The sequence below is a fragment of the Macaca fascicularis genome, chromosome 17 (genome assembly GCF_037993035.2).
Source record: "Macaca fascicularis isolate 582-1 chromosome 17, T2T-MFA8v1.1".
Lineage (NCBI taxonomy): Eukaryota > Metazoa > Chordata > Mammalia > Primates > Cercopithecidae > Macaca > Macaca fascicularis.
The window spans coordinates 27,331,781-27,475,959 of NC_088391.1; the positions used below are offsets into that span (position 1 = coordinate 27,331,781).

General features: G+C 39.1%; 2 protein-coding genes, 1 long non-coding RNA gene and 1 pseudogene across 6 annotated transcripts in view; 2 read left to right on the top strand and 2 right to left on the bottom strand.

Annotated features, from left to right (window-relative positions):
* Nucleotides 1–16,083: 16,083 nt before the first annotated feature.
* On the bottom strand, nt 16,084–30,425 carry LOC102144121 (uncharacterized). 2 transcript variants are annotated; one of them, XR_010582587.1, is made up of 5 exons: nt 30,317–30,425; nt 29,327–29,447; nt 17,015–17,062; nt 16,613–16,712; nt 16,084–16,488 (listed from the first exon to the last, which is right to left on the bottom strand). It is a non-coding gene; the product is annotated as an uncharacterized lncRNA (long non-coding RNA). The 2 variants fall into 2 exon arrangements; XR_006693666.2 differs by having other exon boundaries at nt 29,870–30,425.
* A 116-nt stretch (nt 30,426–30,541) lies between these two features.
* ITM2B (integral membrane protein 2B) lies at nt 30,542–59,590 on the top strand. The gene is made up of 6 exons (XM_015438972.3): nt 30,542–30,837; nt 51,589–51,717; nt 53,928–54,134; nt 55,844–55,954; nt 56,517–56,667; nt 58,860–59,590. Exons 1-6 carry the CDS (start codon nt 30,721–30,723, stop codon nt 58,943–58,945), a joined length of 801 nt encoding a protein of 266 aa, XP_015294458.1. The 5' UTR covers nt 30,542–30,720; the 3' UTR covers nt 58,946–59,590.
* Nucleotides 59,591–101,819: 42,229 nt separating this feature from the next.
* Nucleotides 101,820–144,179, top strand: part of RB1 (RB transcriptional corepressor 1) — a 174,870-nt gene continuing 132,510 nt past the window's right edge. For 2 of the 3 annotated variants that reach the window (XM_065533233.2, XM_005585835.5), the window contains exons 1-2: nt 101,820–102,118; nt 105,366–105,492. In XM_065533233.2, coding sequence (XP_065389305.1) covers nt 101,982–102,118; nt 105,366–105,492 — 264 coding nt within the window. In that variant the 5' untranslated portion in view covers nt 101,820–101,981. Of the gene's footprint in view, nt 102,119–105,365; nt 105,493–115,911; nt 116,325–144,179 lie in introns of those variants that run through there. The other variant, XM_015439274.4, reaches the window with a different exon arrangement.
* Nucleotides 125,477–126,099, bottom strand: LOC123569753 (PEST proteolytic signal-containing nuclear protein pseudogene; annotated as a pseudogene).

A 144,179-nucleotide genomic window follows, 5' to 3' on the forward strand; every position in this document is an offset into this window, starting at 1 on the left:
TAATAGACATCTACAGAATTCTCCACCCCAAATCAACACAATGTACATTCTTCTCAGCACCACATCGCACTTATTCCAAAATTGACCACATACTTGGAAGTAAAGCACTCTTCAGCAAATGTTAAAGAACAGAAATCACAACAAACTCTCAGACCAGAGTGCAATCAAATTAGAATTCAGGATTAAGAAACTCACTCAAAACCACACAACTACATGGAAACTGAACAACCTGCTCCTGAATGACTACTGGGTAAATAATGAAATGAAGGTGAAATAAAGATGTTCTTTGAAACCAATGATAACAAAGACACAACATACCAGAATCTCTGGGACACATTTAAAGCAGTGTGTAGAGGAAAATTTATAGCACTAAATGCCCACAAGAGAAAGCAGGAAAGATCTAAAATCGACACCCTAACATCACAATTAGAATAACCAGAGAAGCAAGAGCAAACCAATTCGAAAGCTAGCAGAAGACAAGAAATAACTAAGATCAGAGCAGAACTGAAGGAGATAGAGACACAAAAAACCCTTCAAAGAATCAATGAATACAGGGGCTGGTTTTTTGAAAAGATCAACAAAATAGACCACTAGCCAGACTAATAAGGAAGAAAAGAGAGAAGAATCAAACAGACCCAATAAAAAATGGTAAAGGGGATATCACCAACGATCCCACAGAAATACAAACTACCATCAGAGAATACTATAAAGGCCTCAATGTAAATAAACTAGAAAATCTAGAAGAAATGGATAAATTCCTGGACACACACACCCTCCCAAGACTAACTCACAAGAAGTTGAATCTCTGAATAGACCAATAACAGGCTCTGAAATTGAGGCAATAATTAATAGCCTACCAACCAAAGAAAGTCCAGGACCAGATGGATTCACAGCTGAATTCTACCAGAGGTACAACGAGGAGCTGCTACCATTCCTTCTGAAACTATTTCAATCAATAGAAAAAGAAAGAATCCTCCCTAACTCATTTTATGAGGCCAGCATTATTCTGATACCAAAGCCTGGCAGAGACACAACAAAAAAAGAGAATTTTTAGGCCAATATCTGTGATGAACATCGATGCGAAAATCCTCAATGAAATACCCTACAAACTGAATCCAGCAGCACATTAAAAAGCTTATCCACCATGATCAAGTCGGCTTCATCCCTGGGATGCAAGGCTGGTTCAACATACTCAAATCAACAAATGTAATCCATCACATAAACAGAACCAAAGACAAAAACACATGATTATCTCAATAGATGCAGAGCAAGCTTTCAACAAAATTCAACAGCACTTCATGCTAAAAACTCTCAATAAACTAGGTATTAATTGAATGTATCTCAAAATAATAAGAGCCATTTATGACAAATCCACAGCCAGTATCATACTAAATGGGCAAAACTGGAAGCTTTCCCTTTGAAAACAGACACAAGACAAGGATACCCTCTCACCACTCCTATTCAACATAGTATTGGAATTTCTGGCCAGGGCAATCAGGCAAGAGAAGGAAATAAAAAGTATTCAGTTAGGAAAAGAGGAAGTCAAATTGTCTCTGTTTGCAGATGACATGATTGTATATTTAGAAAACCCCATCATCTCAGTCCACAATCTCCTTAAGCTGATAAGCAACTTCAGCAAAGTCTCAGGATAGAAAATCAATGGGCAAAAATCACAAGCATTCCTATATACCAATAACAGACAAAGAGAGAGTCAAATCATGAAAAAATCCACTTCACAATTGCTAGAAAGAGAATAAAATACCTAGGAATCCAACTTACAAGGGATGTGAAGGACCTCTTCAAGGAGAATTAGAAACCACTGCTCAGTGAAATGAAAGAGGACACAAACAAATGGAAGAACATTCCATGCTCATAGATAGGAAGAATCAATATTGTGAAAATGGCCATATTGCCCAAAGTAATTTATAGATTCAATACTATCCCCATCAAGCTACCAATGACTTTCTTCACAGAACTGGAAAAAACTACTTTAAATTTCATATGGAACCAAAAAAGAGCCTGCATAGCCAAGACAATCCTAAGCAAACAGAACAAAGCTGGAGGCATTAAACTACCTTACTTGAAACTATACTACAAGGCTACAGTAACCAAAACAGCTTGGTACTGTTACCAAAACAGATATATAGACCAATGGAACAGAACAGAGGCCTCAGAAATAACACCACACATCTACCACCATCTGATCTTTGACAAACCTGACAAAAACAAGCAATGAGGAAAGGATTCCCTGTTTAATAAATGGTGCTGGGAAAACTGGCTAGCCATATATAGAAAGCTAAAACTGGATCCCTTTCCTACATCTTATTCAAAAATTATCTCAAGATGGATTAAAGACTTAAATGTAAGACCTAACACCATAAAAACTGTAGAAGAAAACCTAGGCAATAACATTCAGGACATAGGCATGGGCAAAGACTTCATGAGTAAAACACCAAAAGCAATGGCAACAATGACAAATGGGATCTAATTAAACTACAGAGCTTCTGCATAGCAAAAGAAACTATCAGCAGAGTGAAGAGGGAACTTACAGAATGGGAGAAAATTTTTGCATACTACTCATCTGACAAAGGGCTAATATCCAGAATCTACAAAGAACTTAAATTTACAGGAAAAGAACAAACAACCCCATTAAAAAGTGGGCAAAGGATATGAACAGACACTCCTCAAAAGAAGACATTTATGCAGCCAACAGACATATGAAAAAATGCTCATCATCACTGGTCACTAGAGAAATGTAAATCAAAACCACAGTGAGATACCATCTCACACCAGTTAGAATGGCCATTATTAAAAAGTCAGGAAACAACAGATGCTGGAGAAAATGTGGAGAAATAGGAACGCTTTTACACTGTTGGTGGGATGGTAAATTAGTTCAACCATTGTGGAAGACAGTATGGCGACTCTTCAAGGATCTAGAACTAGAAATACCATGTGACCCAGCCATCCCATTACTGAGTATATACCCAAAAGGATTATAAATCATGCTACTATAAAGACATATGCACACGTATGTTTATTGCAGCACTTTTCACAATAGCAAAGACTTGGAACCAACCGAAATGTCCATCAATAATAGACTGGATTAAGAAAATGTGGCTCATATACTCCATGGAATCCTATGCTGCTGTAAAAAAAGATGAGTTCGTGTCTTTTGCAGGAACATGGATGAAGCTGGAAACCATCATTCTCAGCAAACCATCACAAGGACAGAAAACAAAACACCGTATGTTCTCGCTCATAAGTGGGAGTTGAACAATGAGAACACACAGACTCAGGAAGGGGAACATCACACACTGGGGCCTGTTGGGGGGTGGAGAGTTGTGGGAGGGATAGCATTAGGAGAAATACCTAATGTAAATGATGAGTTAATGGGTGCAGCAAACCAACATGGCACATGTATACCTATTGGGGGAACCAGCCCCCAATATTTCAGCGTAGGTTCTTTCTATTTTCCCTAAGTGTCAGCCGCTCAGAGAAATAAAAAGAAAAAGTACAAAGAGAGAAATTTTACAGCTGGGCCTCCGGGGGTGTCATCACATATTGGTAGGACCATGATGACGACCCCGAGCTGCAAAACCAGCAAGTTTTTATTAGGGATTTTAAAAAGGGGAGGGGTGTAGAAACAGGGAGTAGATCACAAGGATCACATGCTTCGAAGGGCCATAGAGATCAGAAGGCAAAGGCAAAATTAGAATTACTGATGAAGGTCTATGTCCTGCTGTGCATGTATTGTTTTGATAAACATCTTAACAGGAAACAGGGTTCAAGAGCAGAGAACCAGTCTGACTAGAATTTACCAGGCGGGAATTTCCCAATCCTAGTAAGCCTGAGGGTACTGCAGGAGACTAGGACGTATTTCAGTCCTTATCTCAACTGCATAAGACAGACACTCCCAGAGTAGCCATCTATAGACCTACACCCAGGAATGCATTCCTTCCCCAGGGTTATTCCTTGCTGGGAAAATAATTCAGCAATATTTCTCCTCCTCACACATCCGTCTATAGGCTTTCTGTGAGAAGAAAAATATGGCTCTATTCTGCCTGACCCCGCAGGCAGTCAGACCTTATGTTTATCTTCCCTTTTACCCTGAAAATCGCTGTTATTCTGCTCTTTTCAGGGTGCACTGATTTTTTATTGTTCAAACACACATGTTTTACAATCAGATTTCACATTGTTCAAACACACATGTTCTACAATCAATTTGTACAATAGTGATCCTGAGGTGACATACATTCTCAGCTCACGAAGATAACAGGATTAAGTGATTAAAGTAAAGACAGGCATAAGAAATTATAAGAGTATTATTAGGGAAGTGATAAATGTCCATGAAATCTTCACAATTTATGTTCAGAGATTGCAGTAAAGACAGGCATAAGAAATTATAAAAGTATTAATCTTGGGAACTGATAAATGTCCAGGAAATCTTCACAATTTATGTTCTTCTGCCTCGGCTCTAGCCGGTCCCTCCGTTTGGGGTCCCTGACTTCCCGCAACATATACCTATGTAACAAACCTGCATATTGTGCACATGTACCCCAGAACTTAAAATATAATAAAAAAGTACTGCTATATTGCTTTCCAAAAGGTTATATCAACTTCTACTTCCACTAAGAGTATGTGAGCTTACTTACTTCTTCACATCCTTGCCAGAACTGGATACTATAAAAAGTTTAAATCGGCCAGGCATGGTGGTTCACACCTGTAATCCTAGCACTTTGAGAGGCCGAGGCAGGTGGGTCACATGAGGTCAGGAGCTCAAGACCAGCCTGGCCAACATGGTGAAACCCTGTCTCTACTAATAATACAAAAATTAGCCAGGTGTGGTGGCAGGTGCCTGTAATCCCGGCTACTTAGGAGGCTGAGGCAGGAGAATCACTTGAGCCTGGGAGGTGGAGGTTGCAGTGAGCTGAGATCGTGCCATTGCACTCCAGCCTGGGTGACAAGAGTGAAACTCTATCTCCAAAAAAAAAAAAAAAAGAAGTTTAAATCTTCAGTAATCATAGGAAAAATACATCCATTTTATAGGCTTTTTTTTTGTTAAACTATTCATGCCTTTTGCCTGCTTTTCTATTTAATTATAATTTTCTTGTTGATTTGAAATAGCTGTTTGTATGGTTTTTAAAAATAGCAATTTCTCACGGTGTTAAAAATTTTATCCCTCTGCTTTTGTTATGTTTTTAGTTTTTGATGGTACATTTTTCATGAGAAAGTTTATGCAATTTAATGTACTGGTGTTTTCCTTTATTCTTACAGGATATTATTTTATGCCTAGAGTCCTTCCCTCATTCTAAAATAATTATTTAAATTCACCAATATTTTCTTCTAGTAATTTAAGGTTCATATTTACATTTAAATCTCTGTCCCAAAGGAAGGTTTTTTTGCTCTATGCAAATCTGTACTCTTCAATTTTTTTGTTATGATGAGCATATATTACTATTGTAATTTTTAAAAACATGGTCACAAGCTAGTGTAGTACAGATATGTCTTTCTATGAAAATCTTGACAAAAACAAAACCAATAACAGATGTAATTTGAAAAATACCAATATGGTAAAAGAATGAAAGTAGGCTTCCCATATTTTACTTTGAAATTTGAAAGATCACCATATGTGTGCCTCCCCCTGGTACCTTGAAACTGCTCTCTCATGTGTACACACTGTTCAGTACGAGGGGCCTACAGCTTGGTACTTATGGCCACCCTCCTCCTTAGTCAGGTTTGATCTCCAGCCATAGAAAAAAAAGGAAGAAAAGAAGTCAAGAGAAAGCATAACAAAGAAAGATACAAGTAAACTGCTGGGAATGGAATCAGCATTTACTGCCAGCCAGTAACAACTCTTTCTGAAATGCCTTAGTTGCCCAGTAGAAAAATGCATTTCTCTACTTCCACCCTAGGAAACGCTTCAAAGCCCCCAGTACTTCCAGTCTCATTCCATAAACCCGAAGTGTCTCCACTGCACACAAAGTTAAGAGCGTAAGCTTTGGAGCCAGACTGCCTGGTTTGCCCTGGATTCTGTCACTAGCTGTTAGGCATATTGCTTGAACATCTCTGAGCCTCAATTTTCTCACCTGTAAAATGGGGAAAAAAGTAATTGTCTTGTACGGATGTCCTGTGGATTAATTACCTGAGTTAATACATGTAAAGCACCCACATGCCTGAAATACAATAGTGTTCAATCAATATTTGCTATTGTCTTTACCAGAGAATAGTTAAGTCTACATGAGCCACAAGTGCATTGCAGAAGTCCAGTGGAATAGCAGAAAGGAATTATGGGATGTCCCAATATTATTGTTGTTGTTTGACAGGATTGAAAAAATCGTGCAAACTCTACCTTTCTATTTTCCTGAACCTATAACATGTGGATGATTAGTTTCCTATTACAGTTAGCAACTAATTGTAAAGTACAGTTAATATGCAGTTTGAGGGCTTCTATTATTCGTGGTTCTCACTTAATGTAAGACGGGCTATTTTTTCTCCAACTGACTCAGTGCTCTACTCACTACTATTGTGCAATAAAGTTAGAGAAAGTACTGAATCATTTCAAACCTGCTTATTGATGCTAAGATCTCACTGTGTAATGACAAAAAAGATCTTAGTCACACAGTAAGGTAATGGTAGTGCAGTTAAGAATAAAGGAAAGTGTCTTACTTTGTGAGCTGCGCAACTGAGGTTCATTTTGTGATAATAATTCTCACGATAACTCTATGAAGTAAGAATCTTACAAAGTTGTCCTAGGAAGATCCCCTCCTATAAAAAGGAAAATAAAACGGGGCCATTTTAGAAGACTACCTGTTATATCTATCTGTAGGCATAAGTTTCTTCTGTCACCTCCCAAAAAACATACAATTGTGCAATTAAAATGCATTAACTTATTGTTTTATTCCTTTTTTGGCTGTACTTTCCATCTCTGCCTGGTATACTCTACTTCGGCTGAATTCTTGTGCTCACTTCTTACAGTTCACTATTTTATTCTTTGCTGTATTTATTTTGCTATTTAGTTTATCCAGTAGGCCCCTTATTTCAGTGATCATATTTTTTCTTTTCTTTTTTTCTTTCCTTTTTTTTTTTTTTTTGAGAAAGAGTCTCACTCTGTCGCCTAGGCTGGAGTGCAGTGGCACGATCCCGGATCACTGCAACTTCCATTTCTGGGGTTCTAGCGATTCTCTGGCCTCAGCTTCCTAAGTAGCTGGGATTACAGGTGTGCGCCACCACACCTGACTAATTTTTGTATTTTTAGATAAGACGGGGTTTCGCCATGTTGGCCAGGCTGGTCTCGAGCTCCTGACCTCAAGTGATCCACCCACCTTGGCCTCCCAAAGTGCTGGGATTACAGGCGTGAGCCACCACGCCCGGCCCATTTTTTTCTTTTGGGACGGAGTCTCACTCTGTCACCCAGGCTGGAGTGCAGTGGTACAATCTTGGCTCGCTGCAACCTCTGCCTCCCGGGTTCAAGCAATTCTCCTGCTTCAGCCTCCCAGGTAGCTGGGACTACAGGCATGTGCCACCAGGCCCAGCTAATTTTCGTATTTTTAGTAGAGATAGAGTTTCACCATACTGGCCAGGCTGGTCTCAAACTCCTGACCTCAGGTGATCCGCCTGCCTTGGCCTCCCAGAGTGCTGGGATTACAGGCGTGAGCCACTGTTGCCAGCCCCCAGCCCATATTTTTTATTTTCAATATCAATAACTGATTCTTTAAAAACTGCCTGCTATTGTGGTTGCAGTATCCTTTCATAGCTCTAAGGTTTTTAATTACAGTCCAACTTAAAATCTTGTTTGCTCTATTAACTGTTTCCTTGGGCATTCACACTTATATTTATTGGGTTTGCTGCCTGTCTTTCACAGTGCTGGTTTTCCTTAAAAGTCTGGTGATTCTTGGCTTGCTGCTGGTCTTCGTGATTGCACAGCCCTGCTTGTGGATGAGCCAGGCCACAGATGCCAAAACTAGCAGCCTATCCCTTTTCCACTCCTTTTCTGGGTTACTATGTTCTGGAGCAATGCTTCTCAATCTTTTTTTCATTATCACCCTCCTAAGGAAACCTTGTAGACACTTTTTCCCTAATCACCACCTCTCCTTCATGCAATGTTAGTACTACAGAGAGGCTACATCTCTGCGTACGTCTGTGGCCGTTAGAACCACAGACTATAGCAGTATTTAGGCTTTTTTTGTTTTCTTTCCCCGAAATTTCCCACCCAAGACCTAAGTTTTGCCCTGGTGGGGGTAATATCACCACCAGCTAAAAATCATGCTCTGAAGAATGTCCCTGTTTTTCTGCATTAACTGTCCTACCAGTAAATGTTATTTTTGCCTTCTGCTTCCAAAGCAGTTGACCACAGAACTCTCCTCTTCCTTTATCCAACGCCTAGAACATAAGCGAAATCCAAAGCTTAGAACATGTGAACATTCTTGCAACAACTCCTACCTGTAAAGTCTCTGGTACACTAGGTTTTTTGTTGTTTTGATTTTTAAATTAATAGACTTTTTTTTTTTTAGGGCAGTTTTAGGTTCAAAGCAAAACGGAGCTGAAAGTACATAATCCACCCACTCCCACACACAGCCTCCACCACCATCGACATCCAGCATCAGTGTGGTACATTTGTTATAATCTGCACTCGGCTTTACATTACATTTTAAACTCAGGTTTGCTTTGTTAATCTGATAATATATGCTTTCAATATTTCTGGAATTAAAAAAAAATTTAGATATACTGATAGTACATTTTATTATTTTCAAGTAATAGTATGAATTCTTCTCTCTCTTTATAACTTTTTGCAAACTTAAGGCATTGGAGTAAGTGGTAGAGAGACCCACTGCACAGTCCTCCATTCCAATTTAATTTCCTAGAAAGATAGTTCTACCATGATAACAAAAAGCATGCAGAGGCTGGGCGCGGTGGCTCATGCCTGTAATGCCAGCACTTTGGGAGGCCAAGGCGGGTGGATCACGAGGTCAGGAGATCGAGACCATCCTTGCTAACACGGTGAAACCCTGTCTCTACTAAAAATATTTTTTAAAAAATTAGCTGGGCGTGGTGGCTGGCGCCTGTAGTCCCAGCTACTTGGGAGGCTGAGGCAGGAGAATGGCGTGAACATGGGAGGCAGAGCTTGCAGTGAGCCGAGATTGCGCCACTGCACTCCAGCCTGGGAGACAGAGCAAGACACCATCTCAAAAACAAACAAACAAACAAACAAACAAACAAACAAAGCAAAACAAAAGCATGCAGAGAATAGTGGGCAAGATTTAACTTTAGCTTTACAGACCATTACTTTAAGTTGTACCAGAAGCCTCCACTTTAGAGCTCAGTGATTCTTCTAAATTCTAAAAGGCAAGCACATTATTCTTAACTAAATATTCCATGTTGTTAATCAATGGTATCTACTAGCCTATACATGATAAAGTATGTGGTTCTATTTTTTGAGTTTTTTTTTTAACAGCTTTGAGTTATAATTCACATATCATACAATTCACTCACTTAAAGTATAAAATCCAGTAGTTTTTAGTATGTTCACAGAGTTGTGAAACCATCACCACTATCATTTGAGAACATGTTCATCCTCCAAAAAAGAAATTTAATAACAATTAGTACTCATTCTCCATTTCTCTCCACCCTCCAAAACCCATCCTTTCCCCTCTACCCCTCCAGCTCTGAACAATTTGCCTATTCTGGACATTTTGAAATTCCTCCTATATAGCTGTAATTATATATTCTTTGACCAACATCTCCCAGTCCCCTTGTCCCCTAACCGCTCAAGCTCTGGTAAACACCATTCTATTCTCTTCTATGAGGTCAGCTTTTTTAGATTCCACATATGAGGGATTTCATGTGGTCTTTCTGTATCTGGCTTATTTTGCTTAACAAAATGACCTCTAGTCCTATCCATGTTGCTGCAAATGACAGGATTTTGTTCTCTTTTATTTTTTATATTTATTTATTTGTTTTTGCGACAGTGTGTCACTCTGTCAACCAGGCTGGAGTGTAGTGACATGATCCTGGCTCACTGCAGCCTCAAACTCCCGAGCTCAAGTCATTCTCCTGCTTCAGCCTCCCAAGCAGCTGAGACTACAGGCACATGCCACCACACTCAGCTAATTTTTTTGTAGAGATGGGGTTTTGCTATGTTTCCCAGGCTGATCAAGTGATCTGCCCGACTGCCTTGGCCTCCAAAAGGGATTATAGGCATGAGTCACTGCACCTGGCTATGTTCTCTTTTATGGTGTAATAGTACTCCATATATATAAAATGTGTATATATACCACATTTTATTTATCCATTCATCCATTGATGGACACTTACATTGATTCCATATCTTGGCTATTATTATGATATATATTAATATATTATTATTCCATATCTTTGGTAATATATATATTTCATATATTGGCTATATGTGCAATAAACAATGGAGTACAGATATCTCTTCAACATAGTGATTTCATTTCCTTTGTATATACACCCAGTAGTGGGATTGCTGTATCTTTTGTGAGTTCCTTCTTTAATGTATTGTATTTATGATTGTTAGAGCTTGTGATACATTTAATTTATATAGTATATTAAAATTATTTATTAGTACCATAAATTTAAGCAAGTTCATAGAAAAAAGAACATAATGACCATTCAATTATATTTCTATTGTTCTCTATTCACTTCTAATCTGTCATTATATATGTATACCTGTTGCACAATTCTAGTACTTTATGCATACTATTTTTGTGTTGTTTTGTTAGTGTGTGTATTTACTTATATCTAAAAGTTTACAAAGTTGCCATTTTTACTATCCATATAATTATTAAACAATATGGAATCACCATATTTACTGACTTCTTATTAGTATTTAGAATGCTTCCATATTTTTATATTATTTCAGAGTATGAATACTATCAAGTAGTGTTAAAAAAAACTTAAACCAATTTATAATGTACCTTCAGCCCTGCCAAACACTGTTCAAAATTTTTAATTCTTTTGGAGATTTTTAATTTAGCATTTTTTACACTGTTACTGCATTTTCCCACCGCACATTTGACTTCCTATCTGTATTGTCTCATGTATAAAAGTGTTTGTGGCAGAGTATATTCTTCCAATCTGTCTGCAGCAACCAAACAACCCACATGCTCTTCTTTGACACTCCTCTCATTCAGAAGTGAGATCTATGTTCTCCTTTATTTGGTCTGGCCTGTGACTGACAGAAATGACACTGTGTGACCTCTAAGGCTAGGTTATAAAATGCAAAACAACTCGTGCTTGGGTTCTTTTAATACCGGAACTGGGCTACCATTCTGTAAGGAAGCCTAAGAAGCCAGTAAGGAGGCCTAAGTGAAGCATAACTGAGGGTCCCAGCTTCCAGCCTAGGCTGTGCTGGGTAAGCAACCAGCAGCAACTTGCTAGCCACATGGGTGAGTCATCTTGAAGGGATATTCTTCAGTGCCCAAGCTAGCCACCCCGATGATGCTGTGGGATAAGGCATCCTTGCTGAGCCTTGCCCAAATTAAAGATTTATGGGAAAGATAAATAAATTACTGTCTTTGTTGTAAACCACAGAATTTGGGGCTGGTTTGTTACTCAGTGACATGGTTCAGATGTGTCCTCACCCAAATCTCATCTTGAATTGTAGTTCCCATAATCCCTACGTTGTAGGAGGGACCTGGTGGGAGGTAATTGAATCATGGGGGTGGTTACCTCCATGCTGCTCTCGTGATACTGAGTTCTCACAAGATCTGATGGTTTTATAAGGGGCTCTTCTCCTTTTGCTTGGCATTTCTCCTTCCTGCAACCATGTGAAATGAAGAAGGATGTGTTTGTTTCCCTTCCACCATGATTGTAAGTTTCCTGAGGCCTCCCCATTCCTGTGGAACTGTGAGTCAATTAAACCTCTTTTCTTTATATAAATTACCAGTCTCAGATATGTCTTTATTTATTCTTATTTTTTATTTTTTTTGAGATGGAGTCTTGCTTTGTTGCCCAGGCTGGAGTGCAGTGGTGTGATCTCAGCTCACTGCAACCTCCACCTCCCAGGTTCAAGTGATTCTCCTGCCTCAGCCTCCTGAGAGCTGGCATTTCAGGCGTGCACCACTATGCATGGCTAATTTTTGTATTTTTAGTAGAGACAAGGTTTTGCTATGTTGATCAGGCTGGTCTCAAACTCCTGACCTCAGGTGATCCACCTGTCTCAGCCTCCCAAAGTTTTGGGATTACAGGTGTGAGTGACCATGCCCAGCCTCAGGTATGTCTTTCTTAGCAGTGTGAGAACAGACTAATACAGTAGATTGGTACCATAGAGAGTGGAGTGCTGCTGTAAAGATATCCAAAAATGTGGAAGCAACTTTGGAACTGGGTAACAGGCAGTGGCTATAACAGTTTGGAGGGCTCAGAAGAAGACAGGAAAATGTGGGAAAGTTTGGAACTTCCTAGAGACTTGGAGGGCTCAGAAGACAGGATGCTGTGATAAGTTTGGAACTTCCTAGAGACTTGTTGGTTTTGACCAACATGCTGACAGAGATATGGACAATGAAGTCCAGGCTGAGGTGGTCTCAGATGGAGATGAGGAACTTCCTAGGAATTGGAACAAAGGTGACTCTTGGTATGCTTTAGCAAAGAGACTGGCAGCATTTTGCCCCTGCCCTAGAGATCTGTGGAACTTCGAACTTGAGAGAGATTATTTAAAGTATCTGGTGGAAGAAATTTCTAAGCAGCAAAGCATTTAAGAGATGACCAAGCATAAAAGTTTGGAAAATTTGCAGCCTGACAATGCAGAAGAAAAATACATTTTCTGGGGAGAAATTCAAGCCAGTTGCAGAAATTTGCATAAGTAACAAGGAGTCAAATGCTAATCAGCAAGACAATGGGGAAATGTCAGAGACCTTCATGGCAGCGCCTCCCATCACAGCCACAGAGGCCTAAGAGGGAAAAATGGTTTCCTGGGCCGATCCAGGGCCTCCCTGCTGTGTGCAACCTCAGGACTTGGTGCCCTGCATCCCAGCCACTCCAGCTGGGGCTAAAAGGGACCAAGGTACAGCTCAGAGTGTTGCTTCAGAGGCTGCAAGTCCCAGGCCTTGGCAGCTTCCAGGTGGTGTTGAGCCTGCAGGTGCACAGAAGTCAAGAATTGAGGTTTGGGAACCTCTGCCTAGATTTCAGAGGATGTATGGAAATGCCTGGATATCCAGGTAGAAGTTTGCTGCAGGGACAGAGCCCTCATGGATAACCTCTGCTAGGGCAGTGCAGAAGGGAAATGCGGGGTCAGAGCCCCCACAGAGAGTCCCCACTGGGACACTGGCCAGTGGAGCTGTGAGAAGAGGGCCACTGTCCTCCAGACTCAAGAATGGTAGATCCACCGACAGCTTGCATCATGCACCTAGAAAAGTTTCTGACACTCAACGTCAGCCTGTGAAAGCAGCCAGGTGGGGGGCTGTACCCTGCAAAGCCACAGGGGAGAAGCTACTCAAGGCCATGGGAGCCCACTTCTTGCATCACCGTGACCTGGATGTGAGACATGGAGTCAAAGAAGATCATTTTGGAACTTTAAGGTTTAATGACTGGTTAAGTTTTAATGACACTTTCATACATGAGACAATACAGATAGGAACTCAGCTGTGAAGTGGGAAAAATGCAGTCACAATGTAAAAAAGAAAAAAATGCTAACTTAAAAACCTCAAAAAGAATTAAACATTTTGAACCAGCATTTGGCAGGGCTGAAGGTACATTATAGGGTTTAAATCCTATTGGATTTTGGACTTGCATGGGGTCTGTGGCCCCTTTGTTTTGGTCAATTTCTCCCATTTGGAGTGGGTGTGTTTGCCCAATGCCTGTACCCCCACTGTATCTAGAAAATAAATAACTTGCTTTTGATTTTCCAGGCTGATAGGAAGAAGGGACTTGCCTTGTCTCAGATGAGACCTTGGACATGTACTTTTGGGTTAATGCTGGAATAAGTTGAGAGTTTGGGGACTGTTGGAAAGGTATGATTATGTTTTGAAATGTGAGGAAATGAGATTTGGGCAGGGATGGAATTATATGGTCTGGCTGTGTCCCCACCCAAATCTCATCTTGAATTGTAGTTCCCATAATCCCCATGTGTCATGGGAGGGACACGGTGGGAGGTAATTGAATCACGGGGGCAGTTACCTCCATGCTGTTCTTGTGATAGTGAGTGAGTTCTCATGAGATCTGGTGGTTTTATAAGAGGCTTTTCCCCTTTTGCTTGACATTTCTCTTTCCTGCCACCATGTGAAGAAGGATGTGTTTGCTTCCACTTCTGCCATGATTGTAAGTTTCGTGGGGCCTCCTCAGCCATGCTGAGCTGTGAGTCAATTAAACCTCTTTCCATTATAAATTACCTAGTCTCAAGATTCTGTGTAGTATAATATTAGCAGTGTGAGAACAGATTAATACACTCAGCAACAGATAACTGATACAGTATATATGTATGTCTTTTAACCACATATTGAGTGCAATTTGGGATGTTGACATATATTTGTTTAATTATTTGAAACAGCATTTTTTTTTTTTTTTTTTTTTGAGATGGACTCTCACTCTGTTGCCCAGGCTGGAGTGCAGTGGTGTGATCTCAGCTCACTGCAACCTCCGCCTCCTGGGTTCAAGCATTTCTTCTGCCTCAGCCTCCCAAGTAGCTGGGACTATAGGCAAGCACCACCATGCTCGGCTAATTTTTGCATTTTTAGTAGAGACAGGGTTTCACCATATTGGCCAGGCTGGTCTCAAATTTGTGACTTTGTGATCCGCCCACCTCAGCATCCCAAAGTGCTGGAATTACAGGCATGAGCCACAGTGCCTGGCCCAATAGCCACTTAAAAAAAAAAAATCAGAGAGGAATAAAGAGAAGCAAAAGGCAGTCTAGCATAATGTATTCCAGCACTGGAATTATAGTGCCTGCAATTAGAGTCTGGAATTTGACTGCCTGGGGTCTAATCCTGGCTCTGCCAATTACTAGCAAATTAACAACAGACACTTTGTCATCTCCTAAACAGGGATGATAATGGTAATCACCTAATTAGAAGTATTGTAAAGATTAAATTAGTTAGTATATATAAAGAATTTAGTCCAATGTCCAGCCTATAACAAATCCCAAATAAATCCCATTTAAGTGTTAGCCATTCCTAGCAGTTACATATTTTCATATACATTCTGTATTTTGTTGCTTTCTCTTTTTAAAATTGCATGAAGACATATAGGGTTTCTTTATTTTTATACCTTGTATCAGTCAAGACTCTGTATAGTACAATATTAGGAAACCAAATAAAGACTGATTTAAAGAAGAAAGAATTGTCTTAACTCACTTAATAAGAGGTCTGAACAGGGCAAGATCTGCAGTTGGTCAATATATCCTTTCAGTAATGCCATCATACACCAAGTTCTATTCAGCTCTTAGATTTGCAAATATTGGTAGCAAAGTGGCTAAGTAATCCCAAGCATCATATCCAGATATGGCAAAGTCTAGGGGAAGAAGGGATTATCTCCTCCTTTTAGGTACCCGACACAGAAACAAATACCTGGCAATATAATTGTACTGGAATGAATGTTTGAACATCCACCACAATGCCCACTGAACACTTTCAAGCATACACATTTTGTTTCTGGTAATATGCCCTGTTTTATCGATAGTTCTGATTCTCGCCGGGTGTGGTGGTTTGTGCCTTTAAGCCTATCACTCTGGGAGGCCAAGGTGGGTGGATAGATTGAGCCCAGGAGCTCAAGACCAGCCTGGACAACATGGCAAAACCCTGTCTCTACAAAAAAAAATTACAAAAAATTATCTGGGCATGGTGGCATGTGTCTGTAGTCCCAGCTACTCACGAGGCTGAGGTAGGAAGATCACCTGTGGCTGGGAGGTCATGACTTCAGTGAGCTGTGATAGCACCACAGCACTCCAGCCTGGGCAACAGAGTGAGACCCTATCTCAAAAAAAAAAAAAGAAAAGAAATTCATCTTCTACAAACCAATTTGTACTTCAGTACAGAGTATCATCAACATCCGATTATAATTAATAACAAAGATGACCAGTTGGATATAAGATACTGCTTCAAGCTTTTGCAAAAGTCTATAATGCCATTAAAGTTATTTAATCATCCAGTGTTTTATTCACTCGGACCTTGTAGGTGTTACAAGTAATTTTATATGGAACTCCCCAAGTAGTGAAAAATGTAGACTGTCTCTGAACAACTGCAGGCTTTAAAATTGCTAATATTTTCTTTACTTTTTAAATAAAGATCTCCTTTATTTGAACTCTCACAGCATTTATAATCTATACTATATGACTATCTTCTGTCTTGCAGTGTTTCTATTTATGTCACTTGTGTATGAGTCTTGTCTTCCAACCATATTTGTCTTTTACTTCAAGGCAGAGGTTGTGTTTCATATTTCTTTTGTTTTGCTGCTGCAACTTGGACAGAGCTCAGCACAGAGCAGGTGCTCAGTAAGCACTTATCAGTTAGTGTTCTCCAAGTTGTCCAGTGACGACTCCTAGAATAGTATATATATTGAGTGTTACTATGTGTGTGAGAGAGAACAGAGTGCATGCCTATAGTAGGCTGAATGATGATCCCAAAGATACAAGGTTCTAATCCCTAGAAACTATAAACATTACCTTATGTAGAAGAAGGGTCTTTTCAGATGTGATTAAGAATCTTGAGATGGGGAGATTATCCTGGATTATCCAGTGAGCCGTAAATGTCATTATAAGTGTCCTTATAAGAGAGAAGCAGAGGGAGATCTCTCTCTCTCTCTCTCTCACACACACATACACACACTCACGCACATACGTGCACGCGCGTACACACACACACACACACACACACACACACACATAGAAAGAGAGAGAGAGAGAGACATAGAGAGAGAGAGAGGATGATGTGAAGGAGCAGAGAAAAATTTGAAGATGGAGTGAATGAAGTGATAAAGCCACAAACCAAAGAATGTCAGAAACTGGAAAAGGCAGAAAACAGATTCTGCCCTGGAGCATCTGGAGGGAGCACAGCTCTGCCAGTACCTTGATTTCAGCCTGGTGATGCTGATTTAGGACTTCTTGCCTCCAGACCTGTGAGAGAATACATTTCAGTTGTTTTAAGCCACAAAATTTGTGATAATTTGTTAGAGCAGCCACAGGAATCCTAACACAATGCCAATCAACAATATATTTTATTTTGGGGAGGTTTAAGAATCAAGCATCTGGGGTCTTCTAGAGCCCTGTCTGTCTTCCAATTCCAACCTAATGGCACCATTACAAGTCAATCCCACTGTAGACTGCATAAAGGAAGCCACTCTGCAACACCTTTCAACACATGTTATCGTCATATTGAGTAATTTCTCAAGGAGGCTCAATAATATCTAAACCAACAGGCATTTCCACCCACTGCTCTACTAATGCCATATAGGTTGGTTTCTTCTTCTCAAATTCTTTGATCTCTTAGGTGACTACAGGCTTTAGTGGTGCCCTGTGTGATGACAGCAGGGTTTTGGATATAGTAAGTAGGAGGCACTTTCGGTGTCTAATAGGAAACCAAAGGATCTGTGGAATTGACCCATTGGTAAAGTGAGATTGCCTTCAAACCCACAAGAAAACTCTGCTAGCTTCCTAAATAAAATTTGCTTTCATTTCCAAATTAAGAAGAATATAGAAATGCCCTAGTTTCAATAAAACCTGAGTTGAACACAACTTCCTGCCTATAAAATGCCAGTTGAATGAAAGCTGAAGATGGAATGTGGCTATACAGGGATGGTGTGCCATTCCTCTGCTCACACCTGGACAGAGCATCTTTGTGTCCAGGTCACTCTAGAACCAGCTGGGGGCCTAGGGGCACTGGAGATAGATGCAAGGGCTTTACTCTTTTTCAACCACTTTTTAAAAATGGTTTCTTTGTTTTGTTTTGTTTTGAAAGCCAGGAAAGCAGTCTGCCTTTCCAAGGTCATTAGCTCCATCACAGGCCTCTTCTTTCACAACCATATTGTTTTGTTTTCTCTAACCTGGAAGACAACTCAACCACAAATGTAATGTTTATCTTTCAAAATAGCAGTTGAAAAAAAAAGTACAGGATGTGTGAGACTAAAAACACTCTTTTGGCTTCCTCTACTTTTTTTGTGACTTTCCTCGGGTTCCTCCCTGAGGGAGAGCCTGCTATATATAAGTAACGTTCTTCGTTTGGCTTAGTGGTGCCCTCAATGAGAGCAGCGTCACCTCAGGAACACAACCTTGTCTGCTCTGTATCTGTTGGCAGGCACGGGGTGAACTGCAGTTTAGCAATGATTTCTCACTACCTTGTCTTCCTCATTATTTAATGACTCCAAGTGTATGCATCTTGACTTCTCTCCACAGTTGTTTGAAAATACCATTTGGTCATGGACACCAGAATTTCTGAAATACCGGCTTTCCCTTGGGTACTCTATAAGAAAAACTTCTTAGAAATCTGTCTTCAACCGACTGAACTGTTTATTTTCTTCTTGGGTGCATTCCATTAGACAACAGGATTTATTAGTTCACATTCCTGTTTCACAGAACGACTTGTTCTTAATGACATGTGTCCTTTCTTCTACTTCCCATACCCCACGCCCTCTCTGCCCAATTTCTCTCTTCCTTTATGTCTGTATCTTTGCACAGTCTTCTGCAACCACCCACTCACTTGCCATTAACAAGGAACCTTTTTCATCTCCATAATGATGAATGTGATTTTTATAAAGTGCATAGGTAATGTGGCAAAAAATTTTTAAACACTGAATTGAATTGCTTTTGATTAAATGCCATTAAGACTCCTTGTTTGCAGTATATATGTGTTTGTTTCTGTTATACACAGTCCAATTCTTCATAAAACTAACGCTAGGGGCCCGGCGTGGTGGCTCATGCCTGTAATCCCAGCACTTTGGGAAGCAGAGGTGGGCGGATCACCTGAGGTCAGGAGTCTGAGCCTGGCCAATATGGTGAAACCCCGTCTCTGCTAAAAATACAGAAATTAGCCAGGCGTGGTCGTGAGTGCCTGTGATCACAGCTACTTGGGAGGCTGAGGCAGGAGAATTGCTTGAACCCGGGGGGCGGAGGTTGCAGTGAGCCAAGATCACGCCATCATACTCCAGCCTGGGCAATAGAGTAAGGCTCCATCAGCCTCAAAACAAAAAACAAAAAACAACAAAACTAACACTGGTATCTCAGAATGATAGTTATGCAATTTCTTGGTAATGACTATAACGCAACGCTTTATTATGCCTCCAAGAGTATCCTTTTTCCTTGCAAAACATAATTAGTTTCACTTTCAGAAAGAGATGAATATCAAAGTTTAAAAAGGGATCAAGCCAAAAAAAGGAAAAACTAGTTAAGATATATATGAAACAGCAGGCTCCATCAATAGTATGACCCACAGTACTAAAGACAAAGGCATTAAAAGAGTCAAGTGGGACAAAAGCTAATAGCGCATAGCTACACCGAGGTATTGTTCCCCTCATTTAGTAACTCACTGGACTTTAACTGAGACTAGACTGCTTGAAAAAGTTCCTGACTGTATGGGTATTTCTTGAACCACTAGCAATTTTTGTTTGTTGTCTGTTGAGTAGAGGTTTATTTGCAGTTCCATGTAATTTTATTGTCTTAGGGAATGTCTTAATTGTGTTTGTTCCTCTAATCTTTCTATGCCTAAAAAATGGCCCCCCAAGCGTTTAGAAAGGGAAAGGAGGTACTGACTATTTTCTATTTGTTTGCTGTTTTCACTGGTGAAACCAAAAGCAGACTACTTCCTTAGTATATCTTTTAGTATCTGATCAGATTCTCTTTTATACTTTTTTCCCCTCCGTGTGTGGTCTGTTAAAGCAAATGGCAGTTAAACACGCTATTTCTGCTTTAGGTCATGCGCTTTCTCTAAGATGGAATTTACAGGCCTTTTATGCTGTGTGATCAACCAAACCCAAGAATATTCTAAGGAGAAACTTCCATGTTTCTCCCTACACATAAATATGCTATATTTATATAATATACTATATTACACATAATATAGCATGCTTAACATGCTGAATTTCCCTTGGTCTTCCAAAGGTATATCTTGACACTGTTCTTATTTTTATCTGTCTAAAACATCCTCTAAAGAAAACTTTAAAAATTCAAAAAGGAGTTTTTATGTAAATATTTATATCTTTGTTCTCTGGAATTTTAGTAAATCAAACCTTTCCTCCCTTTTCTGACAATAAGCCAGAGGAAAAGTAGGTGAAAGATTATACAGAAACAGTTTTTTTAGATACTTTCTGACTCAAAGTACAAATTTCTCTTGGGTATAAGTTCTCACTGTAATTCAATGATTCCAAGCACAAGGAAGTTGATTATACCAGATTCAAAGTAAAAATCTTCCCAGCACTTTGGAAGGCCAAGGTGGGTGGATCACCTGAGGTCAAGAGTTCAGGGCCAGCCTGACCAACATGGTGAAACCCTGTCTCTACTGAAAACACAAAAAATTAGCCGGGTGTAGTGGTGCACACCTGTAGTCCCAGCTATTTGGGAGGCTGAGGCAGGAGAATCACTTGAACCCAGGCGGCAGAGGTTGCAGTGAGCCGAGATAGTGCCACTATAGTCCATCCTGGGCAACAAGAGCAAGACTCCATCTAAAACAAACAAACAAACAAAGTAAAAATCCAAGTAGATTTCTCTTGTTTTGGTGGACTTGTTTGCATTTCTCATATTCTTTTCTTTTTGAGATGGAGTCTCGCTCTGTCGACCAGGCTGGAGCGCAGTGGCGCAGTCTCAGCTCACTGCTGGCGCAGTCTCAGCTCCCGGGTTCAAGTGATTCTGCTGTCTCAGCCTCCCAAGTAGCTTTGACTACAGGTGTGTGCCACCACGCCCAGCTAATTTTGGTATTTTTAGTAGAGACAGGGTTTCACCATATTGGCTAAGCTGGTTTACAACTCCTGACCTCGTGATCTGCCCATCTCGGCCTCCCAAAGTGCTGGGATTACAGGTGTGAGCCACCACTCCCGGCCCATGCATTTCTCATGTTCTTTCACAAGTTGGTTAAATTGGCCTGGAACCCAGGCAGATTTGGGAATAAAATAACCCCCTTTGAATTGAAGTGTACTGAAGGAAGCAATCTGTAATGGGAAGGGTCTCAAACATACTTCTTTCAGGCCTCATTTTGTTCCAGGCATGGGTCACCCAGCACAGTTCATTTCATATACTTTCATCCCACCTGGAGCTCCTTTGGTTATAACCTCCCAATTTGCTTTAGGGCTATTACTTCGCTAAGGGGACACATTTGTTTAATAGTCTTTTCTTCAACATCAAAAGAAATCTTTAGAAATTTTAAAGTATTGGGGCAGAACCCAGGAGAACAAATTCATTGCATCAACCCAAAGAGCTTGCAGTTTTCACCAAGTTTGAGAGACGCACCTTTCAAGTACAGACACTACCCCCGCATACCCTAGGAAATGATTCAAGGAGTCTGGACTCACTGTCCCAGTCGCTTCTAAGGGTTTGTCAATAACTCATTGTGAGGACTCTCCTGGTCTATGTGTCTACTAAAGGCTGGGAATATGGGGGATGGGTTTAGCTAGGCATAGTCTATCATGCTAGACTAGGAAATGATCCCAGAGTTAATAGAAAACAGTCTCCTCAAAGTATCTATGGCTAGGTTGCATACCACCCAGTAGCCAGGAAGACTAAATGTAGGATAAAGCTCTTACTGTTTCAATCCCATTAATTATGTTGCTTTATGAATGTTTTTCTTGCTTATTAACTATTGCCAGATGCAATGTGTCTTGGGGTCCCAAGTTGGAAAGATCGCTTTAGTGTCTGACCACCTATAGCTGCCATTGACCACAGCTCTTCTGGAGATAAAAATAGTTCAAGTTTTCCTTGATTTTTTTGGTATTTTTGTTAAATGATCGTAAGAAAAATAATTTTGTTGTGGCTCAAAAAAAAAAAAAAAAAAAAAAACACACAAAAAACTAAGTCTGTCTAAATAAGCACGACCTTCCCATTAGACTGGGTTGCAGTCTGTCCTTGGACTAGGCAGAAAAAGAACTTTCAGAAGTTATCTTAAATGTTTTTTGTTTGTTTTGTTTTGTTTTTTCCAGTTCTTTGATTCTATTAGCTAGAACATTGTTTGAACACAAGGCAAAGTCTTCTGGCTATTACATCTGAGAAGATGAGACGTCAAATATACGGTTTTCAGAAATTTGAGTTTCCCATGCCAGGCAAGTTTGTTTTTTGATTTCCTGCCCAGCACTTTTTTTTCTTACTTTGACTTAGATTTAAACTGCACATATGCCTTAGATATAATAAGTATTTACAAAATACAGTCATCCCTCAGTATCCATGAGGGACTGGTTCCAGGACTCCCCTCAGATACCAAAATCCACAGATGCTCAATTCCCTTATATAAAATGGTATAGTATTTGCATATAACCTACGCACATCCTCCCATATATTTTAAATTATCTCTAGATTACTTATAATACAAAATACAATGTAACTGTTATATAAATTATTACACTGCATTGTTTAGAAAACCGTGACAAGAAAAAAGGTGTGTAAACATGTTCAGTACAGGCACAACCATCCTTTTTTTTTTTTCAAATATTTTTGACCCATTGGTTGAATCTATGGACGCAAAACCCACAGATACAGAATACATAGATATGGAGTGCCAACTGTCTAAGATATAATATACAAAAATATTTAGAGATGTGGTATATCATATAACCATGGTTAGTCTATCTCAGTCTTTCTCATAAAGTTTCTGGGCAAATTTTTTTTTTAATTATACTTTAAATTCTAGGGTACATGTGCTTAATGTGCAGGTTTGTTACATATGTATACTTGTGCCATGTTGGTGTGCTGCACCCATCAACTCGTCAGCACCCATCAACTCGTCCTTTATATCCGGTATAACTCCCAAGGCAATCTCTCCTCCCTCCCCCCTCCCCATAACAGGCCCCGGTGTGTGATGTTCCCCTTCCCGAGTCCAAGTGATCTCATTGTTCAATTCCCACCTATGAGTGAGAACATGTGGTGTTTGGTTTTCTGTTCTTGTGATAGTTTGCTGAGAATGATGGTTTCCAGCTGCATCCATGTCCCTACAAAGGACACAAACTCATCCTTTTTTATGGCTGCATAGAATTCCATGGTGTATATGTGCCACATTTTCTTAATCCAGTCTGTCACTGATGGACATTTGGGTTGATTCCAAGTCTTTGCTATTGTGAATAGTGCCGCAATGACCATACGTGTGCATGTGTCTTTATAGCAGCATGATTTATAATCGTTTGGGTATATATACCCAGTAATGGGATGGCTGGGTCATATGGTACTTCTAGTTCTAGATCCTCGAGGAATCGCCATACTGTTTTCCATAATGGTTGAACTAGTTTACAATCCCACCAACAGTGTAAAAGTGTTCCTATTTCTCCACATCCTCTCCAGCACCTGTTGTTTCCTGACTTTTTAATGATTGCCATTCTAACCCCTGTGAGATGGTATCTCATTGTGGTTTTGATTTGCATTTCTCTGATGGCCAGCATTTTTTCATGTGTCTGTTGGCTGTATGCATGTCTTCTTTTGAGAAATGTCTGTTCATATCCCTTGCCCACTTTTTGATGGGGTTGTTTGTTTTTTTCTTGTAAATTTGTTTGAGTTCTTTGTAGGTTCTGGATATTAGCCTTTGTCAGATGAGTAGATTGCAAAAATTTTCTCCCGTTCTGTAGGTTGCCTGTTCGCTCTGATGGTAGTTTCTTTTGCTGTGCAAAAGCTCTCTAGTTTAATTAGATCCCATTTGTCAATTTTGGCTTTTGTTGCCATTGCTTTTGGTGTTTTAGACATGAAGTCCTTGTTCTGGGCAAATTTTTTAAAGTTAGTTAACAATTAGATTTATCAAATATCTCCAGGAAATAAATGTATATTTTCATATGTTCCACTTATGAAAGCATCCACAGTTTAAAAGGTATTTTCAGAGTCTAGGTTAAGTGACAACTTTTACTTTTTTCGTTAAAGTGCCATAATGTTAAAAAATTCATAACAACTCACATAAAGTTACCATTGCTTTTGTCCCAGCTCTGGGGAAAAGGTTAAAAAAGAAAGAAAGAAAAAAGAAAGAAAAATATTTAGGGATCACATGAGGAATTTAAATTAGATCTTGGGGTAATTGATACATCTTTAAAAATCAAGATTAGATGGAGTCTGCCTTCGGGAAAGTTTACGCGTCCTACTATATATGTGTCAGGTTTATCTCATTTTAGAAAAATGGGGAAAAAAGAAAATGGTACTTTGGAAATGTGGTCAAGCATCTAAGAAACCCACTGAAAGAAATTTCTTCATACTAACTTCATATTCCTCTTTTGTTACAACAAAATTTGCTACATGCTTTCTCGATCTTAATTAGAGCAATGATTTTGATAAAGATAATAAGCAAGGCAGATTCCTACACTAAACGCTGAACAGAACAGAGTGGAGAGAGTACATGAGAGATATAAGGTTGGCTTGGTGCGATGTCACCAGGCAGGTAATGGAGGGCCTTAAGAAACATATAGAGGAGTTTAGATCACACACACTCACACACACACGCACGCACACACACCCCCGCCACATATTTATTATATACGCAATGTGTGTGTGTGTGTATATATATATATACACACACACACATACACACACACATAAATGCAATCATGATAAATATTAGTGTCTCCTCCTACAATCCATGTTGTCAAAACAATGGCTATGACAACATCACTGCCTTTATGCTATTCGCCTGGAAGTTCAAAGCCTTCCTGGATGAAGCCCAGTAGGACACTTGGTAAGGTTCAATCAAAGGAGGACAGACCTTTACACTGTTCTGCCAGCCTTGGTGCATATGTCTTTTACGTCACTTGACTTATAAACACAAGTACTGTTTATTAGACATTGTTACTAGTAATGCCAGATTTATTTGGTATTCTTTCTTCCAACATAAATAAAAGGCATTAGAATCTTATCTCATTTATCCCCATAAAAAAGGAGAGAAGCTATTTGAACTTCTCTTTCTGCTTCTGGTGTTTCCTCTTTTCCTGTTCACTCAGAAAGCCAGATCAATCTTTATAGAGCAGCCTTTTATTTTAAACACTGATATTTGCATGGCTGGGTGCAGTGGCTCACGACTGTCTGTAATCCCAGCACTCTGGGAGGCAGAGGTGGGCAGATCACTTGAGGTCAGGAGTTTGAGACTGGCCTGGCCAATATGGTGAAACCTCATCTCTACTGAAAATACAAAAATGAGCTGGCATGGTAGCGTGCACCTGTAATCCCAGCTAGCCGGGAGGCTGAGGCTGCAGTGAACTGAGATCACACCACTATACTCCAGCCTGGGCCACAGAGCGAGACTCCATCTCAAAACATAAACAAATAAAATAAAAAACAACAACTGATATTTGCAGAAACTTTCCACAGTCCCTTTGAGGATAAAGTCCATATTACTAATTATAACAGGACATGCAGCTTTATGGCTCCATCGCCCATCCAGCTGTGTTCCCCACAATTACTCAGCATACACTCTCAGCCTGAGTGGTGCTTCTCTCCTCTTGCCTCAGTCCTCTTTCCTGGTCTCAGTTCTCTTCTTCATGCTCTTCCCTCCACTCAGGCTCTTCTTCCTTTGCCTTTGCCTTCACCTAAACCCTTTCCATTTCTCCAACTAAAATTTTGTCTCCTCTGTGAAACCTTACCAGGCTGCTCCAGCTCTTTGTAGACTCTAATATCATGCTTTAAACAGTTGGTTTATTTGCAGAGTATTACCAATGAAAATATGAAGAATGGTGAGGTTCAGACAAGACAAGGGTCTGGGTCTTCTGAGAGGGTTCTATCCATTCGACCACCAACCTTTGTACCATTTCTCTCTCTTTCATTTTAATTAACATTATGTTTTGAGCACTTTTAGGGTCCCAGCAAACTTGAGCAAGAAAGTACAGAGAGTTTCCATATACCCCGTCTCCACACACATACAACCTCCCCGACTGTCTATAGCTTCCACCAGGCTCATACACTTGTTAAATCAATGAACCTACATTGATACATTCTATGGATTTTGACGAATGGATAATGGCATGTATCACCATTGTAGTATCATGCAGAGCAGTTTCACTGTCCTAAAAATCCTCTCTGCTCCTCCTATTCATCCCTTCCTCCCTTGCCACTAACTCTGATCGTTTTACTGATCAGTGGTAACCAGTGATCTTTCTACTGTTTCTATAGTTACGCCTTTTCCAAAATGTCATATAGCTGGAATTATACAGTCGGTAGCCTTTTCAGACTGGCTTCTTTGATTTAATAATATGTCTTTACATTTCCTCCATGTCTTTATGGTTTGATGGTTCATTTCTTTTCAGTGCTGAATAATATTTCATTATCTGGATGTACGACAGTTTATCCATTCATCTACTGAAGGATATCTTGGTTGCTTTAACATTTTGGTAATTATGAATAAAGCAGCTGTAAACATACATACACAGGGCTTTTTGGTGGACATAAGTTTTCAGCTCCTTGGGGTAAATACCAAGGAGTATAATTGTTGGATTGTATGATAAGAGTGTGTTTAGTTTTGTAAGAAATTGCGGCTGTACCATTTTCCATTTCCATCAGTGATGAATGAGCGTTCCCTTTGCCCAGCATCCTCATCAATAATTGGTGTGGTTGCTGTTGCCAATTTTGGCCATTTTAATAGGTGCTCAGGGTATTTCATTGTAGTTTTAATTTGCAATTCCCTAATGATACACGTAAAGATAGATGTGGAGTATCTTTTCATATGCTTAATTGCCATCTGTGTATGTTCTTTGGTAAGGGGTCTCTTCAGATTGCTTGCCCTTTTTTTAAAAATGTGGTTATTGCAACTAGGGAACTGGATTATTTGTTTTATTTAATTTTGATTTGTATTTATTTATTTGTTTGTTTATTTTTAGGGACTCCTGTGCTCAAATGATTTTCTTGCTTCAGCCTCCCAAGTAGCTGGGACTATAGAATGCACCACTACACCCTGTAAAGAAAAATAATTTTTAAAAATAGAGACAGGGTCTCATTATGTTGCCCAGGATGGAGTGCAGTGACTATTCATAGGTATGGTCATAATGCACTGCAACCTTGAATTCCTGGACTCAAGCAATCCTCCCGCCTCAGCTTCCTGAGTAGCTGGGACTATAGGCTTGTGACACTGCACTTGGCTTGGTGGCCTATTTTTTAATGAGGTGGTTTGTTTTCTTATTGTTGAGTTTAAAGAGTTATTTGTGTATTTTGGATTCAAGTCTTTCATCAGATACATCTTTTGCAAATACTTTCTCCCAGTCTGTGGCTTGTCTTCCCCTTCTTTTGATTTCACTCTTTTTATGGTTTGTGTTTCTCATCTTTTCCTTCTTTTTCCTCCCTCTCTCTTTTTTTTTTTGGCAGGGAGGGGCACGGAGTTTCGCTTCTGTTGTCCAGGCTGGAGTGCAATGGCGCAATCTGGACTCACTGAAACCTCTGCCTCCCGGATTCAAACAATTCTACTACCTCGGCCTCCCAAGTAGCTGGAATTACAGGCATGCGCCACCATGCCCAGCTAATTTTTTGTATTTTCAGTAGAGTCGGGGTTTCTCCATTTTGGTCAGGCTGGTCTCGAACTCCCGACCTCAGGTGATCTGCCTGCCTGGGCCTCCCAAAATTCTGGGATTATAGGCATGAGCCACCGCGCCCGGCTTCTCTCTCTCTTTCATCAGTGCAAAGCATATCCAGTCTTTTCACAAAGCAAAACAAAAATCCCAAGTGCCACAGCCAGTCAAATCAAAAGAGAGCTGCATTTGTTATTAGGATAATTCCCAAAGGGTCTCGGGATATTATAGAGCCCAAGATTTGAGAAAGAAAAAAATTGCATCTGCAGTTCAAGGAAAATAATGATAAATTATTTTAAAATTACATTAAAATAATTTATATAAAATAAATTTTAAAAATTGAAAAGCACATATAATATTGAAGTAGGAAGTTGGTAAGAAATATAAACAGTGCTTAAGTCTCTGAAGAGGCAAGTCAAAGCCTTCACTTCTCACCTAGAAGAAACACTTCTTTTATGAAAGTTCAGACAAAGCCACAAGATGCCCAGCTAAACTACACATTGAGTTAAGAGAAGAGGCAACAGGAGCACATTTTAAAGGGCATATTCAGTGATGTTGTTTCACCAAGGACCCTATATTTGTGGGGGAAAAAAAAAGTTTCCAATCATTCTGTAAAACCACAAGAAATTTCTCTGAATAGGGATTGTTTCCTTGAGAAAGGACAGAATAGAGATGTAAAGAAGCCAAAAATTAAAAAAAAAAAAAAAAAAAAAAAAAAAAAAATCCTTGTTGAAGCACATCACACAAATCTATTAATAAAAGATTTTAGAATTCAGTTCCCCACTTCCCTTTTTTCCTCCCTCCTTTGGTAAGCATAAAAACAAACATGGCTCCCTGTGATATGCAGAGCTGGAATCAGATTCATCTCGCTCTCTCAAAATCAACATGAAAAAGGAAAACAAAGGTCCTCTAAGACTCCCTTTACATTTGGTAGTTAATAGTAACTTATAACTATGTTTTTAACTTTCTTTTGTTGAGTCATGGACTCTCCTCCTCCCTTGCTCCTAAGTTTTCAGGGTCAACGGGCAACCTTTTCTAAATCACAAGACTGTATTTGCTATGTTTGGTTTTGCTCCAGAGTCTTTATTATCCCTGCTGTTGTGCACTACACAGTTCTGTAGACACATGAGATAAAATGGAGAAGCAAAACCAGGAGATTATTCCCAGACCGGTTGCCAACTGATTTTAAACTGTTGCTCACTGCAAGTACACAAAATAATGAATGGTCTTTTATTCATGAGTCTTTCAAAATAGAAATCCTGGGGCAGGGGAGGATTTCTAGTTCTGTCAACCTCATTTGTTCATGCTTTGCCTCAGCTTCCTAGTCTGTTCAGTAGTCTTGTTCACGAAGAATTTTCTTTTCTTCTGTAATTCTTTTTTTCCCCTCCAGAGTATAATGACAGCCAAATTCTTCTCTACCATCTACTGCAAAATGCCTTGAGCATTTTTCTACCATCTTAACACAGAACGAAGTAGACAGATGTACATATAATTATTTATAATCCTCCAACTCTTGCTTCCAGAAATACTTAGTCTTCAATTGCAATATCTCAGGAAACCTATTAAACTAGGGAGCTGGGAGGAGTCGTTAATTCTGAGGAATTAGATAACATTAGATGCTATGAAAGGCCAGTCCATAGAGTCAACCTCATAGAGCTGATGCCTGGACAAGGGAGACCCAGGGAGTTTAAATAAGTTGCTTCAAGTATGGTTAACTACTGTTAAAACTCACCAGAACTGGAGCCCAACTCATCCTCCTCTCGGTTGAGCAGATTTCATTTTGACAGGAATTCCTGAATACCCAAAGCAAACTCAAAGTCTGACTTGGGTTTCTATCTCAGCCCAGGATGTTTCTGAAATAAATGAACAGAAGGATTTGGAGATTTTGGGCTGTTTCCCAGGGACTTATGATCTGATGTTCTATGGAGATACCCAACTCTCTCCTTGAGCAGGGCCAAATCCCCGAAGATCTCAGACTCAACCCACTTTTCTCAGAGTTGGTCCAGGGCAGAGCTGACACAGCTGTAACATTCTAGAGCATACCCACAACTGTGGATGAACTAGGACAGAATGGGGTGGAAGAAGGATACAAGATCACCCATTTGTCCAATGGGGCCGTCTGTTGACAGTCATGAACGCAATAAAGATGGGAGCCAGCATTCTCCCTCACATTAGTTGTAAATTAAAGGTCTTCAAAACATGACAATTTTGCTTTATCTTTAATTATTTTTTCATTTTGCAGAAAAATAAAGGGACTCGTCATCGAGTACTTTACCTTGAGTAAAAAATCAGCCAAGTGTGCACGTGGTTTTTTTCCAAGTATGCACAAGAATAGAACATTTCGTTTTATGAGTGTGAGATGTTTGATATACAAATCTGCCAAGAGGCTTCCTCCACATTGGTCTGGGACTAGGCAGAACAGGCCCTGACCTCCCGAGCGAGGGAAGGAAGACCAGGCAGGTCTGAGCCAGGTAAACGCCCTTGGGTGAGGTCCGTGAAAGATAAAGTCAGATCTCAAGGGCAGAGAGCTTTAAATATTTTTGTGCTCCACTGAGTCTGTTCCCTAATAAGTGAGAAAATGAAGATATAGGTGCACAAAAATTCCATGGCCTTTAAGGCTTGCAGTGGGGACAGGGGACAGACAAGCGGCAGTCTGGTGCTGCAAAGGTTAGTCCCTTGTACCCAGCGAACTCAGGAAAGTTCACTCGATTTTGCTACAAACCTGCAGCACTGGGCCTGGACGTAAACTGGTTGGGAGCGAATTCAGAACTGGAAATTCTGGGCGTCCCAGATGGATGCCCATCCCTCTCCCAGGCGCGCCGGGATCCCGCGCCCAGCTGCCGGGCGAGGGCAGGGTCCCGCGCAGCGCCCCGCCTCCGGCCGCTGGCCCCGCCCCCTCCCGCCTCCGAGTGGGTGCGCGAGCGGTCTCCGCCCTCGCGCGGGAGCTGGGAGGCTGCGAGAGCCCTACCGCAGTAGCCGCCTCTGCCGCCGCGGAGCCTCCCGAACCTCCTCAGCCGCCCGGAGCCGCGCCCGGAGCCCGGCTATAGAGGCTGCAGTCGCAGCCGGGAGCCCGCAGCCCGCGCCCCGAGCCCGCCGCCGCCCTTCGAGGGCGTCCCAGGCCGCGCCATGGTGAAAGTGACGTTCAACTCCGCTCTGGCCCAGAAGGAAGCCAAGAAGGATGAGCCCAAGAGCGGCGAGGAGGCGCTTATCATCCCCCCCGACGCCGTCGCTGTGGACTGCAAGGTCCGAGGCCGGGGAGGTCGGGGAAGCGGGTGCTGGGCCCGGCCGGGGAGGGCTGCGCGGGCTGGAGCGGCAGTGCGCCCCGAGGTGGCGGGCGCTGGGCTGGCGCCGCGGGGACAAGTGTCCGAGAGAGCCCGGCGTTCCCGTTTCCTGTGGGGCCGCAGCTCCTTTGTAAGGAACTGCGTGTGCTGGAAGCGCTGCCTGACGCGGGGTCGGGGGCTTGGGAGATCTGGAGAGGGAACGATTGGCTAATTGTGCCGAGGTCCCGGTCGTTTGTGCAGTCCGGGGAGCGTGCGTGCCGCCAAGACTGGGCTCGTTCGATCTGGGGACCGTCAGCGACAGGCACAACAACAACAACCGAGTTTGGCACTTCCTTCCCAGTATAAATAATGTACCTAAAATGGCTGACATCATTACAAGCCTAAACCTCTGTTGTTTCCTACTTTCGTTTCTAGGCTTGAACAGCACTTGGACTAAGTCCAGCAACTGTAAGCGTCTTAATTTTAAAAGTGTTTCTTTACCTCCTTTTTCCACGGCCCTTCGGTAGTGGCAGGTGAACTTCACCTGGAGAGGGGACGAAGGGACACTCCGCCCGAAGTAGGTTTGGGCTGTGTCTTGCCATTAGTGGTAAAGGCCAGTAATGACTATGTGGATGTTAGTGAAAAGCGAATAGTTGGCATTTAAATTATATCAGCGTCTTTGTGAGGACTCCTGCTGCGTGAAACTAAACATAAGAAATTTGCCCCCGGGTCACTAATAAAATTCTCCTTCGTTTTACAAAATCTCCCTTTAATCCTAGGAAAATTCATGAAGTGGGCTGTTATTGTGTTAACTTTTAGTAGGTTACGATCATATTTACTTAAATATGAGTGTAATTGTCTCATAAGTTAAAGCCCACAGCCTCTTACCCAGATCCTTTTTAGGCTGCAAAAATTAGAAATTAACTGTAAAGTTATGTTGCTTATCTTTTTTGTTGTCGTTAGCATTTTTCAAGACCTATTATCAGTAGGGTAAATTTAGTTTTAACTTAAAAAAAATTTGTGTGCCACGTATAAATAATAGGAGTTTTAATATGGACGAATAAAAATTATTACTGAAAAATAGGCCACTAATAATATTGTAAAAAATTCACAATATAATGGTAATCTAGACATATTATAATTTATTATATTCTGAATATAATCTGTCTTTATAATGGTAATCTTGCTTTCTCGAAATGCTCTGATAAAAACAAACACGTCAAGGGTTGATTTCTAAATGACTTGCCTTGCCTTGAAATAGGAACAGTGAACTGATTCCCTAAAAGGATTAAAGGTTTTGGTTTTCCGTATTGGCATTGTTTTCCTGAAGCCATTGCAAACAATCTTGGTCTTTAAAGAAAACGTTTGGAATGCACAGATGAAAATTCCAGTAGCAAATTATTATGTTAGCTCTTTGTTTATACATTTATTGTATCTAAAATAAATTGAGAGTCAAGTACCCAGTCACAACAATCTCAAATATGTGTAGTCTTAATGCTATCACATATATTTATACATTTAAAAATCCTATTAACAAATATAACTGCTCCCATTTAGAAAGAGAGAGAGTGAGCAAGCATTGGATGACGTCACTTCAGACAGCTTTTCTCTGTTCCGCTGTAGTGGAGATTTGAAACTCTGGACAAACATCAGAATTACATTTGCTGAGCACCATTAAATCTGACTTCTGACAATTTTTGTCATTTCTGAAATAGTGACTCTGCCACATTCTCAAAATTGCTCACGAGTTCACCATATTTAAATTTTGTGGTTATTGCAGCTATAAGTAATTATTGGTAGCTCCGTGCTTTGTTTTCCATTTTTTATTTTCTCAGATCCTCCATATCCAAAGAAAAATACTGCTGGGACTAAAGAGTGAGGGCCAGAGTCATCTTTGTAAACCACGCAGCAGTAACGGATGAGTTGGTAGATACAAAATGACTAATTCTCTTTCCAGCTATAAGCTGAAAAACTTCTTTAGGGGATGACAAAATATTTCTCTACATTGAAAGTAGAATCCTTTAATCAGTCAGTCGCTTAATGGGAAAAGGAAAACCTTAATGACAGACTTTTGTGAAAGAAGTTCTGATCTCTTCATTTCAGAGCTTGGGCAGTGATTACATAATGTTCTCTGGCTCCTTGCGGGTGACTCTGTGGCAGCCACCTTGTCTGACTGCCTGGACTGGGAACACAATCAGCCTTAATGTGTTTTGCCGAGGGCATTTCCTTTGCCTGGTTGGTTGAAAGAATCAAACCAAGCTAGTTAATGGTCCAGAACTCCTGAACAAGAGTTTTTCTTGTCTTTAACCCTCCTAGATCACAATATCCCACAGACCAGTGTTTTCCAAAATGTGCTCTTAGGGACCACCTGCTCTGGTATCCTCTGGAGTTCTGGTTTTAAAATGCAGATTCTGTTACCTTATGCCACAAGAATTCTGATCACTCTAATCAGCTGGCTTATATAACATGCATTCCAGTACTTTTGCATTGCTTCTGTCTTGCTGTTTTTTTCTTCTGCAGGGTGAGAACTCTCCGGAAACAGTTCCATTACCCCATTTCTCAGTCTTATCTTTTCAGTAGCTCTTAATCCTAACAGCCATTTCTGTTGATTGTTTTACCTCAACTAGCTTGCTGTTTATTCTTTTCCTGCATTTTTCCCTTAAGTGTTTTCACCTTCCTCCTCTCCTCTCCTAGTAGGCATAAAGCTCTTAGAGCTATAGACAGCAAAGATGGGATGTATTTTGGGTAGCAAAAGTGAATTTGAAATTATATATGTTTTATGCTATAGGCAACAATTCATTTATTTTTGTGTCAATACTTTGAACCTTGGGAAATTGTTGTATATTTGCAAATACCAAAATACTTGATGTACTGTATCAGAAGACCCAGTTCTGTCATTACATAACTGTTTGATCTTGGGCTTAAATTTTTAGGTTTTCTGTCTGTAAGATGAGAGGGTAGGACCAGATGGCCTGTAAGGATTCTTCCAGTTTCAAAAATCTATGAAGATACTAGGATTACATAATTATATTTGGCAGAAATTAAATTGTTTTAGTTGTGAAAAATAACAACTACCTCCTCACTCTAACCAGACTATTCCCTTTCTTCCTTTTGGTGTTTTACATGTTACATTCTTCCCTCATATCAAGTAGCAGTGGGTCAAAGAGAAAGGAGATGGGTAGAGGTATTATGTAATAAAGCACATTGTCACTTCTGTTTACCTCACAGTGAACAGTGAAGTTGTCAGCACCTCTTTGTTGCAGTGCCTGCTTATGAAACGCCTTTTCCAGTATCAGGCTGCAGAATATGTTAAGCTTGCTTCATATGTATCCCTGCAGGTTGTTTTGCTGACAAATAGTGTTGCTTTCTATCTACCCCACTTTGTAGATGTTCTTTAAAAGGAGAGAGAAAAGTAAAGTGCTGATATAGGAAAGAAAATAGTGGCAGGATGAGCACATGAGAGAAAGTGAAGGCTGACTAGCCCAGTATAAGTTCTGAGTTACCTATGACAAATAGCTATTTAGACCCTGGTTCTTTATCCTTTCTGGTTTTCCCTATTCACCCAATCAAGACTGAAGATTTTGATAATTAAGCTTTTTGTTTGTGGTGGTGGTTTTGTTTGTGTGTTTTTGGGGCAGTGAGGAGAAGAGACATAAAATGCATGGCCGGCCATTTACTGTAATGTTGATACAATGCTCTCAAGGGATTGAGAGCTTGGTTCTCTTTAACCAAAGTGCATCTTACTACCTAGTTATGTAATTCCGTGTTTGCAAATATTAGCCAGTGAAACTTTTACTTTACATTTTGATTCTCCATGTGGGTATTAATATCTGAAGTGAGGGTTTAGTGCTAGGAAATAAACGAATTGCCTAGGTGCATCCCCAATGCCTTGGCAGGACCTCCTGTGTACACATCCCTGATAGGACACTGCTGTTGCATATTGAGTGTGCAAGGTTGCATATTGCACAGGATTGTAGTCTTCCCAACTAGACAGAAATGCGTATAATATACTTGGCGTAATAAGCCCAAATGACCTCATGGAATTCAACTCTGACATATAAAAGGTTTATGTGACTGGAAGTATTTTTTAAGCAGAAATATCTCAAATACATTTATGGTACAGACCTATTTAAATTAATTTAGAATTTGACTTACAAGGTGTTTATTATGCATTACCGAATCTTGACTTGCATGTAAATGTACATAGAAAAATGTACTTAGTAGTCATTGGGGGAGATTTTATTTCTCTTAGTTTTATCATACCATAACTTAAATGTCTGGAGTGTTTATTCAAAAGCCACATTCTTTTTCCAAAAGGAAATACTACTTTCTGAATTACTCTTTTAACTAAAGCTTCTTGAACTGCTTTGTATGTCAGTATCAGTAAAGGAAGATCCAGAAAAAAAAATCTTTTTGGGCTACCAGTGAAATCATCCTCTTACTTTTTTGGCAAATGTGGCATTTTATTAGAGCTTAAAGACTAAAGCAAAAGAAATTAAGGACTTTAGACTGTTACTGCAACGTGTTAAAGGATTTGAGAATTCTGAATTTCTGAATGAGGTGATTTTTGCCTAAATGATGTACAAAATATTAACACTGGAGCTGTGCTTCACAGTGAAGGTCTTTTACAAAGTAGACAGCTGAAAGTTGAAAATTGGAAATTACAGACATAACACTAGACATCATTTTTGAAAAATCTCCACTTAATTGTGGTTATCCCTTTTAATTAGTACTTACAACACATATTTTTAATAGCTTTAAGGATATCTACAATATGACCTCATTTTATAAGTGTTACCAGCAATTGAATGAACAAGATTATTTTAAATTATTGTGCATTCTTTAAGCTCTTTTATTAGAGGAAAAAAAGAACTTTTTGCAATATTTCTATAATTGTACTTGGGGAAAAATCAGGTAAGAATGAACATAGACTTTTTATTCTTAAACAGAAAAGTTTGAATCTTGAGTTGTAGAGATGAGAAAATTACCCTTGTTTTTATGGTAGAGAGATATTCTGATTTTTCACTTAATGTTTTATTTTTCAGTACTGATAAGTTACCAGCAATAGTTTTATGATGTTGAGCTACTATAAATACGACAAAAGAGAAATAAAATTTGCGCAGCTTATATATAATACCACTTCTAAGTTAAATGTCCTGGACATTTATTTGGGAAAGTGATACTAAGTATGGTGTTGGATATTATACTTTGAAATTTTGAAATATTTGCATAAATTGTTTTTGGCATAGTTGAATTTCATACTTTAAAAAACCAGATTGGTGGATTTTTGTATTTATTTGAATGTTTAACTTTAAGGCTCAAATTATTATTACTTTTTTTAGTGAGAGCAAGTTTATTCAGAAAGTAAAGGAGTAAAAGAATGGCACTGCATAGGCAGAGCAGCCAAGGCTCAAATTATTTTTAAAAGTTGTTTGTTTTCAGAATGAGTTAAGGATAAAGCTTAAGTCTTAACTATTTTCTCTGCTTATATATGATTATAATGTTTTAGATTATTTTATATAAAAATTTAAAAAGATGCGTTGTTAATTAAATCACTTGAATCTCTGCAATATCCAAAAGCAGACCCGTTTTTATGCTGGGGAAAATTATTTTTGAGAGCCAGTCTATTTAACTTTGCATTATCAGTTTGCAGTTTTTCATTTTATATAACTCTATCCAATTCATTTTTTCCTTGCTTTTATTTTAATACTGGGACATAAAATTTCATGTCAGTTTTACCTAGGGCAGTGCTAGTCATGTCAAGCAGAGAAGGCAAATTCTGTGTCTCTTGGACTGAAGCAGATGAATTGTTGAAGCTGGGCTTTTTGCATATGAAACAAGTAAGAATATTCTTGGTTTTCCTGCCAGATGTGGTGACTCACGCCTGTAATCCTAGCCCTTTGGGAGACTGAGGCCGGTTGATCACCTGATGTCAGGAGTTCAAGATAAGCCTGGCCAACATAGTGAAACTCTGTTTCTACTAAAAATACAAAAGCATTTAGCCAGGCGTGGTGGCACACACCTGTAATCCCAGTTTTTTGGGAGACTGAAATAGGAGAATCGCGTGAACCTGCGAGGTGGAGGTTTCAGTGAGCTGAGATTGCGCCACTGCACTCCAGCTTGGGTGACAGAGCAAGACTCTGTCTCAGAAAACAAAAGAATATTCTTGGTTTTCATTTTTAAAACATTAGTCCAGTGTTGCTTGATCCTCCAATTTTCAAAGGCAAGCTAAAAATCAGTACTATTTTAATTCATACTAGAATTTTAGCCAAAAACACTTAAGCCATGGGCCACTATTTTATAACCTCCTTTAAAGTGGAACGCAGGACTGGCAAATTATAGCCTGTATCTTCAAATACTGCCTGCCTGCTGTTTTTCTGTAGCCCATGGGGTAAGAATGATTTTTATATTTTTTAATGGTTGGGAAAAATATCTCCTTTTTGCACAGTACCCTCACCAAATTGGTGGGGAGGGGCTGCTGCTATTCGGGAAGCAGTAGCACTAGCAGAATTCAGGCTATACAGTCGTTTTTCGAAAGGTTTAAATTTTGTCTCTACCATTTACTGTGATACCTTGGGTAAGTTACTTCAGTTCTCTGTGTCTCAGTTTTTTCATCAGCAAAATGGGGAAAATAATAATCTGTGACAATAATAGCACAATGCCTGGAACAGAGTTAAAAATCAGTAGATTTCAGCTACTGTTATTTTTATTTATTTTCGTTTTTTGAGAAGGAGTCTTGCCCTGTCACCCAGGCAGGAGTGCAGTGATGCGATCTTGGCTCACTGCAACCTCTGTCTCCCGGGTTCAAGCGATTCTACTGCCTCAGCCTCCCAAGTAGCTGGGATTACAGGCGCCCGCCACCATGCCCGGCTAATTGTTTGTATTTTTGGTAGAGATGGGGTTTCACCATGTTGGCCAGGTTGGTCTCGAACTCCTGACCTCTTGATCAGCTACCGTTATTAAAGTCCCAGTTTTCTCTCCTCATCATTCTTGTTTTGGAATATTATTTCTTGTATTACTGTTACTGCTTGTCCCTACCTCACATGTCAATAACAATATTGTTGGTACTTTTTTCACAACAAGGCATTCTGGTAAAGATTAATTCCTGCAACATAAAAACCTTTAGGATTCAGTAGTTGTACCCATTTTCATTTAAAAATGTTATTTATTCATCGCATAATAGGTGTTAATAGAATTTGAGTTTTACCAAAGTAATACTGAATTTTAATATGCAAATACATAGTCCTGCCCTATGTCAGAGGAACACACTTTAAAAAAATTGTAGCATCATTGTATACAGTAAAATGCACAGATCATGAGTGTATACTTAGATAATTTTAAGTGTATATACCTGGGCTCTAACTCCCAGTCAAGCTGGAACATTGTCAACAACTCAGAAAGTTATCTCATGTCCTTTTACAATTTGTTCTCCTTAGAGGTAACCACTATTCTAATTTCTCTCCCCATAGATTAATTCAGAGCAATCACATTCACTCCTTACCTTCTTCTGGTCTTTATTACCATGGTGACCACTAGACCCTCTTCTGCCTTTGTGCAATTTAGAAAAAGATCCCCTCTCTGATGTTTTGGAGAATAGAGCATCAACTGGATTCTAGACCTACTGATCCCCTTTGCCTGGGGTCCTTGTACTGGAAACAACTTGCCCAACCATACATGGTGATCTTAACTCCATGTTTTTCATGTTTTGCCTCTATGGGGGTGGTGTGGCGGGCAACGGAGTCTCGCTCTGTCACCCAGGCTCGAGTGCAATGGCATGATCTCAGCTCACTGCAACCTCCGCCTCCCAGGTTCAAGTGATTCCCCTGCCTCAGCCTCCCAAATAGCTGGGATTACTGGCGCCTGCCACCACTCCCAGCTAATTTTTGTATTTTTAGTAGAGACGGGGTTTCACCATGTTGACCAGGCTGGTCTCGAACTCCTGACCTCAAGCGATCCGCCTACCTCAGCCTCGCAAAGTGCTGGGCTTACAGGCTGAACTACAGCACCTGGCCCTCCATGTTTCTCTCTTAATTCCTTATTTCTCTAAATCAGTGGTTGTTAAACATTTTGCTCTGAGAACCCCTTTATACTCTTAAAAATTGTTCAGGATCCCAAAGAGCTTTTGCTTTGTGTAGGTTATATATATTTCCAAACAACCAAAAAGATTTAAGAAGACTAACAGTAACATTGTTTTACATTTGGCAGTGCCCTTTACTGAATAGCTTAATAGAAGATAGCCGGATTCTCCTATCAGCTTCTTCATTCAGTCTGTTGTAATGTGGTGGTTAGCTTCTGGAAAATTGCACTGTACAATTTTTATTGTATGTAAACATTGCAAGAGAATGAAAGTGAAAATGACAGTTTTATTATTTAGTTTATTAAACTAACACAGTCTTAGTTTTACTATGAAAAAAGTTTGACCTTGTGGATCCCTTGAAAGGTATTCCTGGACCACATTTGGAGAATGTGTACTCTAAATACTTGCTTATGCTGCCGTTTCATGGTTTGTTTTCATTTGTTTTATTTTTTGCAGTTTTAGATAATACCTATTGATAATAGCTACATGGAAGGTGAATATTTAGCTTTTCCTGTGTATTTACACAGTGCACACATAATCTGTTCTCCTGTTATAGCAATTTCTGGTTAGGTTAATATTTAGTGCTTTTTATTATAATTGACATAAACATTATTTACATTTGAATATTGTTGTATACTTTTATTTTACTTCCTTTCTTGTATAACAACTTTTTATTTTCCTTGGATTTGATCATGCTTTTTGGGGCAGGAGAGAGGGTTCCTTAATTTTCTGTATACTTACTGCTCCTTCATTTCTCAGATTCTGACAGCAATATAGTTGTCTTTCTGTATCTTCAGACTCACCAGGTAACTCACCAAGTTTCTTTCTTTCTTCTTCTTCTTTTTTTTTTAAATGATTTCTTGCCTGTCATTCATTAGTTTTCTAGTCCAGACTGTTTGCACTCTAGGTGTGTTGCCATACAAATGTCTTGAGAGTCGTAATCATCTTGGAAGAATTGCCTTTATCTTCATCACATGCTAGATCTGCAGTTTTATAAATCTGAAGAAAAAGATAAATTTTTAAAAAATCTTGCGTGTCTGAGAATCATTATTCCATCCTCATATTTGATAATTTATCTGGGTGTAAAATTCTAGGTTAGCATTCATTTTTCTCTCAGCATTTTGATGGCATTGCTCCATTATCTTCTAATGTGATGCCATTCTGATTCCTTGTTTGTACATGACTTTTTTTCCCCCTTTGGTTGTCTACAGGCTGGAGATTTTCTGCTTATACCTTTTTTTTTTTATGCTTTCAGCTTTCAACATTTTTATTGACGTGACTTGTCTGCTGTCATTCATTTTCATTCTTTGTGGCTTAAGGTTTATTTGTTTTACCCCTTTACTATCACTTTATTGAGCTTTCAGGAGGAAGTAAACAAACATTTAACTGGAAATCAATATTAGAAATTCAACTCAGCTATCTTGATAGCTTTTTAAAGATTTGTTAGAATATTTCCTTTTACATTAAAAATTGACTTAATGATAATTAATAATGAATAATAATGGAAACCATCTGAATTACTATTAGCATTAATTTAAGATCAGACAGGATGGTCTAGAAAGATTGATGAGGCATCTTCTGATCGTCTTCTTCAAAGTTCCAAGATTGTCTCCTTCATGAGGAATTTTAGAGGCAACTCATTACCAACTTGGTAGTTTTGCTTTGTGGCATTATTAAGTTTCACTTTTGTAATTAATATTTTGCCTTTTTCATTTATGTTGAAATGCATATGTGCTGATGTGCTTTAGTTATTTTCCTTTATTGTTTTAAGCTCACATGTATATGATTTTAATACTTTTTGCTACCATCCTTTGTAATTTGATGAGCAACAGAGAAAAGCCCTATTAATTTTGACAACATATTAAAAGTAGTATTACTGCCTTTGTAATAGTTCACACATGTAGGGCTTATTAGTATGGGTCAATTTAAGTAAACCTTTTAAAACAGTAGAGATTCACGCTGTGGGTCGGGCATGGTGGCTCACATCTATAATTCCAGCACTTTGAGGCAGGAGAATTGCTTAAGACCAGCCTGGGCAACATAGTGAGACTGCCACCTACACAAAAAAATTAAAAAATTAGCCAGGCGTGGTGGTACACATCGGTAGTCCCAGCTACTCGGGAGGCTGAGGTAGGAGGATCACTTGAGCCCGGGAGGTTGAGGCTGCATTGAGCCATGATTGCATTATTAGACTGTAGCTGGAGTGACAGAGCAAGACCCTGTCTCAAAAAAAAAAAAAAAAAAAAAATTAAAAAATATATATTTAAGAAAAATAATTTTAAAAATCAGGCTATGTGGTTTCTCATTAGAAAGGAGTATTATCCAAGTGTGACATGGTGTCTGTACTTCATTTGTTATCAGAGTTAATTTGCCTAAGCTGTTTTAAGTCAGCTTCCTTAAGCAGCACATGGAGTCAAGATAATATTCAGACCTTATTAGCTCCGTGATATTACATAAATAATTTTACTTCTCTGGGCCTCGTATTTATCTGTAAATGATGTATTGGATTAAACTACTTTCATGGTACTTCCATAGGGGATCTGTTCCTGAGAACTGTATTGATCACATATTCAGAAGCATCTACTGGCTAGCCAGGTACTATAACTGGAATTTTAAAATTGCTGAGTACTCCAGCTTTCAAGAAACATTGTGTAGCTAGGAAAGACCAACCAGTTATGAAAACCAAATTAGTCACAACCTATTTAAATGCCTATATTTATTCTTAGAAGAAAATCACACCCCTGGATCCAAGAGCCAGGAGAGTGGTGGAATAGGGAGCAACATTCAATATTACCACTGAGTTTTTACTGCACATGCATTCAGTGCTAGGCAGTAGGGCTCATAGGGTTTAAGCACTTCTCACATGTAGAGAGACAAATATTCCTGATCTCAAGAACTATAATTATTTTTTCTAGTAGTCATCTTGTTTAACATTTAAAATTCCAAACTTGGACAGAAATTTTCTCTTAACTGTCCTCATTTAAATTATGTTATACTTTCAGATGAATATATTTGGAATTTTCTTACCAAAAGTTACGCATTTTAAATGAAATTACCCATATTTGAATATGAATGTGTGATAATTATATTGTTGAAAGGCATTAAAAGCCAGCATTTGTATAAAAGTGAATCTAGAACAGGTTTGTTCTTTTTTTTCTTTAATCTTGACACTGAATTTTAGAATGAATTATATAAAATTAGAGCATTAGTATTATGCTTAAAATTTTTAGGGAAACAGTTAGTTGATACTGGTAACAATGTGGACTCTAGTTTCATTCAGCCAGTGGTAGAGAAAATCTGTCTTCACCAATTTATCTCTGGTAAAGGATATTATTAACAATAAATAACATTTGTGTATAATGCTGTTGGTTACGAACATTTGCCTGTTTGTGCTAGTCTAGGCTTTCTTTTTGCCATCCTGATGCCTTTTACTCACCAATATGAATTTGAAATTCTGCTAAAATTTCACTTTATAAAACGGATACAAGGCCAGGTACAGTGGCTCGTGCCTGTAATCCCAGCAATTTGGGAGGCCAAGGTGAGCGGATCAATTGAGGTCAAGAGTTCGAGACCAGCCTGGCCAACATGGTGAGATCCTGTCTCTACTGAAAAGACAAAAATTAGCCGGCTCTGGTGGCATGAGCCTATAATCCCAGCTGCTCGAAGGCTGAGGCAGGAAAATTGCTTGAACCTGGGAGGCAGAGGTTGCAGTGAGCTGAGATGGCGCCACTGCACTCCAGCCTTGGTGAGGGTGAGACTCCATCTCAAAAAAAAAAAAAAAAAAAAAAGATACAGTTCTGTTCAGCGTAGATTGAATAAACACTGTATAGAAATGATAGTCATGTCCGGGCGCGATGGTTCATGCCTGTAATCCCAGCACTTTGGGAGGCCGAGACGGGCGGATTACGAGGTCAGGAGATCGAGACCATCCTGGCTAACACGGTGAAACCCCGTCTCTACTAAAAATACAAAAATTAGCCGGGTGTGGTGGCAGGCGCCTGTAGTCCCAGCTACACGAGAGGCTGAGGCAGGAGAATGGCGTGAACCCGGGAGGCGGAGCTTGCAGTGAATGGAGATCGCGCCACTGCACTCCAGCCTAGGCGACAGAGCGAGACTCCCTCTCAAAAAAAAAAAAGAAATGATAGTAATTTTTTAAACTATATAGAAAAAAGAATAGGAGATTTTAAACTTATTATTCATATATGTTAATATTCTACTTTGCCTACCCTGCTTGTCTGATACAAAAGTGATTAAGTTATGATCCAACTCTAGATGCATTGCATTGATAGTCTGCCCTTTTTTTTTTCCCATTTCCAACCTATTTTTATTTAACCTAAGACTGTGCTAGTTTTATGTGATGCTAATAGTTTGGTTCAAGTTTCATAGATTTCTCACAGTAGTTACATTATTATGCAATGGCTTTAAATTTTATTGTTTTTTCTTTCTGTATTGCTGCTTTTATGTTGCAGGATTTTTTAACAAAAAAGTATGTTAATGAGAAATCTGTTTTGTAGACCTTGTCGTTTGAGATTAAGTTCTCCTTTTCAAACCTTTCCCATTTGAATTCCAGTACAGAATAATGCCTTAATGTCATTAATCATAACATGTTGGTATAATTCCCAATTTTGACTCTAAATGCTAATTTATCTTAACTAAATGAAATCCAATAATTGACAAAAGGTCAGAGGCCTTTGTGAAATATATCATAGTACTTACAAATATAGAGAGCAACTTTCTGTGTAATGCCAGACACTTGGAAAACTGCTTCTTTTTTATGTGTCAAACGTAACGTTTATAGTGGACTTCCTCACTGCAGTTGAGACAGTAGCAATCTCATTTCAAAAGGCAAATTAAGAAGCAAAATTCAGATACTGATTTAAATGAATAAGAAAAAATGCAAACAAATGTTCGATGTCCTCATGGATTGTTAACTTTTCAGCCAGAGATTTTGTGTTTTACATATAGCAGATATATTTGGTAATCAATGCAGTTAATAATTAGCGGATCACCACATCATGTCCTTTTGATGCTTTCATACTGAGGAAAGAAACCTAATGTAGAAACCAAGTGAATATGTCCCAGTCTACAAAACCCAGAACTCAAAACCCTTTATATGGAAAAGTAGTTTAGATTGATTATTTAATATAAATAGGATCCCAGAAGGCAGTATACCCAGTCATAGCTGGAAGTGAAGATCAGAGTTCAAAACCTAGCAACATGGTAGAAAAGAACTAGGTATATTTGGTCTCCAACTAGGGAGAAAAAAAGGATGAGAGGAGTTGAAAATACTAGAACATTAATAGGAAATGTAGTTTTTTTGTTTTGTTTGAGATGGAGTCTTACTTTGTCACCAGGCTGGAGTTCAGTGGTGCCATCTCAGCTCACTGCAACCTCCACCTCCTGGGTTCAAGCGTTTCTTGTGCCTCAGCCTCCTGAGTGGCTGGGATTACAGGCACAAGCCACCACACCCAGCTAATTTGTGTATTTTTATTCGAGATGGGGTTTCACCATGTTGGCCAGGATAGTCTCGATCTCCTGACCTTGTGATCCACCCACCTCAGCCTCCCAGAGTGCTGGGATTACAGGCATGAGCCACTGCACCCAGCCGGGAAATCTAGTTTTTAAAAGTGTGACTCACTAAATTGTTTTAATGTCCCAGCTGTTTTTCTGTTTTGGAAAGCATTATGCCAGCCAAACAACACATCTGTGGGCAGCTGGCCTATGCACCCCCATATTTACCTGTGTTACCCAGCATGTTTCTAAGTAACTAAATCTGTTTCTGAATGTTCAGTATATTTTGAGTTGAATATATTGTGTTTGATTTTTTCTGTCTCTATGTTTTTTGAATAAATAGTATTGGTTCTTTTCTGTATATGTATTTTTTGATAATACAATTTTTAACCCTAAGAGATGTTTTCCTCTTTAGTATCCTGGTTCCTAAAGCACTGTTGTTGCATTTGATATAGAAATGTAAAATATTATATCTGAGCACTTTGAAAAATGTCTCTTAAAAGCTTCAGTCAACCTGTAAAAAAGGTTCAAATAGAGGTGCCTAAGAATGTGAAGTGATTTGTTAGTTTGAGAACAGAATTAAAATTACGTGAAAAAATATACATTTTTATTTAAGTTTATAATTGAAGCACATTTACTAAAGCCTCTTAGGGAACTGATTGAGGTGACCTAATTCTTAACTAATTGAAGGACCAGAAAAGAATTTGTCCTTCATTTTGTTTAAGATATAACTTCTTAAGTAATTTTATTTTATCATCTAATGCTGAGATTTATTTGAACTAGAAATTAGTACTGTGCCAGAGTGAGAGTGCTTCTGAAAGCCAGGTCTTTCTGTATCTACTGTTGCAAGGTGGTTATAGGCCAGTGTGTGCTGCAGTGTCTTCATTTATAAACTGGGCTAAAAAACTTGAGGTTTAGGAAGATTAATTAGATAATAATTGTGCAGCACCTGTGGGAGTTCTGTTACCTTTTAAGCACCATGCAAGGTGCACCAGTTTTACTGCAGTAGAAGGGAGGAAATGTCTCGGTGACTTGTTTTAAATTAGGCCAGGTAAAGTTATATACCCCAGTGAAGAAGCTCTTGTTAGTGGTTTTTCTTTTTCTTTTTTTAAATTATGAAATATTTCAAGCACACAAAATACAGAGAACCTGAAGTATATTTTGCACGTTTTGAAAGTCTTAAATATCACATACTTACAAAACACTTAAATATGTGGTGTTATATATTGTGCAACCTGCCTTTTCTGGGGGGTCAGCAATTACGTTTCTTACGCTTATCTAAAAATCAGCAGTGCTAGTACATTTGTGTTTTTTTTTTTTTTTTAATTTTTATTTTTTAATAGAGATAGGGTCTTGCTATGTTGCCCAGACTGGTCTCGAACTCCTGGGCTCAAGCAATCCTCCTGCCTCTGCCTCCTAAAGTGCTGAGAGTATAGCCATGAGCCACTGGGCCTGTTCACTAGTTGAATCTTTTTAGCAGTATTATATGAATCTATAATAATTTATTTCAATTTTTTTTGTTGTTGCTGACAATGTAGTGTATATTCTTGGACATATTTCCTTACATATTCAAAAGTTTATCCAGGATTTATACCTAGGAATGGAATCGCCAGGTCATAAGATAAATGTATGTCAGGGGTGTCCAATCTTTTGGCTTTCCTGGGCCACACTGGAAGAAGAATTGTTTTGAGCCACACATAAAATACACTAACACTAACAATTGTTGATGAGCTGGAAAAAAAATCACAAAAAAAAATCATAATGATTTAAGAAAGTTTATGAATTTCTGTTGGGCCACATTCAAAGCTGTCCTGGGCCATACGCAGCCTATGGGCCACGGGTTGGACAAGCTTGGTGTGTGTTTATTAGATACTGCCAAATTGTTCTCCAAAGCAATTATACCTAAATTTTTGTCGAGTGGAAGTTCCCAGGTTCCCTTTGTTACACACTTTTTCTAGCACTTGGTGTTAGATATTCTTTTATTGCCTGGTAGATAGGAACTCAGTTGATTTCCTCTCCGCCCTCTGTATTAAAATATAATTTACATGGAATAAAACTCATGCATTTTATGTGTACAGTTTGATTGAATTTATGGTAATTGTATAAGGTCATATATCCACCCCAACAGTCAAGATACGAAACATTTCCATCACCCTAATAAGTTTCTTCACGCCTGTTTATAGTCAGTCTCCCCTTCCCCAGCCAGTAAGCTGCTTTTGTCATTACGGTTTTGCCTTTTCTAGAATTTGATAAAGATGTAATCATACAGTGAGTTATCTTTTGTGCTAGACTTCTTTCACTTAGCATGTTTTTGAGATTCAGTCCTGATGGTGTGTGTTATTTTGTTCCTTTTTGTTGCTTTCTATTTCATGGTATGAATATACCACAATTCATTCATTCATCAGTTGATGGATATTTGGGTTGTTTCTAGTTTGGGGCTAGTATATAAATAATGATGCTGTAAATATTCATGTACAAATGTTTGACTCAGTTGATTTTTGATTATTGATATTTAAAAATCTTGCCACCCTCTAATTAGTTTGAATAATTTGACTCAGATTTTCTACATAGACAAATTATTTACAAATAATAACAGTTTTGTTTTCTTTTTTCTAATACCTAATCTTGTTATCGTTTGTGTACTTGCTGTAGGATCTCTAGTAGTGTTCAATGGAAACAGTCAATTTTAGTGGGCATTCCTGTATTCCTCAATTAAAAGGGTATGGTGAAGTATAAAGTTTCACCATTAAGAATGAGGCTTTCTATAGGCTTTTGATTGTTAGCCTTACTGATGTTAAAGAATTTCGGCCTTTGCTAGTTTGCAAAGATTTTTTTTTTTAATGGAAGTTGAATTTTGTCAAATACGTTTTCTGTATATTTTGAGATAGGCACGGGGTTTTTCTTCTTAAATCTTACGTGGCTTTTTCTTTAAGTAAAGCTTACTCTTTGAAGTGTTAAAATTTAATCACTCTAAAAACATTTTTAATAAATCTCTTAGATTAAAAACTTTTTAATCTTGAGCATACTTTAATCCCTTCTCTATGACTCAGATTGTATTATGGAACATCATTTATCTATCATACATGGTGTTAATTCTTGACTATAAATTGCTCAAGGTTTAAGCCATGTCTTAATCACATTTGAATTTCCCACAGGATCTAGCACAGTATATTGCAAATAGCAGGCATTAATAAATGCTGAACTAGGCTACCTCTCTTGCTAAATAGCCACAGTTTGTTTTACGTTATGAATTATGTTGCATCTCTCCCTTCCCTCATTATCATGCTGGCTGCTGATATAACTTTTATGAATCATAAAGAATTAAATAATCACGCTTTTTAAAAAATATATCTAAGCTGGCCAGGCATGGTGGCTCACGCCTGTAATCCCAGCACTTTGGGAAGCCGAGGTGGGTGAATCATGAGGTCAAGAGATCGAGACCATCCTGGCTGACACGGTGAAACCTTGTCTCTACTAAAAATACAAAAAGTTAGCCAGGCGTGGTGGCAGGTGCCTGTAGTCCAGGCTACTGGGGAGGCAGAGGCAGGAGAATGGTGCGAACCCAGGAGACAGAGCTTGCAGTGAGCCGAGATCACGCCACTGCACTCCAGCCTGGGCAACAGAGCGAGAGAGACTCTGTCTCAAAAAAAAAAAAAAGAAAGAAAATTGATCTAAGTTTTATTCACTCATCAAATATATAAGTGCCATCTAATGCCAAGCCGAAGCTTGGCTTGGAGCTGCCTGTAATGCAAAATGAATATGAATAGATACTCAAAAGATCTTATAGCCTAGTAGAGAGAGGATCTTTATGTGAATTATTCTAATGAAAGAAAAGTGATCACTAGGAATTTAGAGAGAAAAGATTAGATAGACTTTGCAGATTTAACAGCTCTTCTATGAAGTACATGATGGTGGTGCATAGGTTTGGGGTCTATAATCTGGCTCATCAAACACTCTTGTTTATTTCCTGATTCTTTTTTTTTTTTTTTTTTTGAGACGGAGTCTCGCTCTGCCGCCCAGGCTGGAGTGCAGTGGCCGGATCTCAGCTCACTGCAAGCTCCGCCTCCCGGGTTCACGCCATTCTACTGCCTCAGCCTCCCGAGTAGTTGGGACTACAGGCGCCCGCCACCGCGCCCAGCTAGTTTTTTGTATTTTTTGGTAGAGACAGGGTTTCACCGTGTTAGCCAGGATGGTCTCGATCTCCTGACCTCGTGATCCGCCCGTCTCGGCCTCCCAAAGTGCTGGGATTACAGGCTTGAGCCACCGCGCCCGGCCTATTTCCTGATTCTTAAGCCACGTTTCACGTTATTGAGGTGCTGAATAAATTGACCTGTGGATAAGTGAAGTGTTTTGTAAGTGAAATTCCTTAAGAAATTGAATTTTTAAAAAACTGTAATAGTGCTGAGAAGTGAGTTTTGAATGAACACGAGAAGTCAAACTCTAGCATGGTTTATAAAGGTCTTTTGTGACCTGCCCCAGTTTCTTGTTCATCATTTCTCGTACCCCTTTCCACCATATTGGGCAGTCCAGCCAAAGCACGTGTGGCTCTTGGAAATGTCATGCATTTTAGCTCCATAATTTTTGAAAAATCTCTGCCATATATATAATTTCCTTTAACTCTGTCTTCTGCTGAGGTAATGAGTATTTGTCCTTTAACATTCCACTGAAGTATTTTCTCCCTTGGGAAGTCTTCCTGAAACTCATCCCCTCTTACGTGCTCTCTGTGCATTTTCCTGTTAGAGCTCGTATCATATTTATTTCTTTTTGTATATTTGTCTATTTTCCAGACTGATCCAACTGGTCTCTTTCTTGGCAGAGCATCTATTTCCAGTGCCTAGCACAGCTCTTGGCACATAGTAGACATTTATAATTTATTCTCAAAATGATTGTTGAACAGTTAAAAATGATATATTACAATGCCTTAAAATTTGTCATCAATTTGCCAGTTGGGGCTGCATATTCTTTTACAGATGTCTGCCTGTGCTGTTTGGCTATTCATTTATGTACTGTTGGAAGAGAAAGCCTGCCAAATGGGGTGGGTGTGTGCGCACATTTGGCTGTCTCAGCAGCTGATACCAAATGTTGGAAATAACTATTTCCATCTGTCATTTTCATTCCCCCCACTCTCCCTCCACCCTAAAATTAATTATGTTAGGAACAATTTCTTACCTCCTTAGATACTTATGTCAGACAAGGGCTCAAGCAAAAGATGTATACTTTATCATTAAAGTTTTGTAATACCTTATGACTCCATGGAATTCTTGTAACTTTCTTTTCACAGCTGGGATATCTTACATGGCTTGATAAATTCTTCAGACTTATTACATACTTTAATTCCTTGCAATACACTCATTGTCTTACACACATAGTATATTGACATGTGCTACAGAAACCATGACATTCTCATAGCAATGGACTGATTCTTAGAATAAACAGTATTTGTTGTTCGCTGTTAAATTCTATGTTTGAAATCTCAACCTAAGAACACACTATATCACATCACATTGTTGTTGCTTGCTTCAGCATCTGGGATTAGACCTTTCTCAGTGGTATCATGTTAAAGTTCTTCATCTTAGAATTAAAAACATATAATGTTAGGTTTCATTCCTAACTGAATTCTTGCTTCAACCAAATCTGTGTTCTAATACAGGGGTCCCCAACCACCAGGCCACAGACCAGTACCGGAACTGGTCTTGGCTAGGAACTTGGCTGCACAGTTAGCATTGCTGCCTGAGCTCCACCTCCTCTCAGATCAGCGGGGACGTTAGATTCTCTTAGGAGTGCGAACCCTATTGTAAACTGTACGTGTTAGGGATCTAGGTTGTGCGCTTCTTATGAGAATCTAATGCCTGATGATCTTCTGAGGTGGAACAGCTTCACCCCAAAACCATATCCCAACCCCCCTCAGTCTGTCTGTGGAAAAATTGTCTTCTACGAAACTGGTCCCTGGTGCCAAAAAGGGTTGTGGAGGGCTGTTCCAGTAACCCATCCTGTTCTTGTGCATCATTCATAGTTTTTCTTCCTAATTTTTTATCCTATTAGATAGGTTTAGGTGAAGTCTACTTTCTCCCTTAAGCCTACCCCATATTGGGTTTTCCAAGTAAAGGACAGAGTCATGTACTTCAAGAGGCTGTTCATGTATACTATGAATTTTTGCAGTCTTTACTATTTATTGAGTGACTACTTATTTAGGTATCTATGTTTTCTTAGCTCTTTGCACGTGAACTTGGGTACAAATCAGAAATTTGCTGTAATTCTAAAGTGACAGAATAGAGGGATCAGGTTATAAGGGCACAGGGAGGGAGGAGTATCTAGGAATTATGAATGTCATGACCCCAAATAATGTTCTAATACTAAATTGTTTTAAGTTGATAAAAATGAAAATTCTATAAAATCTTATGCTGGTTTTGTTTCTTGAATTTATAAGTAAGTTTTTATCATTGAATATTTTCTCATTTTTTTCTACTGCTTCTATCTTTAAAAGAAAGTGAAGAATTTTATCAGACCATGGTTTAGAGTAGAGCAGTGGGATAATAGGATTATGTATTTTTATGTATAGAATTTTATCCTATTTTTTGAAATTCTAATTGTTTAAATAATTTTAGTATCATTGTTTGTTCTGTTCCTTATTTTCCTGTAATTTTTTCTTGTGGATGGTTTAGAATAGTTTTATACCTGGTATGAAATATAAACCATCTGTAGCAGGCCTAACACATAATTTCATAAACGATCAGATAGAGAGATGCCCTGGATTTATAATTTACAAGGCTCATCATCATATTATATGACTAAGTTGTAGCATAACCTCTTCTAAATTATTAAATTTTAGAAGATATCACCAAAAGTTGTGCATGCAAAATAAAAATTATGGAGTGTATCATTGCTTGAGTCAGGGTTAGCAGGTGGGGTGTTGAGATTAGAAGTAGACAACTCTCCTAGAGACCAATGTCCTAGTCCAAGAACCATTAAGATGAGCCCTGGAGCTACCATTTAATCATTCCTGGGTTGATTTTGATGAGAGGCACAACTCCTTTGGTCTTTATGTCTTCATTTATTAAAATGATAATCCATGAGGTTTTTCCGATCCTGAGCCTTCTGTTGTTCTGTCTGGAGATAAGATACTTAACTGTCTTTTTCATATTTTAGGACCCAGATGATGTGGTACCAGTTGGCCAAAGAAGAGCCTGGTGTTGGTGCATGTGCTTTGGACTGGCATTTATGCTTGCAGGTGTTATTCTAGGAGGAGCATACTTGTACAAATATTTTGCACTTCAAGTAAGTGGAAAAATTATTTTGTGTCTCTGATTTTTTTTTTTTTTTTTGCCTCTCCTGATGTGCGTTACAAAATTGTTTACAACTTGCTGTAAGCTTGTACTTTTTATCTGTGACCTTCAGCCAGAGTGGTAGTTCTATTTTAAAGCTGTGTTTAAACATCTCTCCATGATATGTTTGCTGAGCCCATCACACACAGTCACTAAAAGCAGAGTAACTTGAAATGTTGCTGACTAAAGGATTTATTTAGGTCATTGGGTGATTTTACTAACCTTTATTTTCCTACTATAAATAAGGGTTGAGAGGAATAGTATTATGAATTGCCAGTTGAATAAATACATCAGCCACAAATGTTGTCATATTGATAGGCCATAACTTGATAGTCAGCTTGGACTCCCCTTGGTCCTACTGTACCCTTGGGCCCAGAGTACAGTAAGACCATGTCTCTGCTTCTTTTCCAGTCACTGGTTTCACTAAAGAACTGGGTGACTTCAGCGGTGATATTGAAATAACATAGGATTAATAGTAATCCCAGTGGGTTAAGACAAAGGTTTTCCTTCTGATTAATTATAATTTACAGTCTATTTTGTGATATATTTCTCTTGGCAATAATTCAGAAGTTTTTTTAGGAGTTTTGAAGAGGAAATTACTTTCAAGGTTTTATGACTACTTCAGCTGTTTCAAAATTTGGAGAAAGCTGACAACGAGACTTATTAAAATAATTTAAATAACTAATTTTGAAACATTCTCAATTTCATGCTCATTTTCTGTGTTGTTCAAGATGATCAATCACATATTGATAGACATTACCAAAATACTAGTCATCTTTTTTAATACCGTTTTTTTTACAAGAAATACATATAGTATAGAAAAAATCATTACAATTCCATTTTCCGGAGATAACATTTGGTGCATTAACTGTTTTTTGTTTGTTTGTTTGTTTGTTTGTTTTTGTTTTTAACGGAGTTTCGCTCTTGTTGCCCAGGTTGGAGTGCAATGGCGTGATCTCGGCTCACTGCACCCTCCACCTCCTGGGTTCAAGTAGTTCTCCTGCCTCAGCCTCCCAAGTAGCTGAGATTACAAGTGCCTGCCACCACACCTGGCTAATTTTTGTACTTTTAGTAAAGACAGGGTTTCACTATGTTGGCCGGGCTGGTCTCGAACTCCTGACCTCAGGTGATCCACTCACCTTGGCCTCCCAAAGTGCTAGGATTACAGGCATAAGCCACTACGCCTGGCCCGGTGCATTCACATTTTATATACCCTTAGTCTTTATTGTGTGTGTAGAGTGTGTGTGTGTGTGTGTGTGTGTGTGTGTACATGTACTGTGTGTTTGTTTTTTTTTGAGATGGGATCTCACTCTGTCACCCGGGCTGGAGTGCGGTGGTGCAATCACAGCTCACTGCAGCCTCAACCTCTTGGGCTCAAGCAATTCTCCTGCCTCAGCCTCCCCAGTAGTAGCTAGGACTACAGGTGTGTGGTCCCATGCCCAGCTAATTTTTTCATTTTTTGTGGGGACACGGTCTCACCATGTTGCCTAGGCTGGTTTTGAACTCCTGGGCTCAAGCAGTTCATCTGTCTCAGGCCTCCACCCCCAAAGTATTAGGATTACAGGCATGAGTTACTGCACCCGACCTCATATACTGTTTTTTCTTTTTGTAAAAGGGAGACAGTAGTATAAAGATTTGCTGTAATCCAGTATTTTCCCCTGAATTGTGATATAAAGGGAAAATTAGAACTACTTATATGCATATAGAAATTTCAGAAAAGTTATCCCTTTTTTGGCTAATAAGAAAAAAGTCATTTAATTAGTAGACCATATCAAAACTTTTTAATATATTCTTTCAGAAAAACTTAACTAGTTTTGGAATATATTCTTTTATAAAAACTGCTTACAAGTAGAGTTAGGTCTGTTGTTTCTTTATATTTATTTGTTACTGGATAGCTGATTATTTTTATGTTCTATTTTCACCTACCACGAAAAGTAAAGGGAAAACCAGCTGCCTTTCTTCTTTTGAAGCTGTTCTTTTACAGTGCTTCAAAACCTGATCTTAAAGAATATGCTAACTCTGTAATTAAACTGTCTGACTTGTCATCTAAAAGCAAGAGTTTGCAAGCAAAATGCTATTTAGATAGAGGTGGCAGCTTAAGTAATGCTTATTTAAAAACCTGTCTCATGCTGAATTGCTGAAATGAGTCTTTAAACTCTATAGCCAGATGACGTGTACTACTGTGGAATAAAGTACATCAAAGATGATGTCATCTTAAATGAGCCCTCTGCAGATGCCCCAGCTGCTCTCTACCAGACAATTGAAGAGAATATTAAAATCTTTGAAGAAGAAGAAGTTGAATTTATCAGTGTGCCTGTTCCAGAGTTTGCAGATAGTGATCCTGCCAACATTGTTCATGACTTTAACAAGGTGAGCCAGGTGTCCAGAATTGTAGAAAGACTGCAGGTTCTGTAGTTTATGCTTTTTGTAGTTTTAATTTCAATATTTGCTAGTTTATTATATTTAGAGTTCAGTTTAATAAACTGTCAACATTTGGTGGGCTCTGCTTTGTCTGAAGCAGACCCTGGTGACCCAGCCTTCTCATATCTTGTCTTTCCTTTCCCTTAAAGCCCACCTCATGACTGTTCCTCCTTTGCTGACAAACTAATATTTTTTATATGTTCGCACATTTTCTTAGATAAGAGGTAATTTATGTCCCTGTTTTTTGGTAGCATTTTCAAAATCAATAATTTTGTTAATCTGTTTTTAAGTTCTCGTTCTACATTTCCCCCCAGCTTTTGAGCATTTTTATGTAATGCAGAAAAGTTGAATATCCAAAATCCTCCACTTTGTTCCAGATATTGTCATATTTGCTTCATCTCTTTTTCTGTCATTTGATGTAAGTACTTATGCTGTTATCTCTCAAGAATGAGATGTCCTCCTACATAACCACATCATTATCACATCTAAGAAAATTAACATGATCTTGTAGGACAGTAGTCCCGCCTTATCTGTGGGGGATACAAGCTAAGACCCCCCAGTGGATGTCTGAAACCGCAGATAGTACCAAACCGTATATATACTATGTTTTTCCGTATTAGTGTACATATATACATATGTTAAAATTTAATTTACAAATTAGCCACAGTAATAGATTAACAATAATGAATAAAACAGTTAAAATACTATAATAAAAGGTATGTGAAGGTGGTTTCTCAAAATATTTTACTATACTGTACTTACCTAGGTATTTGTGGACTGTAGTTAACTGAAGGTAACTGAAACTCAGGAAGCACAACCTCAGATAAGAGAGACTACTATATTTAATATGTTTACAATTTATATTTGTGTTTAAATTTCCCCAATTTTTGTCCCAATAATTTTTTGTTTTTTCAAATCAGGATTCAGAGATTCAGAAGTTCATGTATCACCTGTGATTTTTGTGTCTCTCTGTATAAGCTTGCCATTTTGAACACTCCAATATATTACTGAAGTTAGCTTTGCAAACATTTCGTGCCTGATACATCTGATGGATGTTTAGAAACCAGTTTGAAAATTTACTTATTTCAAGGAAATAAACATCCAAAGCAAATAGTAAATAATAATAGCTAACACCGAGCTCTTAGGAATCAAAATGTTGACATTGTTTGGTTTAACTTATTCTTAAAAACCATCCTATGAGACAGTCTTTCTCAACCAGCATTTCTCATTTGAACCATAGAACACAAAATCATTTAAATGACTGTTTCTCCAATGTTCTAACGATGGTAGTAGTATTGAAGATACATACAAGAAAACTTAATCTTTATGCACAATGGACAGATAGCCTTAGAGGGCATTTGAGCTTATAAGTGAGAAAGTTAAATTGCTTAATTATATAAGTATTTGCAGTTAATTTGAATATGTATTATTTATTATAGAAATACACTCTTGATGAGCATTTTATTTACTGGTAGCAATATTTTTTCCTCTCCCATTCCCACTTCCAACTTTATCCAGCCAAATTCTGAATTTGTTGAAATGCAAGTGATTTATACATTCTAAAGCCAATTCATTTTAATGATACAAATTATTCTTAAAAATCCAGTTGCTGCCTGTTTTGCTATTACTGTGACTACACTGTATCTTTTTCTTCACAGAAACTTACAGCCTATTTAGATCTTAACCTGGATAAGTGCTATGTGATCCCTCTGAACACTTCCATTGTTATGCCACCCAGAAACCTACTGGAGTTACTTATTAACATCAAGGTATAAGAATGTTGACTATTTTTGATGAATGATGCCCTTATAGTGTTTTGGAATACCCTGTTGAGAAATTAGCCCTGTAGGAGCTCATTTTATCAGACTGTAGTTAAGAATTTTACAAGGATGAACGAATACTCATGGTTTTTGTTTTTAATGTTTTATATCTTGAAATTGAAATGCAATTTCTCAAATAATGTTTTAAGTTTTCCTAAAGAGCCAGAGAGTAAATACTGGCCAACTACTTAATTCTGTTGCCATAGACAATATGTAAAACAAATGAACATGACTATATTCCAAAAAAAACTCTACTTATAAAAATAAGCTGGGAGTGGAGGCTCATGCCTATAATCCCAGGACTTCGGGAGGCCTAGGTGGGAGATTCGCTTGAGGCCAGGAATTTGAGACCAGCCTGGACAACATAGAACATAAAACAAACAAACAGATGGTGGGTAGTAGTTTGGCAACCTGTTCCATACCATAATGTGTAAGAATTTTGTCTTGTTACTCTAGTCTACTCAGTATATGTTCTGAGATAGTCATGTCATGTATTCTTTTCTGAATGTAGGCTGGAACCTATTTGCCTCAGTCGTATCTGATTCATGAGCACATGGTTATTACTGATCGCATTGAAAACATTGATCACCTGGGTTTCTTTATTTATCGACTGTGTCATGACAAGGAAACTTACAAACTGCAACGCAGAGAAACTATTAAAGGTAATACTTTTTAAATGTTGAAGTGTTGGGCAGAAAAGTCCATTGCGTTAAACTAGATTTAGGTGAAGCCTAGTCATTGTTACCAATATACTTGCCATGAGTGAGATAATATTGTGTCGTTATATAATAGTCCCAGGTTTCTATAGAATTATCTTAATTCTATTTATAAGTCCGCCCTTTTCAGATGGAGAGAAAAGGTCAATGTGAAATGTCATTGCCTTGAGATGCTGGTACCTCATTTTCCATCTCGTTAGTCACCCTATCCAACTTCACATCCTAACCACTGTGGTTCAGCCATACTGAAAGGGTTTTTATTATCCAGAGGGTCTCTTGGGACCAGGTCTTCAGCTGTGTTTTCAGAGATCTGGATTCTAAGCAGGCTGTTTGCCTTTTGGATCATATTGGGAATAATCACTGTCAGGGTAGTTGGAAAGGAATTTGGGTGAAGAATTCAGAGCATTGATACAACTAATGTTGTAGCTTTGCCAAATCATTTAACCTTCATTTTCTCACCTGAAATATAAGGATTACAGTATCTCCCCATTTCCTTTTAAGCTCATTGTGAAAATAAAGTACATGTGGCAGCTGTGGAAAGTAAGAAGTGCCATTCAGATACACTGTGGTGTGATTTCTTTGGAATTGTGTCACCCAGTAAAAGTGCTTTCCTGGCTTTTTGCTAGCATTTTAAATAATACTGTTCTCTCATCTCTGGCTGTTGAGTCATCTGAAACCAGCTTGATTGCATGTGTTTTTTTTTTTCCCCCAACTTTTATTTTAGATTCAGGGAGTACATGTGCAGGTTTGTTTCAAAGGGTGTATTATATTATCTGATGGGTGGTTTGGGGTACAAATGATCCCATCACTCAGGTAGTGAGCATAGTACCCAATAGGTAGTTTCTCTTTTTTTTTTTTTTTTTATTATTATCAAGTTCTGGGTTACATGTGTACAATATGCAGGTTTGTTGCATAGGTATTCAGGTGCCATGTTGGTTTGCTGCACCCATCAACCTGTCACCAAATTAGGTATTTCTCCTAATGTTATCCCTCCCCAAGGCCCCCACCTCCCGACAGGCCCCAGTGTGTGATGTTCCCCTCCCTGTGTCCATGTATTCTTATTGTTCACCTCCCACTTATGAGTGAGAACATGCGGTGTTTGGTTTTCTGATCTTGTGATAGTTTGCTGAGAATAATGATTTCCAGCTTCATCCATGTCCCTGCAAAGGACATGAACTCATCCTTTTTTATGGCTGCATAGAACTCCATGGAGTATAGGTGCCACATTTTCTTAATCCAGTCTATCATTGATGGACATTTGGGTTGGTTCCAAGTCTTTGCTATGAATAGTGCTGCAGTAAACATACATGTGTATGTGTCTTTATCATAGCATGATTTATAATCCTTTGGGTATATGCCCAGTAACGGGATTGTTAGGTCAAATGGTATTTCTAGTTCTAGATCCTTGAGGAATCGCCACACTGTCTTCCACAATGGTTGAACTAATTTACACTCCCACCAACAGTGTAAAAGCATTCCCCAATAGGTAGTTTTTCAACCCTTGCCTCCTCCCTCCCTCCCTCCCTTCCTTATAGTCCCCTGTATGTATTGTTCCCATCTTTATGTCAGTGAGTACCCAGTGTTTACCTCCTACTAATAAGTGAGAGCATTGTAAGGTAGGTATTTGGCTTTCTGTTTCTGGGTTAATTCATTTATGATAATGGTTTCCAGCTGCATCCATATTGCTGCAAAGGACATGATTTCATTCTTTTTTACTGCTGTGTTGATTTCTTACATTTAAAAATGCTCTTGGTTCATAATTTTTTTTTAAGTCAGCCTTACACATGCCATGAAATTTACCCTTTTTAGTGTGCAATTCTGAGTTTCCACAAAGATACACATGGTCTTGCAAGCACCACCATAGTCAAGATACGGAACATTTTTAATACCTTCAAGTTCATGAATTTGTAAGGAATCTGTGTAGCATTATTAATGTTGCTGTGATCTGTCAATATATTAATAGTTCAGAAAAGGGAGAAAAATTATTTTTCTTCAGCATAAACAGATTCAAACTGTAGAAGTTTTTGTAGAGTATAGAGTGAAATACTTCTATACATCTAAATAATAACTATAAAAAATATGTGAATGTTTATGACTAAAGAATCAAAATTTTAAAAAACTTTTTCCCTCTCCAACAGGTATTCAGAAACGTGAAGCCAGCAATTGTTTCGCAATTCGGCATTTTGAAAACAAATTTGCCGTGGAAACTTTAATTTGTTCTTGAACAGTTGAGAAAAACATTATTGAGGAAAATTAATACCACAGCATAATCCCACCCTTTACATTTTGTGCAGTGATTATTTTTTAAAATCTTCTTTCATGTAAGTAGCAAACAGGGCTTTACTATCTTTTCATCTCATTAATTCAATTAAAACCATTACCTTAAAATTTTTTTCTTTCCAAGTGTGGTGTCTTTTATATTTGAATTAGTAACTGTATGAAGTCATAGATAATAGTACATGTCACCTTAGGTAGTAGGAAGAATTACAATTTCTTTAAATCATTTATCTGGATTTTTATGTTTTATTAGCATTTTCAAGAAGACGGATTATCTAGAGAATAATCATATATATGCATACGTAAAAATGGACCACAGTGACTTATTTGTAGTTGTTAGTTGCCCTGCTACCTAGTTTGTTAGAGCATTTGAGCACACATTTTAATTTTCCTCTAATTAAAATGTGCAGTATTTTCAGTATCATATTTAACTATTTAGAGAATGATTTCCACCTTTATGTTTTAATATCCTAGGCATCTGCTGTAATAATATTTTAGAAAATGTTTGGAATTTAAGAAATAACTTGTGTTACTAATTTGTATAACCCATATCTGTGCAATGGAATATAAATATCACAAAGTTGTTTAACTAGACTGCGTGTTGTTTTTCCCATATAATAAAACCAAAGAATAGTTTGGTTCTTCATATCTTAAGAGAATCCACATAAAGGAAGAAACTATTTTTTAAAAATTCACTTATATATATATATATATACAATGAGTAAAATCATAGAGTTTTCTTTAAATAAAAATAAGTCCTTTTAATAACTAAACCAGATTCTTTGTGGATACTATTAAAATAACATTTAAGCCTCAACCTTGAATGATGTTGTTTAATATAAAATGCTTTTATTTTTCATGGAAGGGCTATCAAAGCCTAACGTTTCCAAGGAACATAAAAGAACTGTGCTTCTCTGAGAGTGCCTGCCTCAGAAATGGAACATTTTGAGTTAATAATGATGATTCTTATACTTCTAAGTTTGCTTCCTCTCTGAAATAATTCAGAATCCACCCCCATTTAAAATATCTATGATTCATTTCACCTCAAATTCCTAAGACAAAAAATGTCAATTCTGACTTTAGGAGGTCAGAGTTTTTAAAGCTTCAAACTCTTAAAGGATTTGGTCTAGAAACCTATTCTAATTCAAAAGGATATTATTTACTCATGGCTCTTCGTTTCATTTCAGTAATATTGTCAGAGCTTTAAGCCAGTGAGTTGGATATTCAGGAATTAACAATTTTAGAAGATAATATGTTTCAATAAAATGAGAATTGGTTTTTCCTACTTTCCAGGCTCTAAAATTACATGAATTTTCAGGTAGCTGTGAACATTTAGGAGCACATTGCTCATTGAGCATCTTTTATATGCCCAACATACGATATTATGTTGAAGATACATCTGCAAAGAAGAAAAAAAGCCACTGCCATCGTGGAGACTCACAATCTAGGAAAAGAGACGGACAGCAACCAACTAGTTACAATACATTGGGATCAGTAGTATGAAGGAGAAACAGGTGTAGGTTCTTTGGAAAACATTTAGGAGAGTCAGTAAGACTTTCAGAATGTGAAGTGCATGGGATTAGGTCATGGAAGACCGTATATGTCATCTTAAGGACTTCATTCAGTAGACCATGGGCCACTATTGAAACTTTACATTTTGGAAGGAGCTTATTAGTTTGTTTTCCCTGTGATTATAGTAGTAATGCGGTATTAGGGTAGCTGAACTGCAATAATAATCCCAACATCTCACTGGCTTCATGCAGTAGGAATATGCCTTCATCACAGTCCAGTGTGGCAGGCAGCCTCCAGACTCCCAGGGACCCAGACTTACACTTTACTAAATATAATTGTTTCATTTGAATTTTTAAAGGTTTTTGTATAATCATCTTAGTAAAACCTTTGATAATTCTTCACAACATTTGCAATCATTGATTTGGCCACATTGATCTAACATGATACCCATGATTTTACTTCATTTCCATTAGTATTCTGATAAGTTCCTTTAGAGTCAATTGAGTAGAGAGTACCCCTCTCACCCAGGCTTAGTCATGTCCCAGGAATTTTGGAACTCCAACTGAGGTTTCAGGTTCATTATTCATTCTAGGGCTGAATGGATAATGTGCCGTTTGAACTCTTGTGCCATGCTGGAAACTGTGGTCTTGGTGTGGCATGGAAAAAACAGGGCAAAGGATGTGGATGAGAAGATGACAAAGAAAATCAGATACCCAGAGAGGACTGCCTGGTCTCTCAGTGGGTTCCAGGGAGACTTGGCTATCCTTCCCTGTTCTTGAGTTCTGTCTAGTCCATTTGGGCTCCTATAAGAAAATACCATAGACTGAGTGACTTCAAACAACAAAAGCTTATTTCTCACAGTTCTGGAAGCTGGCAAGTTCAAGATCAAGTCACCTGCAGATTCAGTGTCTGATGAGGTCCTCCTTCCTCACAGACAGCTGTCTTCTCTCTGTGACCTTATATCACAGATTTCTCTGGGTTCCTCATATAAAGACACTGATCCCATTCATGGGGGTTCCACTCTGATGACCTAACACCTCTCAAAGGCCCCATTTCCTAATACTATCACCTTGGGGGTAAGGATTTCTTTTATTTATTTATTTATTTTATTTATTTTATTTTTTTGAGACGGAGTCTCGCTGTGTCTCCCAGGCTGAAGTGCAGTGGCGTGATCTCGGCTCACTGCAAGCTCCGCCTCCCGGGTTCACGCCATTCTCCCACCTCAGCCTCCCAAGTAGCTGAGACTACAGGCGCCCGCCACCACGCCCGGCTAGTTTTTTGTATTTTTAGTAGAGACGGGGTTTCACCATGTTAGCCAGGATAGTCTCGATCTCCTGACCTCGTGATCCACCCGCCTCGGCCTCCCAAAGTGCTGGGATTACAGGCTTGAGCCACCGCGCCCGGCCGGGGGGTAAGGATTTCAACATGAATTTGGGGGGACACAAACATTCAGACCATAGCAAGTTCCATAATGCAGCCCATCGTGCGTGTGTGTGTGTGTGTGCGTGCGTGTATTTATTTATTTATTTATCTAAGATAGCTCTAGTTTGCTGCTTTGCAACACATTCTGCCCCTATTGCATTGGTTTAAAAAAACAGTACAGAAGTCAAGATGAGACTATGTAAATCTTGACAAGTTGTTAGGATTCTGGCCGTGATTGCTCATCTGTGACGCAGGAGTGAGAGTCTGGCTCGAAAGGTGGCTGAGAATTAAAATAATAGGCATGAAAGTGCTTCGTACAGCTCTTTACAGTTGTTGACAATGCCTTTTTTGAAACCTATCACTGCTGTATGTTAGCAAGCAAACACTGATCTTGTTTTGTAATGTGTAATTTTTCATTTCTGCTTTTCCTATATCCCTTTTTAGACTCCACATCCATATTAGAAGCAAGAAAAAAAAACGTACACAGTGTTCTAAATGTTGTTTATCTTGAATAGTAGAAGGAGGAGTGTAAAACTTAAAGGCTGATTAATAATGCAAATGAAAAGACATGGATTATTGAATGGAAAAGGTCTAGATTCTATGTTTGAATGTGGTTATGAATTAATGTTGGCAGAATCTCTAAGATTCTGCTAAGTGCACATTTAATAGTTTACTAGACATCTTCTCTTCCACCTAGCAAAGAGTTTGTTGCCCAGAGTTATGTAAATCTTACTCTATTGGACACTAATCTTTGCATGTTTAACTCTTTGAGACTTAGGTTTAATTCTTCGAGACTAAGGACTTCATGTGTATCTATTTAGAAAAAGAACATTTCTTCATCTCCACAAAGCTATACAGCCATCAGTTTGTTGAATATCTTGTCCAAAGTTATTGCTAGCTTGCTGCTTTCTGAGTCTTTGTGGCTAGTGCTTTTTTGAGGAAGAAGCATGATTTAGTCTCAGCTATCTATTGATCATTTTAGGCTTTTACTGAAAAACTTAAGAACAATTTAATATTTTTTTTGAACTATTTAGTGAATTTTGAGGCCATAAATTATTTCCTGTTAGCACACAGGTATGGATTGTAGATTCCACACTTAATCTTCCAGCTACCTATTGCAGATTGGTTCTGAGAAGCAGGATGAGTGGGAGTGGGTTCTTTAGGGGTCAAAATTGAGACCTAAGTGGTATAAAACAAGATAATCTAGCTTTCTCCCACTTACAATAATTTGATGGGACTTCTATATCTGATTTTTAAGCTTGCATTTTAGTTTATATTTTCATTGTAAAAAAATCAAATAATATAGAAATGTTGAAGGTAAAATGTAAATGTTCCCCCCATTCTACCATCCTCCTTCCTCAGTCCCATTCCCCAACAGTTTAATGTGCAATACAATAATGTGTGATACACAATGACCTAGTTCTTGCCCTAGTGACTAAGAAGATGCAGACACCTTCTTTTCAAATGATGTGGTCTTACCCCCATCACAAATGGAGTGTATTTAAGAAACCCAAGCCAGAAACCCCAAGTCTTCACAGTCACCATGTCCTCCACCTCCCAATAGCTTCCTGCTGTTCTTCTGCTCTAGTGGTTCTCCCTGCTTCCCCACACCCACCCGTGAGCCACAACAGTCTTTCCAAAACACGAATTTGATGGTTTCACACCCCAGCTTAAAACACTTTCCTGGCTTCCCCTGGTTCTTAGGATAAAGACCAAAATACTTAATGCTGCACAGTCCAGTCCCAACCCACTCTCCAGCTTCATCTTAATCACACCCCTCTTTGCTCCTAGTGTCCTACCACATTGCCTGCCTTACTGTTTCTTAGTAAATGCTATTCTTACTTCCTGAAGATTATTTCCATCTGTTCCTCCCACACCCTTCAGTTAGCTTCCTCTCAACCTTCAGAATTTAGTTCAAGTGACCCTTCCTCAAGAGAAACCTTTCCTGAACCATTAGGAAAGGCTTTTCTTGTTTCTCAGTCTCATAGCATCATCTGTCTCTTTTTTGTGACTTGAATATAATATTTTATGTTTTGTCATTGTTGCTTGTTTGGTTAATGTATTTCCCCCACTAGACTGCTCAATACCTTAGTAGGGCACCTGACATGTAGTTGGAGCTCTTATTTATTGAATGAATGAATGATTCCTTCCTGTACCACTCTAGTCTTGCCCACTGTCATTTTTATTCTGGGTACTATATTTCCCAACCAGTTGTCTGGCTTTCTCCTCAGATCTCATCCCCATGGATCTGAGTGAGTTGCCTTGAATATAAATCTAATTATGTCTTCCGTAAGATTCAGTGATGGTGTCCTGCTGCACTTAAGAGAAAATCCTTTTTTCAAGCCCTAAAATCCTGCCCTCACTAGACTTCTCGCACCATTCCTCTATTTGCATCCTAATCTTTCAGTTTTGGCCTCATATAAGCTTACAGCCCTGCCTGAAACAGTTGTCTCTGTCCCTACTCCACCCCCTGCCCTCCACAAAGAAAAGTTAACTCCTCCTCATCTTTCAGATCGTCAGATTAAAAGTTTCCTGAGATGCCACCATAGCTCTGTTTCTCATACCTTTCATGATACTTTATCACCTGTCTTCATGCAGTCCTCCTCTCGCCTATTAGCAAAATGCTAATACTGTGTCCTCAGTATTTGGCACATAATAGATATTCTTGACATTGAAGGAAGGAATAAACATCTTGGTAACTATAGCTAGAAAAAAAGAAAATACGGTATCTACTTCACTAAAACCAAAGGGGTTTTTTGCGGGGGCAGACAATCTTCATTATTCAGATGGACAATGTTTGTTGAATGAATGAGCTACATTTCATGGATTAACTCGTTCAGCTGGTAAGGGTTATACTTGGAGGCTATTTCATCTTGGCAGGCTTGTTGTTCAAAGTTAGAGCCTCATTTTAAGTAAAATGTTCTGTGGGGGCCATATTAAGATTTTTATATGACAGAATTATATATATATCCACAAATGTTTCAAGCCAAGATTATGTCTTCTTCCATAATGCCACCTTCTTCCAGGATAGTATTTTAGGCCAGATGGTTTTCCACATTTAAAACATACCAACATTCTTTTAAGGCCCAGTGATTATCAAAAGGGATTGGCACTACATTTTAAAATGTAAGGGCAATTTTTGATTGTCACAGAACTAGAGGATGCCATTTGTATTTAGTAGGTGAAGCCAGGCAGGTTGCTAAATGTCTTACAAGTCCAGGAGTCCTGCACAACAAATTACTGCCCTTCCTGATTTGCCAATTATGCCCCTGCTGTGAAGCATGAAAGGAGAGAGAAGAGCTTTCAGAATGCCAGGGATAAATATATCCATTAAGCCTTCAGACTAAGATGCAGGAATAGTTTTCCATTTGAGTATGAATACGGCAACTTCTTAGAACATTTCTTAAAACACATAATTAGCCAAATACTAGTTTAACAGCTAAAACCTATCTAGTTTTAATCAACTCCAGGGAACATTACACTTTATTTAACCCCTAATTATCTGATACCCAAGTTCTGTCAAAAACACTGCTGAGGCATTCAGGAAGATGAGCCTGTGAAATGTGAGAATCCTTCATGTCTCTGGAATGAGTCCCTAGATTCTAGCCCTGCAGCTAGTTGATACTCTAAAAAACTACTATGAATGCCTTCCTTTAGCTCCCGATAGAAATGTCTTTGTAGAACCATGGCATAATATTATTCTCTTGACTTTTGTTGAGGATTGATAGAAATAAAAATGAGCTAGAAATGTTTCTTCAGCTTTTGTAAAAGTCCTATAAAAAGCATTATGTAATATCTAGTACTTCTTATCTCAGTATTTAAAAATTGTGTTAGGAAAGTTTTTTTCACTTACGATACATGTTAATATTAGGTAGGACATCGAAATAATTTATTTGCTTCCCTTTTGCCTTCGTTACTGGGAAACTCAGAGCCAAGCTCATTGCTTAGGTTAATTACTTTCAGCCTAGGTTTTTCTGTGTATCAGCCTTTGGTAGGGCTTGAAGTAACCCTTCAGTTTGCTCATATTTTGTTGTGAGTTTTATAGATCGTTTACATGCAACGAAATGCATGTATCTTAAGTGTTCAACTCAGCGAGTTTTGACACTTTTGTATGTCCATGTTAACGATCATCAAAACGTTTTCACTGCCCCAGAAAATACCATTGTGCCCCTTTCCAGCAAGTATTTCTTCCCTCTGCTAAAACTACTTTTTCATTTCTATGACCATAGTTTAGTTTTTGGCTATTCTTGAACTTTATTTGAATGGAATCGTACATATATAATCTTTTTGTTTGGCTTTTAAAACTCAATATAACGTTTTGACATTTGTCCATGTTGCATGACTCAGCAGTTGTTTATTTTCAGTTGCTGTGTAGTCATTTCTTTTCTGTGTGTGTGTGTGTATGTGTGCGCGTGCTTTTCAAATTTATTTTTTATTTTTTTTGAGACAGAGTCTGACTCTGTCAACTCAGGCTGGAGTGCAGTGGCATCGTCTCGGCTCACTGCAATTTCTGTCTCCCGGGCTCAAGCCATCCTCTAACCTCAGCCTCCCAAGTAGCTAAGACTCTACAGGCATATGCCACCATACCTAGCTAGTATTTGTATTTTTTTTAGTAGAGACAGGGTTTTGCCATGTTGTCCAGGCTGGTCTTGAACTCCTGGGCTCAAAGCAATCCACCCTCCTCGGCCTCCCAAAGTGCTAGGATTACAAGTGTGAGCCACTGTCCCCTGCCAGTATTCCATTTTTTGTATATACCACAATTTATCATTTTTTTCAGTGTAAGTATTTTGATTGTTTCCAAGTTGGGAAATATGAATAAAGTTGCTATGAACATGCATGTACAAGTCTTTGTAGACAGCTCATGTTTTAAAAAGTATTTAATGATTTCATTGCAAAATCATCTTTATTGTAAACGTATCTTCTTGAGGGTAGATTGGTAAAATATAAATAATAAATATATGACAATGCAGGAGTCCAAGTATTAGCGTTACAGTCATAACAAACACTAAGAACCATTTATAAATTTCAGTTTCTCATTGTTTTAGAATGGAAGGTCTAACCAAATATGTAATGTATCCCTTCAAGTAAACTAGTGTAACTTGGGTACCTTCTCATATAAATTCCCCTTAAGGCATACGTTACTGTCTTTTCCAAATTCCCATTTTGCTTGTCCAGTAGGCATTATCAGATACACCGTGTTCAAAGGCAAACTTGATTTTCCTCCCATGGTTTCCTCAGCTCCTTTTCTTTCCGATTGCACAGGCTAAAAATATGAAGTCATTCTTGATTCCTCTCTTTTTCATAAACCTCACATCAAATCCATCAGCAAATCTGGTGTGCTCTACCTTCAAGATACAGATTATCCAAAATTCAGCCACTTCTCACTGTCTCTACTGCTAACATACTAATCAAAGCTGCTATCATCTCTTGCTTGGATTGGTGCAATGGCCTCACAACTGATCTTCCTGCTTCCATACTTGGCCCCTAGAGCCTCTTCTAAACAGTAGCTAGAGCGATCTTTTCTAAATCTAAGCCACATCATGTCACTCCCCTGCTCAAATCCCAACATTTTATTCAGAATAAAAGCCGAACAATGCCCTACCTGTAGGTAATCTAGGCCTCCAAAGCTCTCCTTACATCGCCTCCTATAACTCTCCCCCTTTCTCACTCTACAGCCACAAAGCTGCCTCACTTTCCTTTGAATGGACCAGGGGCAGTTCTGCTTCAGAGCCTTTGCACTTGCTGTTTCTGGGCCAGGAATTCCACACCCTCCTTCCCTCACATGTATCCCAAGGCTCACTGCCTTCCTCCTGTGAAGTCTGCTGGAATGTCACTTCGTTAGATAGGTCTTGCCTGATCACCTTTTCTATAGTGAGTCCCACCTCCACCTTCAATGCTGGCAATGTCTGTTTAGTGTATTCTTAACAATACAAGTTAGCACAATGCAGGCCAGACCATGAAGACTGCTTCAAGTTCGAGGATGGGCAAAAATAATGACTAGGACTTGGCTCAAGATTCCTAAAACAGCTAATAAGCAATGCAAAGAATAAATGAGAGAGTAATTGGAGACAAGCTTTCCCTTGTCTTCCTTTCCTTTCTCACAGAGGCTCCTCCAGAAGGTGGTCGTTTCCATAGCCCATGTGGAGTGAGATGTCCACTAGGGCAGAGAAACACAGAACCGTGGGCACCGCTTCCCTTCCTTTAACCCCATAATTTTGCTGCCCAGTGAGCCGGTCAAGAAGGCTTTTGCCCGGGTATCCTTGTGGCTGTGAGCATTGCTCCTTATCTGTGCCTGTGCTCTAAGACTTTTCCATTCTGCCCTCTTAGGGGCCTTCCTGGCCATGACCACACTGCCTTATTTTTCTCCATAGTACTTATCACCATCTGATATATTATATATTTATGTTTGTATTTGTTTATTTGTCTCTCAAAACGTAAATTCCTTAAAAACAAGAGACTTTGTTATTTTTGTTCATGTTACATCCTCAGCACCTAGTAAAGCACCTGGCACGTATTAGGTACCAAATATTTACTGAATGAATTTTGTTCAGTAAATTTAACATGGTTCTATGTAGCCTCCTTTTTAAAAATTGGCTCTGTTATATAGACTTCAGGGGCAACTGATAAACAAAATCAAACTTGCCTTTTTTTTTTTTTTTTTTTCCTTTAATTGTAGTTTCAGAATTTCATCTGGGAGTGGGAATGGCCACAAGAAAGCAAGTTATGTACACCTCAGATTTGGTGCTAGTGATGTTGCCATGTTAAGAAAGTGAGCTGGGCCTTGTGCCTTCAGTAGACAGAATCAAAATTTATTACCTTATTTTAATATTCAAAGTTCAAATTACCTAATGTAGGGATCCCTTAAATGTGATAGGGCTGAATCACAATGGAGGAAAAAATGGCAAAGAGTATATTGAAATACAGACTGATTCACAAGTAAAAGGCCTCTTGGAGACAACACTATGAGAAAGGGACTGCCTTTTAAAAAAATCTGCATGTTTTGGGGTCTGAATGGGTTTGAATAGTAGAGACGCAAAATAGAAACGGTAGCTGCTTCTCATTGATTCATTCTAACATAATTTTTAAATTTTTAATTTTTTTTTTTGAGACAGAGTCTCTCTGTCACCCAGGATGGAGTGCAGTGGCATGATCTTGGCTCACCGCAACCTCCGCCTCCCAGGTTCAAGCAATTATCCTGCCTCAGCCTCCCAAGTAGCTGGGACTACAGGTGCCTGCCACCACGCCTGGCTAATTTTTGTATTTTTAGCAGAGATGAGGTTTCACCATATTGGCCAGGCTGGTCTCAAACCCCTGATCTTGTGATCCACTCGCCTCGACCTCCCAAAGTGCTGGGATTACAGGTGTGAGCCACTGTGCCTGGCCAAATATTTAAATTTTTAAAAAAAATATGTTTTTATTTTTTGTAGCAATGAGGTCTTGCCTACATTATGTTGCCCAGGCTGGTTTCAAACTCCTAGTCTCAAGAGATCTCCCACCTCAGCCTCCCAAAGTGCTTGGATTACAGGCATGAGCCACTATAACCAGCCCAACAAATAATTTTGTCAAGTATCTAGTGTAATTCTATTTTTTGGAAGTCAACATTTTCATTATAGTGAAATGCTTTCTACAACATGACCCAGAAAATCAAATTTCCTAGTAGTTGATTAGTAACATAGTGAGCACCCATGTGTGCAGATTACAACACTAAACTCTGCCCTAAAGGAAGTTGCAAGTCTTATCTGCCTGGGAGTATTGGTTGAAAGGGGAATCATAAACTTGGCTATCTTTCTCTGGGGGAGTTGATCATAATCCCCAAAAATAACAATCCTGGGATTATGGAGTCCATAATCCCAAATGTTGAAATCCTGAAAGAGCAAAATCCCAAAAATATAATTCTGGAAAAAATAACTTTAAAATTATTTAAAAGTTGTTTGTTTACATTTTTCAAAGGGGATTTATTTGAGAAACATAAAAACATGACAGAATACTTCATAGGCCACTCTACACGTTAAAATAAGTAATAGTAACATATTTTTGCAAGCATAAACAGGCATACCAATGACAGTTGCACAGGTCTGACAATTATGAGCAGATGCACCATATTCACAAAGAAATAGCTAATATAACTGTGGTCACCTGAAATACCATGATAGACAACCTAAGTCTTTTGAGGAGATAATCGAAATCCATGATGGGTCGTCACCACATAGGCAGTTGTCCAAAGAACCAAAATCTCAAGAGATTTTACCTTTCACAAATGCAGATGTACCAAAAGGACATCTTTTCCCTTATTGAGGAAGTTTCAGTATCTTTACATACACAAAAATGTACATACAAAGTACAATGTTTACACACAAAGTCAATGTTGTGAGAACACTTGTGGAGTCAAATTTGCAAAAAAAAAAAAAAAAATGCATTAAATGAATTAGAACTCTCTAAAAGTCTTTACACAGTTCATATCTCAGGTATTGGAAATGATTCAAAGCATAGTAAGTTGTCAAAACCAATGCTGACAATTTAAAATAGTGGGAACAAATTAAAAAAAAAAATCCCAAAACACAAATAATAAGAAAACTCAACATATGAAAAAGTTTATTACAGGGATAGAGTATGAGCAATTGCACCAGAGCTAATTTCTAAGAGCTGGCCAACTTTCATGATCATTTTGAAATCTTGGGTCTCTATGAATAGCTGCTTTTTTTTTTTCTTTTAAAGCATGGCTCTCTTTCACATTGATTTTCTATTTGGCGCTACTGTTTTTGAAATTCTGCTAGGATTCAGTATACGTGGACATAAACATTCCCTATAAAATTTTTGCATTTTCTGTGCCATGCTTCTTTGTTGTTTTGCGCACATGGAAATCCATTTCACACGCACACATATACAGACCACAAATTCAGGAGAAATAATATTAGTGCTTGAACAGCAACACCGTCGTGTAAGTGTCTTCTTATTCTACCATGCACATAATTATTTTTGGACCAGTCAGTAACTTTGACGACTTTTTCAGGCACACACTGCTTTAATTTATTGAAAGCTCCTGGCATGTCATCAGCTAGAGGGAATGCCAATGCAGGCAAGTGACACATTTTTAAACTGAAGTTTTCGTCATTGCTGTATTGCATGACCAATCCACTCATCTGAATTTTTCAAACGCAAACACATTGGGTTGAATGTAAGAAAGAAACTTTGTTGGCCACACCTCAAAATTTGCTTTTAGAAACCTTGGTTTTACCTAATTCCAAATCTGTCATTATGGTTTGGGCATTCAATTAAAATCTATTTTCTTCTACACTAAATCTTCAAATAAGCATTTATGAAGTGTTTCACTTTTTCCAGTCATTAATACATAAATGAGCAAACAAGTTCTAGAATTTTCAGATTCCACAGGGGCATGAGTTGTATGTAGTTAATAAGAAACAGTTTTGAAAGTGCGGTCCATTAGCCAAAGTGAAGCATGTGCTAGTTTTTCTATGTTAGATTTAATGGTAAATATAAATCTGTTTTATTTGGCAGTCAAATCCCTAATCAATAGTTCAACATCTAATGTGATTTTTAACACTGGAAGAACCTCAATATCAGCAAGTGTCTTTAGTTCTGAAAGTCACTGAGCTTGTCAAATTCTTTTTATTTGCTGATGAAGGGCATTGTTTAAGGTAAGCATGGTGCTTTGTGTGAAGGTGCAAAAGTTGTACAAGATTGGATAATTTGGCAGGAGAGATTCCTTGTGTTTTCTCCTGCATTTTAACTTCTGTGATCTGCGAAACAGTTACCGCACTTGTATTTGGAGAGTGGTTATGGTTCACGAATTTTGTAGGTATATGATATCCATTTAAAGTCTAGTTCCTGCCTGGACATTGCAATTAAGTGATTTTCTGCTTTTGCAGTACCAATAATGCTTAGCTTTTAAACTTTCATCTTTACCATTGGTAAGTACACGTATCACAGCATTTTTGTGAGGGGACAATTTCACAGATCTCTTCCATTGTGTTGTAAGGAATACAGTTAGAAAGGATGATATTCGGCTCCCCAGTACCAAATCTGTATTAGTCAGCGTTCTCCAGGGAGACACAACCAATAAGATATGTATATGGCTATATGAGAGAGGATGTATTAGAGGAATTGGCTCACACAATTATGGTGGCTAAGAAGTCCCACAACAGGCTGTCTGCAAGATGGAGACCCTGGAATGCCAGCAGCATGGTCAGTCCAAGTCCAAAGGCCTCAGGACCAGGGAAGCTGATGGTTAATTCTCAGTCTAAGGCTGAAAGCCCCAGAACCTGGTGGGCCATTGGTGTAAGTCGTGGAGTCCAAAAGTCAGCAAACCTGCCATTCTGATGTCCAAGGCAACAAGAAAAATCCATCCCCGCTCTCAAGAGGGAGACCAGTTTGCCTTCTATATTTGTTCTCTCTGGGCCCCAGGCAATTGGATGCTGCTTGCCAATGTTGAGGGCACATCTTCACCACTAAATCCACTCAGATTCACACACTAAGCTCCCCTGGAAACACCCTCACAGACACACTCAAAATAATGTTTTACCAACTCTCGGTCTCTTGGTATTTCTTAATCCAGTCAAGTTAACACCTAAAATTAGGTCCACAGTCTACCCCTTGTCAACTTGGCACCCATATGCCTCTCCTTCAACCATATTTAATTTCCAAATAAAGATAATAGTAAGGTAATAGTTCCACCCAACATGATATACCTACCCCGTGATTGTGATTTTGGGGATTTTAGATTTTAGGGATTTTTTTATTTTAAGGAATTTCAGCATTCAGGATTATGGCATTCAGGACTTTGTCTTTTGGGATTATGATTCAAATTCCTTTCTCTGTAATCTATTGCTTCCAGTGGAAGAAAAGATATTGACATATCAGATTTGATATAATGTCTGCTCATTTTGGAGGCAGGCATGAGGCTCAGGCCTGAGAGGGTTGTGATTCTTGAATATGTAGCTCATCCTCCCCAGATACTTAAAGAACATGGTCAGGAAGATGGTTATTATGGTCTTGCAAGCACAAGGGCATTCTACCCACCAACTTCTAATCAGAATTAATAAATAGAGACAAGAGAGTAACCCACTTTTTAAGTATCAGAGTATACACAAAGTCTGTATCTGCAAAGTAAAAAATGCATGTGAATCCTTTGCTCAATTAAAGTCTGGTATAGATCAACTCTAGGCACAAGGAGTTTGGCGAAGGATAGGGCGGGCTGGCTCTGGTTGATCACAGATCTACAAACACAGGGCATTGCAGACAAGGAAAATTTAAACCAGAATGGAAAAGTCACAGATAAGAATTCAGACCGGCTGGGCGCAGTGGCTCATGCCTGTAATCCCAGCTTTTTGGGAGGCCCGGGCAGGCGGATCATCTGAGGTCAGGAGTTTGAGACCAGCCTGGCTAACACGGTGAAACCCCATTTCTACTAAAAATACAAAACATTAGCTGGGCATGGTGCCATGCGCCTGTAATCCCAGCTACTTGCGAGGCTGCGGCAGGAGAATCCCAGAAGGCGGAGGTTGCAGTGAGCCGAGATTGCACCACTGCACTCCAGCTTGTGCAACTAGAGCGAAACTCCGTCTCAAAAAAAAAAAAAAAAGGTTCAGATCAACAGAAAACAATCAACTCCACATGAAAACACAAGGTAACAGGCAGAAACTTCCTAGACTCAGTGCTGATGACGATTGTCGATGCAGTCCCCTTAAAATGATGTTCTTAAGATGAGTTGCTACCAATTAACTTGTTATCTCTCAAAGAATCAAACCTTAGCTAAAAAATGGAAGGCCCTTTCTTCCGTGAGTCATACATTACCCAAAATCCTCGGGCTTCCTGGAATGACTGTTAAAAATTTTGAATCTCCTAGCAATGACTTTGAAACACAATTTCCAATGTTACTGACCTACCCAGCCATTTCTAGATGTACAGCATGTCCTTGAATAATGTTGGTTCATTCGACATTGTTCTTTATAATGTTGATGAGCGGAAAAAAAAAAAGGGAGTCCTGGCCAGGGTCATTGGGTGGAGTTTGCATGTTCTCCCCTTGTCTGCGTAGGTCTTCTCTGGGTACTCCAGTTTCCTCCCACATCCCAAAGTGGTGCATGTTAGGTTAACTGGTGAGTATAAATTGTCTCAGTGCGAGTGAGTGTGGGTGTGTGTGAGAGTGCGCTCTGCAATGGTATGGTGTCCTGTCCAGCACTGGCTCCCGCCTTGCGCCTTGAGCTGCCAGAATAAGTTCCAGCCACCTTAAACTGGAATGTTTGAATTAATCTTTCTTACGTGAATATGTAGCTCACGTTTATTTTGATGTTTAATACTAGGTCTTTATTTAGAAATTTGGTGATGTTTTTGTGACCAGAAATACAGAGTAGGAAGTTAACTCTTGTTTACATCAATTAGCCTGTTGTAAAATTGGTTTTGTTATATGTTGTTTCGCTTAAAGTCACAGTTTCTAATAATTTATCGATGGCATTAAGTGAGGACTTACTGGATAGATGAAGTGTTCACATGGTGTGTGATCAGAACAGGGGACAAGGCAGGAAGCACAGCAGGAAACAACCAGAAACAGAAGAGGCACTTTTGTCCACGGACTACCTTTTTGTTTTTTAAAGATCACATACATTTATTGCTTTTTATTAGGGAAATTTTTAAACACAGACACAAGAGTGGCAAAAATGGTATAATAAATTCTCATGAGTCCATCACTCAGTTTTACCAATTAGCAATAATTTATCTTTCTCATTTCATCCCTACCCCTTTATTTTATTTTATTTTTATTTCTGCTGGAGTATTTTAAAGCAAATTCCAAGCATCATATCACCCATAAATACTGCAGTATATATCTCTTTTTTATTATTTTTTTTATTTTTTTGAAACGGAGTCTCGCTCTGTCACCCAGGCTGGAGTGCAGTGGCCGGATCTCAGCTCACTGCAAGCTCCGCCTCCCGAGTTCACGCCATTCTCCTGCCTCAATCTCCCGAGTAGCTGGGACTACAGGCGCCCGCCACCTCGCCCGGCTAGTTTTTTGTATTTTTTTAGTAGAGACAGGGTTTCACCGTGTTAGCCAGGATGGTCTCGATCTCCTGACCTCGTGATCCGCCCGTCTCGGCCTCCCAAAGTGCCGGGATTACAGGCTTGAGCCACCGCGCCCGGCCGATCTCTTTTTTAAAACAAAATCCCAGTACTATCATTTCTGTCTTTAACAAAATCAATAATCATTTTTTATTGTCTAATACACACCTAAATTTGTGTTCAGATTTGCCCAGTTGGCTCAAATATCACTTTTTATAGTTGGTTTATTTGAATTGGGATTCAAACAAGGTTTACACTTTGCATTTGGTTGCTATATCCCTTAAGTCTGTTCTAATCTATAAGTTTCTGTTTCTTTCTCCACCTTCCTGCCATTTATTGATTGAGAAGTTGGATCATATGTCCTGTAGAAGTCCCCGCATTCTGGATTTTTCTGATGGAATCTCCACGGGGTCATTTTAAATGTCCCTGTATCCCCATGTGTTTTGTGAACAGATAGGTAGAGAGGGCTTCAATTCAATTCTCATTATTGTTAATTAGTTAATCTGGGGCAAGAATACTTTATTGCTTGTGTTATTATCTTCTTATTGCATCACATCAATAGAGAGTGATGTTCAGCTTAATTGGTTCAGGTAGACTCATCTAATTTTATTTAAGATTCTTAATTATGAATGTAATATTTCCATTGTGGAAAAAACTAGAAAATACAGATAGCAACGAAGAGGAAAGTAAAAAGCAAGAGTATTCCTGTAATCCAAAGACGCCTACCGTTCACATTTGGCATATACCTTTTCGGTTTTTTTTCTACTTTGGTTGATCAATCTTAAAACTGCCTTCTTTCTCTTCCTTACTGAATTTACACTGCCCTCTTAAAGATTATCCAATAAGCCCACTGGTTAACAAATATTTTGGGATGCATATTATTTTTGTGATTCTGGAAAGAAGGAAGGAGGGAGGGAGAAAATACAGTTTGGGCACCTGCTATGTGGCAATTACTTTTACATTACTTGTACTTATCTTCACAATGACCTTGTAAGGGAGGTCTTGTATTCCCACTTTATAAAAGAGGAGACTGAGACTCAGATCTCTTGGAGTCTTTAATTCTAAGTCCAAAGAGTTGTGGAGTCTTCCGATTCCAAGTCTAAAGTCCTAATATTTATTTTCTTCCTGAATGTTGTGGTATTGATGTTAAACAAGACCATTCTGTCTAGCCAGTTAAGAATGTACTTGATGGGCATGAAAAAACCTAATAGTGGCTTAGAATGCTTGAGAGATTTTATTTGACATTTAGCTAGGCAAGTTCATTTAGGCATATAAAGACAAGTACAGAAAGTTCTCCATTTTCATAGATTAAGAACACAGTTTTGCATGCTTTCCATGTTTGGCCTTGTCTTTATTGTTGCTCTTTTCTTGTGGTACTGTCTGTTAGAGTTTTTAACTTAAAATAGGTAAAAGAATAGAAAGGTAGGCAAAAATCTGTAATGGAGGACGTTGAATTTTGGATTATCTATAAATCTTATGTCATACCAATGTTAATCACATGGGTTAATTCAAAGAAGCATAAAATATTAGAATTGACAGGTGTCTTAAAGATTACCTGCTGGAATATTCTCAATATGTAATGAAGAGGTCAGAATTCCAATGGGTTGAGTGATTTTTCAGCAGCTCATCCAACTACTTTGATATCAAGGCTGAATTGAACTCAACATCTTTTACTCCTTCAATTGTATATTACCATTATATGAGTTCAACCTGTTCTGAGGATTTTTTCGTCTATGAACAGAAGAAAATGCTTAAGTAATCTTTTCATTACACTTAGGATGAGTAGTGAACTTACTGGATTCAGAAGCGTGTTTTGCTGTTGTAAAACACATACTAAGAAGGGTTTCCTACTATTGTGAAAGCTGAGGACCAGGTTTCCAATAAGGACATCAAATAGGGAGAGAAAACACATTTTAAATAAGGCTAAGATTATATTTTCTCTTGGGTTTCTTTATTTTTACCTAATTGCCTACATGATTAAGTTTAAATAAATATACCTTTTAAGAAACATTCAATCTTTTAGTTCCAAAAGAAAGGTAATAGAGAATAAGGTTGCTTGTAATATTACTGATCATACCCTTATATAGAAATGAATATAAAAATGTACAAATACGGAAAACTCACTAGTGAAAATTGATGGAAAATCTTTCGTCATGCTACACTTTAAAATGCAAACATAAAGGGCAGAAACAAATGGCAGGAAATAGCTAATTGTTCATTCAGCCAGATTCTTGGGACAATGGTTTGAAGCAGCTACATGATATGCTTAGTATCCAGTTTCCTACCATTTCATATAAACATTGCCTCTCTGTTTCTTTCATGGATAAATTTAACCTTAAAATCAGTCCCAGTGTCTCCAGTGCTGTCCTGTTTGTAGGGCAGTAATCAGTCAACAGGTTTTTGACACTTTGTGGCTTACAGGATATCTTTCAGCAGACAGACATGTTCATTAGTTGTCTAGTTTCTAATGATATTTCTGGACTGTGTACAGGAACTGATAGTGCCATGTGGTAAATGGCTATTTATTCTGGCTTCTGAGCAATTGAAATGCAGGGAACTATTTAGTTCCATGGTACTTGACAGAAAGGAACAGATTTACTAGACAAGGTTGAAAACAATTCTGCCATTGTGAGCTGAGAATAAATTTACAGAAGTGTAGCATCTTTTCTATATGCATATCCAGTAGTAAAGAATAGTATAGAGATACCATCCATGTTCAAACAAAAGGTATTTTAAAAAATATATAATGAGGCCTAATATGATGGTTCATGTCTGTAATCCCAGTGCTTTGGGAGGCCAAGGTAGGAGTATCACTTGAGGCCAGGAGTTCCTGAGCAACATGGCAAGACCATGTCTCTACAAAATTTTTTAAAAAATAGCCGGCTGTAGTAGTGCATGCTGGTAGTCCCAGCTATTCAGGAGGCTGAGGTGGGAGGATTACTTGAGCCCAGGATTTCAAGGTTACAGTGCGCTATGATTGCACCACTTCACTCCAGTCTGGGCAACAAAGCAAGACCTCTCTCTCTCTCTATATATATATATAAATATATATATTATATATGATTATATAATTATATAATATAATTATATTATATATTGCATATAATATATTATAATATATAATATATCATATATTATATTATCATATATTATATATCACATATATCATATATATTATATTATATATGATATATTATATATTATGTACAATTATATATTATATATAAATGCAATATATAATATATAATATATAAATATATAATGTATTTATATATAAGATATATTATATAAATATATAATATAGTATATATACTATATTAATATTACATATTATATATAATATATTAATATATTTATATATTATATATTATATATTAAAATATATTAATTATATGTTAATATATAATAATTAATTGATAATTAATATTTATTAATTATTATGTTTATTATATAAATATATTATATATACTATATTAATATTATACATTATATATTAATATATTATGTATATTTTATATTTATATATATATAAAACACAATATTGGCTGAGCGCGGTGGCTCACGCCTGTAATCCCAGCACTTTGGGAGGCCGAGGCGGGCAGATCACGAGGTCAGGAGATCGAGACCATCCTGGCAAACACGGTGAAACCCCGACTCTTCTAAAACTACAAAAAATTAGCCAGGAGTGATGGCGGGCGCCTGTAGTCCCAATTACTCAGGAGGCTGAGTAAGGAGAATGGCGTGAACCTGGGAGGTGAAAGCTTGCAGTGAGCCTAGATCCCGCAACTGCACTCCAGCCTGGGCGACAGAGCGAGACTCCATCTCAAAGAAAAACAAAAACAAAAACAAAAAAAAACCCCACAATATCATTAAATAGCTGTCCATTCCCTGCTTCCCCCAGCCCCTAATAACCACTATACTACTGTCTGTCTCTGTGAATCTGACTGCTCTAGGTACCTCATATAAGTGCAATCACGCAGTATTAGTCTCTTTGTGACTGGCTTGTTGCACTTAGCATAATGGTTCTCAAGGTTTATGTATGCATACTGTGTGATAGAATTTCCTTCCTCTTTAGGCTGAATAATATTCTGTTATACTTATATACTACATATTTTGTTTATCATTTTGTACATAGTTTGTTTATTCATCTGTCAACAAACATTTGGGAGAATTCATATATTTATAATGTTGGCTTCTAATCCACAAACATTGTATAATTTATCATTTATTTAGGCTACTGAATCAGAATTACCTGGAAGGTTTATTAAACACAGCCCGCTCCAGAGTTTCTGATTCAGCACATCTGGGGTGGGGCCTGATAATTTGCATTTCTAACAATTCTCAGGTGATGTTGCTGCTGCTGGTCCAGGACTATATTTTCAGAACCATTGCCATACGGTTTTGAAGATTCAGAAAAATTTGGCTAATTTTTGCCAAATAAAAAACAATAGAGCATATGATATTATTTCGGTTCTATCAAGATTCATTTTAAATAGTAGTTGTATCATCTAAAAACCAAACTTAGAAATGTAGAATCTATAGATCTTTCCTACTGTAGTACATGTGGTTCTTTATGCTCTTTGTCAGACAGCCATTGAGATCAGGAGGCATAGAGCTGCAAATCAATTTATGACCTTTGTGAAAGGGGAAATTTAAAGGTCCTTTATCTCCCTCTAGCCTTTAATTTAAAATTTTGCAGGTTGGATACTTGCCAAAAAAAAGCAATTAGAGAGATTCTTAAACTTTGCATTAACTTATTGGGCAGAAAGATGAATGAAGGGCCATGTAAATAATACATAAATATAAAAGCTAATTCCAATAGTGTGCACATTAGGGAATTCTAAAGAACCCTGAAGGAGCCAGGGGAAGGAGATTGGAAAGAAGGATTTTATTTATCTTATCTGCTCCATCTGTTCTTAGTTTAAATCCCATTGAACCTCCAACTTAGATAATATTAGATTCACCCCTCCTTTATTGAAACATATAGTGCACAAATAATCCTAAATTGTTGGGTTGAATTGGAAGCGGATGGGAGGTAAGAGATGTCACAGCATTTCCTTTCCTGGCAGTAAAGTTTTATCAGTGTTCTTTCCTAGTTGGTGTGGCTAGAAACGGCAATCAAGAAAGTGACTCAGTTTACCCCGATTTTCAGTTTGTTTTGGGGCAGTGAGTGGGACAGGCCCACCTCTATCTGCACTCAGTGCTGTTTGACTTGGGCAGCACTTTCCATACTTGCCACCTCCCCATGTCCTCCAAACCTCCCAACCATTCAGTAGAAATCATCTGTTCTCCATCATTTTCACCAGGAAACTAGGACAGTGGCTCTCAATGTGTAAACTGAAAGTCCCTGAGATTCCCCAAGATCCTTACAGGGAGCCCTTGAGGTCAAAAGTATTTCTTGATGATGTTAAGATATTATTTCCCTTTTTCACTTTTATTCTCTGAAGCATGCAATGGAGTTTTCCAAAGAGTTATATGACAGGTGATATTGCAACTCATTGAATGCAGAAGAAGACATAAGAATCCAGCTGTCTTCCACTTAGAGATTTGCTAAAGTAAGATGTGACTCTACTCACTAAATGTTTTTATTTTGGAACAAATTCGTAAAACTATGTCATTTTTGCTAACATATAATGGGCTCACTATTTTTATTTTAATTAAATTGATAAATATATATTTAAAATGTTCTTAGTTTAAATTTCTAATATAGTAAATATTGATAGATACAGCCTACGTAAACAAAAGCTATATGGAGTCCTCAGTAATTTTTAAGAATGTAAAGGGATTCTGAGGTCAAAATATTTGAGAACTGCTGGGCTAGGATTGTTCAAGCCTCTCTGGGGCATATGCTAATTACCTTAAAGTCATCCAGTCATCACCCAACTTCCCACCAATGTCCTCGTACTCACTTCTTGTCAGCCAATCCTCACAGTCAGGAGGCAGTAGTGTTAGGATGGTCGAAAGTATAAGTACAAAGAGATTGAGTTCAAATTCTTTCTTGGCTACTTGTGAAGTTTGTAACTTTGAGTAATTTACTGTGCCCCTCAAAAGTCTCAGTTTTCTCATCTGAAAAGGGGTACAATGGTAGTACCTACCTTATACATTTGTGAGAATTAAGAAAGGAGGCACAGAATATGTGTTAGCTATAACCGATGAAATTCTTTAAAGTTTTATTTGTGGTTATCTAATCATAAGGATTGGAAAGAAGTAAAGTCCATGCCAACTTGTTTTACTTCTTTGAAAAAGAGAAACAAGAGGCTTAGTAATGTTTAGTTAATGTTTGGTTTAACATGTACAGTGGATGAGAAGGCATTCTGTATTGACCTCTTCAATCTGGCCAGAAAAGTGTTGTGATGTCTAACAGTTAATTGTCAAATTTTGTTTCCCTAAGTTCAATGAGCCCTCCACTTCTAATGAGGTGGCTTTGGGGTAGAGAAATCAAAAGGCAGTTGGCTTTGTTGGGACGGACAGATCTGGATGGAGCATCATAAGGGTGAGGCTGCTGAGTTTCCCATCTTGCTTATACATATGATGCTTTGAAACCTACGCTGACCTTTTGTAACTCTGGCCTAAAAGACAGGCCAGGTGAACAGAAATAGAGCCAGTGTCTCCACGGGCAACACAGCCATCCTTAAAAGAAATGTCTGTGTGTGCATCTGTCACCAGAAGTGGGATGCTAGAGAGGCATTGATCTCTTTTTTTGATATTGAGTTTTATCCAAGTACTCATTAAGTAGATCCCTTTTATTTTCAAAATATCTGGGGTTAATGTGCTTAATTTGGTTGGACCTAGTGAGTGAGCTATGGAGAACTGGAATCATTTTATGTCAATTCCTGATCTTTGCTCAGATTCATTCTGTAGTGCCTGTCTCTTCTGCTTCTTAGACAAAGATTGAACTTGCAGGTCGGGCACGGTGGCTCACGCCTATAATCCGAACACTTCGGGAGGCCGAGGTGGGCAGATCACCTGAGGTTGGGAGTTCGAGACCAGCCTGACCAACATGGAGAAACCCCGCCTCTACTAAAAACACAAAGTTAGCCGGGCATGGTGGTGCATGCCTGTAATCCCAGCTACTCAGGAGACTGAGGGAGGAGAATTGCTTGAACCCAGGAGGCGGAGGTTGCAGTGAGCCGAGATGGCACCATTGTACTCCAGCCTGGGCAACAAGAGTGAAACTCCATCTCAAAATAAATAAAAAAAAAGATACGTGCTTCTATCTCTATCTGCCTTCTGTGCTGCCAGCTCCTGCTCCTAGCAAGAACCAAGAGAACTTAGTTATTTTTCCTGATTCTCTCCTGGTAAAACTGTGAAGAATCTATTTGCATATCTAGCCATTCTACATGCATAAAAATGCTATATCAACACAAAGAAAAGACTTGTTCATAGGCTCATAGTTCTGACACAAGGCTTACCGGCTGAACTGCCCACAGTCAGGACCTACAGAGAACTCTAGCTAGTCTGATACTGCTATTACACAGCTAATAGGTGGTCCTGTATCCTACAGCTATGGACAAAGTCCCACACACAATCAATTTTCCATTGGGCTGGGAGGGAGACTGTTACCTTCCTACGAACATAAGCAGATCGCCTGATGGAGCCGTCTACATAGGATTTTGTATAGGTTTAATGACCCACCAGAGTTGGTAAATGGTCCACAATTTCATTCACCAGCATTCTCTAACCTTCACTTCCTGGACCCAAACAGGCATTGGCACCAACTTTACTGTGCCATTAATTTCAGGAGTCATTCGCTGACCTTCTCCAGCAGTGGCAGCGACTCCCCAACTCAATCAGGCAATAAAACCAGCTGGACCAAAAATGTAACAACAGTTCAAGTTTACTTTATCCAGGGGCCTCAGGTACTCAAGATTGACATCCCTACCTCCCCATCTCCAAGGATGCTGTCCCCCATGCTGACACCCAAGAGTGAGTCAGGGCAGCCAGGTACCATTGCCCAAAGGAGGCTCAGCCTTGTCCCTTTCAAATGGTCCTCCCCAGGGTCTTCTGTTTCTCTTACTTCTAGCCATTTGGTCTTAGCCATTGTGCTTCCTGTGATCCATATGCCAAGCCCCCACATCTTACATAGGCCATTGGAAATTTGGGTGCTCTGGGAAACCTCATTAATCAAACCATGTCCTGCAAGGCTGACTGCCAACCAGCCCAAAGACTGACCTGGTGCCACAGAGATGTCCTGAAGGCCTTCTCCTCCTGGTGAAGCCCATCATCCAGAAAACATTGGGCTTGCAGATCCAGACAAGAGAACATGAGGATGTTCTTACCACATCAGGCAGTAATACAATGGCCTCCTAAATGATGTCCTCGTGTCCGTGCTTTTCCTCTTTTCAATTTCCCACACAGTAGTCGGGAAATCTGACTGTGTCCTTCCTTTGTTTAAAACCCTTTCCTGTGTCCCACATGGTGGCCTGCATGATCCTTCATGCTCTTGACCTTGCCAACCTCTCAGGTCTCATCTCATGCCACCTTCTTCCTCCCTGCTGTGCTCAGGCCACATGGCCTTCTTCTAGCTCCTCAAGTGCCCCTAGGCCCTTCCAGAGGCTGGTCCCTTTGCCACTTCAACTCATTAATTTCCACTCATCCTTCAGAGCTCAGCTCAAATGTCACTTCCTTGGGGCGGCTGTCCTTGAGTCCCCACTCCCCCATCATACCTTCCCTAGCTCTGCATCCCGTTCCATCATAGGTTGTAATTACAAGTCTGAGTAATGTGTGCCTCCTTTAGTGGCTTATAAGGTTCATGAAGGCAGGATCTATATCTATCAAAGTTCTCCCTGAATTCTGAGTACCCACACAGTAGGTCTGATAAATATTTATTGGACAAATAAATCAACAAAAATAAATATGGAAAAGTTTCTACTGTGGGCTTCACCAGCTGGTGAGTGCCGATGTAGTCCTATAACTTCATGTACTTTCACTAGCTCTATCACATTTGTGACAGCTATGAAGTTTTTCCTTCTATGTGACGTGCTGCAATTAGACAGCTACAGGAATGAGTGACTAGCTTCTCCTCTAGTTTCTTCTCCTCTAGCTCTCTCTTTCCTCACCTCTGGCGCACCCCAAATACTACTTATACAGGCAAGTGTGGACACACACACACACACACACACACACACAGTGAGGAGGACTGAGAGCACAAAAAGTTGTATACAACTCATTGTAATATGAATCGGGCAAAAGCTTCCTGACTTCAGCCTAAAGATTCCCTGGGCTGAGGGGAAAGGGAACTTTGTCCAGACGGCAAATGGTGTGAGGAGAGAACTTACCCTGGTGGGTCACTGAAAAGAGTGCTAAGCCTGCTCCGGTGGGGAAGAGGAAGATGACAGAAATGTCAGGTAAGTTTGTGGGAACTGAGAGGGGAGGCAATCTAGAAGTGTTCTCAGACAAAGGCCCAAGGAGACCCAAGATCTCACTGACTAAGGTGCTGCGTGGCAGATATGAGTCTGGGACAGCTTACAGAGTCCCATATGTCACAGTGTGGCCTGGAAGCAGATGGATGGTTCTGGGGCCTGAGAGTGTCGCAGGAGTGCATGGGTCTTGGGTCACAGTCTGCAGTTTCCATGACTCAGCCTGGCAGTGGAATGAGTTCCTGGGCACCCCATAGGCTTTATAGAAGGTGAAAGGATAGTTGTGAAACCTGCAGGAGCCTTTTAAATGGGATCATAGGGACAGGGTAGCAATCATCTGCATGTCAGGAAATGAACACTAAACAGGATGATGGATGGCCCAGTGAAGGCCCAGGTGATAGCAGTCTGGGACCAGGTACCCCATCTCCCCACATGTTGACATGCCAGAAGCACCCCAGAAATTAGTTATTTCCCTGCAGTTACATATTGACTAATTTTAAGTTGTTACCACTTAGAGGATGGAGGATCTAAATAGAAAAAAAATTAGAAAGAAATATACATTTGTTATGTTTTTATACAGCTGGGTTTGTGGGTTGCAAATTGAAACCATTGCACGATTCTCTTTTAAAATGCAAATATCCCTCATATGCATATCATGTGGACAAAGTGTTTGTTTTATTAATAACATCCCCTAACCTAGTTTCACTATTAAAAAGTAGGTCTGAGTAGGATGTGGTTCCCTAGTGACCTAGTGTGAGAATAGAAGGTGTTTTGTTTTGTTTTGTTTTTGAGACAGTCTCGCTCTGTTGCCCAGGCTGGAGTGCGGTGCCAGGCTCTCAGCTCATTGCAGCCTCTGCCTCCCGGGTTCAAGCAATTCTCATGCTTCAGCCTCTTGAGTAGCTGGGATTACGTGCGCCCACCACCACCCCTGGCTAATTTTTGTATTTTTAGTAGGGATGGGGTTTCATCATGTTGGCCAGGCTGGTCTCAAACTCCTGACCTCAAGTGATCCACCCACTTCGGTCTCTCAAAGTGCTGGGATTACAGGTGTGAGCCACACTCCCAGCCTTAGAGGGCATTTTAAGGGAAGAAGAGAGGAGTTGGGAAAGGATGTTCTTTCTAACAGGAAGAGAAAGAAGACAACAGAAAAAGGAAGAAGGAAAAGGGTCCGATGAATGTCCAATATTCCTTTTGTTTTCATTGTGATTCTCATACAGAATTCATAAATACTTTGACTTCAACCATGGAAATTGGAATTTAATCTGAGGTATGAAAAAAATGCTAAGTTTAAAATCACAACCCAGGTTGAATTTCTGACTTTGCCCATTAATAGATGTGTGACCTAGAGCATTCTCTTAACTTCTCTGAGCCTCAGTTACTTCAGTGGTAAAAAGGGTCTAATAAAACACATCCCACTGAATTACTGAGAGGATTGATCCAATTACATGAAAGAGCTCTGAAACAATAAAAATTTGCACCATCTGGAGTATCAGTTTGCGGTGGAGGAGACAATGGGGAGAGATAACGTAAGTGTTGAACACATCTGCCGTCTTTAAACAGAGAGCTCAACACAAGGACATGGGCATGTTGGAAAAAACTATTTCAGAAGAGGGGAAAAGGGAGAAAAGGGGATATGTGGGTATTAGAGGCAAACCCAGATATCCTGCCTTGAGGTCAAATAATTACAACATTAAATCCTGTTTACTGATGCTTAGCTGTCAGTCACTTGCTCATTTGCCTTGGAGGTACATTTAGAATTAGTGTAAGGTATAATTGACCTGTACTCAAAGTTCCAGAATAGGACAATCACTTCCAAATGCCCTCAGTATAAGAAACTAACAGTACTTGGGGCTTTACAAATCAATATTCAATCTTTCGACTACTAGAAATCCTTTTTAGTTATTGTACTTACTATGAATGCCCTTGGCTGTCAGTTCAACTAGTCATTCTCGTTTTGTGACATCCCTGGAAGTTTAACACTTCTGTGAGAAAGTCCTTATCAGTATTCTGAAAACTGGGAATTAGGAAGTCGGCTTCCAATCAAGCTTCAGATGACATGCAACATGCGTTAAGGTTAGAAATACAGGCAGTGTTTCTGATTTAGCATTGTGTTGGAGTCCTAGTTATGAAATAACATTAAGAAAATTCCACTCCTCAGAATTCTTGTGCAGTAGCATTGGGTAGAAACACCATTGTGTTCTGTGACCTGGGGTAGGGATGATATCTCAAAAACACATGCTCAGGTTGCCCATGGTGATAGCTAAACTGTCTTCTCAGGAGAGGAGCAGGCCTTATTAACTGGAACTCACTAGGTTTCACAGAACATTTTGAAGGGCTTAGGATTGTGAGTTTGGAGGTAGACGCCAAGAAGAGATAAACATTTTGTATAACAGAAGAAACATATTTGATATGGGAGGGAGACAGAAATCTTGTGGAAAACTCCAGAGCCATCAAATCTGGGACAGTGTTAAAGACGAGCCCCCTGAAAGTGAGGAGCCAAGTGTGGTTTTGAGGAACAGACATATTAAGGGGGATTCTCACAAATGTTTTATTTTGACAAATATCAATCCTTCAGAAAAGTTGCAAGAATAGTACAGTAATTATTCATATACTCCTTACATATAATACACAGAGAAAGAGGGTATATATTTTAATAAATATGTGTGTATACACATTTTGTGTATAGATAGGCAAATAAGTAGATAAAGAGACAAATGTGCATATGTATGTAATTTTCTGAACCGTTTGAGAATTGGTTGTAAACATCATGACACTTCACCACCAAATACTTCAGCATGTGTCTCCTAAGAACAAGGCCATTAGTCTTACATGACCACAACATAATTATTCCACTCAGAAACCTAAACTTGATACAATACAATATCTAATATTCAGTCCATATTCAAATTTCCCCATCATCCAAATATCCTTACTAATCTCCAATATAAAGAGATTTAAAATATGTTCTCCATGTTCAACATAAATGTCTTCTCCATTTTTCCTACAAAATCATCAAAAACAACTACGTTCCCCATTTATACTTTTACACCAGTAATTTCTTTGGAGGAACTTGCACTTGTCCCACATCCAGATTGGCAGGGGATAAAACAGAAATAATAGGAGCTGGCAGAAGAGAGGCTGGTTGATGCTGATTACATTCAAAATAACTCTTTGGAGGAAAAAGCACTGATTCTGTTCCTGGGGTGTTGAGTCTTCTCTTCTGACCTCATATTTTAATCCTGCCCTCTCTTAGTCTTTTGTATGTGATAAATCTCCCAGAGCATACCCTTGTAGTGCTCGTCTCCCAGATCTTCCTAATAAATTATATAAAAACTTGCTCTCATAGATTTTGTTTTTTAAAAAAACAAATTTTAATTTTAGAGCAATTTTGTTTTGTTTGATGGTTTGTTTTTTGGTGTGGACAAATCATATTCAAGCTGTAGCAAAGTCCAACCTAAGGCACTAACGTGAGTAATGATTATCTTCCTGTGAGTGGTGGATGGAACAAGAACCTCACATTTCTTTTTTATAATTGACACATAATAATTGTACATATGTATGGATACACAGCAATGTTTCAATATATATAAAGTGATCAGATCAGGATAATTATTAATAGCATATCCGTCATCTCAAATATTTATCATTTTTTGTGTGGGGAACTTCCAATACCCTCCTTTTAGCTATTTGAAACTGTATAATATAGTATTGTTAATTATAGTCATCCTACAGTGGTATAGAACACTGGAACTTATTCCTCCCACCTAGCTGTGAGCAGTTTTTCATTAACAGAGAAGTAGATAAAATGGTACAGTTCCCATACCTTACCACCTCTGGCCCTGCACATAGTTTCTCCTATTATTCACATCTTTTTTTTTTTTTTTTTTTTTTTTTTGAGATGGAGTCTGACTCCATCGCCCAGGCTGGAATGCAGTGGCACAATCTCCGCTCACTGCAAGCTCCGCCTCCCAGGTTCACGCCATTCTCCTGCCTCAGCCTCCCGAGTAGCTGGGACTACAGGCACCCGCCACCACACCCGGCTAATTTTTTTCATATTTTTAGCAGAGACGGGGTTTCCCCATGTTAGTCAGGATGGTCTCGATCTCCTGACCTCGTGATCCACCCACCTCAGCCTCCCAAAGTGCTGGGATTACAGGCGTGAGCCACCGCGCCCAGCTATGCACATCTTAAGTTAGTATGGTACACTTGTTACAAGTAAGGAACCAACACTGAAACATTATTATTAGCTAAAGTCCATACTTTATTCAGATTTCCTTACTTTTTACCTAATATTCTTTTCCTGTTCCAAGATTCCATCCAGGATACCCCATTACATTTAGTCGTCTTTTCTCCTTAAGCTCCTGAAACTGTGATAGTGTCTCAGACTTTTCTCGTTTTTGATGTCCCTGACAATTTTGAGCTCATAGGTCTTTTGGTTAGTTATTCTCTGTACATTGCTTAGCAGAGTACCACAACAAATATTATTTTGAATTAAGTAATATCTATCATTGGTGAAAAGCAAATCATGTTTGAAGTAGCTACATGGTAAGGATGATCAAGTTATCACTGAAACTTGTTTGAACAGCTTTGGTTTTGTATAGCTTATTTTCTGACTACGTATTGATTAAATATGGGATATGGAGTTCATGGCTTTCATTGAAGGGATGATTTTCTTTGGGTGGATTGAGTCAATGAAGCTCAAAGCAAAAAGATCAACTGAAAGGGCAGAACCAATCAGAGGTGTGTTTTTGTTTGTTTGTTTGTTTGTTTTTGTTTTACCAGAGCCTTATGTTCTTTCAGACTCCACAGGGCATCAGATAGTCTCTTTATTTTTGCAAGTGTCTTGGGGGTAATTTGGCTGAGACATGCTACTATCCTTTAGCAAACAGATAGTTCCCTTGTTCTTTGCTTTCCAATTTTTTTTTTTTTTTTGAAAATCGAGGTATAATTTACAAATAATGACAAAGACAGATCTTAATTTCCAAAGTTTTGACGAATGCATATACCTGTGTGACTTACACCTCAAGACACGGAACATGTCCATCACTGCAGGAAGTTAACCCATTCCCTTTCCACGTCAATGCCTGCCTTCAATCCCTAGAGCATCCACTGGTCCAATTTCTTTCACCATAAATTATGTTTGCCTGTACCAAAATTTCATATAAATGAAATCATACCGTTCATACTATTTTGTGTCCGGCTTCCTTAGCTTAGCATAATGTTTTTGAGATTCATTCATGTTGTGTGTATATCAAAAGTTCATTCTGTTTTATGGCTGAGTTGCATCCATTGTACTGTATAAATATACGACAATTTCTTTATCCTTTTTTATATTGATGGACATTTTTTCCTGATTTTTAGCTATTACAAATGAAGTTATTATGAATAACAAGGTATTTATAACATAGGTATAAGTCTTTGAGAGGGACCTATGTTTTCCACTTCTCTAGGGTATGGAATTGCTGGGTCATTTGGTTGGTGTATGTTTAATGTAATCAGAAAATGTCAAACTATTTTCCAGAGTGGTTGTACTATTTTATATTTATCTATTGCTATGTAAGTAACAGCAACAACTTAAATATTGCCACAAACTAAACAGTTTAAGCAACACACATACACTATCTCACAGTTTTTATGGGTCAGGAGTCTGGATACAGCTTAGCTGATTCTTTTTTGAAAGGCTGCAATTAAGTTGTTAGCCCAAACTGGATTTTCAAATGGCAGTTCAACTGGGGAAGGATCTGCTTTCAAACTCACGTTATGTGTTGGCAGAATTCACGTCCTTGTGGTTTCACAACCTAGGGCTTCAATTTCTTTCTGGATGTCAGCTGGAGGGCGCCCTCAGCTCCTAGAGGCTGCCTGCAGTTCAAATAGAAAGTAATTCTCTGTTGCAGAAGTTATGGCCTTGCTCCAGAACCTCAGGGGTGTGCCTCCTGCTGGCACTTTCCAGGGACACCAGATAGCATTTATCTACAGCAAATACCTCTGACACCACTGGATCTGCTGGATTATATAGTTCAAGTAGCAGCTTTCACCACAGCCTGGAGCTAATCCTGAGGTGTCTCTGCCTATAGTACCCACTAGCGACTGGACATTTTCTAAGCCTCCGGATAAATGGGTTGAAGCTGTATTCCCAAAGACAGTACATGCTCCCTTCAAAATCAAAGGAGGCCCACTAAGTGATAAGCCACTTTCTTAGTGGCAGGGGGTGAGAAGTGCAGTAAATTGTTGTTTACATTAAAGGTGATGCTCCTAGCCTACCCAGAGCATTGAATCTGAACAACTTCATCCATGTGGCAAGCCCTCAATTATCTTGGAGTTTATCTCCCATTCTTTGGGTTACATGTATTTTACTGGCCACTTAGCCTGTTCTACTCAAAGTGTAGTCTATAGACAGATGTTGGCTGGTGAACACTTGGTTACAGCCTGTGGAAAGATAAATTCATAATTGAAAATCTGTATAAAATTCCTAAATACAGTTTTTATAGCAATTTGCCAGTGCTGTGACTTCCAAGCACATGATCTGAAGACTAATCTCACTGAACAAAGTATAGATCATTGTGATTATTGTCAAACTCATATGGTGATTTGCACATGCAGCAAGATATATACTGTTCAAGTTCAGTTATTTCCGGAAGTATTGCTCTAAAACGGTTTGGAAAAAATAAAAAGAATTGGAGAGTTTCAGAAGCATTGATCCAGAGTGTTTGCCCCTTTGTACTTTGTACTCCCGGACAGAGAGCAGGAGAATTAAAATAGCCCTGGGCCGGAAAGTAACTGTGTACTCTTATCTTTTGTATACGAGGGCAAACTGCTTTTGATCCTTCCTACTGATGGGAATCAAGAAAGGCACATTTACCAAGTTAGTAACTGCATACCAAGGTCTATGTTGATTTGCTCAGGGGAAGATACCACGTGCTGTATGGCAGCACCTCTTGGGGCTAATACCTGGTTAAGAGTATAGTTGTCTACTGTCATCTGTCATGATCCCATTTTTGCAGGGGTCAGACAGGAGAATTGAATGGTAATATGAGGGAAACTACAGCCCCTGCATTCTTTAAATCTTTGATAGTGATGTAAATCTTTGCAATTCTTCCTAGGAAGCCGTCTTGCTTCTGATTTACTATCCTGACTTGGGGTGACAGTGGCAGTTTCAAAGGCTTCTGCTTGGTCCTCCTACATAATGACTATTAATCCATAGGCCAGGGAGCCAATATGAAGGTTTTGCCAGCTAAGGTTATCCACCCTAATTATACATTCAGTGATTTAACCATAAAATGCAATCATTGGTCAATCAGATCCACTGTGAGTTGGAACTGAGCCCAAACTCCACTGGTCCCCATTCTAACTGGAGAATTACGCTGGTATCAGGGTCAGCTCAAACTTTGTATCTAACAGTTCTTGAATACTTGATATTCCTCTTTCTTTCAGTGCATGCTCTCACCTAGCAAATGGCCACAAGTCCTTTTGGGGAGCTACCTATCAAAAGGAGTTATTTCATAATTTATAGGCAAGAGAAGACTCCTCAAGTTTGAGGTGCTGCTTCTGCCAGCCAGAGGGTTCAGAGCACTAGTGGGCTGGAGTGAGCACATTCCATCTTGCAGAAGCCATTTGTGAGCATTTCTTTTTAATTCTGTGTTTGGTGACATTATGTTGGTAGCTTGAAATTGACCAAGGTGGGAGTGTTTACATTACGGAAATTGGCAAATATTAAAATGTCCTTTCCCACCACCCCCTGCCCTGAGAGTTGGTTGTTAAATTTTTTTACAGTACATTACAGATTCAGGGGTAAATTGGATGATTTGATATTCTCAGGTTCATCTATCCAAATGCCCTATCCTAGGTCTTAGAGTAATACTCTTTTTCCTTTCAAGAACAAGATGTGGGCTAGGAGACCCTGAAAGTCCATGCATTTGGTTGCCTTTTCAACCCTTCTGCCCTTAAAATCAGCTCCTGTGCCTGTATTTTAGTTTAGTTTGCTTTAGGCTACAGGAAGTCACATTCTTACTAAAAATTGTCAGTAGAGGCCCTCTGGCTTTCATGGTGTGACTTAAGGTGAGAGGTAGCTGCCCTGAGGCATCATTTTATTTTACAAGGTATACAATTCCATCAACAGAATCAAGCCCCTCTATTGTCCTTACAGTTATTGTCCCCACACTGTTCAAACAGTATTGCTACTACCTATCCCAATGCCCGGCCTTCTATCTGCACTGCCTCCCAATTAGCCACAGGTGGGAAGCCTCTGTAATCGTGGTATCACTGTGTGGCTTCATTACTACTCACTCACTGTGCCATGGGTCTTTATTGCCATATGGTCGGTAAGTAACCCAACTCTAGCATTCCATCCTGAGTGCAAACACTCAGGATGGAATGCTAGAGTGTATTACCGAACTAGCTTCCTCTTGGTAACAAGCCTGGCTGATTGATCAGTATCACCAGGGTCATATTTTGAGAGGTAGTATGGACTACTGTGTTTCAAGACAATCTGTCTGGGTGGAGGAAGGAGAGGAGTTTATCTGCTGAACCCATCTTGTTTTGATTAAAGATTTACCCCAAGGACATTAACTCCACTGCACTTACAGCTACACTTTGTTAGAAGCCCAACAGTTAGGCACTATCTCAGCCCTCTTGGGGTGGGAGGTGAGATGTGTGTGGCTTGGGGAAAGGGAGGGGAACCATCGAGATGTGCTCATGTAAAGTCTGTTGCTTCCGTAGTCTCTGGGCAGAGCCCATACAGTTGGTTGCTACGGTGGCAGTTGGGGAAATAAGTGGTCAATGACCCTGGAGTCAGGCCAAGCTGTTTGGTTTATAGGTGACATATACACTGCTTGATAATGTCTAACACACTGCCCTCCTTGAATCTTGTTTTCAGCATTTCTTTAATTCCATTTAGTGTTCTTCCAATAAATTCTCATGTCTTGCTTGCTAATCAGAGTCCATTTCTGTTTCATGAGGCCAAGGAAACAATTTTAAGCAATATTTTATACTCTCCTTAGTGCTCCAAACACTGCTGTATACTTATTCGGTGCTAATGCTCGATGAACTGCAGGAACTTGTCTATGTACTGTGCCACTTATCTATCGCTGTATAACAAACTGCCCCCAAATTAATGACTAGAGCAATAATGATTCACTGGTTCTCCTGCTTATTTTCTCTGGTAGGTGGGTGGGTATGGGCTCAGACTCTCTCTCCATGTGGTCTGTCATCTTCATAGGGACTAACCCACATTTCTTAAGTGGCACCTGGATTTTAGGACAGCAAGCGCTAATGCTCTTATCAAGCTGCTTGCTGAGGTCCTATTGGCCAAACAAGTCACAAGGCCAAGCCCGGCATCAATGTGGAACTCTGCACAAAGGCATGAATGTCAGTAGGTGTGATTCATTGTAGGCCATCAGTGTTACAGTCTACCACGGGGTATTTACATTGTTCTTTGGAGCACAGACTTCTGGTGGTCCCCCAACAGCTGTTCTCCCTTGCTTCTGTATTAAGAGATCCCTGAATTCTGTTAATGAACTCATGATTCTCAAAAAAAATATTTTTTTCCCTGTATCCCCACAGTAAGGTGTGGCTTTATGTCCACATTTTGATCAATGGGATGTAAACGAAGGTGTATGGTGGCAGTTTCCAGGAACTTTCCTTAAGTGAGAACAGGCGTGTGCCTCTGGCTTTTTCTTTATGCCTTCCCGCACCCCGCTGTTTAAAATGTGGGTGCGACTTTTGGCTGCCATCCTGGACCCTTAAGCACCCTCCAGGGATGATAGAGTTATGAGTTGTAGGTGCCTGTGTCCCCTGAGGACTTCACTGAGGAGAACCTTCATTTAGTCCTGGAATTCCTACCTCTAGACTTTTACCTGGGATACTAATCTTTTATTTAATCTATTGTTATTATGGGTTCTGTTATTAGCAGTTAACATAATCCTGTCATACTGTTGAAGTATAGTCTCTCTCTCTGTTTTTAGACCATACTCGACAGTATGTAATTATTTTATTTTTATTTATTTTTGATTTTTTGAGACAGAGTCTCACTCCATTGCCCAGGCTGGAGTGCAGTGGCGTGATCTCAGCTCACTGCAACCTCCACTTCCTGAGTTCAAGCAATTCTCTTGCCTTAGCTTCCTGAGTGACTGGGACTACAGGCGTGCACCACCATGCCTGGGTAATTTTTGTATTTTTAGTAGAGATAGGATTTCACCATTTTGGCCAGGCTGGTCTCAAACTCCTGGCCTCAAGCGATCTGCATGCCTTGGCCTCTCAAAGTGCTGGGGTTACGGATGTGAGTCACCACACCTGGCCCAGAGTATGTAATTTATTACCTTCTACTCATCTTCACCCAAAACATTCTGATGGCTTTTATTGATTAGAAGAGGAGGAAAATGCATTAAGTTTAGTTGGCAGAAATTGTGTGAGTTTAAATCAGTGCATTTAGAGAAACATGTGTAGCTCATCGTCATTAAGAAAAGAAAAAAAAGGAAACAACAAAATGTTTGTATTCCTGTAGCCCACAAGAGACAAATCTAGAACAATGCTGGGGTCTGGTCAAGTAGGGAAAGCTCTCAGTAAGACCAAGCACAAACCCCACTTCTGGTTTCCTTGATTTGGGGCTGTCTCATGTTAATGATACCTTTGATGAGAAAAACCACATGCAAATGAAACAATTCATTGTCCCCACTTGGAGGTGCAGTGGTGGTGGTGGGGAGAGCTAGGGAAGGGTTTGTGCATCAGACAAAGTTTGGGATTACAAGGGTTTTAAATGAACCAGATGTGCCTTCAGTCACAGCCACTTCTTAACTGCTGTATGTCTATGTGACTCCTGATGACTTGGTCAAAGAAAATATCAACAAACTGCCTTAGCTGTTTTCCTTGATGGGGAGAAATCAACACATTTGGAAATGGAAGAGTTTCCTCTCTTGGTGCAGTGGCTTTGTGCATTGGCTTGAGCTGTAGTAATGTGGCAGTTTGTTGCTTCAGTCACTGACCCTGGCCCTTGCCACTGCCGGGGAGAGTTGAGCCTGCACTGAAGGCATAATAATACTGGATCAATACAAACATTATGGAAAATGTTTTAACTTTTTTTTAAAGGTCTCTCTGTTATCTTTACACCTCTGTTACCCACCCCACCACCCCAGAAATGAGCCAGAGCCTTTGTGATGGCTAGATTTGTTTGAATATTTAATCTCCTTCCCCATCTGTTTTGAGAAATATCTAGTCTCTTTATCAGAAGAGAGCTTAAAGTCTCACCAACATTCTTGTCCCAGCTATCATGGGCTGAACTGTTTCCCTCAAATTTATATTTTGAGATAGGGTCTTTACAGAGGTAATTAAGTTAAAATGAGGTTGTTAGAGTCATTCATTGGAAAAGTATTTGTCAAATGTCTACTATGTGCCGGGCACATGTTAGGCATGTAGCCCCACTGGTTAGGAGAACAGATATAGACCTACCTTCGTAGACTGTCTGGCTTCGTGGACATGCAGCCTGTGTAGTCACATAGTTCTCCATGTTAGAAAGACTCTGTGGTTGGTTTAAGGCTCTGTTGTCACCATCTTGAGATTCTTTATAATTTTTGAATGAGGAGTTCTGCATTTTTTTTTTCCTCTGGACCCTGCAAATTATGTAATTGTCCTGCTCATGGAAATTGGTGTACTAGGAGAATCAATCGTATTCTCTGCACTGAGGAGTGTGGTTTGGTGGCATGGAGAGAAGGCCAGTGTAGTAGAAGTAGTAGAGTATAAAAAGATGAAGATGATGATATTCACAATGGCGGGAAGGAGGGGAGCCTGCTGCTGGGGGATGAAAAGATAAATGAGTGGAGCAGCAGGGATTCTTTTTTGTTTTCTTCACTTTTTCCCCCCAAACCTTATTATTAACCCTGAATAATTCAGATAAACTGAACAGGTCTCTATTCCTTGAAACCTGAAAGAATCTAACATGCATATATGGGAAGTTATTTAAGTCATGGGATTGAAATAGAGCAAGAAGACAGGAGAATTGAAGATGCTTGAAGACCAGTGTTTCCCACACTATCTATGAAAGAGCTTTTCATTCTTTTTCATTACTCTTTTTCATGAACTGATATTAACACTTTGGAATGTAAAATAGAAACAAATTGCAAAAAATTATAATGAAAACAGAGGCACACCAAATATTGTACAAGCTCACATTTTTTATATTAAACAGAAATAGAATTACATTTCAATAAAAATAATCAGAACAAACATAAATGAAAGAAAAAAATTACAAAATGTACATTGTTTATTGAAAGTGTCCAGATAGATCATTAATAAAGAGAATTGCCATTATCCTCCTAATATTTATCACTTCACAGCCATAACAACTAACAAAAAGTTGGGAGAGAAGTAGCAATTTCCCACTAAACAACCAGCATGAATGTTAATATTTGAAGCTTTAATGTGACAAATGAGTGGGCTCTTTGCTTGTTAAATTGTCTAATCTAGGTTGGATTGGTGACATGCTACTTGCAGGAGATGATGTATATCTAAATTGTTTTTATATTTTAACAACACTAGTAGTATAAAAACTAGTCTCTCAAAAGTATGTTGAAGGGAATGGAAGAAGAGTTAAAGCAATTTAACAAAATCAGGATAATCACTTTTAACTTTTATCCTTAATGACGGAAACAATGCGTTATTTTCAAAATTCATCTTCAATCTTTCATCAGTAGCCAGTTTCAAAAACTCCAATTATCTTTCAATGAAATAAATGGATTTTGGATCCATGAATTTCTTGCATGTGGAGCTTATTTTGATAGAAAATACTCAGATATTTTATCAAATTTATAATTAGTTTTTAAAATATTTTGTATATAAATGTCCTTTAAGTTTGATGGCTTTACTGTTTCATTAGTCTGTAATGATTTTAGCACTTCACTATGAGTTATGGCTAAAAACTCAATAACAGGGGATTATACTTCTGAGTAAAATTAGTACAAACTCCTAGTTGTTTAATTCTTTGGAATTACTTCTCTGATCATTATTTAGTTTACTATTATGATTACTAACACATTACTGATGTGTGTCTTGTATTGGCAAAATTGGATAGTAAGGCTTGTTTTGCCATCTATAATTTAGGATGAAAACAAATGACACAAATTTTACTTCCCTAATTTAGGTAAGAATTTCCAAAAAATAGGCTTGATTAAAAATGAAAATGATTGTAAAAATAACAAGTTATATAAGTAAATAAATATTTACATTTTCATAGATTTTTACTCTTGGGTTGCAGGTGACAAACTTTGAAATTTTACTCATTGTAATGTCGTACTATTGCACATGACAGGGACACAACCATGCCACCTACAACTCAAGAACCAGGTTGAAGAATACCTGAACTGTTTAACAAGCAATGTCCAATGATCATGCACTTGGATAGTCCTGAAATGTCAAATCGATATAAACACTGCTAAGCACTTATCCTTTTAATTTCAGTACTTATTTCCTTGTGGACTAAACACAAACAGTTTGCAGACTGACACTGGTCCAAGAACCACACTTTGAGTAGCATTACTCTAGGGAACACTTGCATTGAAGGGACTGGCAGAAAGAGAACTAGTGAAGGAATTTATGAAGTAACAAGGGAGGAGAACAAGGAGACAATAGATTTGTGGAAGACTAGGGAATTTTTAAGAGGAAGTGGTTAACTATATTGACTGCAAGAAAGGTCAGGTAGGTTGAGGACCAAAAGAAGCCATGGGATTGACAATTATCATCAGCAACATTTGAAAGAGTGATTTCAGTAGGGTGCTCTTGGTGGTAGTGAAAGAAAGCCAGGGACCAGCAGGCTGAGAAATTGGGGAAGCAGAGACAACCAATGGGGACTACCCTTCTAAGGAGCTAAGTGGTTAAGAAATGGAAATAGTGTGGTAGCTTGGGGGTATAAAAACTTAGAAGGAAGACTTTTTTTTTAGACTCTTCCCCAAATTTTAATGTCACTGAAGGGGTCTGAAGCTGAAGAGAGTTCCCTCTCTAGATAGAAAGTCTAAGAAATATATATATTTTTTGTAGGAGTCTTACAGCAATCTTCTTAAAATTACCATGCAGGTTGGAAGAGATCCATGAATTTCAACAAGTTCAGGGGGAACTTCTTTTAAGACTCTGCTGAAACTTTTTTTTTTTTTGAGACAGGGTCTTGCTCTTGTCGCCCAGGCTAGGGTACAATGGCACAATCTCAGCTCACTGCAACCTCTGCCTCCTGGGTTCAAGCGATTCTCCTGCCTCAGCCTCCAGAGTAGCTGGGATTACAGGCACCCGCCACCACACCTAGCTAATTTTATATTTTTAGTATAGATGTGGTTTCACCATGTTGGCCAGGCTGGTCTCAAACTTCTGACCTCAGGTGATCCACCCGCTTTGGCCTCTCAAAGTGCTGGGATTACAGGCGTGAGCCACCGTGCCTGGTCTAGACTCTGCCGAAATTCTAATATTTCTTTGGTAGTGCAACAGAAAACTGTAAAGATTTTGATGGTGAACTCAATTGCTTCTGAGTTGTGTAGATGGAAAATATATTTTGTTATTTTTTCCTTCAAATTTATTTTAAGCTCCCGGGTATATGTGTAGGATGTGCAGGTTTGTTACACAGGTAAATGTGTGCCATGGTGGTTTGCTACACAGATCAACCCATCACCATGGTATTAAGCCCAGCATCCATTAGCTCTCCTGACCCTCTCGCTCTCCTGATCCTTCCGCCCTACAGGCCCCAGTGTGTGTTGTTCCCCTTCCTGGGTCTGTTTTATGGTATGTATGTGTGTGTATATATATGTATCTATTTATGTGTATATAATATGATATATATACCACACTTTTTAAAACTATTATTTTAGGTTTAGGGATACATGTGCAAGTTTGTTATACAGGTAAACTGCGTGTCTCTGGGGTTTGGTGTGTACAGATTTTTTCACCATCCAGGTAACAAGTGTAGTACCTGATAGGTAGTTTTTTGATCTTTTCTCTTCTCTCACCCTACACCCTCAAGTAATCCCCAGTGTGTGTTTTTCCCCTCTTCATGTCCACGTGTTCTCATTGTTTAGCTCCCACTTATAAGTGAGAACATGCGGCATTTGGTTTTCTGTTCCTGTGTTAGTTTGCTGAGGATAAAGGCTTCTGGCTCCATCCACGTTCCTGCAAAGGACATGATCTCATTCCTTTTTATGGCTGCAGGGAAATATATTTTACATACTAGTGAACATAGTTAAATTAATCCATGATCAAGATATACATTCTTTTGTAAATTGAGAAATCTCTTTATCATAATTGTACTATGGTAATAAATAAACTGGTTTTAAATACAGCAAGTGATATCTACATATGAAGAGAGTTTACTTCAGTTCCTAGAACTTTCCCTCGCTTTCCTGCTGTCCCTACTTTTAGTAAGCAAGCATTTATTGTATGTGTAACACTGGGCTAGGTACTAAGGCAATGAGGATACCCAAGATTTGGTCTCTATCCTGAAGGCACGCACAGGAGAAACATTATCAGTCATGATGCTTTCTGTTGCTAACAAGTAAAAACCTCAGCTCAGCTTACCTCAGCTCCAGGGCTGGCCAAATCAAGAGGCTCATTTATAACACTAAGGATCCAGATTCTTTTGAAATTCCTCCTGCACCAATCTCAGCATTTCTACCTTCTCTGTAGGTTGGCTTGTCTCATGTTACAATGGCTGCAGCAATTGGAAGTGTCATATCCTCAGTAATATTTAATATTATTATTTAATAATATTTAGAACTGTGCCATCTCTGTATTTCAATTTATCAGGCTCCTAGCAGACTACTCCTTACCTTTCAAATGTCTAAACTGCATCCTGAGCCCTTGCCTAAACTAATCTGGGGTGAGGTGAATGGAAGTAGCACTTTAATTGTATTCATTCTTTGTAGTTGGACCTGGGCCTGGGCCCTACCTCCTGACATTTGCCCTCCAAGAAAGATTCCTGAAGTTAGGTAGGATTGGCTGTTGAGTAGTCCAGTGCTTGCCAAACCTTTACACATCCTCACATATGTCATGATATGCAGACAAAAAGATAATCCCTTATACAACTTGCTGGGATAAACTCAGGAGGCTTACAGCCATGACCTGCTTGAAGGTTCTTCCTGCCTTAGACCTTGCTCAGCTACTCCAGGATGAGTGGATTTACATCAGAGCACAACTGTATTTTATTCACAGCACAAACAATCTCATTCCTTCTCAGTTGGTGAGTTCAGAGTGAGCAATAACAGTGTCTGCCAAAGAGAAGAAAACACGTACTCAAACTAGATAATCTATTGATATAAATACCAAGACATAGAAGTGATACAGCTTTAAGCCAATGTTTGATGGTGGTAGTCCCAGCAAGCTCTTTTCTGATGTCTTTGTGCCTTTGCACATGCTCCTTCTCTGTCACTGTTTTCTTCATCAACATAATGCAATGGACAAGTGGAATCAAACAGAGTTGAGTTCAAATCCTCTGCTACCCATCTGCCCTGGTATTGGACAAATTAATTACCTCCTCTGAGCCTGTTTCCTCATCTGCAAGCTAGACTAGCTAATACTACCCATTTGAAAGGGCTGTTTCTTAGCTACATGCATGCGGGGCTTAACACCTAGATGACGGGTCGATAGGTGCAGCAAACCTCCATGGCATACGTATGTCTATGTAACAAACCTACACGTTCTGCATCTGTATCCTGGAACTTAAAGTTAAAAAAAAAAAAAAAAAAAAAGGCTCTTCCTGGGGATTAAAGAAGATAATTATGTAAGGTGGCCAGCACAGTTCCTGGTACACAGTAAATGTCAGGCCTGCCTGACAAACTTCTATTCAACAGCTACTGCTCCCCTGAAAATCTTCCTTAGACTTTTCCACGGTGCTTGCCGTTTTTACACCACTATCATCTTTTATTACACTACTATCCGTTCATTCCCCACAGCTCCCTCCCTTCCTTTCCCTAACCAGTGATCCCCCAAAAGGCCAGCAACTGTCTAACATTTTGTATCTTCTAGTGACTGGTAAAGTTCAGCATCTACTAGCGCTCCAAGTTTCTTTTTGTTTTGGCCGAGTTTGCAAAACGGATTAAGCGGGATGAGAGGGCGGGCGCCGCCCAGAGAAGGAGAGCGGCGCACCCGCCGAGGGTGCACTAGCCAGATACTACCTGCGGGGCCCGAGCGTCTTCCCTATCAGACCCCGGGATAGGGATACGGCCCACAGTCACCCGCCAGACTCTTTGTATAGCCCAGTTAAGGGCAGCTCGGCTTGGAGGGGGTGGTTCCGGGTAGAAACACGTCCGGGCTGCGCCGGATGCTTCTGGGAAGGCTCCTGGACCCACGCCAGGTTTCCCAGTTTATCCCTTCCCATCTAGCGTCCCAGCCCGCGCACCGACCAGCGCCCCAGTTCCCCACAAACGCCGGCGGGCCCGGGAGCCTCGCGGACGTGACGCCGCGGGCGGAAGTGACGTTTTCCCGCGGTTGGACGCGGCGCTCAGTTGCCGGGCGGGGGACTGCGCGTCCGGTTTTTCTCAGGGGACGTTGAAATTATTTTTGTAACGGGAGTCAGGAGAGGACGGGGCGTGCCCCGACGTGCGCGCGCTGCGCCCTCCCCGGCTCTCCTCCACAGCTCGCTGGCTCCCGCCTCGGTAAGGCGTCATGCCGCCCAAAACCCCCCGAAAAACGGCCGCCGCCGCCGCCGCCGCTGCCGCGGAACCCCCGGCACCGCCGCCGCCACCCCCTCCTGAGGAGGACCCAGAGCAGGACAGCGGTCCGGAGGACCTGCCTCTGGTCAGGTGAGCGAGCAGAGCCGCCGCCGCCTCACGCGGGAAGGGCGCCCCGTGTGCGTAGGGCTGGCGCCAAGGCTGCTCGGCGGGACGCGTCCTCGCCGGGGGCCGGGTCCCGGCGTGAGGAGACGCCCTCCCTGCCCCCCGCCACCGCGGAGCGTCTGCAGAATGGTGACAGGATTTTGGGGTTGCGGGCGAGGGGTCTTGGCTTTAACTTGACACGTGTCGGGCGGGTGGGTCTAGGGTCCTGAACGAAGTGACAGGTGCAGTTCCCTCTTGTGAGGCTCAGAGGCAGAGGGTCGTTGCGAGCGTCCATCAGACGCAAAAAGATGAAAAATAAAAATACAAAAATGGTGTCTGTGGGAGAGTTCTTCACCGGTTGAGAACTGGAGTACTCCGGTGGTCGTCTGACTTTCAGTTTTGGTCTCACGCGATGCAACAGTTGGGAAGTATTTTCTTCTGGGCGTGCACTGCATCTGAACTCCATTCGTGGGAGAGGCCAACCAGAAAGCCTTGGACAAGAAGCACAGGGTCCTGAGTGTCCATTGCCTGCAGGATACTCGGCTCAGGAGCCTTGCGGCTTCTCCTTAGAACAATAATGCATCGAGGCCTTGGGGACTCAAAGCCATCTGTAGTGATTGATGGAATGTAACTCTTTAGAGGAACTGATACATGGGCAGAACTTTCGTGAGACGTTTACCAGAAGTTCTTGAAAGTTTCTAAACTTTTTTTTTTTTCTGTTGGATGAACTCTTCTTGCGTGTTAGTCGGCTTCAGCTTGTCTCATTATTACTTCCATTTTGCCTTTTGACTTTGAACCAGCAACGATCCTGGTGTCCCGTCTTTTTGCCTTTGTTTTTGGCACAAAATTAGTGGTTCTGTGCTCAAATGGAAATTTTCGTTTTCCCTTATTAAATGGAATCTAAATTTAAGCAAGTCCATGCGAATGCACTAGAACTTGAAGGGAAGTATTTATTGTATTGCATCATCTTACTTTTCTTGATTGTACTACTTTATGGTTAAATAGCTATGACTGAAAGAGTGTAATTGTCATTATTATTGTCAGCACTGGTTCTACTTTGAGATTACAAGTTCATTGCAGGGGGAATGGGACTTGTTTCTGTTTTTCACTATTTTCTCCCCTATTCTTGCCCGTCACCAAATCCTTTCACCCTCACCCATTTCTTTCCACTCGGCAGACACTAACAGAATTAACGGCAGAAAAGATTGAAGTGGGATTTAGGAAATGGCCCGTGGAAGGCTATTAAAAATTTATATATTTAAATGGACTGTCTTATAGGTCAGTTAAAAACCATATTTGTTAAAAAACCAAAACAACAACAACAACAAAAAAATTAAAAACCACGTCTGGGGCATGTTCTGGGAAAAGACATGACTTTAGTTTCTGATTAAATTCTGATGTATCCAATTCTTGCAAATTTCCCTTTGGAAAATGCAGTAATGGCTACTCTAAAGAATTCCATGTTATGCACACAGCTTTAGAAGCATACTCTAATGTAGGGTAACCAGGAATATTGACGTTCTGACCACTGCTTGGAAAAAAGAGGACTGTTTCTTTCATTTTTTAACTCATTATTTTATATATTTTAAGTAATGGAACTATAAAAAAATTCTCTTATAAGTCAGATCCATACAAGATACAGTCTGTTCTTGATTATCCTTACCCACAAAGGGTTTCATTAACATAGACAATTGAACTCTATAAATTAACCAGCAAGGGTAGAACCACTGCCGTGCAGTCTGATGCTGAGCATCTTGCCTGGAGATGGAATCAGGGCTCAGTCCAACTGCACTTCCAGTGACAGATTCCATTCCTAATTTGAGAGTTGAGATCTTATTTCTGTTGCCTTATCTCTGGCCTAAGTAATGTAGCTGGAAGGGAAAGTGTCACTAGGAACAGCATACCACATTCATTGTTGAAATAATCAAAGGTTAATCATGTTTCGAGCTGGGCATGATGGCATGTACCTGTAGTCCATGCTACTCAGGAGGCTGAGGCAGGAGGATTGCTTGAGCTTGGGAGTTGGAGGCCAGCCTGGGCAACAAAGCAAGACCCCAGTCTTTAAAAAAACAAACAAAAAAGTTGACCAGGCATGTTGGCTCACGCCTGTAATGCCAGCACTTTGGGAGGCTAAGGTGGGAAGATCGCTTGAGGCCAGGAGTTTGAGAGGAGCCTGGGCAGCAAAACAAGACACTATCTCTACAAAAAAATTAAAAAAAAAATTATCCAGTCGCTGTGGCACGCCTGTAAGCACATCTACTTAGGAGGCTGAGGTGGGAGGATCCCTTGAGCCCAGGAGTTTGAGGCTGCAGTCAGCCATGATTTCACCACTGCACCCCAGCCTGGATGACAGAGTGAAACCCTATTTCAAAACAAGAAAAAAAAAAAACAACGAATTATGTTTTGAAGGAGGAATTGGCAATCTAGAATAGTGGTCAAGGGCATGGATTATAGAGTTAGATTGTTAGGCTCACATGGTGGTTTACCTCTTACCGGCTGAGACCTCAGGTAAGTTCTTTAACTTCTCTGATTTGACACACATCTGTAAATGTCTACTTTTACAGATGAGAATACTTATCTAAAAGGGCTGATGTCAGGATTCAGTGAAACCATATGTTTAAGGTACTTCCTACAGGATCATAGTAAATACTCAAGAATTATGAATTATTCTTCGTACTATTCTTATTATTAGATGTCACATAGAAATTAGATGAATGAAAAGGAATTAGCCAACAAGAATTTATTGAATGCTTGTCTTTGTTAAGGAGAAAGGACAAAAATAAGCAGTCACATCATGTAAGATGTGCTAGTAGGGAGGTTATGTGAAACATTGATAAGAGTAGACTACAGCTTAACAAAGTTACTGGTGTTGAATTGTATAATATTATCTATGGGTTTTTATCTTCTTGTTATCTTTGTCCTATTTTCCCAAACAGCTTTAGCTGTTACATTTATTTTCCTTCACAGAAGTGTTTTGCTGCTCTGAAGTATATTTGACTTACCATGCAAGCAAATATTTTTCACTGTGTGGTATCCTTGTTTTGGAATGACCATGAAAAAGATAATCATGTTTAAATTTGAAGTGTAATTTTTTCTATGATAAAATAAGATCTTAAAGTATTTAATAATGTTCTCTTTCACAGTAGTGTTATGTGCAAACTATTGAAACAAGTGTGTACTGAATCAATTTGACTTATAAGTATATGCCAATTATATGATTATTTTCATTTGGTAGGCTTGAGTTTGAAGAAACCGAAGAACCTGATTTTACTGCGTTATGTCAGAAATTAAAGATACCAGATCATGTCAGAGAGAGAGCTTGGTTAACTTGGGAGAAAGTTTCATCTGTGGATGGAGTATTGGTAAGGATTTTCTTAAAATGTTTTGAAATTTTTTTTTCTCATTTTAAAAACAACTTCACATCACTATATAAAAATTGAAAGATAGAAGAATATAAAGACAATAAAAGCTAATAATAATTTCACTACCCAGAGGAAATTTACCTCTGCTAACATTAAACATGTTTGAGGCTGGGCACGGTGGCTCACGCCTGTAATCCTAGCACTGTGGGAGGCCGAGGCAGGCAGATTGCCTGAGCTCAGGAGTTTGAGACCAGCCTGGGCAACATGGTGAAACCCTGTCTCTACTAAAATACAAAAAAAATATTAGCAGGGTGTGGTGGTGTGCGCCTGTCGTCCCAGCTATTTGGGAGGCTGAGGCAGGAGAATTGCTTGAACCCAGGAGGTGGAGGTTACAGTGAGCGGAGATTGTGCCACTGTACTCCAGCCTGGCAACAGAGCGAGACTCCGTCTCAAAAAAAAAAAAAAAAAAGTTTGAAAAAAATCCCTCCATATATGCCTCCCACCAAACTATTTTAAAGCAGGTCTTAGTTATATTTTATTCACTATAATACAAGGACTTTTAAAAAAACACTGCCATACCTTATAAAATAATTTTTATACCTTCTAATATGCAATCAGTGTTCAGATTTCCTGATTGACTCAGAATTAGTTTTGTTAGAATTCAGGATCTTGAAAATATTTTGATATATTCCTTTCATGTTTTTCTTTGCATATGTATAAATGTATATGTTTAATAAAAGCAAATAATTACTAGAGTTTTATATGTACTGGGGCAATAGTATAAGAACTTTACATAGCCGGGCATGGTGGCGTGTGCCTGTAGTCCCAGCTACTTGGGAGGCTGAGGTGGGAGGATCATTTGAACCTGGGACGCGGAGGTTACAGTAAGCCAAGATCGCACCACTGCACTCCAGCCTGGGCAACAGAAGAAGACCCTGTTGCAAAATAAATAAATAAGTAAATAAACAAACAAACAAAAATAAGGCTGGGCGTGGTGGCTCAAACCTGTAATCCCAGCACTTTGCGAGGCTGAGGTGGGTGAGGTCAGGAGTTGAACTCTTGAGGTCAGGAGTTGAAGACCAGCCTGGCCAACATGGTGAAACCCCATCTCTACTAAAAATAAAAAAATTAGCCAGGCATAGTGGCAGATGCCTGTAATCCCAGCTACTTGGGAGGGTGAGGCAGGAGAATCGCTTGAACCCAGGAGGCAGAGCTTGCAGTGAGCTGTGATCATGCCACTGCACTCCAGACTGGGCAACAGAGAAGACTCCATCTCAAAAAAAAAAACACACACACACAAAACAATCAACTTTACAAATCTACAAATAACTCGTTTAAAAACCATTGAGATATGAAATATAAAATCTTTATTTTTACAGATGAAGACACCGAGTAGAGTGAGGTTGAGTAACTTGACCAAGGTCCCTAGGAAATAAGATCTCAAATATAAATTTGAGATTATACATGTAGTTATGTATAGTTACATGTAGTTACACATAGTTTTGTATTTTCCTGTTTTTTTCTCATATGAGCATTTTCTTATGTTATTAAATTTTTTTGTAATATAGTTTCTAGTGATAGTATAATATTTTAGCTGTTGGATATATTTTAATTTGTTAACTCTTACTGGATATTTGGGTTTTTTCCAACGTTTTGATGCTATAAAATAATGTAATAAACATTTGTATTTGTAAGACTAATGCCTGGCACAAAGTGAGTCCTTGATAATTTGTTAAATAAATTAATGAATGAATCTCTGATTATTTTATTAGAATAAATTCGTATAAGATGAATTACTAAATCAAAAGCTATGAACATTTTTATGACTCTTGATGATTATTGGTAGATTACACTTCGGACAGATACTTTTAATGAATTTACTTTCTCAAAATAGTAGTATAAAAGTATATATGTTTTTACTGATCTGATTAACACAACAGAATGTGTTTATGTATGTCCCATAAGAAAAGTGTTTAAAACCATTAAATAAAATCTCTGGCAGTAAAAAGGAGAAAACAAGTGTCATAATTTCCAAAGAATTGAACATAGTCTCACATTTCTTATCTAAAAAGAAAGGAATACTGAAGTATCTTGAATGTATGACTTGGGTATTATAATCCCCAGGCATCTAGTGTATATTTTAACTGACTTGGGTACTTCATGTACAAAGCTGTTTTTGTGCATATACAATTAAATGGAATCAGAGCTCCTTCACTTTTCTCTTCCTAAAATACTAGATTTTTGGTGTTCTGAAATTTTGGGATAGCTGATTATAGAGAGTATTAGTGAGTATACATACTGTAGTTTTCAATTTATAAGTGCATTGTGTTCCAAATCTGTTTGTAAGTTTGATATAGTAGTTAGGTTTCCAGCCTAGTTCACATAACTTATTTTTTTTGTACTAAACTATAAAAATAATAGTTTTAACAGTAGAGGCTCTTTTGAGCTTCAGAATTGAATACATATTTAAGCAAATATTACTGCTTTATTACCCTTTTTTCATCCTGGCTTTGTCTCTACCTTCCCTGGGAACTGGCCCAATTTAAATCTTATTTCCTAATGGAGCTCATGATGGGGACTAGGATGTGTGAAATTATTTATGGCTAGGTACTGGAGGAAGGTAAGAAAGGAATTTCTTGTTACTTTTGGGATTTGAGGTATGCTTTTGAAGGGTATAACAGAAGATGATGTCCTGTTGTTGTGTTATAAATCAACAGACTTTTCCTTGAAATATGATTTTAAGTGACAGTTAAGTTTTTGAGGGTTGGCCTGAGAATTTAATGTTCATTTATATAATAATATCTAAGGGAGAATGTGATAGAGTGTGTTCTAAGAGGCACATGTAATGACAGAATGAATATGTTTCCAGTGCAGCTATTCTAGTGGCAGTTGTCTGTCTTCTTTGAAACAAGAGGAGGAATATTGTCAAAAAAGGAAGCCCCTTTTTAACAATAGAAAGTAGGTGATGTTTATTGGGATAGAGGATGGGTTAAGAGCAAGGATTAGGAGTCAAACAGATATACCATGTCCTAACTCCATTATCCTGAACATGTTATCTACAATTCTCAAGCCTTAGTTTTCTTATCTGTAAAAGGGACTGACAATAATTTCTGGATCTTGGAGTTATTGTGCAGATTAAATAAATTAATGCATATAAAGCTCTTATTAGAGTCAATGAGTGTGTATATTAGGTCTTGGAAACAGAATAATTTTACTTAAGAAATACCCCAGAAAATTTTATCATTAATGTAATTTTTTTGGAGAATTTAGGATATCAGTATAAAATGGTTATAATTTTAAATGCATTGGTGTGATTTTGATGCAGTATGTTTGTTAAAACTCTTATTTTTAAGTACTTTAGAGTGAGAAAAGTTGTTTATGCATACATGAAAGCATGTATTAATCCCTTTAAAGTTTGTGGTATTTTGTCTAGAAAAATGTTTTTTTTTAAAATAAATATTTAGTGAAGTGTAATAATAAAGATTAACTTTGTTCATAAGGTTAGATTGTGTTCATGCTGCTTATAGCATATGAATAGGACTTTCCATTAAGAAATTGGCTAAGGTGCTGTTCATATTGTGACTTAAGGTGAATCAGCTGTTAGAATTTTGGTGTACTTTCTGCATCTTCATTGGCAGTGTGGTAGAATGGAAAATGCCTTGGACCTCAAGGCAGAAAACTTTGGTTGTAATTATATTGTAGCTATATGATTTTAGGCAAATTGGTTAATTCTGTGAGTCTCAGTTTGCTAACCTGTAAGGCAGAAATAATGCCTGAATATGAACCTCATAGGCTTTTTGTTATACATACGTATATATGTATATGAAATATATGGGTATACACATATCTCAAAGAGCTTTGGGATATATTGCCCTTGATAGAGCCACTTATTTTTGTGATATGGTGGTTATATTTTAAATAAATACAGTCATGTGTTGTTTAACAATGGGGACACATCTGAGAAATGTGTCATTAGGTGATTTCATTGTTGTGTGAACATCATAGCATGTACTTACACAAACCTGGATGGTATGGCCTATGACACACCTACGTTGTGTGGTATATAGCCTGTTGCTCCTAGTCTGCAAACGTGTACAGCATGTTACTGTACTGAACATTGTAGGCAATTGTAACACAATGGTAAGTATTTGTGTATCTATACATAGAAAAGGTAAAGTAGGTCATCCATATCCTTACTGATTTTCATTCTGTGTATTTTACTAATTATTGAGGGAGAAATATGAAGCTTCCAACTATAATTAGAATGGCCTTTTTAAATTCTGTTTTTTATTAATGTATTTTTTATTTTATTTTATTTTGAGAGAGTCTTGCTCTGTCACCCCGGCTGGAGTGTGTGGCACGATCTTGGCTCACTGCAACCTCTGCCTTCCGGGTTCAAGCGATTCTCCTGCCTCAGCCTCCTGAGTACCTGGGATTATAGGCATGTGCCACCATACCCGGCTAATTTTTGTATTTTTAGTAGAGACGGGGTTTCACTGTGTTGGTCAGGCTGGTCTTGAACTCCTGACCTCGTGATCTGCCCTCCTCGGCCTCCCAAAGTGCTGGCATTACAGGCATGAGCCACCACACCTGGCCTTTATTAGTGTATTTTAAAGCTTTATTCTTGGGTGCATACAAGTTTAGAATTTTTATGCCTTCTAGGTAAATTGGTACCTTTATCATTATGCAGTGTGCTTTTTTATCCAAATTTGTATCTTTTGTTCTGCAGTGTCCACATATCCATTCCACTTTTCTTGTGATCACTGTTTACATTATATATCTTTTACCTTCATTTTGATTTTAACCTGTTTATTTTTTATATTTACATGGATTTTTGTTGTTTTGTAATCAGCATTCATTAAAAATTTTTAGCTGAATACTTTTTACTTTTGTTAGCGTTCCCTGTGTCTCTTCCTTTCATGCTGTGCCACAGATGAGCCATTATTTATATCTTTTCTCTCACTGGAGGTTCCTTTTTTTAGGGGAAACTAATCTGAAATATAAGCAAAGGATATGTTGATATCAAGAAAGGTTATGTTTTTATTCCTTATCTGGCTTGTTCTTGTTGTGAGGGTGGGAGCAATACTCTGCAGCTTTCTGCATTCTAGGAAGAAGTGGAATTTTACATTACCATTTGCTTCCTTTACAGGTTTGCCCTGATATTGTCTATCCATAGGACTAATTAAAACTATGCCAGACTCCTATTTTAAACCTATCCATTCAGTCTCAAGTTATCTTTTTGCATTGCCTCTCACATCTGTCCCTTCCTTTCTCTTACCAGCAGTGCTTGTTTTTTACTGTTTGCTTTGGTTTTAGTTTCCTTTTTATTTTTTTAATTTCAGAAGGTGGAAGCTTATGTCATTGACTTGGGCATTTTTAAATGCATGTTTTAGTGCCTCTTTCTGACTAGTCTCTTGTTTTCTCCATCTCATCCATCCTGTGCCTGAGTTTTAGAAAAGACTGGTTTACAGTTTGCCCCTTTTGCTTTAAAATTTATTTTTCATTGTTACAACCCACTCTCAATAGCCTCCATTGTAACACCCGCCCATGCTCCCACCACCATTATGAAGAAGTAAAGTCCAAACTGTCTCAGTGTTTGTAGTTCTCCATAGTCTGTGCTTTAACCTTCCTTCCAGTCTTATTTTTTATTTCCATTGATGGCCCCCAATGCCTGTGTTCTCCTCCCTTAGTATTTATATTCATGCTGTCTCCCCCTTTTTTTGGAATACCCTTCTTTTTTCCTTTAGCCTAAATTCTGTTTTTAAGACGCAGTTAAAGCTTCTTCTTTATGCATGTCTCTTATAAGATATATTATTTTCAGACTTCCCCCCATTCTGTGAGTTGCCTTTTCACTTTCTTGATGATGTCATTTGGAGCGTAGGATTTTAATTTTGATGAAGTCTAGTTTTCTATTTGTTTTTTTTTTTTGTTGTTGTTGTTGTTGTTTGGTTGCTTGGGCTTTTCATGCTGTATCTAAGAAGGCCGTGACTAACCCAAGGTCATGATGACTTATTCTATGCTTTCTTCTAAGAGTCATATGATTTTTAGGTCTTACTTGTAAGTCTTGGGTTTTTTTTTTGTTGTTTTTTTTTTGAGTTAATTTTTGTGTATGATGTGAGGAAGAGGTCTAACTCCAGTCTATTGAATGTGGATATCCAGTTGTCCCTGCACCACTTATGGAAAAGACTATTCCTTCTTCACTGAATTGTTTTGGTGCCCTTATTGAAAATCAGTTGACTATAAAAGCCAGGGTTTATTTCTGGAGTCTCAGTTCTATTCCATTGCTCTGTATGTTTATTCTTATGATAGTACCAGGCTATTTTGATTATTATAGCTTTGTAGTATGTTTTGAAATATGGAAGTGTGAGTTCTCCAACTTTGATTTTCTTTTTCAAGATTACTTTGGTTACTCTTGGTGCTTGAATTTCCATGTTAATTTTTAGGATCAAGTTGTCAATTTCTGTTAAAAAAAGGCAGCTGGGATTTTGATAGGGATTATGTTGGATCTGTAGATCAATTTGGGGAATATTGCCGTCTTAACAACACAAAGTTTTCAGATATGCGCATATGGAATGTCTTTTCATTTAAGTCTTCTTTAATTTCTTTCAACAGTGTTTTTAGTTTTCAGAGTATAAATCTTATAGTTGAAAATTATTTCTAAATATTTATTCTTGGTGATACTATTATAAATGGAATTGTTTTCTTTCCTTTTTGGCTTATTCATTGTAGCTGGATAGAAATAACATCTAATTTTTTTGGATAAGAGCAGCTAAAATCAGTCAGGCGTGGAGGCTCATGCCTATAATCTCAGCACTTTGGGAAGCCGAGGTGGGTGGATCACTTGAGGTCAGGAGTTTGAGACCAGCCTGACCAACATGGTGAAATCCTGTCTCTACTAAAAATACAAAAAATTAGCCGGGTGTGGTGGTGGCACCTGTAGTCCCAGCTACTGTGGAGGCTGAGGCAGGAGAATCACCTGAACCCGGGAGGCGGAGGTTGCAGTGAGCTGAAGTCGCGCCACTGCACTCCAGCCTTGGCAAAAAAAAAAAAAAAAAAAAAGGAGCTAAAATCTATGTATTTAACAAAAATCTCTAATACAATACCATTTTATTTATTATAGTCCTCATGTTGTACATTAGATTTCTGGACTTGTTTGTCCTATGTATTTGCTAGTTCGTATCCTTTGTACTACATCTTTTAAAAGGATGAAATTGGGTAATGTGATGCCTCTAGCTTTGTTCTTTTTGTGTAGGATTGCCTTGGACATTCAGGCTTTTTTTTGGTTCCATATGAATTAAAAAAAAATTTTTTTTTCTTTTTCCTAATTCTGTGAAGAATGTCATTGGTAGTCTGATAGGAACAGCATTGAATCTGTAAATTGCTTTAGGCAGTGTGGCTATTTTAATGATATCGATTCTTCTTATCCATGAGTATGGAATGTTTTTCTATTTGTTCGTGTCATCTCTGATGTATTTGAGCAGTGTTTCTTGTAGAGAGTTTTCACCTCCCTAGTTAGCTGTATTCCTAGATATTTTATTCTTTATTGTGGCTATTGTGAATGGGTTGCATTCTTGATTTGGCTCTCAGCTTGGGTGGTGTTGGTGCATAGGAATGCTAGTGATTTTTGTACATTGATTTTATATCCTGAAACTTTGCTTATCAGCTGAGGGAACTTTTGAGCAGAGACTATGGGATTTTTCTAGGTATAGAATCATCATCTGCAAACAGGAATAGTTTGATTTCCTTTTTTCCTATTTGGATGCTCTTTATTTCCTTCTCTTGTCTGATTGTTGTGGCTAGGACTTCCAATACTATGTTGAATAGGAGTGGTGAGAGAGCATCCTTGTTTTGTTTTGCCTTTCAAGGGGAACACTTTCAACTTTTGCCTCTTAAGTATGATGTTGGCTGTGGATTTGTCATAGATGGCTCTTCTTATTTTGAAGTATGTTCCTTCAATGCCTAGTTTGTTGAGATATATACCACACTTTCTTTATCCACTAATCAGTTGATGGGAACTTAGGTTGATTCCATACTTTTGCAGTTGTGAATTATGATGCTGCAGTAAACAAGTGGAGGTCTCTTTTTGATATTATGACTTCTTTTATTTGGGGTAGATACCCAGTAGTGGGATTGCTGGATCGAATGGTTGCTGCTTCTAGTTCTTTGAGAAATCCCCATACTATTTTCCATAGAGGTTGTGCTAATTTACATTTCCACCAACAGTGTATAAGCATTCCCTTTTCACTGCATCCTCACCAACATCTATTTTTTTTTTTATTTTCCATACAAAAAGGGGTTTATTTAGACATTAGAATCATCTAGTAATTGAAAAAGATTGGACATGAATCCACCCAGGCCCAGGGCTGAGCTGCAGAGCAGCTGCTACTGACATCCGCGGGGGATTTCACATGCAACAGGGAGCCCTCACGTGCTTGCTGGCCATTGTGCTTCAAATCGTTTTTCAGGGGACGGCTGTGACTGCAGTTTTCAAATGTGCTCTGGCCTCCAAGGACCAGGGGACGGCAAGGGGGCAGGGATGTCCTCTGTATAAAAAATGCTGTCCCGCGAGCTTCCCGACAGATACCTTCGGGCATCTGAGAGATTCCCGGGGAGGGTAGCTTGGCCTTCCTCAGGCTACCACTGCTGTCACCGATGGACATTGTCACCAGCAAACAACCAAAAAACATCAGAGTCTGTGAACTTGGCTGCGATGATAAGAACCAAATGTTTTCTAATCTAAGACTTGTATGCAGAACACAGAAAACAGCAGTTAGAAACACCCTACAAAACTGAACAACAGTATTTTCTAAAAATATTTTTTACCTCACTTTAAATAATTTACAGATAGCTACAAAAATCATATTTACCAGGACACATCTGTTAAATAAAAGCATTGTTTCATGTTGGTGTACGTCTGTACAGGGCTATGTATAAGGGACTCCTGTTTCCCCTCCCTGCAACCACAGAACCGTCACACATACACACGGATACACGCACAGATATGCCCCTTTCCACAAATGCACGGAAACCGGGACACGAACCCACAACTCGAGGGCTTAGACCTTCATTGCTGAGCTGCTGCCACTGCCCTCCGTGCGCGGAGTGTCGCTGAAGTCACTGCCCAAGGCGTCCCCGTCCAAGGCGTCCTGGTCCTGGTCGTCCCTATCGGTGACCCTTCGTCAATACCTCAGGTCTAAAATACTTTCCTCTGAGCCCGAGTTCCTCCCCTCCCAGGCTGGGCTCGGCCTGGGCCTCCCTGAAGGCCGAGAAGGACGCGCCCTGCAGAGGCAGCCTCATGTGGGGGCTGAAGAGGCCGGCCTGCCTGCACCCCCGGGAGACACCCTTTCCAAAATGGAAGAGCTGGGTGGACCGCACGGGGAGAAGCCCGCAAGAGGTAGGCTGGGCAGGCCCCGGGCGGGGCCCTCGGAACCCTTGGTTTTTCCGCTCCCGACGCCCCGCCTCTACTCCGCATCTCTACCTTCAGAGCGCAGCCCATAGGCTCCGGAGGGTGAAGTCGCTCCAGGGCAGGGTGTCGTCGATCTGGGCTCCAGAGTCCCTCTCAGCTTCCTGGCTGGGGGTGAGGAAGCCCCGGCTCCCGCAGCCCAAGTGAAAGGTCCCCCCAGCACCTCTTGCCTCGGTGCCCGCTGTGGCACTGCTGGGCAGCTGACCAAAAGCACTTTTGGCAGCATTCTCGGCCCTTTGTGAGCTCTGGTCTTTCTGAATGTAAACATTTCTCCTGCTCTCTGAGAGCCCCTTGGCGGAGACACTGCCAGTGGTGCTCCTCGGTGGTGCTAGATCCCCTTGGGCCGGAGCAGCGGGGAGCCCCTGCCCGCCCTGGCTGAACAGGCCGGCTGCGCCCTGTGCTCCAGCGCTTTCTGCACCTCACGGCCCTTCTGCTGGCTGTAGGACCCCCTGTCCCTCTGGCTCCGCGTGCATACGCCAGGCGGTGGGGCCGGCTCCTTCCTGCCCAGCAAGTCTGGCCTGAATGAGCCCCCAGTCCCGAAAGCAGCAGGGCCCTCTGCCTGAACTTCTTAACTGCTCAGACTCCTTGGCCTTTTCCGCCAAAAACTTACTAATCTACAGTTCGATGCTATCGTCACTGTCCACTGAACTGCTGTCGTGAGACAGCGAGCCGGGGCTGGGAGCCGGACCCTGGCATTCCCTGGGGAATGGATTCCCTTCAGAGGTGGAGGCAGAGGCGGGTCCCCTCACTCGGAAGGCTGGGGCCGTGTCCTGGCTCCTGGCGCCCTCCTGCTTCTTCCTCTCTGCCATACTGCCACAGACACTGGGAGGTTTCTTCCCTGGGCCCTCGCCGCTGTCTCTCGTGGACTTGGAGAGTCAGCTATTAAGCACTGGCGGGCTTCGGTCTTTCCAGTCTCTCCAGAGCCCGCCCAGCTGCTCCAGGAAGTGCGTCTGGGCAGTGCTGAACCTGACCTTCTTCCTGCACGCAGCCCTGGGCTCCTTGCAACGCTTCTTGAGCTTTCACTTGGACCTTAAGTCCCTGATGGCCGTGTCCAGGTCCTCGTCACTGTCCAGGGAGCTGCTCTTGTCTTTGGAGCTCTCCTTGTCGTCCAGACGCCTCGCTTCATCTGTCTTACCCTGGCCCTGCGTCATGCGAGTGTCGCCGGGCCCCCTGGCTGCGCCCTCCCCTCCCAGGACCTTGTTGGCTTTGCCCTGGATGGGCAGGTCCCGCCTCTCATGGCCCGGCTCGGCTCACACCTGGCTGTGGTCGGCATCCTGGCCACCATCTTTCACCACCTCCCGCGTTTTCTTGGGCGTGGATGGCCTCACGGCGTGGCCGCCGCCTCTACGTTTCCTTTTGCAGCTCAGAGGTGGGTCCGGTGTTTTAGAGAGAGGGGCCTTGGGGCCACTGGTCTGGCTGTTGGGGCCAGGCGGTGAAAGTGGGCCCTGGGCAGCCTGCGAGCAGCTCTCACCTCTGGTCAGCAAACTCCCCAAATGTGCCTTGAGGTTCAAAACGTCTGGATTTCCTGATTGATGCTGTCGTCGCTGTCCACGGAGCTACTGTCTACGTCAGAGTGGGAAGGCACGTTCGGGGAGTAGAAGAGTGGGCTTGCAGACAGGGACCTGTTGCTGCCTTACACGGGTCTGGCAGGCTAGTCTTGGAAATGCCCAGGATTGCTTCCGCGCACGTCACTTCAGCGGACATGTCTGCCTGGCACGAGGACCGTTCTACAAACTCGCTCCTGGAAGCCTGGCTTGCTGGAGGCGGAGCTTTGGTTTTCTTCGGGAGCTTGTGGGGAATGCTCAGCGTCCAGGCGTCCCGGGCAGGGGTCTGTGGCCTTGGTGGCCACTGGCTTCCTCTAGCTGGGTGTTTTTCTGTGGGTCTCGCGCAAGGCACTTTTTGTGGCGCTGCTTGTGCTGTAGTGCGGAAGGGTCAGGCGTCCTCTCTCCTCCCGGAGCTGGGCCCTCTGGGGCAGGTCCCCGTTGGCCTCCTTGCGTGTTTTCTGCAGCTAGTACACCTGGATGGCCTCCTTAGTGCAGTCGTTGCTGCTGGAGTCGGACGCTTCGGGCGCCTGTGCCGAGCTCATGACTCGCTTTCCCCTTCTCAGGGCACCGGCGCTCCTCTTGACCCCACTTTTATTCTGTGGTGCTTCTGAAGGGCGGCAAGGGGTTTGGGCTGCCCTTGTTCTCCTGCTTGGTCGTGATCTTGGACTTGAGGCTTCAGGGCTGCACGTTCGCCTTTGCTAACCCGGGAGGTTTGCAAAAGGCGAACTCCGTATGGGCGCCCATCAGACCCTGCCGATGCGCCACCTTTGCCGCTGACTCTTGGTGGGATTTCAAGAGTGACTTGGTCGAATTTTCGTTTGGGTCTGGTTTTTTATCTATTGACCCCTCACATTTTTGGTTCGCATGCTGTCTCTTCTCATTCAGAAACTATTCTATTTTCGCCTTAATGCTCTGCTCAAAGGAGTGGTTGCTGCTCGCGCTGCCGGGGGAGGCGGAACCCTAGTCCTCACTGGATCTCACCGGGCTGCCAGGGCCACCACCTGAGCCAGGTACAAGTTTCAGGGGGACATACGGAAGTCGGGGCACTGCCGTGAGATGGTTCTGGCTTACATCTACTGCCACTGCCTGTGGCCCTGGAAGGCTGGGCTGCGCCTGATTCGCCCCTGCCAGCCCCTGCCTGTGCGGCTCCACTCTTTGCCTTCAGGTACTCCTGGATGGCTTCCCCAATGTTCCGGTCCATGGAATCGTCATTGTCTTAATCTAGCACCAACGGGCCAAAGTCTGCAGTTTCCTCCTCCCCCGTGGGGTCAAAGTCAGCAACAAGACCACAGGCAGGCAATACGGGCTACTCCTTGTGCACGGTGGGCTTGGCAGCTGGCTTGGCGTCTGCCCTGTGGCCTCTCAGTGCAGCGCGCTCACTGCTGGTGCCCCGAGCAGCCCCGTTGCGCTGCAGCGTGCTGCACCAGTGCGCTCACCGACACGTTCTCCATGCCCTCGTCAGCCTCCGAGAAGCACCCGGGGAACCTAAAGCTCCGTGGTGGGCCAAAGGCCTCCCATTAGGACTGGGGAGCAATCCCTGGAGGAGCATTCCTGAGAAACGTTCTAGCAGACGAGGAGGGACGCGCAGAGGGACGACGCTTTATTTTTCTGCCAGCTTCATGTCCTCAAAAGGTTGGCGGCTGGGTGCAGTGGCTCACGCCTGTAATCACAGCACTTTGGGAGGCCGAGGCGGGCGGATCGCGAGGTCAGGAGTTTGAGACCAGCCTGGCCAACACAGTGAAAACACGTCTCTACTAATAATACAAAAATTAGCCGGCGTGGTGGTGTGAGCCTGTAGTCCCAGCTCCTCGTGAGGCTGAGGCTGGAGAATCGCTTGAAGCCGGGAGGTGGAGCTTGCAGTGAGCCGAGATCGCGCCACCGTTCTCCTGCCTGGGTGACAGAGCGAGACTCCGTCTCAAAAAAATAAAAAATAAAAAATAGAAATTAAAAAAAAGGTTGGCAAGCGGTGCCCATGAGATAAAGCCTGCAAATGCTTCTTTGCAGTTTAAAAAGGACGACGACTATAAACCCAGGATCAGGACGACATCACGCATAGATTTATTCTTGACCTGACCAACAAGCTCTTGAAATTCTCTTTGCGTCCAGATCGACTGTGATGAAACTGCAGCCAGTGTCCCCAAACGCCCCAGGGATCAGGTCTTTATCACTCCGAGGCATCCTCTAACCGCTTTTTAAATAGACTTTTGACTCGGCCCGGCCCCCTGCCACGCGCCGCCGGGACCCTGCCTGCGCTTTCGTCCTCCAGCGGTGAGGCGGCGGGCCGGGGTCTCCCGGGCTGGCCCATTTACTTAGTTTTGTTTTTGTTGCATTTGCTTTTGGTGACACCCCCTTTTTTATGTTCCACATATAAATGAGATCATGCAATAATTTTCTTTCCATGTCTCCTTATTTCATTTAGCATAATGGCCTCCATGTCCATCTCAACCCCCCGCGCTGTGACGAGGCGCAAGGCCCTCCGCCCGGGCCCCGCCTCCGCGCGCGCCGCTGCCGCCGCCCCGCACCCTTTTTTGACTTTTTAATAAGGCTAATTCTGACTGTGATAAGGTGGTATCTCATTATGGTTTTAATTGGTATTTCCCTTGTGATTGGTGATGTTGAGTATTTTTTCGTGTTTGTTGGCCATTTGTGTATCTTCTTTTGAAAAATGTCCGTTCGGCCGGGCGCGGTGGCTCACGTCTGTAATCCTAGCACTTTCGGAAGCCAAGGCGGGTGGATCACCTGAGGTCAAGAGTTCGAGACCAGCCTGGCTAATATGGTGAAACTCTGTGTCTACTAAAAATTCAAAAATTAGCTGGGCGTAGTGGCATGCGCCTGTAATCCCAGCTACTCTCTAGACTGAGGCAGGAGAATGACATGAACCCAGGAGGCGGAGGTTGCAGTGAGCCAAGATTGCGCCATTGCACTCCAGCCTGGACGACAGGAGTGAAACTGTGTTGCAAAAGCAAAAACAAAAAAACCAATCCATTCACCTAGTTTGTCCACTTTTTAACGGGATTATTTGTTTTCTCCTTGCTGATTTTCTTGAGTTTCTTGTAGATTCTGGATCCTTTGTTGGATGTACAGTTTGTAAATATTTTTCTCCCATTGTGTGGGTTGTGTGTTTACTCTGTTAATTATTTCTTTTGCTATGCAGAAACTTTTTAGTTTAAGTCCCATTTACTTAGTTTTGTTTTTGTTGCATTTGTTTTTGGTGACACCCCCTATTTTTAGATTCCACATGTAAATGAGATCATGCAATAATTTTCTTTCTGTGTCTGCTTATTTCATTTAGCGTAATGGCCTCCATGTCCACCTGTGTTATGGCAAGTGACAGGATCACCTTTCTTTTTATGACTGAATAATAGTCCATTGTTTATATATATTACATTTTGTTTATCCACTTGACTGTTGACAGACACATAGGTTGTTTCCATATTACTTAGCTGTATATAGAAATACAGGTGATTTTTGTATGTTGATTTTGTACTCTGAAAACTTGGTGAACTAGTTTATTAGCTTCAATAGTTTCTTAGTGAATTCCTTAGGATTTTCTATATGTAAAATAATGTCATTTGCAAATAGAGATAGTTTTACTTCTTTTTTTAAAATCTGGATACCTTTTATTTCTTTTTCTTGCCTAATTGCTTTGTCTAAAATCTCCAATAGAATGTTGAATAGAATGATGAGAAGGACATGGTCGTCTTTTCCTGGATCTTAGTGGGAGACCATCCAGTTTTTCACCATTAAGTAGATGTTAGCTGTGGGGTTTTTGTAGATGTCTTTCATCAGCTGAAGAATTTTTTATTTATAGGGTGTTGAGTGTTTTGTTATGAAAGGGTGTTGGATTTTGTCAAATGATTTTTCTGCTTCTATTGATATAATAATGTAGTTTTTGTTCTTTATTGAAATGGTGTAGTATATTAGTTGATTTTCAGGTGTTAAACCAACATTGCATCTGTGGAATAAGTCCCACTTGGTCACAATGTATAATCCTTTTGATATGTTGCTAGATTTGGTTTGCTCATTTTTTTTTGAGGATTTCTATATGTGTATTTATAAGAAATTTTGGTCTTTAGTTTTTTTCCTTGTGATGTCTTTGTCTGATTTTAGTATCAAGATAATACTGGCCTTTCACAGAATGGACTGGGAAGTGTTCCCTCCTCTTCTGTTTTGATGGGGCAGTTTGTGAAGAATAGATATTAATTCTTCTTTAAGTATTTGGTAGAATTCATCAGTGATGCCATCTGGGCCTGGACTTTTCTCTGTGGAAAGTTTCGAAATTACTAATTCAGTCATTTTACTTGTTACAGGTTTATTCAGTTTGTCAGTTTCTTTTTGAATCGGTTGTTTTAGTTTATTTTTCTAGGAATTTGTCTACCTCATCTAAGTTATCTAGTTCATTGGCAAATTATTGTTCATGGCATTGCCATTATAATCCTTTTTATTTCTGTAAGGTTGGTAGTAATTTTTTTATTTCATTCCTGATTTTAGCCTTCTCTCTTTTGTCTTGGTTAGTCTAACTAAAAGTTTCTCAATGTTGGTGATTTAAAGTTTTTTTCTGGTTTTATTGATTTTTCTCAATTTCTCTATTCTCTAAAATATTTTAATCAAAGAATTTTTCCCTATTTTTTCACTATCTAATGTTTATACTTAATGTGTGTATTGGATAACTCTATTAAAGTTCATCATCATGAACTTTCATCATGAAATAGCCAGATATATCTTATATATAATTGTACTGCCTATTTTTAGAATTGCTTGTTCTTAAAGGCTTTGACTTCATAAAAGTTTTCACTCTTGGCCAATATTATTTACTGCAGTGCGTTTTCTTCTTCATGAGGAACCATGGAAGAAATCTTTGGTTCAAGACCCATTAAGCTTTTTTTGAGAAGCTAACTAATTAATTTAATTTAACCTTATATATACTATGAATCTTATAATTGTTTGTTACTGTTTTAACTGCCAGCTTTCATGATAGCATGCATTTTGGGGGATACTAACATTTTTCTTGTCATTTTTTTTTACCTTTCTATATTTTACTTTCACAATAATAAGTAAATAAATAGACTTGTTTTAACATAAATCACACTTTATAGTAATAAAGAGTGGGTCTCTGTTGCTCTCTTTTTTTACTTTACAATTTTTTATATTTAATTATTATGGAGGCATAATAGGTGTACATATTTACGGGGTATATGTGATATTTTGATACAAGCGTATAATGTGTAATGATCAAATCATGGTAGTTGGAGTATCCATCACTTTAAGCTTTTATCATTTATTTGTGTTAGGAGCATTCCAATTCTAATCTTTTAGTTATTTTGAAATGTACAATAAATTATTGTTAACTATAGTCACTGTATGGTGACTATATAGTGTTTCCATAGAGCACTAGATCTTGTTCCTTCTATATAACTGTCTTTTTGTACCCATTAACCAGCTCCTCTTTTATCCTCCCATCCCCACTACCCTTCACAGCTTCTGGTAATCATCATTCTACTCTGTCTCCATGAGTTCAATTTTTTTTTAAGCTCTTGCATATAAGTGAGAACCTGTGGTATTTGTCCTTCTGTGCCTGGCTTATTTCACTTAACATGATGTTCTCTGGTTCCAAATGACAGCATTTCATTCTATTTTATGGCTGAATAACATTCTGTTGTTTATATGTACCACATTTTCTTTATCCATGCATCCATTAATGGGCATTCAGGTTAATTCCATGTCTTGGCTGTTGGGAAAAATGCTGCATTCAACATGGGAATGCAGATATCTCTTTGATATGCTGATTTTATTTCTGTTGGTTTATATACCCAGTAGTGGATTGCTATATCATATGGTAGTTTTATTCTTATTTTTTTGATGAACCTCCATACTATTCTTCTATAGTGGCTCTACTAATTTACATTGTCACAAGAGGTTGAACTTTTTTTTTTTTTTTTTTTTCCTATTTTAACATAATTATTTGGAACTTCATTCATGTTGGCATATGCATCAACAATTTATTTATTCTCATTACTGAGTAGTATCTCATTGCATGGGATTTTTTTTTTTTTTTTTAACTTTTAAGTTCAGGGGTACATGTGCAGTTTTGTTACATAGGTAAACTTATATCATGGAGGTTTGTTGTACAGATTATTTCATTGCCCAGGAATGAAGTCTAATACCTACTAGTTGTTTGTCCTAATCCGTGTCCTCTCCCACCCTCCCCCCTCTGATAGGTCCCAGTGTGTGTTGTTCTCCTCTGTGTGTCCATGTGTTCTCATTATCTAACTCCTACTTATAAGTGAGAACATGCAGCATTTGGTTTTCTGTTCCTGCGTTAGTTTGCTAAGGATAATGGCCTCCAGGTCCATCCATGTCCCTGAAAAACATTTCTCTCTTTCTATTCCTAGTTATAGCCATAGAAATGACCACTGATAGTTTTTGCTTACTTTGTCCCTCCAGTTTTTCCTTCCTCTAGAATATACACAAGGATTTTAATTTTACCCAATTGAAGTCTTACTTATCTACACCTTTTAACAAGTCATCGTCAGTAATTTTGGAATAGGCATTGGATTCACATGGTTCAAGATTCAAAAGAAAGAAAAGTATAAACAGTAAAAAGTCTCTTATTCCTATCCCTAAGTCACCCACTTCTCTTCAGAGGCAACTAGTAAAAGTTTCTAGTTTTGCATTATTCTATATCTTGCTTTTTTCATTTGGCAATATATCTTGAAGAGCACATCTCCCTCTGTATTTAGCTTAATCCTTTTAGTGGATATATTTTTTATTTTTGGGTATATCATAATTTATTTATGAATTTCATTGTTGAGAGACATTTAGTTTGTTTTTGAATGTGTGATACTACAAACCGTTGTGGTGAATTATCCTTATATATGCATTTTCATGCACAAATGAGAGTACTTTTATAGTGTAGATTCCTAGAAGTAGAACTGCTAGGTCAGAAGGTATTCACATTTAAAAATTTTAAATTTGCTCGTAGAATGAAGTCTTTGCTCATACAATAGTCTCTGCTCAAATCTCACCTTACCAAAGAGGCCTGTGGTGACCACTCTGCTTAATAATGTAACCTGCTCCTACTTCTCCCTGAACTTCTCTATCCATTGCACTCTATTCTTTTTCTGGCACAGTATATGGTTTACCTATTTATACTGCTTTCTGGTTACTATCTTTTTCCCTCTGCTCCAGGAAGCAGGAATTTTGTTTTGTTCACTGATATATATTTCTAGTAGTTAGAATAGTGTTTGGTGCTTAGTAGGCATTTAGCAAACAGTATCCAAAACTGTCTTCCATAAAAATGCCCAATTTCTTTTTTTTCCCTCCGTATCTCAATGGATTAAAAAAAAAATTGCTGACTTTCTTTACCCACTTATTTTGGATTTTTTGGTCTTTTGTTTGTTTGTTTTTGAGTTTGACATATTTATTGGCATTTTCATAAAGACATTCATCTCAGTCGTTTCTCTCTCCTAGCTTGACCTTAGGTTGATATTTCATTTGGGTCAAGAAAAGAATATGAGAAGAGGTATGTTATTTTAACAAACAGGAAAATGGACAAAAATGGATAGTTTGCCTACATTAAAGTGAGTTAAATTCATGTATCTTGATATAATTAAATCATATAAGAACTAAGAGTTCTATATACATTTCCATTGTTTTACCTGGGGCTTATTCTAAACTTAAATACTAGTGAACAAAGTGTTAGGAATATACACAGGCTGCTTCTCTGAGTTATTATCGACTAAAAGAGCTCAGCGAGCAGTTACCACCAATAAAACAGTCTGAAGCTGCCTTCAAATACAATGTTGTAGTAGGAGTTTTCAAGGAAATTTTTATACTGTATGTTTTTTTTTTTTTTTTTTTTTTTTTGGTCTGTGGCTGTGCTTTTAAAGATGTGTTTGTCACATTAGAAAAAAAGTTCATATACAATACAAAAATATGAAAAAAAACCCCCGCAAATTAACAAAGTATGTGTGGTGAGATTCCAAAAAATGTTGGAAGATGCATTTTCTTTCCTTCTATTTCAGTATCTAAAATGTGCTTTTTGAGAGGTCAATATATATACATTTAAAATAAACCATATAATTTTACTAGTAAGAAAGCCAGTAGTTAAGTTCAATTCAAATTGCATTTCACAAGTTAGTAATTTAAATCCTTAGACAAAGTTACAGAAAGTGAATCTTCTTGTTTTCCATCTTCATACAATGTTAATTTTTTTTTTTTTTTTTTTTTTTTTGGTGTTTATACCTTTTAAAAAAGAAAAGCAACCAAATACTTAAGCAATGTGTACATTTAAAGTTTTGGTGGTGGTTTGTATTTTAAAAGAAACAGCTTTCTTATGATTTGCCTCAAGTTCTGGTGGAAATGCTTACAGGACCTAGCTAATAAACAAAAAACAAGAGAAGCACATTCAAAATACTGATTTACGTTGGTAGCAAATGATTTTTCTTTGAAGACTAATGAAGATACATAAGACCCATTAAGATGAAGTGGGCTATTTCAAATATTCAACAGTTTACATATAAAAAATTATTTTAAGAGCTAAGCGTCTGTATCCACTGATAGCAATGCAATACCTCGTTTGTGATGACTTGAAAGAAAACAAATACCCATAAAGAAAAAAGCTGTATTTTAATTTTATCTAAATTTACTTTCAGTGAATAGTTCAGTAACATCTTCCTCCCAATACAATACTCCCTCTCTCTATAAGGCTGTTCCTGGGAGCCAGACAAGTTTAGGTAATAAGGGAGTTAAGAGAGTAACTGCTTGCAGCTTTAAATGGACAATAAATTTTTGCTTCCCTCTTAATGTGCTAATAGTTGTGTCTAAAAAAATAGGCAATTCTTAAAAAGGTACCATTTCTGATTTCTTTATTACCTGTAAACTTGGGAAACCAATTACACAAAACTACCAAATTAGCAAATGGCTTGAAATCTGTATATTAAACATAAATTACCTCTAATTTCAAACTCTCATTTATTAGTATACCACTCAATCTTTCAAAAAGATGAAAAAGAAAAAAAAAGGGGCTCCAAAGATAGTCTTACACCATTCTTAAAAAAAGGAAACTGTTGCTTTTAACTTTATACCTACCCCACACCCCAATTTCAAAACATCATTTAATTGTCTTGGTCATGGACATTTCCAAGATGAGATTTTATATTTCGCTCCCATAGCTTCTGGTTATCAGAAAACCCATGCTTTCCTTTATTGAAGGAGTTTAGTCCAGCTGATGTTGATGTATCCTTTCCAATATTCTTCATCCTCATCTTTGCTTCTGGAGGCCTTTCCTCTGGTTCACTCTCTTCATCTTCATTAAAAGCTGCTGCTACCGAAAGAGTTTTTGGAGCAAGAGTTGGAATAGTTTCTTTAGGGTTACTTGATCCAAGTTTGATGGATATGGGTGATGTTTTCTTTGTCGTCTGACTACCTATGGCAAATCCAAAGTTGGAGATCTTTGCAGGCTTTGTTGGAGGTCTGCAGCTTCTTCTTCAGCTGATCGCTTCTCAGCGCTGCGACTGGAACTTTCCTCTCCACTACTCCGGCAGCTCCAGCTCGTTGCGACTTTTCGGGCTTCTCCTCTCCCGCCTTCTAGTCAGCCATTTTCCCCGCCGCCTTGTTTTTTTAAGATTTTAGAAATCTTTCTAATACAAGTTGGGATATAAATAATTAGATATAGAAAATAGCTACAAGGTATTTCTTTTAACTTTCCCCACCCCCAGCTCCCAACAGTTAAGAGTCAAGCCCTAACTCTTGTCCTTTCTGTCAGAAGTAGATACAAGAAGGATACATCAAACACTGCTGTAACACCTCTCTCATAGGATTCAAATCGTTGTGGAGATTATTATAGGCTCCAGGTGAGTTAGGATATCTTAAGTCTCAATTTAATAAAACTAATTGTTTTCCTGTGCTTTAAATATCTCTACATTCTGTACAAATATAATATAGATCTAACAGATGTAGTCTTGAAATAGATGGCTATAATGTCAGTGAAGTATTTTTTCCTTATTTATTTACATTATAATTTTCCTTATTTATGTACATTATAATTTTAAAGGCCTGATAGTCATAATTATTGATGTTCAGACTGGTAGTTATTTCTGTCTCTTATGTATTCAACTATAAACATTTAATCGAGTTTATGAGACCTAGATATTTAGCAGAGTTTTGGAGTAAATTATTTTATCAAACAAAGAATATAAAATAAACTTTCCTATTTATGTTCCTTTTTTAATTTACCTCGTTTATATGCATCTTGATATTGCATTCTCAAATTCTAAAAACTATTTTTAAAGACAGATTGATTCAGAATTACAGTGTACTTGAAAATCATCAGGTACCCATTATCAGTTTTTGCCCACATTGAATCTGTGTTTTGGAAACTGTCTACCAAACTTTGTTTATTAAGTAATTATTTTCCCTAGTTTTATTCAAGATATACAAAGCTACCAACTAGTGCTTTTTATCAGCATCATGTAAATTGTGTTACTATACTGCGCTGAATTTTAGCGAAGGTAAAGTATTTGCTATTTTAGTTATTGTAGCTTTGTTGAAAGTAAACATATAGGTTTTTAAAAGTATTGGAAAACTTGCCAGATTATCGCTATATGACTTGGAACCCTAGAAACTCCCAGACCACGAGACTTAATGGTTAATGATCTCTTTCAGTTCTCTTTCAACTTGGAATTCTCTTATTCCAATGCCAACTCATTGCTCTTTTGGAAAGACCCTTTCTTTCCTCTATTGTCTTGGTACCTCCTCAGGACATATTCCCCAAAATGGAAATTTCAGTTTAAGAGAATTTTTAGCATGGTGTAGAATAAGAATGGTTAGACAGCTGATGTCAGCAAGATGGTGGAATAGTAGCACTGTCCTTCAGAAACACCAATTTTGACAACTACCATGGAAAGAATGCCTTTATACTTGAGCATACATGGAACATTCTCCAGGATCAATCATATGTTAGGCCATAAAACAAGTATTAATATATTTAAGAAGATTGAGATAATATCGAACATCTTTTCTGACCACAATGGCGTAAAACTAGAAAGCAAAAATAACAGGAAAACTGGGAAATACACAAATATGTGAAAACTAAACATGTTCCTGAACAACCAGTAGTCAAATAAGAAATCAAAATGGAAATTAAAAAAATATATATATGATACAAATGAAAATGGAAACAGCACATCAAGATTTGTGGAATGCAGCAAAACAGTTCTAACAGGAGATTTTGTAGTGATAAACACCAACATGAAGGAAACAGTAGGACTTCAGATAAGTAACCTAACTTTACATCTCTAGGAACTAGCTAGAAAAATAATAAATAAGCCCAAAGTTAATAGAAGGAAGGGGATAAGAAAGATCACAGCAGAAATAAATGAAAGAGTTGAAAAACATAGAAAAGAGCAAGAAAATGAAGAGTTGTTTTTTTGAAAAGATAAAATCGATAAACTTTTAGCTAGAATAAGAAAAAAAGAAGATTTAAATAAATAAAATCAGGAATGAAAGAGGAGACATTATGACTGATACCACAGAAATACAAAGAATCTTGAGACTACTGTGAACAAATTATGTACTAACAAATTGGATGGCCTAAAGGAGACATATTTTTTGCCACATACTACCAGCTAATACTGAATTATGAAGAAATAGAAAACCTGAATGATCAGTAACAAATAAGGAGACTGAATCAGTAATCCAAAATCTACCAATAGAGAAAAGCTTCAGGACCTGATGGCTTCACTAGTGAATTCTACCAGACATTTGAAGAAGAATACCAATCCTCAAACTTTTTCAAAAATTTGAATAGGAGGAAACACTTCCAAACTCATTTAACAAGGCTAGCATTGCCTTAATACCAAAGTCAGGCAAGGATATCACAAGAAAAGAAAATTATAGGTCAATATCCCTGATGAACATATGTGCAAAAATCATCAACAAAATATTAGCAACAGCACATTAAAGGGATCATACATCATGATGAAATGGGATTTATCTCTGGGATGCAAGGATGGTTCAACATATGCAAATCTATAAATATAATATACCACTTCAGAATGAAGGACAAATTATTGATCATCTTAATAGATTCAGAAAAAGAATTTGACAAAATTTAACATTCTTTCATGATGAAAACTCTCAACAAGTTACGTATAAAAGGAATGTACCTCAGCACAATAAAGGTTATATGTGATAAGCCCACAGCTAACATTATACTCAATGGGGAAACCTAAAATCTTTTCCTCTAAGATCAGCATCAAGACAAGGATACTCACTTTGCCACTTGCATTCAACATAGTACTGGAAATCTAGCCAGAAATATTAGGCAAGAAAAAGAAATAAAAGACATCTGCTACAGTTTGTATGTTTTTCACCTCTAAAACTCATGTTGAAACTTAATTCCCAATATGGTTGTATTAAAGATGGGGACTTTAAGAGGTGATTGAGTCCTGAGGTCTCTGCCTTTATGAATGGATTAATCTATTCATGGATTCATTGGTTTTCATGAGAGTGGCATCAGTGGCTTTATCCCAAGCTAATATCTTAGCATGCTCAATTCTCTCACCATGTGATACCCTGCACCACCTCAGGACTCTGAGGACTCATAGCTATTATTCAAAAAGTCGGAAGATAACAGATGTTAGAGAGGATGTGGAGAAAAGCGAACTATTGTTCAGTGTTAGTGGTAATGTAAATTGGTACATCTTTTATGGAAAACAGTATGGAAGCTCCTCAAAAAATTAAAACTCAAACTGCCACATGATTCAGCAATCCTACCTTTTGGTATATATCCACAGGAAATGAAGTCAGTATGTTGACGAGATACCTACACTCCCACGTTCATTGCAGCATTATTCACAGTTGCAAAGATATGGAAACAACCTAAGTGTCTGTCATTTGATGAATAGATAAACTAATGATTGGGTTATATACTGATAAACCCATTGTATGTCAAAAAATCTTGTTAAAATTGCATTAAGATCATGACAAACCCATTGTAAAGTTGAAAAATTGCAAATTGAACCTTTGTAAGTCAAGGACTATCTGTTATATATAATGGAATTTTATTTAGCCTTAAAAAAGGTAGGTAATCCTGCCATTTGCAACATGGATGAACCCAAAGGACATTATGTTGTATTAGTCAGACACAGAAAGACAAATACTGCATGATCTCATTTACATGTAGAATCTTTCAAAAGTCAAATACAAAGAGTAAAAAGTTGGTTAGCAGGGGTGGGGGGCCTGGGGAGAATGTGGAGATGTTTGTCAAAGGGTACAAACTTTCAGTTATAAAATGAATAAGGGTTAGATGTGGCAGCTCACACCTATAATCCCAGCATGTTTGGAGACCAAGGTAGGAGGATTGCTTGAGGCCAGAGTTAGAGACCAACTTGGGCAACATGGGGAGATCCCCATCTCTACCAAAAATTAAAAAAAAAAATTGCAGGTGGTGACATGTACTTGTAGTCCCAGCTATTTGGGACTCTGAGGTAGGAGGAGTGCTTGAGCACCCAGGAGGTTGAGGCTGCAGTGACTATTATTGTGCCACAGCAATCCAGTCTGGGTGACAGAGTGAGACCCTGTCTCAAAAACAACAAAAAAAGTAGTAGTTCTGGACACTTAATTTACAGCATGGTTGATTATAGTTAATAATAATGTTTTGTATTCTTGAAATTCACTAAGAGAAATCTTAAGTATCTTTACCACATACACACAGACAAAATGGTGACTATACGAAGTGATAGATATGTTAATTAGCTTAACTGTAGTACAGTAGTCCCCCCTTATCCTCAGAGGATGTTCCAAGACCCTCAGTAGATGCTTGAATCCACAGATAGTACTGAACCCTATATATACTATGTTTTTTCCTATCCTGAACATATATACCTGTATTAAAGTTTAATTTGTAAATTAGCCGCAGTAAGAGATTAGTAACAATAACTAAGAAAATAGAACAATTATGACAAGATACTGTAATAAAAATTATGTGAAAGTAGTCTGTTTCTCTCAAAATAGGTACTCTGCTCATCTATTTTCAAACCATGGTTGACCATGGGAAACTGAAACTGGAAAGTGAAACCATGGATATGGAATGACCAATGTAATCACTTCTTATTGTATAGATATATCAAAATATCACACTGAACACCTTAAATAGAAACTTTTTCATTTGTCAATTGTACCTCCATAAAGCTGGAAAAAAATGTCACCTCATTTGTTTGTTGGTGATTTCCTTTTTTGAAACAGCACATGTGATATTTGGTAAAAGGAGTTGATATTGTTGATCCATGTAATTGGATCTGAGTTGTAGGAATTAATCTCCTTACTCAATGGTTTTCAACCTTGTTTCCAAGAGTAGTAGACATCAGTTTTGTAGCTATTTTGCAGAAAAGCCAATTAGTAGCCCTTTGAGTATGGTGGCAGTTTTCTTTCCTATATGGTTATACCTTCTTGGATGGAGAATTTTTGGGCTTTGAGCTCAATAATCTAAGCAGAGAACTTAACCAGAAACTTAGTTCTAGGTAGGTTATATATCATCTGTTCAGAAAATGAGGTCTGTAATGTCATTCTTTTTGTGTGTGTGTGTGTGTGTGTTACGCTTATTGGTACTTACCAGTTTGCTATCAATGTGTGAATGGGAGCTGAAGAAACTATAGTGGAACTAACAGTCTTAACTTACACTTTGGTGGTTCAGTTTCTGCTTGTTTCCCTGAGCATATTGGAGAAAAAAAAGAAAAAAAAAACAAAGAGAGAAAAAATCACTCTGTAGCTACTGCCACAGCTTTTTAAAAAAATTATTTTTATTTTTTCCTTTTTAGAACTATGTTAGTGTTAGTGCTGGACACTACAAGGCTCTTGGGGTACAGTAGTGAATTAGATACAATTTTTCTTCCTTCAGGATGCTTACATATTAGTAGTTGAGATAGGGACAAATGAGCAAGCAAGCAAGTCAGTCACAGTTCAGTTAAGAGCTTACATAGGTTTATGAACTGAGTTCCATAGGAGTTTTTCAAATTTATTTTTATTTTTCTGACCATATACTGCATGATCTGTAAGAGTTCTTAAAGGAGGGAGTCCCAGGTGCTCAACTTTTGGGCAAATGGCCAGGTAAATCTGAATTTGCCAGGTACATGTTTTTCTGGGAATAGAATCAACTTTCTTACCCACGAAGGCATTGTATAACTGGGTGACTGATTCACATGGTGTTCACTCCTACATGTTGTTTCAAAAATGTGATTGAGTACAGGTAAGGTCGGTTTTTACTTTCTTCTTCTTGGCTTTGCCACTCTTGCCTTTTACTTCTGTGCACATCCAAGAATGTCCTTAACAGTAGACTACTGTAAGCTCATATTATATAGGTGAAATTTTCTGACATCTTAGCATGTTATTCCTTTTGTTCCTACGTATCACCTAGGTAAGTAGGAAATCTAGTAGTAAAAGATAAAGGCAGCTCTTCTCCCTATTTCTCTGTAATACCTTCATATTTCATTTAATGTAACCCTACTGCTACTGACTTATTACAGTCTCATGAACTATATGTAAGGATGTATCTTTTGACCCTGAGATAGAGCACAAAAGCACATGTTTCTTATGACTTATTTTAATCTTTCGTATTTCACAAAGTACAAGCTAGATAGAACATTATTTTTAACTTTTGAAACTGCAACTTAAATTTGTGTTAGTTATGATAGCATGCATAGTAGTAATTTTCTGATAGTTCCAAGATGATTTATGTCACCACTTGGTGGAGCTCTTTTATAAGTACGTGCATTGTTAAAAAAAAAAAAGCAAGTATAAGTTGTCACTAATTAGGGGTTATCATTAGATTGGTTCAAATGAACTCAACTAAATGACGGTATAATAGGTAATCTCTTCAAGTACTCAGTGTAGATTTTGATTTAAACTGTAATATATGTGATTAAAATTTTGATAATTTAAAGATTTTTTTCGAGTATTTCTAATTTTTTTCTCTCCTGCTTTATGTAATGTAGCACTTTTATTGACTTTTCTCCTATTTTACAATTGTAGATAATTTAGAAAATGTATGTAGGATTAATAAGGAATCCTACCATATAGAAGATAATCATGAACATTTTAATATATATTTTCATTTTCTCTTTTTTTTTGTTTTTTCACAAAATTGGAATCAAAATACGTGCAGAACTTTTTTTTTTTTTTTTCTTTTTTCTTTTTTTTTTTTTTTTTTGAGACTGAGTCTGGCTCTGTCGCCCAGGCTGGAGTGCAGTGGCCGGATCTCAGCTCACTGCAAGCTCCGCCTCCTGGGTTTACGCCATTCTCCTGCCTCAGCCTCCGGAGTAGCTGGGACCACAGGCGCCCGCCACCTCGCCCGGCTAGTTTTTTGTATTTTTTAGTAGAGACGGGGTTTCACCGTGTTAGCCAGGATGGTCTCGATCTCCTGACCTTGTGATCCGCCCGTCTCGGCCTCCCAAAGTGCTGGGATTACAGGCTTGAGCCACCGCGCCCAGCCAGAACTTTTTATTCTGCTATTTTTTTCTTAACATTCTATGTTAGATATTTTTACATATCCTCTTAATATTCCTTGAAACTGTTTTGGGGTTTTATATTATTCTATGATATAGCACTATCACAATATGTTTAACCATTCTGTATTAAGATTTTTAGGTTCTTCTTACTATTTTTGCTATTATAAATAACTTTTCAAACATCTATTACACTAAATCTTTTTTTAATTTTTAATTTTTGTGGGTACATATCAAGTGTACACATTTATGGGGCACATGGAATGCCCCAATGCAGGCATGTAATTCTGTTACTCTAAATCTTGACTTAACTCTATTTTTACTTGTTAAATTCTTAGCTATAAAAACTGAGCTATTTTAAGGATTTTTATGTACCTTAACAAAATGTCCTTCAATTGACATTATTCTGAGGTTTACCATTTTCAAAATATGTTTGTCGAAAGTACCTTTTTTTCTTGGCAAAGTGCTTGTTCTTTGCCCATTTTTTTTCCCTCCAGTTTTTGTTCTTTTTTTGGTGGGGGGGGAATTGTTTTGGCTAGGTAAGAATTACTTTTCTTCTGTTTCAACAATTTTTAAAGTGCTATCCTGAGTCCTTTTCATAATTTTCATCTGAATTTTCAAGAAAACACATCAGTTACAGATTTTAGGTTGCAAATTGTTGTTGGAAAAGGAGACCTGGAGCTTAAAAGAGGAATCAGGCTGGAAAGCAGAATGAGATATGAGAACCATCTGTATATGGAGATGATGAGGGCTATAGGAGTGGATGAGAGTGCTGAGGAAAAAAGAGAATGGTGGGAAAAAAGCACATGGGGTTGAGAAACCCCATGAAAAAGTTGTGAGAGGAAAAGAGAAGAGAATGAGGATGTGAGGGCATTTAAAAAAGCTAATGAAAAAAGTTGTGTGGAGGTATATTGAAGGAGAAAAATGGCAGCAGTGTCAGATGCTGCATAGAGGTCTTTCTGGATGAACTCAAAAAGGCCATTTGTTTTAGAAAGCCAAGATTTTTGAGGACTTAGAGAATAGCCTCAGTAAAATAGTATTTGTGTAGTAAGAGGGGTATATGTTCAGTGTGTGCAGTGTGTGTGCACTCTGATAGTGTGTATGGTGAGTGTGTGTGGGAATACTGAGAACAATGAGAGGTGTGTGTATATAGTGAGAGGGAGTATATGTGTAGTGAAGTCAGTAGCTTGATAAGGTCCAGGGATGGAGGGACAGATATTGTAAGCTTCCCTGTACCCAAAGGGAACCTTTGAGGGAGAGAACTGTTAGAGAAGTTATAAAAGACAGAGAATGGAATTAATACACTAGGTCTTGAAGGATATGAGAGGCATTGTGATCTAAAATGGGAGGGAATAGGGGTGGTATTAGAGTTGTAATTTGAGAATGGAGGAGAATATCCATTTGTCTAGGTCAGAAGAGAAGAGGAATTTATAGATGAAGATGCAGAAATATTTTGAGAAAGACTAGAATATATGATGATTAGAAATGATTTGATGTGGGGCCAGGGGTGGTGGCTCATGCCTGTAATCCCAGCACTTTGGGAGGCTGAGGCAGGTGGATCACCTGCAGTCAGGAGTGTGAGACCAGCCTGGCCAACATGGTGAAACTCCATCTCTATTAAAAATGCAAAATTATCTGGGCATGGTGGGGCGTGCCTGTAATCCCAGCTACTGAGGAGGCTGAGGCAGGAGAATCACTTGAACCTGGGAGGCAGAGGTTGCAGTGAGCCGAGATCGTGCCACTGCACTGTAGCCTGAGCAACAAGAGTGAAACTCCATCTCAAAAAAAAAAAAAAAAAAAAAAGGATTTGATGTGAAGAAGAATATGAGGTTTTTTAGATAATGTGCATCTTCAGCCTTCCCAACAAAACGGAAATCAAGACCCCTAGTTAAGAGGACAGAACTCTTGATGAGGGCAATGAGATTAAGGATTTTGATAGCAAAAATGTTAAGGATATCAATATAGAAATGTAATAAGAAAATACCTTTAAATGGAAGATTACTAAATTAAGTGGTAGGAAACATGGGTTTCGGGTCTGTAACAATTAACTGGTTGTGTTGAGTAAGTCTTAACTCTCTAGTCTTTAATTTTTTTTTATTATTATACTTTGAGTTCTAGGGTACATTGTGTACAACATGCAGGTTTGTTACATATGTATATATGTGCCATGTTGGTGTGCTGCACTCATTAACTCGTTATTTACATTAGGTATATCTCCTAATGCTATCCCTCCCCCCTCCTCTCTTCCCCCACCCCACAACAGGCCCCGGTATGTGATGTTCCCCTTCCTATGTCCAAGTGTTCTCATTGTTCAATTCCCACCTATGAGTGAGAACATGCAGTGTTTGGTTTTTTGTCCTTGTGACAGTTTGCTGAGAATGATGGGTTCCAGCTTCATCCACGTCCCTACAAAGGACATGAACTCATCCTTTTTTATGGCTGCATAGTATTCTGTGGTGTGTATGTGCCACATTTTCTTAATCCAGTCTATCATTGATGGACATTTGGGTTGGTTCCAAGTCTTTGCTATTGGGAATAGTGCTGCAATAAACATATGTGTGCATGTGTCTTTATAGCAGTATGATTTATAATCCTTTGGGTATATACCCAGTAATGGGATGGCTGGGTCAAATGGTATTTCTAGTTCTACAACCTTGAGGAATCGCCACCCTGTCTTCCACAATGGTTGAACTAGCTTACATTCCCAGCACTGGTGTAAAAGTGTTCCTATTTCTTCACATCCTCTCCAGCATATGTTGTTTCTGTACTTTTTAATGATTGCCATTCTAACTGGTGTGAGATGGTATCTCATTGTGGTTTTGATTTGCATTTCTCTGATGGCCAGTGATGATGAGCATTTTTTCATGTGTCTGTTGGCTGCATTAATGTCTTCTTTTGAAAAGTGTCTATTCATATCCTTTGCCCACTTTTTGATGGGATTGTTTGTTTTTTTCTTGTAAATTTGTTTGAGTTCTTTGTAGATTCTGGATATTAGCCCTTTGTCAGATGAGTAGATTGCAAAATTTTTCTCCCATTCTGTAGGTTGCCTGTTCACTCTGATGGTAGTTTCTTTTGCTGTGCAGAAGCTCTTTAGTTTCATTAGATCCCATTTGTCAATTTTGGCTTTTGTTGCCATTGCTTTTGGTGTTTTAGTTATGAAGTCCTTGCCCATGCCTATGTCCTGAATGATATTGCCTAGGTTTTGTTCTAGAGTTTTTATGGTTTTAGGTCTAAAATTTAAGTCTTTAATTCATCTTGAATTAATTTTTGTATAAGGTTTAAGGAAGGGATCCAGTTTCAGCTTTCTACATATGACTAGCCAGTTTTCCCAGCACCATTTATTAAATAGGGAATCCTTTCCCCATTTCTTGTTTCTGTCAGGTTTGTCAAAGATCAGATGGTCGTAGATGTGTGGTATTATTTCTGAGGGCTCTGTTCTGTTCCATTGGTCTGTATCTCTGTTTTGGTACCAGTACCATGCTGTTTTGGTTACTGTAGCCTTGCAGTATAGTTTGAAATCAGGTAGCATGATGCCTCCAGCTTTGTTCTTTTGGCTTAGGATTGTCTTGGCAATGTGGGTTCTTTTGTGGTTCCATATGAACTTTAAAGCAGTTTTTTCCAATTCTGTGAAGAAAGTGATTGGTAGCTTAATGGGGATGGCATTGAATCTATAAATTACCTTGGTCAGTATGACCATTTTCATGATATTGATTCTTTCTATCCATGAGCATGGAATGTTCTTCCATTTGTTTGTGTCCTCTTTTATTTCATTGAGTTTGTAGTTCTCCTTGAAGAAGTCCTTCACATCCCTTGTAAAATGGATTCCTAGGTATTTTATCCTCTTTGAAGCAATTGTGAATGGGAGTTCACTCATGATTTGGTTCTCTGTTTGTCTGTTATTGGTGTATAAGAATGCTTGTGATTTTTGCACATTGATTTTGTATCCTGAGACTTTGCTGAAGTTACTTATCAGCTTAAGGAGATTTTGGGTTGAGACAATGGGGTTTTCTAAATATACAATCATGTCATCTGCAAACAGGAACAATTTGACTTCCTCTTTTCCTGATTGAATACCCTTTATTTCTTTCTCCTGCCTGATTGCCCTGGCCAGAACTTCCAATACTATGTTGAATAGGAGTGGTGAGAGAGGGCATCCCTGTCTTGTGCCAGTTTTCAAAGGGAATGCTTCCAGTTTTTGCCCATTCAGTATGATATTGGCTGTGGGTTTGTCACAAATAGCTCTTATTATTTTGAGATACATCCAATCAATACCGAATTTATTGAGAGTTTTTAGCATGAAGGGCTGTTGAATTTTGTCAAAAGCCTTTTCTGCATCTATTGAGATAATCATGTGGTTTTTGTCTTTGGTTCTGTTTATATGCTGGATTATGTTCATTGATTTGCGTGTGTTGAACCAGCCTTGCATCCCAGGGATGAAGCCCACTTGGTCATGGTGGATAAACTTTTTAATGTGCTGCTGGATTCGGTTTGCCAGTATTTTATTGAGGATTTTTACATCGATGTTCATCAGGGATATTGGTCTAAAATTCTCTTTTTTTGTTGTGTCTCTGCCAGGCTTTGGTATCAGGATGATGCTGGCCTCATAAAATGAGTTAGGGAGGATTCCCTCTTTTTCTATTGATTGGAATAGTTTTAGAAGGAATGGTACCAGCTCCTCCTTTTACCTCTGGTAGAATTCAGCTGTGAATCCATCTGGTCCTGGACTTTTTGTGGTTGGTAAGCTATTAATTATTGCCTCAATTTCAGAGCCTGTTACTGGTCTATTCAGGGATTCAATTTCTTCCTGGTTTAGTCTTAGGAGGGTGTATGTGTCCAGGAATTTATCCATTTCTTCTAGATTTTCTAGTTTATTTGCATAGAGGTGCTTATAGTATTCTCTGATGGTAGTTTGTATTTCTGTGGGATTGGTTGTGATATCCCCTTTATCATTTTTTATTGCATCTATTTGATTCTTCTTTCTTTTCTTCTTTATTAGTCTTGCTAGCGGTCTATCAATTTTGTTGATCTTTTCAAAAAACCAGCTCCTGGATTCATTTATTTTTTTTGAAGGGGTTTTTTTGTGTCTCTATCTCCTTCAGTTCTGCTCTGATCTTAGTTATTTCTTGCCTTCTGCTAGCTTTTCAATGTGTTTGCTCTTGCTTCTCTAGTTCTTTTAATTGTGATGTTAGGGTGTAAATTTTAGATCTTTCCTGCTTTCTCTTGGGGGCATTTGGTGCTATAAATTTCCCTGTACACACTGCTTTAAATGTGTCCCAGAGATTCTGGTATGTTGTGTCTTTGTTCTCATTGGTTTCAAAGAACATCTTTAGTTCTCCCTTCATTTCGTTATGTACCCAGTAGTCATTCAGGAGCAGGTTGTTCAGTTTCCATGTAGTTGTGTGGTTTTGAGTGAGTTTCTTAATCCTGAATTCTAATTTGATTGCACTCTGGTCTGAGAGTTTGTTGTGATTTCTGTTCTTTCACATTTGCTGAAGAGTGCTTTACTTCCAAGTATGTGGTCAATTTTGGAATAAGTGCGATGTGGTGCTGAGAAGAATGTATATTCTGTTGATTTAGGGTGGAGAATTCTGTAGATGTCTATTAGGTCCACTTGGTGCAGAGCTGAGTTCAATTCCTGGATATCCTTTTTAACTTTCTGTCTCATTGATCTGTCTGATATTGACAGTGGGGTGTTAAAATCTCCCATTATTGTTGTGTGTGAGTCTAAGTCTCTCTGCAGGTCTCTAAGGACTTGCTTTATGAATCTGGGTACTCCCGTATTGGGTGCATATATATTTAGGATAGTTAGCTCTTCTTGTTGAATTGATCCCTTTACCATTATGTAATGGTCTTCTTTGTCTCTTTTGATATTTGTTGGTTTAAAGTCTGTTTTATCAGAGACTAGGATTGCAACCCCTGCCTTTTTTGTTTTCCATTTGCTTGGTAGATGTTTCTCCATCCCTTTATTTTGAGCCTATGTGTGTCTCTGCACCTGAGATGGGTCTCCTGAATACAGCACACTGATGGGTCTTGACTCTTTATCCAATTTGCCAGTCTGTGTCTTTTAACTGGAGCATTTAGCCCATTTACTTTTAAGGTTAATATTGTTGTGTGTGAATTTGATCCTGTCATTATGATGTTAGCTGGTTATTTTGCTCGTTAGTTGATGCAGTTTCTTCCTAGCTTCGATGGTGTTTACAATTTGGCATGTTTTTGCAGTGGCTGTTACCAGTTGTTCCTTTCCATGTTTGGTGCTTCCTTCAGGAGCTCTTGTAGGGCAGGCCTGGTGGTGACAAAATCTCTCAGCATTTGCTTGTCTGTAAAGGATTTTATTTCTCCTTCACTTATGAAGCTTAGTTTGGTTGGCTATGAAATTCTGAGTTGAAAATTCTTTTCTTTAAGAATGTTGAATATTGGCCCCCACTCTCTTCTGGCTTGGAGAGTTTCTGCTGAGAGATCTGCTGTTAGTCTGATGGGCTTCCCTTTGTGTGTAACCCAACCTTTCTCTCTGGCTGCCCTTAACATTTTTTCCTTCATTTCAACTTTGGTGAATCTGACAATTATGTGTCTTGGAGTGGCTCTTCCTGAGGAGTATCTTTGTGGCATTTTTGATATTTCCTTAATTTGAATGTTGGCCTGCCTTTCTAGGTTGGGGAAGTTCTCCTGGATGTTATCCTGCAGAGTGTTTTCTAACTTGGTTCCATTCTCTCTGTCACTTTCAGGTACACCAGTCAGATGTAGATTTGGTGTTTTCACATAGTCCTATATTTCTTGGAGGCTTTGTTTGTTTCTTTTTACTCTTTTTTCTCTAAACTTCTCTTCTTGCTTCATTTCATTCATTTGATCCTCAATCACTGATAACCTTTCTTCCACTTGATCATATCGGCTACTGAAGCTGGTGCCATTTGTCACGTAGTTCTTGTGCCATGTTTTTCAGCTCCATCAGGTCATTTAAAGACTTCTTTACACTGATTATTCTAGTTAGCCATTCATCAAATCATTTTTCAAAGTTTTTAGCTTCTTTGAGATGGGTTGAAACTTCCTCCTTTAGCTAGGAGAAGTTTGATCGTCTGAAACCTTCTGCTCTCAACTCGACAAAGTCATTCTCTATCCAGCTTTGTTCCGTTGCTGGTGAGGAGCTGCATTCCTTTGGAGGCGGAGAGGCATTCTGATTTTTACAACTTTCAGCTCTTCTGCTCTGTTTTTTCCCCACCTTTGTGGTTTTATATACCTTTGGTCTTTGATGATGGTGACATACAGATGGAGTTTTGGTGTGGCTGTCCTTTCTGTGTGTTAGTTTTCCTTCTAAGACTCAGGACCCTCTGCTGCAGGTCTGTTGGAGTTTGCTGGAGGTCCACTCCAGACCCTATTTGCCTGGGTATCATCAGTGGAGGCTGCAGAACAGCAAATATTGCTGAACAGCAGATGTTGCTGCCTAATCATTCCTCTGGAAGCTTCGTCTGAGAGGGATACCTGGCCATGTGGGGTGTCAGTCTGCCCCTACTGGGGGATGTCTCCCAGTTAGGCTACTTGGGGGTCAGGGACCCACTTGAGGAGGCAATCTGTCCGTTCTCAGATCTCAAACTCCATGCTGGGAGAACCGCTACTCTCTTGAAAGCTGTCAGACTGGGACATTTAAATTTGCAGAGGTTTCTGCTGCCTTTTGTTTGGCTATGCCCAACCCCCAGAGGTGGAGTCTATAGAGGTGGGCAGGCCTCCTTGAGATGTGGTGGGCTCCACCCAGTTCGAGCTTCCAGGCTGCTTTATTTACCTACTCAAGCCTCAGCAATGGCAGGCGCCCTTCCCTCAGTCTCACTGCTGCCTTGCAGTTTGATCTCAGACTGCTGTGCTAGCAATGAGTGAGGCTCCGTGGGCATGAGACCCTCTGAGCCAGGCACAGGATATAATCTCCTGGTGTGCCGTTTGCTAAGACTGTTGGAAAAGCACAATATTAGGGTGGGAGTGACCTGATTTTCCAGGTGCTGTCTGTCACAGCTTTCCTTGGCTAGGAATGGGAATTCCCTGACCCCTTGTGCTTCCCAGATGAGGCGATGCCTCTGTTTGCTTCAGCTCACACTCAGTGGGCTGCACCCACTGTCCTGCACCCACTGACAAGCCCCAGTGGGATGAACCCGGTACCCCAGTTGGAAGTGCAGAAATCACCCATCTTCTGCGTCACTCATGCTGGGAGTTGTAGACTGGAGCTGTTCCTATTCGGCCATCTTCTAGTCTTTAATTTTTAATCTGTATGATGAGAGGTGAATCCAGTGACTTTTTTAGATTGAAAAATTTTGAATCAAACTCAACTAAATACAAACAAAATATATAAAACTACAGTAATGAAGACGTTATGATATTGGTGAAAAAGGACAAGTAAATCAATGGAACAGAACAGATAATCCAGAAGTAGACCCACATATATATATTATTGTAAGTTCATTTTCTACAGAGATGCAAAGGGTATTGGAGGAAGGATATTCTTCTGAACAAATAATGCTGGAGCAATTGGGTATCCAAATGCAGAAAATGAACTTCAATCCTTACCTCACACCATTTATAAAAACTAACCAGAAATGAAGCATAGACCTAAACTTCTAGAAAATGACATAGGAGAAAGTCTTAATGAGCTTGGGTTAGGCAAAGATTTCATAGATACCTACCACTGAAAACATAACCATAAAAGAAAAAAATGAATAAATTGAGCTTAATCAAAATTAAAAACTTCTGTTCCTTGAAATATACTTCTTAAGGAAGTAAAAACACAAGCTGCATCTGAAATAAAGGTCACATTTTGCTCATAGGAATGTTCTTCAGGTCCTTAAAAATCAGAACCTACTTGTAGAACATTTCACTTATGCATTTTGTCATATCAGATGATCCTGTATTTAATTGTTTTGGCTACTAAATGTCCTAATAAAATTTGCTGTTTTAAAAAAATGAATAAACAACATACTAAATTTTAGCAACTTTCACTTCATGTTTTAATCTTTAAAAGAGAGAGAGAGAGAAAAAAAAAAAGGCTGGAATTGATGAAAGTACATATATTGAGAGCAGTTATTGCCTGACTGCAAAGAAGCAAACCAAAATGGTAAGAAATAAGCATAAAAATTTAAAGACTATGGTAGTTGGGGTTATTTATTAAAGAGACAAACAACCTTTGACGTCTTATTAGTTCCCAAGAAATTGACCATATTAACATAAACACAAATGCAGAAGTTGATTTTTGTTCATTTTATTAAAATATATATTCTTAATTAGTCATCAAAACCATGAAGCAGTATATACTTTGTATCTTCAGTTTCAGAAATAGTAAGTGTGTAACATAGTTGCAAAATCAGATTTATTGAGGTATAATTTACATACACAAAATATGCCAATTTTAAGTGCACAGTTCAAACATTTTAACAGACATATTCACTCATATAATCACCACCATTAAGATATAGAACTTTTGGATCACTCCGGAAAGTTCTTTCATTCCCCTCTGTAGTCATTTCCCAACACCTCCCCCCTCTGTTCTGCAGACAACTACTGATCTACTTTTTGACTTTAAAGATTGGTTTTGCCTTTTCTAGAATTTCATATGAAAGGAATTATGCAGTGCATCCTTTTGAGTCTGGCTTTTTCTCAGTGGAATAATTTTGAGATTTATCTATGTTGTTATATATATTAGGACATTTCCTTTTGATTGTCAAATAACATTCCATTGTAGGGATAGACCCCAATTTATTTATCCATGCACTTCTTTTTTTTTGATATTTGGGTTTTTGTAGTTTTTGGCCATTATGACTGAAGCTGCTATGGACATTCACATATAATGTTTTCATTTCTCTTGGGTATGAATATCTGGGAGTAGAATTGCTAAGTGTTATGGAAAGTGCATATTTAAGTTTATAAGAACTTCCAAATTTGTTTTCCAAAATGATTGTGCCATTTTACATTTTCACCAGTGGTGTTTAAGTGTTCCATTGCACTACATGCTTGCTGTCCCCTAATATTGTCAGTCTTTTACATTTTAACTATTCTAGTGGTGTATAATTGTAATTTAAGTTGTAAAATATTTACATCCCAAGTAGCTAAAATTAAGAAAAAGTTTAGAGTTGGATGGTGGTAAACATTTAATTACCTGTAAAATTTGGTAATCCAGAACAACTGACTTATCCCAAAACTTTTATATAATTGATATTTCAAAATGATGTAAAATCATATTACATGCTTTTTAGCTCTATTGTAATCTCCAGTTAAGAGTAAGTAAATAGTTCCAACTATTTAATGAACATTAATTTGACATTTCTTTTGTTTCCAACTTAATATAATCCAAATTTTACCCATAAAATGTAATATTTAAGAGTGGTATATATTGTGGGGAAAAACATGCTCTAAAAATAATGAAAAAGTACTCTAGTGATAATGATAGCTGTCAATCATTAAGAACTGACTGTATACTGTATACTATGCCAAAGGCTATATAAATATAATTTCATTTAATTCTTACAAAATGGGGTACATATTATTATTTTGATTTTACAAAGAAGGCAGTTAAGGAACTGAAACATGAAATACAAGGTTAAAAAATACTTGAATAAATAAATTGATAAAAGGAATGAATGAATAGAGCAAGGAAAGAATAAGCGAATAAGAATGTGGGCTTGTTGGCCGGGGGTGGTGGCTCACGCCTGTAATCCCAGCACTTTGGGAGGCCGAGGCGGGCAGATCATGAGGTCAGGAGATGGAGACCATCCTGGCTAACAGGGTGAAACCCCATCTCTACTAAAAATGCAAAAAATTAGCCAGGCGTGGAGGTGGGCGTCTGTAGTCCCAGCTACTCGGGAGGCTGAGGCAGGAGAATGGCGTGAACCCGGGAGGCGGAGCGTGCAGTGAGCCGAATTCGCGCCACCGCACTCCAGCCTGGGCTACTGAGCGAGACTCCGTCTCAAACAAACAAACAAAAAGAATGTGGGCTTGTTTTTTTCAAACAAATTATATGTTATGGACTCTAAATCTCTTAATTTGGCTTCGATGACATTGGATTATTGAAAAATGAAACTATTCTGAGGAGTTGACCCCTAAAGTTTCCACAGTAACTTATTTAATTTTTTGATCTTTCTAGTACTTTTTTGCCTTATAAAATTCGAATGTTTGTAATTAGTGTGAAATGAAATCCTTTCAAATATATGC

What these genes read in the sequence shown, in the direction of transcription:
- ITM2B (XM_015438972.3), top strand. Translation starts at nt 30,721, where the DNA reads ATGGTGAAAGTGACGTTCAACTCCGCTCTGGCCCAGAAGGAAGCCAAG. An exon ending in ACAAATATTTTGCACTTCAA is followed by an intron (nt 51,718 to 53,927) that starts GTAAGTGGAAAA and finishes TAAACTCTATAG; the next exon opens with CCAGATGACGTGTACTACTG. An exon ending in AGTTACTTATTAACATCAAG is followed by an intron (nt 55,955 to 56,516) that starts GTATAAGAATGT and finishes TTCTGAATGTAG; the next exon opens with GCTGGAACCTATTTGCCTCA.